Here is a 144179-nt window from a genome sequence, read left to right on the forward strand (position 1 = left end):
CTATCTATCTATCTATCTACCTATCTACCTACTTTGGTATACTCATTAGATATTCTATTTGGTAGCTCTTTACATTAAGTACACCTTCATAATGCTTTTAAATTGCATTCATAAAACGTTCAGTACACCTTCATAATGTATTCATTAAGTATTCATAAAACATTCATAAACCTTACATCCTCACATCCCTTAAAAGCTGTAATATACAGTACATTAATAACAAACATTATATGATAATAGCAATTATAATTGTATAATCATGTAATGCTTAACATTAATGTATACCAAAGCTGTTAAGGGATGTTAGGATGTTAAGGTGTACTTGAATGCTGCTTATGAATGCTCTATGAATGCATTATGAAGGTGCACTGAATGATCTATGAATGTACAGTATAATGAATGCATTATGAAGGTGCACGTAATGTAAAGCGTTACCTTATATTTGTATATTATGTTAACGAATGGGAAGGTGAAGCCTTTATGATGAGTTAATTACATCTATATTATATTAACACGATATGTCCTGTCCTGTCCCGATCGTTCGCTCCTTCTGTGTGTCATACCCCCCTCGTTAACCTCAAGTGGAATCCCTGTGATCAGCTGTTTCTCGTTGCTGTTATTAGTCCTATGTATTTATTACATCCTATGTATTAAGGTATGTTTTCCCCAGTCCGATCATTAATGTCCATCCTGCTTTTGATGTTGTGTCGTGTTCCTTGTTTTACCATTAAACTCCTTCGTTTGCCTGACTTCCTGGCCCTGACTGCTGCTGCTCCGCTCCGTGCCTGAGCGAAAGCGCGACACTTCATTTTATCTTTATATATATATGAACCAAAAAGATTGTGTTGGAGACATTTTGCATAAAGATTATGCCCTGTGGAGTCATTAAAATAATCATTTTCCCTATTTTCTTTTTTTAAGAGAACCAGTTGATGACAAATGGAAATTTCACACAGGTTATGATAATGCAAATTGAATGTTTTTTTTTGTTAATTCTTGGACAGCACAGCAGTGAGCTTAATTGAATCAATAATCTGTCCACTCCTGCTCATGTAATGCATTTTTAATACTGGGAATTTAACAAACTTACCCGGAGTAAGGCTACACAGCTCAGTGGCTTTTCTACATTCAAGGCTGTTTTGTATTTGCTCATTTTACTTGCAATCAACTGCGATACATGCTCACAGGACGCCACAGATATATACTGTATGGCTGTAAAAATATTTTTGAACTTTCATTGTACAATAAGGTTGTACATGCTTTACTGGTAAATCATTTTTATTGCATATACAGAAATAATGGATATCATGTAGGGTCATAATACATTTTAATACATATTATAGATATAGTGCACATAAAAAAATAGATGAATCTGAGTAATTACTGTAAGTCGTACATTTCTTTTTCAAGTGAGTATTGAAAGTCAACAGCAGCAACTTTGTATAAATATAAAACATTGCATGGTGTGTGATAGTGAGGCTACAGGTGGGGTTAACTGTTACTACCCATTAGAAATCTCTCACTGTGGTGTGCACTGATTCGGAGCGGGAAATTCAACTGCATTTTATTCCACCTGTTATTCCATCTGTAATTTCATCAACGTTAATGCATCTGGCTCTCAAAGCCAATTTAGAATGACTGAAAAGCAAAGTGGTAATGGTCTGAAGCTGACATCCCCCTGCACTGTTGCGATCGCAATCACGTTTTAATGTCTTGGTTATTTACATGAGCAGTATTTTGCAAGAATTGTGAAATTAAAATAATAACAAAAGTAATAATGGTGAAAGAACGTACTGCAGGAAGGAATCCTACAACAAAATGACTGTGAAAATTTCCATTCATCTTCTGAAACTATTATTGTCCTATTCAGGGTTGCGGGCCTGTGCCAAAGACTATGGACACAAAGCAGGGAACTACCCAGGATGGGGCACCAACCCATCGCAGGGCACATTCACACACCATTCACTCACACACCATTCACTCACACACCATTCACTCACATATGACAGGCAGGAAACAAGCCAGGATGGGGCCCCATCACAGAGCACACTCACACACCATTCACTCACACACGCAAGGCAGGGAACAAGCCAGGATGGGACACAACCCATCACAGGGCACACTCACACACCATTCACTCACACACCATTCACTCACACACCATTCACTCACAAATGCAAGGCAGGAAACAAGCCAGGATGGGACACAACCCATCACAGGGCACACTCACACACCATTCACTCACACACCATTCACTCACACACCATTCACTCACAAATGCAAGGCAGGAAACAAGCCAGGATGGGGCACCATCCCATCACAGAACAGACTCACACACCATTCACTCACACACCATTCACTCACACACCATTCACTCACACACGAAAGGCAGAGAACAACACAGGATGGGGCGCCATCCCATCGCAGGGCACACTCACACATGTACACCTATGGGCAATTTGGCAACTCCAATTAACCTCAACATATTTTGAACTATAGGGGGAACCCAGGAGGAAACCGTATGAGGGCACAGGGAGAACATGCAAACTCCACACACACAGAGCCATGGCGCAGACTCGAACCCAGCTCCCAAAGGGGTGAGGCAACAGAGCTAATCACTGCACCACCATGCCGCCCTCTGTGCATTTTTTTAACCAGTGGCATTTACAGTTAAGCATGGCCAAAGCAAGGCTTTGTTGTTCTGTCTCTTTTGTGTCAGAGTTTGACAAGTTAATTAACTATTCTACCAAAAGTGCTACAGAAACACAAAGGAAGGATGAACCTCTGTGCATCATTAGCAGCTCTGTTTAAGGCTAACTAAACTACATGTGCGCAGTGTTATACATGCACAAGTAAACAGAGCAGTTCTTTCAGATTAACAGCATTTACGGTGGGGTGTGTGTGCACATAGCCACACATACATCTGGTTTGGTTTAAGTGGGAATCAGTCCATATCCTCCAGGAGCACAGACTAACCATTCAAGGTTAGCAGAACAGCAAACACTTTGAATATAAGAGATAACACAAAATGGATACAAAATCTCAGAAAATCTTAAGTCTTAATTAACAGTAAGATTCAAAAAAACAATTTACCTTTACGATTTAATTGATTTAATTGACTATAGAGTTAGATGACTCAGAGCTCGTTTTATTAGCATCAAAAAATAAAGATGAGAAAATAATCTTTTATCTGAAACCAAGATCAGAATCAGAATCAGAAAAATGTAACATAAGACTGAACAGAAATGATGTTACATTTATTTCACTGGTTTTCCACTTTTGTCTTAGAAGTGGTGATGATTACATATATTAACCACAGAAAGTGGACATAAGGAGATCTGAAACATTATTTCCAGTGTAGTAACGTATATCATTTATGTGCAATATGTGCAAACTAGACAACTAGACTGGTCTGACATACAGTTCTAATCAAAACTTTGAATACACCTCCATAAATTCATAATTTTATACTAATAAGTCAAAAATTTAAATACTGCCGTGTATCCATTTGCATCTGTAATATGTGGAGAAGACGAGTGGATGAGCTCTGTACAGTATGTATGGTTCACACAATCAGGCATGGAGGAGGTGAGGTCACGTCTCTGGCTGCTTTGCTGTTGATAGCGCAGATGATCTTTACCAAATCCACGGTGGGCCCAAGCCGCATGGCTATCCTACCATACATCAAAGGCATGTCATCCCATCTGGATTAAAGCTGATTGAGCAGCAAAGCAAAATCACAACCCCAAAAATCTAGGGAGGCTATAAAGGGAAGGACAACTCAAAGTGATAACCAAGACTGCTCAGTCTACAGACTTCAATCCCATATAACATTTAAATGCTTCTGTAAATAAACAAAATTAAGCACGCATTAATCCAATAAAATCAATTGCCAACTCATAAATGTAATTTAAGTACCCGTATCGTTAAATCTACCAATCAATGTGTATATCATGTATATAGTATGTATATTTCTCATAAAGGCAGTACGAAAAAAAATTGCAGAAGGTAAAATAAGGGGGCATTGAACAAAACTCAGACACTCTATGTTAAATGATGATATATTAGTCATTCAGTCATACGCACGTTGTACATTTCAAATTAATTTGAAAATGAATTGTTTCTGACAGGCCATACACCATACACTACATGCATACCCCTACAGGTAAAGTTTATCACTTTATTTTTGTAACTTATATACCCCACATACTGTATAAATACATTGGCTACTCTCGAAGAATCATACATGGCAACATTTAATGTAGCCTGTCCTCCAGTCAGTGCTATCAAAATATGTGCAGCAGCAAATCCAGACGTTCCAGCACCAAGGAACCTTTAGATCTCTGTGACGATTTAGCTAAAATCCTCGCCCTAGTGTAATTTATCAAATTCATCATTCAGCATTTGCCCTTCTACGGATTTTATGGACTTTCGTTATTCAATACTCACCTCAATATTGAAGCTTCTCATCGTGATTTGTTACATTATTCATCATTTTTAATGAAATAAATTATTAAATCAATGGTCAAATCAATTCTTAAAAATAAACTTGAACTTAATCAATGCATATTTGTAGGGGGGTGAGAGCATGGCATGTACACTGAAATACGCTTGTATTCTGTAGTACATGGAACGGTATGCAATATATTTTGTTCTAAATTTAAAACACTATTAACGTCACTGTTATTGACAAGAGTTGAGTAACACATTAATTACTAAGATGGTGAAAGAGGAGGTGGGGGTCGGGCCACTATTGATTTGTAAAGGTTACTCATGTGACCGTCATCATTTGAGTCGATTTGTTCCGCTTGTCTTCATTTTAAGAGTCTTTAATTATTACTGTTTTCCTCCTGTTTGGACAGTAGCCTCGGGCCAAAGGAACTCACTTCATTTGGTCCTCCAATACCATGCTAGGACGTGTTTATATATTTAGTATTTTGTTTCTTGTTCTTCAACAGAACATGTTTATCACATTACCGGCCCATTTTCTCCCTACTGCCTTTCCTTGAACAAACCTTTATTCTGAACCCGCTTTTGCTGTCATGCAGTGTTGCATATTTGACTGGGAGGACTTCACAGACAAAATTACTAGTAGCTGAACTTAGCTACCATAGCCTGTGACTTTTCACATAAAACAAATTAAAAAATTAAAATAATCACAGCTTTCCTATGATAAGATTCATCCCATAACACCTACCACAGGATGTGCTGACACTTTTTTTTATTAAAAATACTTCACTGTTGGGGGTATTATGTATGTGATACGTACACAGGTGCAGGCACGCAACCGCCGGCATATAGCCAGATCTGTACACGATGCATTTTATCCCTCCATATTTCTCACGTTGTTGCTATTCTCGCCGTGTTTACACTGCTCATAAAGAGGGGCCTCCCTCACTGATATATGGCCCATTTGCTGGTCAGACAGCATTATGGAACATTCGCAGAATGGCTGGTGATTGTTAAGGATCAAAATCAGGACCCGCAGGATGCAAAGCATGTCACAATATATTTAGATATAACGGAGATCAACATTTAATATGGCCTCATTAGAATACTACTGGAAACATATTTCTATACCATTAAATTGTCCCTGAATAATGCATCATGAAATATGTTTTTTATAGTGTTGACACATCTTTGTTGAGCAGAGCTATATCTCTCTTTTAATGATGAACATGAGTAAGATAAAGTAAGAATAGTATCACTTGTGGATCAGCGGTGTGTCTTTTAAGTCTCTGTGTGTTGGTATTAAGCCAGCAGGCTCAGGCTAGTCAGAAATCAAGGTTTGTTCTCACAAATTGCATGTTTATTCTGGCAGATAGATGCACTGATGATTCAGTCAGCACCAGCGAATAAAAGATCAAATATTTTCTTCTCCTTAAGTTGTAAATAAACACAATTTCGTACAAACTATGCATATAAAAGATAAAAACTGCAGAAAAAAAGAAAAAAATAATAAACAAAAGCTTTAAATCCAGCAAAAGACTCGGTGGAAAAATGACTATTTCCTGTTATTCATTTCTCAGCAATCGTGGGTAGTAAAAACAAGCAGACCCTGAACAAAAATAAACGCGTAGATCAAAAAGTGTTATCGTAGTTTGAAAGTGTGGAAAACTTTAAGTAAAGCTGTAACTTTTCTTACTTTCAGTAGTGGCTTTGAAATGACTAAAGGACCCACTCTCTGAGTTTCCAGAATTCACGACCGCCAATCAAGTGCACTTTGGTCCTGTGACACCTGAAATTTCATTATTAGAAAGAAACACAACACAAACAACAGCAAGAACAATAAAATTAATAGTCCTTAGCATGATTTTTCTATGTTAATACCAATTCTTCTACATTCTCCCAAAAATGTGGTTCCAGATCCAGTCGAATATTGAGCACGAATTAAAAGCAAACAAGCACAGGGTAGGGGGCACCTTGGCTGGACAAGCCATCTTACACATGCATATATTAGTAAAGGTGAAACCTGGCGTACGTATCCCATGTGTTATTACTCATGTGGAACTTTCCCCCCCATCAGAGTATGGGCAGAGAGGCTCTCAAGCAGTTTTGCCTCTTTAAATGTGCATTTTTGGTTCTCACAGTTACAAAACTTTCTGTCTTCATTAACATGAAAAGACCACCATTTGCATAACTGTATTTTGCAAACCACATCCCCACACATTAATTAATCGATTGATTAATCGCTCAACGTTAAATATATTTATAAGTGGCAGGTACGTTTTTGCAGTTGATGTTCCACTAATAATAAAAATAAACACTTGCTGATTAAACTAATCCTCTTATATTGGTCATATTCATTCACCTACTTGCATCTTTTGAGGCCCACAATAAGGACGTTTCTATACACTGTGTATTATGGTATTTTGAAAAACATGCCCACACTGTAATTAAGACTGAGTCAGGCCACATTACCACTCACAACTGCCCTTTTTCCACTAGATATAAATGAACTTACTCTTTTGTTACGTTTCTGAATTGTAGGCAGCCAGATGTAACAGTTCTTTTTCTCCTGCTGTCACCATGTGACTGTTCAGGCTGATTATTAACATACAACCATTGTAGATGCCCTTGCATAATTGTTAATTACAAGTTTTGCAAGGTATGACCATTTTTACTATATATAAGTATGTGCGTGGATATACAAAAAAAAGAAAACAGAACAGTAAGGAAAACCCTGAAATTAAGGTAAATATTGTGAGCCAGCGGGAGGTTGAATAATAGCATAGGTAAAAATTCACAGGTAAAAAATTCAGCTGGCACTAGTTACATTGTCCCTGTTAGCCTGTTCTCCCTCTGGTGAGTTTTCTGAAATATGGTCTTTTATCTGCTTGACCCCTGACATCCTGACTCAACCTCCTAACCTACCACACGTATACCTAAAAAAAACACAAATACCAAGCCTTCAGAATTGTTCTCTTATTATCTTTATCTACTGTGATCATGTACTGGATAAGCGTTGAGAATTTGGAGGGATTATTATTAATCTTGGCTGTTACCATAATTTTCTGTATGTCACAGAACTACACATCCATCCATCCATTTTCCAAACCGCTTATCCTACTGGGTCGCCGGGGGTCCGGAGCCTATCCCGGAAGCAATGGGCACGAGGCAGGGAACAACCCAGGATGGGGGGCCAGCCCATCGCAGGGCACACTCACACACCAGTCACTCACACATGCACACCTACGGGCAATTTAGCAACTCCAATTAGCTTCAGCATGTTTTTGGACTGTGGGGGGAAACCGGAGTACCTGGAGGAAACCCCACGACGACATGGGGAGAACATGCAAACTCCACACACATGTGACCCAGGCGGAGACTTGAACCTGGGACCCAGAGGTGTGAGACAACAGTGCTAACCACTGCAGCACCATGCTGCCCCCAGAACTATACACATACCATTTGATACATTCCATACAATTTTATGGTTTATAATGGAATGAGTTCTCCATAAACCGGTCTTTCTCACTGACTCCCTTCTCTGTGCTCTTGTCATTCTCCAGTCTCTCGCACATCCAGTTCCACAGACCCTAGCCAGGTTTTCTCTCCCGCCATCCTAAACCGAAACCCAGCAGTGAGAATGATCATATGTTTTCACTTTCACACACCCAAGCATTTCTATTGACGCTTTTACTGTAGGGTTGTGCGTCGGTCACGCTTTTCAGCACCAAATGCATTTATGACATTTCTCACCTAGGACTGCTAGCTATTCCATTCCATTGAAACTCCCTTTTAATCACAGAGAACACTAGCATAAAACTTAACTATGCATGAAGTTGCATAAACGGCTTATATCCATGATGAAAACCTTTTTAAATGATTTATTTGTTTGTTTGTGTATTTGTTTGCATGTTTGTTTTCTTAAAAATTCATTGCTGAAAATATTTAACAACTGAATAATAATAATAAAATATACGATTATTTTAAAACTTCACCATTCCACCGTTTCACTCTGATGTACTCTGAATTCAGGGAGACACCTCCCATCTCTGCTTAAATAGGATGCCTTAACCTATGCTCAGAGGTAATAGACTCTGGGGGATGGTAATTTTGCAGGAATTACCACACAGCGGTTCAAAAACCTTGACCTCAGTTGTTGTAGTGAATCAAAATAAATTTCTGGAGAGGGTGCATTGTCCTGAGAGTTCATTCACATTCCCGCATACTAAACGATACTAATGGCCAACACGAGACTATTAACACCCGATGATAATCGGACAGTTTTCAAATTTATGGTGAGACAAGCTGACCACAAAGAAGAAGATACTGTATGTGCTGTGAAAAAAGATCCATCTGTCTACACATGCATACATTAATCACACTTAATAATGAACCACAATGATTTTGGAGCCTATTCCAAGAAATACCTTGTTTGTAATTGCAGAGCAGAAACACTCACAAAAACACAAAACAGCACATGTAAATTACAGATGCCAATTAACTCAACTGCGTGATTTTGGAATGGAGGAGGAAAACAGGACACCCAACAGAACATATGGGATCTTCATGCAAATGTGGGATAAATGTGCAACCATGAAACACACACACACACACACACACACACACACACTTGCTGTGTGACTACATATGGGCAAACGTTTTGGGACACCTGGCCAGTACACCTACAGGAACTTTTATGACATCCCATCTGAAATCCATAGGCATCAATATGGAGTTGGTCCCCCCCTTTGCAGGTATAACAGCTGCCACTCTTCTGGATAAGCTTTCCACAAGATTGCGGTGTGGTGTGGTGTGTGTGGGAATTTTGCCCATTCATCCAGAAGAGCATTTTTCATGTCAGGCACTGATGTTGGACGTGGAGGCCTTGCTCACAATCTCCGTTCTAGTTCCCAAAGGTGTTCGATGGGTTTGAGGTCAGGGCTCTGTGTGGGCCAGTCAAGTTCTTCTACACCAAACTCACCCAACCATGTCTTTATGGGACTTGCTTTGTGCACTGGGCACATTCATGCTGGGAGAGAAAACTGACTTCCCCAAACTGTTCCCACAAAGTTGGAAGCATAGAATTGTTCAAAATGTCTTGGTATGCTGAAGAAGTGTTTCCCAAACCAGCCATCAGGGAACACTGGACGGATCCACATTTTTGTTATATCCCAGTCCCCAGCACAACTGTAAGGTATTTAGAGCTCCTGATTGCTTGAGTCAGGTGTTCTGGGAACTGGGATTAAACAAAAATGTGGACCTGCCCAGTGAGCCTCGAGGACTGGTTTGGGAAACACTGTGCATTAAGAGCTCATTTCCCTAGAACTAAGGGGCCGAGCCCAACCTCTGAAAAACAACCCCATACCATTATCTCTCCTCCACCAAGTTTTACAGTTGGCAAAATGCAGTCAGGCAGGTGAAGTTCTCCTGGCATCTGCCAAACCCCGACTTATCCATCAGACTGCCAGACAGAGAAGCGTGATTCACCAGTCCACAGAACATGTTTCCACTGCTCCAGAGTCCAGTTGTGGCATGCTTTACACCGCTCCATCCAACACTTGGTATTGAAATGACTAAAGGACCCACTCTCTGTGTTTCCAGAATTCACGGTCGCCAATAAAGTGCACTTTGGTCCAGAGACGGCACCATGCTTGAATTCACTGAGCTCTTCAGAGTAACCTGTTCTTTCACATTTGTAAACCTGACTACATGGCTAGATGCTTTTATACACCTGTGGCAATGAGCTTGAAGGAAACACCTGAATTCAATGATAATGAGATGTGTCCCAATATATATGCCCATATGTGTATATAATGTATACATATGCATATCTGTTTCATTTTATTCACTGTTTTAACTCATTGCTTTATCTAGTCCCTAACCCTAACACACAACAGCCTTGCAAATTGCACGAACTCCCTTTCATTTCACACTAGCACCATCCAAGAAATAACAAAGGCACAAAACAGTGACTGAAAGGTTGGTATTTTCCCACAATACCTGCAGGCATTCAGGACAACCCCCTTAGACCCCTGGCGTCTGTTTCCAGATGCCCTACGTGCAGAAAGAGACAGCATGCCTTCATTTTCCCCTTCAGAGTATGTCCACCCTAAGATGCTAAGACTATAATTTAAAGAAAAAAAAAACAAATACGAGTTCTTGGTGTAATATACTGGTTCATAGCAGGCAAATAAATATAGTACAATGGCCGTTTAACAAGATGTCATAGGTGTCAAAAGCAAATGACTATCAAACGGTGGCGCTGTGTTTGGTAAAATGTATTTAAAGGTCAGGATCGTTACAGCGTGCAATTTGACATCTTTTCATGCAGAGTATTCGCCGAGACACGGGGCTTCGGTTTTCTCGGGAAACGCCACAGCTAACGATGGCTCCCACTAATGCGAGCATTTTTCACTCGGCTAACCTAAGGGCCCGACCTCGATTATGCGCGGTAACTAGCTGCTGAAATGCTGGGGCACGCACCGCAAACCTCAGCATGCTCTGCTGCTGTGAGAGCGCACGCACTCCAGGCGAGACGACATTAAGCCCGGCATCCTTTTTTGTTTTCCGGGAACGGATCGTCATGATGTCCTGGTTACATTCACAGCCCAGAGAAGCCAGAGAGTCAGAGCTGCGTTCCGCAATCACAGCTCTGCCAAAAAAACTGAAAAACTGAAAATGATAATAAAAAAATGATCAGCTTCGTGTCCCAAGAACGTCCTAGGCATCCCACAGAGTACATCAGAGGCCTTATTTTCTATTCACACCGACGACACTGTAAATGTTTATGATGTCCTGGCCTAGATCTATAGAAATGATCTTTGTCACAAAGGGTCCCCCGACAGGAATAAACTGAGGCTTTATATGCGGCTGGGGGCCGTGGACAACAAACAGTTGCCATGTTTTACTACGGCACAACACACACTGACACATTGCCCATTTACAAGATTTCGCCGGCGGTCGGGTCTAAGAGGGACAGTAAACTTTTAATGCATTCTTTGCTCGCCATGGTTTTAGTCGCCGTGCCCTTCTCACCTTTGCTTCCCCATTGTTTATATGAAGTCCTCCTGAAGTTTAATGAGTTTTCTCTCCGGTAAGCGTAACTGGTGGAGAAGCTCTCGCCTCTATGCAGCTTCATGGGCATCTTTAATCCACCATCGATCCCCTCAGTGATGTGTTACTCTCAGCTCTGAGAAATAATAAAAGGGAAGAGACAGGATCCTCGATTCCAATTAGCCCCATTTATAATCGGGGATTATTACGACCTCAAGAAGCCGTCGAGCCAAGAGGTGTCACTTCACTGTCACTGATAAGCCACTTGATTCTGTCATAGAAATATGCCAAATTCTTCGCCTCGAAACACTTTCCAGAAGACTTCCCACTGACGGTGAGCATGGTGCACGGTGTCAAAACGGTGCCCAGAGCCACTTCGACAATACCTCACCTTAGCGTCATTTAGCCAACAATCCCAGTAGATTAGCTAGCTATAAATACCAAGTATAAAATGCATTTCAAAACCTCATTACGATATTCATGTAATGACGCAGTCAAATTAACCAATGTGAAGGTGTTAAAAAGCATTTTAAGCTAACACATTTTCACATTGCTAAATATATCAGGTATATATTAGGTTTTAGCTCAGCACAAACATGACAGGAAGCAGTTACACTGTTTGTGATCCAAAATGTGCTGCATTCATCAAATCTGTCACACACGAAAAATGACAAATTTAGCAATCATTTTATTTTAGGGAGCTACTTAATAATTCAGAATTGTGCATAGCAAACATTACATGAATACGTCTAATTTTGCAAAATAAATAATTATCGACAAGTGTAAAATTTTTCCATGAGAATAGTATTCTTTCAGAACCCGAACAAGGAAATGTTCCTCAAAGATAAATACACTAACAATGCATAGCCTTGTCCCAGGACAACAAATTGGATACATTGTTAAATATATGTAAACAAGCATGATTATCCAAAGCCCTGTTCCTATCAAATGCAACATCTTTATTTGCAAAGCCTCAGGTACATGAATTGTACTAACAATCATTTATTTGACTGCATCCTGCATAAATAACTTGGTTCCCTATCTTTGTTTTGAGACCTCATCTATTTTCATACATTATACATTCTGTTAAACTCACAGAAAAAGGCCTGAAAGTACAGAACAACTGAGTCAAGCTCTGTTCAAACAACGCCAAATGCAACTGACCCCAATACTAAAGAAAAACTAACGTAACTAGTTAACATAATCAAAAATAAATATAACATCAGGCATGTCCACCATAATGTGCAATTTTTCATCTGCCCCAGTTGTTTTAGGACAATTGAAATTTGAAATTTACATCATGCCTGATTAATAGCTGCAGAAGATCCCAATGTGTACCAACAGGAAAAGAACCATCAGAACTCATTCTCCACTGGTACCAGTTCATGTGGCTAAGGAACAACTCCAGATCAACTTCAAAATTAAAGCATCCATGACCACCTAGATGCACTGTATAGAGACTCATAAAATATGCCTATACATTCACTCAAGGATAGCTTGCAATTTGTCCACTACAATTTCCCTCCAGTTTTAGATTGTTTAAGTATGGCTAGATAAAAATGACCAAAGGTACGTCTGTAGGTTCTCCAGCTTGAGAGGATTATTGGCTTAGCATTTGGGAAGGAGGTGCGTGGCACAGTGGATCAGGAAGGTGCCTGTGATCGGACGGCTGCTGGTTTAAATCCCAGCCGTTGGGCCCTTGAACCCCCGCACATCCCCAACTGGTCTAGGAGCACTGGAACAGTGGCAGACCCTGCACTGTGATCCCCCCAAGCTTCTTGTGCTTGTGTATCATAAAGGGTAAGCTAGAATAGGCAAAAAGAATATTCTACTAGCTCCGGAACTATCACACAGGACAAGCAAAAATACTTGGTGTGGAATTAGATCCTGTGTCTGTTACACCGGCCTCATCTTTCACTGCTATATACTGTACATCCAGCCATTGCTATGCCACTGTCGAATCATTTATTCTGGAATTCAAGTTGGATGTTGCCGATAGGCCTCTGTGGGCCTTGTATTATTAGCTAGCATGTAAATGCATTCGCAGAAGAATGCTGCTGGTCAAGATGGGAGTTGGAGATTTGGGGAATTTTTATTTCATAGAACAAGCGAACGTGCGAAACTTGTTTTCAAGCAAACAAATGCAATGAAAAGGATATGTCATCCGCAAATGCACATTCAGTAAGACCCACATCGGCACCCCTTCTAAACCTCCACTCATATGTCATCATTCTCTCTACTTCCTTCTCCAGCATTGTTCCATATCCATATGTACTGGATTTTCAGAGAAATAGCTTAATACGTACAGCTCAAACAAAGCAAGGAAATGGAATTGTTTCTACTGCTGTCAAACGTGTTCATGCTAAAGTGTGCCGGTCAGTTTCGTAATTAATGAGTTTTATTCTGCCTCTGTGCCAAAGGTGATGAAAAACACACACAAACCAAGGCCGATGCTCCACACCAAGGCCAGACAGACATAATTTATTCTGTCTTGCCCCCTTTTGTACCTCCGCTCCCCGGCAATTTGAAGAATTAGACACCACATCGTAAACCTGTCAAGGTGCCAAGGATCTTTATTTATCAGCAATTATATCAATTAAAACATTTCACCCTTGAACCCTATGAGATCTGGCTTTCAGATTTTTTTTTTTCATGTTTCCTGCGTACTTACAGTTGTCACGGTGGTTTAACATCCCTGTTGGCTCCGTTAACAGCTCTGTGGCTAAAGTCGCATGTCACAAATTCTGTTTAATATTTCTTATCTGCCTTTCAGCATTAATAAATCGAGCCGAAGTGAATAATCCTGGCACAGCATATTAGTCACACGGTCATTTTGTGAGACATACTGTGAGCTTTCCCTACAGACTCACAATCAGCACTTAGGGCTTTTATTTCCTACAGCCCAAGCGGATGAAGCAACCGGCTGATGCACCTCTGACAGGCTCCAGGTCCTAATGTCCTTAAATTTATGCCACAGATGTCCCACATTAAAAAAAAAAGCTCTCCACTATTAGCATGGGAGAAGGGGGACGATTCAGCAGGAACTCACAAGTTCAGCACCAGGGACAGCGGCATCTCTCATGCTCTCACACGTAGGTCTGGTACCCTACTTACCATCAGGCCAAGTGCCTTTTGAGCCATTCCAGAAAAACACAGTCTGTACGGGGCCTATTGATTGCCAATTTGCTTCCGTGCTCAGCTGCTCCTTACAGAGCATTCCGAAATGAATCAAGCCTACTTCACCTACCCACGTGCTCACGGTGCCTGTTTTCGGCCCGCGGGAATCCATTTTGTTTTCGCGGTGTTGATAAAAGGTCAGGTGGCTTCTGGCCTTCCTTTGACGTCTCGCGGCTGCCACTTGGGCAGCGTGTCATTGCGGCATGGAGAGCTCCAAAACATCGCTATAAAAAGCAGAGATATTCAAAGCACCTGACCCCCTTTTCCCATACATTCGACAGCTTCAATTCATCATGCATTTACCCTCTTTTCATTTTTTCCTTTGTCTTCTACAATAATAACAACAATAATAGAGTGTCACTCTGGTACTGTAACGTCCCACCTCCTCTCTGTGTAAGCATGTCATTCTCGCCTTGGGTGTCCAAAGACATGCAGTTAAGCTAATTGGGGTTTCAAAATTGCACATAGTGTCTGATGGCGTCTAAGTGCCCTGTGATTGACACATCTCACCCATGATGTACCCCAGCCTAGTACTCTATGCTACCTAGGATAGGCTGTAGGTCCCCCTTGATCCTGACCAGGATCAGTGGTTAGAAGATGTGATGGATGGATGGATGGATGGATGGATGGATGGATGAACTTCACCAGCGATTATATTCCTTTCTACTGTTTTACAGGAAGTGCTACTTTTCTTCCACTGCCTGTTAACCAAAAAACATGCCAAGGTGTTTTGCCTACTACTGTATTTTCCATTGTTAGCTTTTAGCTTGAGCTGTAGGATAAACACATGGATTTACCTGAAGGATTCCAACAACAGGGGCAGTGAATTAATATATGGTTATAGGCAGAAATAAATAGAAATAATTACTATGGGTATAATGAACATTTAACTTTGGTTATTATTCGGAAAACAGTGAATTCGTAGCAAAGCCTGAAATCCTGCCAAAGGTTCAGAAAATGTTCCACATATTCACTTGCTTCTGAACAGGTGAAAAATGCTTCAAGGAAGTGTTTTCATTAATCTTTAATACACAGGAACCATAGTACGGAATGATAGATACGACTCCTATCCTGCAGTTATGCCACTGATGGGTCTAAATGTTTAATTTAAAAAATATTGCTCCTCAGAATATGACACGCTTGTGTTTTAAGAAGCTTGTGATGAATTGTGGAAGTGATAAACAAATTCTATTGCGGCTCAATAGTGTTAGAGTTACTCTTTCCAGAAGCAATTTAAGAGACATTGCTGAAGAAAGGAAAAAAAACATAAATCATAGCAGATGAGCAGCAAGGATCATTTGACTATTCCGAGTGAGAACAGTTTACTGTTGCATTATTTTCCAGTGTAAAGGTGTTTTATTGGTAGGTTATTGCGGCATTAATTTTAAGCATATCTGGGCATAACTGTTATGTTTTAGAAAGGAAAAACACTCCATGGACAGCCCAGGAATAATATGCCCATTAAAATACTTTGCTACTCTTGAATAAATTAGATTTTCTGCCTTACTCTGGCCAACTTTTTCTTTTTTGAAAGCAAAAACAATATTAAACTGTGGAAACCGTGGCAGCAAAAACACTAACAGATATTTGTACATATAAACAGACTTTTAGAATAATTAGTGCCTTTTCACTGGATAACTGCTGCTTTGTCGTCAAAGACTGTAAGGATGCAGGGAAGCATCATTTGTGAGGGTAAGCGATGGAAGGTAGTTATGCAGAGGCAGGGACCCTTTATCCAATCCAAACTCTGAGTATAGTTACTCAAATGAGCAGAAATCTGAACAGTAGCTTCACGAGACAAGACATTCAAGGGACCTAATAACATACGCAATACAACATAGCATTCAAAATCTTTTACATACATATCCAAAAATTTTTATATTTTTATTAGTTTCAGGCAATTCGTATGTTTCTACAGGAAAAAAAATCCAAGAGGCAACAGGCTCTATATAAGTGATTGACATGTACTGCTCTCCTACCACTCATTATGTAACTGATGCAGGCACACTACAGTCAATATAGATATTTATAGCACTCTACCATATGCCACTCATTTTTGTTAAGGGTTTAGATTTGCTTTAAAAGCAAATGTCTTTGCTTTCAAAAAGACCACTGGCTTTGAGGGCAGCAGTTTTCTGTTATTCCAAGCACAAGGACCATTTAGGAACGAACCAAGGTCCTGCTGACAGTGGAGCTGTTCTCTTCATCTCTTTGCCACATGTGTATTTTACCTCTTCCTGACAAGACAGGAAGTGGGCATTAATGCTTTATTATTCTGTTTTGTATTGTATAAGCCTGTAGGAAAAGCTGTGTGACATGCATTCAGATCATTCAATCTATTCAACCGGTACAAGGCCTGATGATGGGACTCTTTTCTTTCCACTGCAGTAATGTTTTAATGTACCCGGGGTCTGTTTAACTGGTGAAATCTTTTTATGTGGTGGAGTACATCCTGTACCAGGAAAAAAAAAAGAAAGCGTATCGCTCATATGCAAAGTTTATGGTAGTCTCAGTTCTGAGACTCTCGCTAAGTTTACCCAAGATGCATCACTGTGTGACAGTGAAAGTAAACTCAGGATCAGAGCTTTTCAACCCTAATTCTGAACATAAACAGCCTTTCATGCCTGGGAAAAACTGCAATACCTTCTAAGTTCTGCCACCTTGTTAGATGTGGTTTTCTCCTGGTTATTGGTGGAAGACATGCTGGCAGAGCATTAACCCGGCTGACCTGCATCCACCTCAAAATAAACCACACAATAAAGAGCACTGCACTTGGACTGGCGTGCACTTCTTCACATTAACCCCTGCGACCCATAGTGTGGATCCAGCAAATGACGTCAAGCCAACTGCTATGAATGTTCCTGCCGCATCGGATCAAATGAGGACGCAGTTAACGGAAACTCCAGTGGTCCATCAAGTTCTGAAATGTAGCTGGGGCCCCGTGGACCCCGCAAAGGATATCCGTAATGTAGACTAACCCAGCCAACTCTCAAGGAGCTCTTAGACCCTTTGATGTCTTGATTAACTTTCCAAGTAAGCTGGCAGAGTAAATTACATAAATCACCCGTTGCATCAATTAAATACGGTTTTAATGCTTTTCTAAATAAAATCTAATTACAGCAAATTGGATTTAGTTGCAAAAATGATGCTTTTATTTATATTTTTCATCTGTTGTGCTTACATACCTCACATTTAGTCACTCCAATATATAGTGACAGCTTCCAAACAGTTCAATTGTGGGCCACAAAATAATTATGGCATGAATTATAAATCAGTATACGAGAAACATATATTTCTGAAAAGACAAAATATGATACTTACTATATAGAGACCAAATATGTTTATATTGATACGTCTATTAATAATGACATACCTCCATATGGCGAAGTTAGTCTATACATTACTAATAAGGTAAAGTGTATCTAATACTTAAATGGAAATGTTTCACTTATTAGGATGGAGTTTTGTTTCACTGTTTGTGTTTGCATTTTGTGTGTGTGTCTGTGTGTGTCTGTCTGTGTGTGTGTGTGTGTGTGTGTGTGGGGGGGGGGTGTTCAGGTACATTTAGGGCTCAACTGGCCTTCCCAATCAACAAATCAAGATGATCTAAATTCCCACACACTCTAGGCATGTCTTGCACATGCACAATATAGAAATAAGGGAATGTTACACACAGCAATGTCCATTGACATGTTTGCAAATTTGATATTAAAACAATTTTTGATGAAAATGGCTTCATGCTTGAACCAAAGAGTCAATGCATTTATTGCTTCCCTGTTATTACTGTGATTCTGCAACTGATTCATCAAAGTACGCTGTTATTTCAACTGTTCAACCGTGTCTTCTTTACCCATCAAAATTTATTATATTGCAGGAGAAAAATGAAAACCTTGTTAAAATCCTAACAAAGAGACAAATAAATACAAAATGGCTGCAGTTTCAATTTACTGGCAAAAATAAATTTCAGCAGATTAAAGTAAAAACGGGATGTTTTTTTCCTGACGTTATTACATGTTTGTGGACTTTTATAAAGATGGAAAAATTCTTTTGCAGATATACGTGTCCAAACTCTACATAGTCTTCGAACCTGATCAAATGTTGTACGTTAAAAATTAACAATGGTCTTGGAGTAGTTAGAGAAATATTAAATGAAGTACTTAAACACATATATGTTTAACGTTAAAGGGATTTGCTTATTCCCTGTTAGCTGTGCACTGTAATTAAGCCTCTATAATTAGCCATTAACAAAAGTGGACTCAAATGAATGTTTCAATATCTCCTGAGTCCCAGGAAAACACTCCTGCTCCAGAAAGCCATGTGCTAGTAATTCAACGTAAATGTATTATTCAAGTAGTTCACCGATTGATTTGATGATTAATCAAGTAATCGTTTAAAAATGTAGCCTATATAATAGAAATATACTGAACAAAAATATAAACGCAACACTCTTGTTTCTGCTCCCATTTTTCATGAGATGGACTTAAAGACCTACAATTCATTCCAGATACACAATATTACCATTTCTCTCAAACATTCCTCACAAATCAGTCTAAATGTGTGATAGTGAGCACTTCTGCTTTGCTGAGATAATCCATCCCACCTCACAGGTGTGCCACATCAAGATGCTGATCTGACATCATGGGTAGTGCACAGGTGTACCTTATACTGCCCACAATAAAAGGCCACCCTGGAATGTGCAGTTTTTTGCTTTATTGGGGGTCTGGGGACTCAGAACCGGTCAGTATCTGGTGTGACCACCATTTGCCTCATGCAATGCAACACATCTTCTTCGCATAGAGTTTATCAGATTGTCAATTGTGGCCTGTGGAATGTTGGTCCACTCCTCTTCAATGGCTGTGCGAAGTTGTTGGATATTAGTGGGAACTGGTACACGCTGTCGTATACGCCGGTCAAGCACATCCCAAACATGCTCAACGGGTGACATGTCCGGTGAGTATGCTGGCCATGCAAGAACTGGGACATTTTCAGCTTCCAAGAACTGTGTACAGATCCTTGCAACATGGGGCCGTGCATTATCTGTCTGAGTGGCTGGTCTCAGACGATCTTGGAGGTGAACCTGCTGGATGTGGAGGTCCTGGGCTGGTGTGGTTACACGTGGTCTGCGGTTGTGAGGCCGGTTGGATGTACTGCCATATTCTCTGAAACGCCTTTGGAGACGGCTTATGGTTGAGAAATGAACATTCAATGCACGAGCAACAGATCTGGTTGACATTCCTGCTGTCAGCATGCCAATTGCACGCTCCCTCAATGCTTGTGGCATCTGTGGCATTTTGCTGTGAGACAAAACTGCACATTCCAGGGTGGCCTTTTATTGTGGGCAGTATAAGGTACACCTGTGCACTACCCATGATGTCAGATCAGCATCTTGATGTGGCACACCTGTGAGGTGGGATGGATTATCTCAGCAAAGCAGAAGTGCTCACTATCACACATTTAGACTGATTTGTGAGAAATGTTTGAGAGAAATGGTAATATTGTGTATCTGGAATGAATTGTAGATCTTTAAGTCCATCTCATGAAAAGTGGGAGCAAAAACAAAAGTGTTGCGTTTATATTTTTGTTCAGTGTATATATTAAAAATTCATTACAAATATATTAAAAGTACAGCTCTGGAAAAATTTAAGAGGACACAGCAAAATTTTCACTCATTTCTCAAAATATAAAATTTTTGCAAACTCCAGTCTGCCTCTTCCCTGCTTCTCATTGATGATGGGTTTCTTCCTTGCTTTATGGGTCTTTAGTTCTGCTTCTAGGAGCCTATTATGAACTGTCCTAGCAGTACACTTCACACCACTTAATGTTTCTAATTCCTTTTGAAGGTCACTTGAGGTGATCCTCTGATTTATGAGGCACTGTCAGATAAGTTGACCGAGATCTCTGGCATTTGAAGTTGCTTCTGCCCTCCACCTGGCTGATTTCTGGGTGTTCCCAGTGTCTCCCACTTCACCTTATTCTTGTATACTGTTGTTTTAGAAACTTTAAGCCTGGAAGCAGCCTGCCTCTCAGTATAGCCTTCTGCCAAGAGAACCAGGATCAAGCCAGGATTTTTAAATGCAGATTTTCTTTTAAATAGAGTGGTCTCTTCATTTTTTCCAGAGCTGTACCAGAGCTAACCCAGCTAATCCAAGATAAGCTCTGGAACCGCCAGGATCCTGAACAGGACAAGTGGTTTCAGAAAATGGATGGATGGGATACTTGTTAAATGAATAAAAAGAGTCATTGTTTCAGGTGATGATTTCAGAGTTAAATGTTAATTAAAGTTTAAAGTAAATTTCTCTTTCACAATATAAGCATTAATGTGGTCATCCATACACCTTGTGTTTAATGTGCTATCCATCCATCCATCCATCTCCTACCGTTTTTCCGGGTCGGGTCGTGTGGGCAGCAGTCTAAACAGGGAAACCCATACTTCCCTCTCCTCTGCCACATCGTCCAGCTCCTGCAGGGGAATCCCATGGCGTTCCCAGGCCAACCGAGAGACATTAGCTCTCCAACATGTCTTGGGTCTTCCTCAGGGCCTCCTCCCAGTGGGACATGCCCGGAACACCTCACCAGGGAGGCGTCCAGGAGGCATCCTGACCAGATGCCCGAGCCACCTCATCTGGCTCCTCTCAATGCGGAGGAGCAGCGGCTCTACTCTCAGTCTCTCCCGAATGACCGAGCTTCTCACCCTATCTCTAAGGGAGAGCCCAGCCACCCTGCGGAGGAAACTCATTGCAGCTGCTTGCATTTGCAACCTCATACTTTCGGTGACTATCCACAGCTCATGACCATAGGTGAGAGTAGGAATGTAGACCGACTGGTAAATCGAGAGCTTTGCCTTTTGGCTCAGCTCCTTCTTCACCATGACAGACCAATGCAGTGCCCACATCACTGCTGACGCCGCACCGATCCGCCTGTCGATCTCCCGCTCCATCCTTCCCTCAATTATGAACAGGAGCCCAAGATACTAGGCCTGTCGCAATAAACGATAAATCAATTAATTGCACGATAATTAAAATGAGGTCCATAATTTTTCCGGCCACGATAATTTTCATTTGCATGCTTGTTTGTTTTCCTCGTGTCTCTCGCTACCAAATGGGAATATCGGCTCTTTTTAGCAAACCGGCTCATTTGGTTCAGCTCACCAGGAAGAGCCGGCTCTTTTGGCTCCTAAACGGCTCTTTTTTAAAAACCTGCCTCTCTCTTCGTTTAACCTGATGCTGATTAGCGTGACCTGATTTGGAGCTTGTTAAAAATAAGACGCCGTCTTGTGAGCAGGCTTTTTCGGAAGACAACGTATTCCGGCCACTGTCGTCCTTAATGTTTAGGCAGCTCAAAAACCTGGACAATTCTATAAACATTAATAAAACGGGACATCACTAGTAATGAGGCGTGAACTCTCGTGTCAGTGGACTCTTTGCACATCAGCTTCCGCGTTCATGGAAATACGGCTCGCTCATTTCCAGTCTGTGAAAAATGGCATTGGTTTATGCATGCCGTTTACAGGACTTGCCCAAACTTATGATCAACGACATACAACGCTTTTGTAAATCCTTCTCCAAAATACCTACGAATAAATTAGAGAAGGGCTTTAAGATGTTTGCCTTGTCTTACATCCACGGATACGAAGGGTCTTATTCGTTCAACTCTGTGGCTGCCGTTAGACTGAGACATGAAGAAGAAAAAAATCGGTTAGGATGACCTTCCGATTATAATTATCAATTTCGCCCAGGCAGACGTATTCACTATAAGCGGTAAAGTAAAAGGTGGCAATAAATTATATAAAATGTGAGTATAAATATGTTGGATTTGCCGAATTTCCCAGAGGTGTGCGTGGAAAGTTAAATCTCGATTGTATTTTGAGGACGTGGTACACTTAGGAAATTATTATTATTGTTCTTTTAGATTCTGAAACACAAGTTTATCCTATCTTGCGCTCATAGTTACTCAAACCGGAAGCAAGTGAGCCATATTTTGCACTGGCGGACATGACGTCACTGCTTTATATGCAAAGGGCCCGTTAGGCTACTGGCCAGCCGCATGGTCTCGTACCACAGAGTGTAGCAAGGCAGAGAAAACGCTAACGTTAGTTATTCATTAGTTTCAATAGTTTATTCAAGTATAATTTTTGTTAACAGAAACTGAGTCCATTTTATTTATTGTTTTCAGTTGTTTTGTTTATTTATTTTGTATAACATTTGTTGTGTCAAATGTTACAATTGTTATGTGGGTGCGCTGCTCCTCTATGCCTTTTAAATTGCCCCTTGGGGACAAATAAAGTTTTTTGAATTTGAATTTGAAAATGTCTTCCAGTCCCAGTGTTAAATGTTCTTTATAAATTAAAGTTTATTGATCGTTGAAAGGGTGTACTTGCATTAATATGCCATTATCATTACATCAGTCGAAAATGGTCTGACAATGACAATATTATTGTTTACCGCAATAATTCCTGGGACAATTTATCGTCCAGCAAAATTTGTTATCGTGACAGGCCTACAAGATACTTAAACTCCTCCACTTGGGGAAGGACTCCCTCCCCGACCAGGAGAGAGCACTCCACCCTATTTCGGCTGAGGATTTATTGTGCACAAAAGTTAATTATACGCTGTCATTCATTTGCAGAGGTATGAGACACACACGAGAATGGTATCACTCACAATCACAATACATCGCACAACTGCAAACAACTATATAAATATTATTAGCATGAAAATCTTTCATTAAATCCTTAAATAAATGGAAGAGGACCGTGGTAGGGGCACCTGGCTGCAATATAAGACACCTAAAACATACCAGAGTGGCTTCCTTGAAGGTGGAAAAGGACTTGAAAACACTTCCAGGTGATTTTTGCATAGAACATCTTAGCTAACAAAATGCACTATAATTTAAAAGCTACTTCTGATGCGAGCGATACAACGACAACCAGTGTGGCTGATTGTGTGGCCGTGAAGCATTACAGAGTAGAGTAGATATGTACTAATCCTCTTGTGACATATCACCTCATTTTCCACAGCCTCGGTTTCAACTACACAACCAGTGTACCTCATGTCCTTAAAGTGATACTTTGTAAATTATTACGGCGCAAGTTCAGAGCAAATGTCAATGCAGGTAAAACTGACAAAATTAAATTCAAACTGAGAAGGAGGGGAAAAAAAATAAAACCAAACAATTCTCTGCAAAGCAAGAACATTCATCTTTTTCCTGCAATCAGTGTATATCTGGAGGCTGGAAGAGTTTAAGAGGAACGATGAGCTCATTCCTGTGATTTATTTAACAATGATATGCGCACATGCATTATATAGTTACATTTATGAATTTCAGACAAGCGGAGGACAGCGCCAGCAGGCACAGGACAACACGTCTGCACCAGAGGCACTTGGCACTGTCCCAAGAAGATGGTCTGTTCCCACTCAGACTATGATTAAAAGCAATTTTAAAGCATTTTTATTAGGTACTGCTGATGACAGAGCTTCCCGCAAGTTTAAACACCAGGGGCATCTCCAGGCATGTTTTATTATAAATGTACACTAATTAGTTTAGTTTATTTTCATAAAAATCAGACCCCTCTAGTAAAAACTCAGCCGTCCTTTTCAGAAATCTCTAGCGAAGGCTCCCATTCAGTGCTACATTATTTGGACAGGTGATAGTGCCTTTGGCATAAGAGATTCATATGTTCTATAATTTCAATACCTTGTTTTCAAACTGCCATCAATCAACTCAATCAACAAATCGACATCTTTAGTTGATACATAGACACTAACACTGTCTCACTTTAGCATTCTCTCAAACCTACAGGGCAGACTGCATGAGTCAGAGAAGGGATGTAAAACTGTTTACTCACTGTTACGAAGAAACTTCTCAACAGCCCTTAGCTTAATCCAAGTGGGCACCTGAAAAAAAATTAAACAGAAGAAATGTTTCAACACTGACATCAAAAGTCTGGTGGCTTTCATTAACCATTTTACCCGAAGAAATACGAGACCCTTCATTAGAGCAAGAACAAGATTCTCAGGTCCACCAAGGGCCATTTAAAGCAATTGCCCTTTCAGCCTGAATCCTGCCTTAAATTGTCCTCGTTAACTCCATCTGACTGAGATTGAAGTAACAAGTCCACAGTACTGCTGGGATACACAGGGGCGTGACCTTGCCAACTGGCTGCCAGACATACATCGGATGTATTCAAGTTGAACCGACGTCTGAATTGCCAACAAATACCAGTGCGGATTCTCAGCTACAAGCTCTGCAGTTGAAAGTCTGCATCCTAAAACCTCAGAAAGGGTCAGACTTTTGCAAATTAAATTTAAGCACAAGTCTGTGCGAAATGTCCTCCCTTGTGAAATCTGGGAATACGCACAGCAGAGACAAATTGTGTTCCAACAACACGACGAGTTATTGCTAAGGGATACCGTCTCGGGCTAAGTTTTATGTAAAGGCCCTGAGTGCATTGAACTGCTTATCTGTGTTTTGTGTTACTGTTTTTCATTAACACATTGACATGTTTAGGGGTAGTTTTAAAGTCGCAGAGTATCCTCCCCTAAAACCAATCTTCACCAGGCATAAATGTGGATTGTCTGCTCCATAGCCGCTCTGTGAGTGATCTGGCCTGGAGAAACAGAAGTGTTCTTCAAAAAACATCTTAGCTACCAAGAATATCCTCCTCGATGACTCATCCATCCATCTCCCATAAAGCTTATCCAGTACAGCGTCACTGGGAGTCTGGAGCCTGTCCCAGAGAAGCATAGGGCACAAGGGAGGGGGGCTCCCTGGGTGGGATGCCAGTCCATCACAGGGCACACACACATACTCATACCACTGGAAATTTAGAGATGTCAATTTACCTAACTGCATGTAATTAGACTGCGAGAAAAACTGGAGTACTTGGAGAAAACCTGTACTAACAAGGGGAAAACATGTAAACACCACCTACATAGACACGGGAATCAAACGTCATCCCCAATGATGTGAGACAACAGTGTTAACCACGGTGCAGCCCAAATACAGTTTTAAGTCGAGTTACGCCTGATTGAGTCACGTCCGATCGAATTTACTTCCGAGCTCCATAGTAAATATTACACACTTGATCGAGAGAAGCCTGAAGGATGCTAGTGGGTGTATTTCTTAGCTTAAAAGGTGCAGGAGAATGGGCAGCGCTAGCAACAGTATCTGCCCATATCTAACCTGTAATACAGTATGCATACAGTAATGTAATGTAGTATTGAGATACACCCAGACTGACTTCAGACTGACTTGCATGCACTAGCCCAGGTCCCAAATGGTTGCGCAAGTCGATGCAATGCAGTACAATATATCATCAGGTCATATGAATCCCATAGCCAAAGACCTGAACACAGTTACATTGTGTGCAAATACCTATTTTGATAGATACCAGAATGAAACCACATTTAAACAAAAATCACTCGAGGTCAGGCATGAAACGGACGGTCGTCTTTTTCTGTGTTCTTTGTTGTGTCCAGTTTTCTATACTATATCAATACTACAGCAGTAATGAAACAGAATCTAACTGAAATATGGCCCAAGATAAATATTTTTACTTTTGAAAAAACACTGCCTGAAAAAAAACAACCAAAAAACAAATTTTAGCCAACGGTTTCGTGTAAAACGAGATAAATATTGAACAACAAACAGAAAATGGGGACTAGCACGGAACGCCTGCAGACTGACGGACTTAACACCTAAGCGGAGCGTGGGCCTGCTAACTCCAGCACTCTCCATCTGAGAGAAAACCTACAGGCTTTGAAACGTACTGGGAGAAAAGACACGGAACAGATGTGCAGGTTTCTACCGAGGCGAAGGTGTCAGACTCAAAGTCTGCCTGCTTTGCTTATACCCATTTCTGCTCGTAATCAACAGTATACGCAACTCTTTTTAAAAACATTTTATAATCGTTCATTAAGCATGGCATTTTAAAAATGTGCAATATCTCTGCAGAAGAGTGCGATTATGTAATTGGGTATAAAAACGCTATTCTGGAGTGGTTGTGAACTTCTATGCCATATCTTACAGGCGACCGATGAAGAAAAGTCATATAGAAGCACACGATTGAATAAGACTTCCTAGGCGACGCCGGTGCTGCTTACACAGTGCTGTCTTTGTGCATGTCTGTCACACTTCAGCATTCTCCAGCATGTTCCCTATTCTTCTCCCACGCGCTTCCGCGCTGCTCACTCCGAAGTGAACATGCACCGCGCGCAAGCCGCCGTGCCCCTAGCCGCTGCAGTTACGCCGCGCGCTGGCGGCACGTCATTGGCTACCCTGACCCAGGTCTTACTGCAAGACCATTTCATTGCCCCTGAAAGTGCCCTGAAAACACTTCTGTAAGGTTAGCAAGCCGTGGGGAGCTGTATCAGCACAGCACATAGTGGCAGTGACTGGAGCAGAATGAACACAATGACAGGCTCTTTGATGTATTTATCATGCCATATCGGCATTCTATCACTTTAACCTTAAAGACATCTGTGCAAAAAATACCGCTTATAAAAACTTGACAGACAGACAGACAGACAGACAGACAGACAGACAGACAGACAGACAGACAGACAGACAGACAGATAGATAGATAGATAGATAGATAGATAGATAGATAGATAGATAGATAGATAGATAGATAGATAGATAGATAGATAGATAGATAGAAAACAGTCGTACCCTTTGAGACATTATGGATGCCTCACAGTAAATTGCCAGGGAGTACAATACAACTCTGCTGGGACGATTAAGGGATTATTTTGAGCTAATTATCACAATACAATTGCAGGAACCAGTCATCTATTAAACAATTCAGAGGCTCGAAGAAAGCAGTAGTGTAAAGGTCCTAAATATCATGCTTTAATTATCTTAAGCTCTTAGGCTGCAGAGCAAGGAATTTACTCTGAGATTTATGATATTGGCTTTGGGCTTTCCAACTTCTCCGTCCGTCGTAATATAAGAGCCTGCTTTCTAACAGTACAAATGTGGTTATTTCTTTACGGTGAAATTTACCATTCTTTAAAGAAAAAAACAGCCAGTCTACCTCAAGGATTTGTATAGATTATCCTCGCAGCCACCTTAATAATAATGTTTCTACTGCTGACACCACACGTGAGTCGTTCTCTGTTCTGTCAGATGTGCCGAAAATCACTAGGAAGTTTGTCAACCTTTTCACAAACCCCCGCCTGCCTCCACCGGCCGTGGACGCCCATACATCAGCATCGATCGGCTGCCATGCCCTTCACAAAGCGGTAGAAGGTGACGCGAGACCAACGTCCTCTAATTTACGAGGGACGCGCCGCATCATGACACACACAGAGGCGCGCACACGCGAGACACTTTCCCCGCCTTGGTGGATGGGAGGGGTGCTCGTGGCCGTGACAGTAAAGCGGAGACGGAGTGATGCCCGGCAAATAAGCCCTCCGCCCGTCACTGCCGCACAGGACCCTTATCGGCGCGTATGCGGTTGCCATGGAAACAGAGTGCTGGAGATTGCGAGATTTTCATCAGATAAAGACTGGGTAAGGCGTGTGCATTTGCTCCCGCACATATCTTTCCGTGATTAGAAAGGGCCTGATTGGAACAAAGCATCCATGCTGTTATCAGGTATGCCTTTCCTTGCTACACTGTGTTTTATGCCAAGCTAGCCTCCCTAAATGGCAAGATTTCCATAAATCAGATAAAAGGCTTTGAAATATGTTTTATTTTAATATATCAGTAAATCATTTCAATATTCAATGAGCTTTTCTGTAAATAAATCTACAATGCGTTCTTTGAGTGATACATAGAATTAGAGATATACAAATTTAGCAGTATATCTTTACATATATCATTCAATTGACAAATAAACTAAGTAAGAAACAATTTATATGTAAAATTTTCCAGTTTTCTCTATTCACAACATAAAACAAAATTTTTAAAAATATTATTATTGTTGCTGTTGGTAGTAGTACTGGTAAGTAATACATTAAATTATTGTTTTGCCACATTTAATAATGAATTATAGTTTAAAACTTTTACTATCTCAGGAAGTACTCAACTTCCGAGATTTTGCTGAGTCAGACTGACACTGGGTGAGAGGCTCTTCTCGTCGGCACAATTCACCCCTAAAACTGAAAAATAATTTTGAGATTGAGCAGACACCTTCCCCCATTGGGTGAGCCTCAGGGTAGTTAGAAATTTCAAGAACTCGGCCACAGATGGGACCTTTAGCTGGGCTGAGGCCTGGAACCCAATGAGAAATGTTCTGCTTTCTGGGAACAATAGGGTGCAAGTGCAGCAGGGGCTGTATGACTGAGCAGTCAGACTGTCGAGGGCCCAAAGGAGGGAGAGCCACGTCATACGGGGACACTGGGGTGAGTGTAGGAAAGGAATCAGGAACCGCACACGGGAAGCGTATGAAACAGGTGGCCAGGCAGAGCCGGCCCAGTAAACAACAAAGCGGGAAGGCTGGGGACCGCCATGCTCTGAGCAGAGACCAGGCAAAGGATCAAAATCAGGAAAGATTAATGCTTTGATAACCCTGGAAGATGACCAACTGAGCCAACTTTCTAGCTTTAGCTATATTTATGAGGTCAGAGAATGTCCCTGCTATGAAAACATACTCTTGGCTATGGTGACAGATACATCACACATGGACACTTCAATGGAACAAGGGAAAATGACAAAACAAAAGAAAAATGACAAGCCCAGGCATTTCACCAAACTGAAGAAAGACAACAGATGCTGTTCAACAGAGGTGCTTGTTTAGACACATATATATGAAAATGGAGGAAAACATACATTCTCTGACATGCTAAGATTCTGAACCTCTGTTTCTGCCAATCAATACAGCAATCCCGGTGGAAAATCTAATCAAAATAATACCAGGGCCTAGAAGATTCCTATGACATGAATCCATGACATGTGATCATCCTATAAATTATGTATACCTATTATGAAAACTGCACTCGACTACCAGCCTGGAAGAGAAGCAAGTGTTTCAAGAAATTCGCATCACTTTTGATTGGTCCAACTTGCAAACAGAATGCTTATATAACCTGGAGTGTACAAATAAAAGCAGAAGAGACTGCTAACTGCTATTGTATAGGATGGAGGCGGAGGAAGGGCGGATTTTTTTCCCTGTATCCACTCAAGGTGGCATCCTTTCACATCAGCTTGTAGGTGATTCTCTTTGATACCCGTGACCCCCATACCTGCTCCGAGTAAGAGAGACAAACTGACTGAGACCGGAGACATCCAAGATAAATGGGTAAAATCCTGATTCTCGCGTACAAGATACATTTACAGTCCTAACCCTCATGTTACAGTGGGTAAAGGCCTCGTCCCTCCAGGCACTACATGCCAAGCATGGCTGTGAAGCACCGTGTCAGAATTCTGGCAGCATGTGTGATTCAAAATCTGGCTATGCGCGGAAAGATCAAAGCATATACTGGCAAACCATCCGGGGGACATCACTAGAAGAACCGGGGGGATATGGGCGGGGCCCGATATTTGAGGACTGCAGGGTCATAGCAGGACATGTGACGTGCCAACTTGGAGCTGAGCAGTAAAAGAAGGAGTGGACGACTCTGCGAAGGAGGAGGAAACGTTATCCAGGCCTTAGAGTTGGGTAATTCATATCCACAGAGTAAAAGTCCAGACCAGGTTTTTGTTTCAACCAACCAGTTGAGCATAAAGAGTCACAGTCACAGAGTAGTCAAGTGGTTGGTTAAAACAAAAACCTGGTCTGGAGTTTTACTCTCTGGACCTGAATTACTCAACTCTGCCAGGCCTCTCTGAAGAGCTTGGGAAAATATGGCACAGATATTTTTTTTTTTTGTGTGTAGTATAAGCTGTTTACCAAATTTGAAATGTGTGTGACAATATTGTGTCACTCTTCGAGCATGGTCTGGTGAGCCAAAGTAATGGTGTGTACTATAGTTTTAATATCTGTGTGTCAGAACTGACCCCGAATATAAAATATATGACAGCTTTAACCATTACACAGTAACAAAAATTACATACTTAGGCCGGCTACTGCGTTCCCAGGACCCATTGCTATATTGAAGTGTGTCTCAAAGCAGCAAGGCTTATGGGGAAGTGGCCTGTCATGAAGTGAGCCAGCATCGATGCAAGCTCACAAAACTCCACTACCACTTACATGTCCCACAATGCTTTGCACACAGGAAAAGGATAAAAAAAATATTGAGCACAATGTATTGCCATATAAATGTAAGAAAACAATTGCATATATTTCATATGAGCTTTGTTGATTTTATTAATTTATACAACTCATAATACTTCTTGAGGGACCCATTTCATCATGTCAATACATAATGCATTTCGTTTCCTGTATCAAAGACTGAACAAGGCAGGGAGAGGGGAAGACTGTCAAATCTTTCTTGTAAAATTTTCCTTCAGTTTCATTGCATAGGGCCTGTTGTGAGGGTGACTCAGCTTGAGTGTAATTCATAATGAAGGCGAAATGTCAAGGGTGTAGTTTGGGACTGGGCCTTAGCCTGATCACTAACCTAGTACGGAATATATCTGACGTCAATGAGGCCACTGACACACGTATGTGCTTATGTACACTATACATGAACCGAACTCAGGAGGAATGGATCGGGCAGGCAGTGCAGATACTGTAGCATCATTCCCCCACCCCCGCAAAACTATCTATCTATCGCAAAACTTTAAAACGTATGTCTTCCATGTTCAAACATCACCATTACTCTCTACTGTAAAAAGCGAAAAATTGCGAACAGGTGATATAAGCGCCGTTGGAGATAGCAGACTGTTCTGCTTTCTTCCGCTGATCTGCTCAACAAACATATAAAAACTTTCTGCGTAAGGCATTAAGTTTTTTATTCAACTGTTTAGAATAGTGTAGCATAATGAGATGCAGGAGTAGATGCTAATTTAATGGTGTTAATGTGGCTTGTTTGCTATATAATAAGGTCTTGCTATACGATCCCTCACATCAACCACTGACTTGAACCTAGAGGTGGAGACCCAGATCAAGATTTTGTTTCAACCAACCAGTGAGCATAAAGAGTCACAGAGTATTCAAGCGGTTGGTTGAAACAAAATCTTGGTCTGGATTTGTACTCTCTGGACCTGAAATCTCCACCTCTGCCTGAAACTAGGGAGATCATATTTAACTAGCTGACATTTTAGTATTCTATATAGCATGATGCGTGCAATTCTGACATAGGGTATAATAGAGTTTCGGCAGTGGCTCAGACATTTAATCCCTGACTCTGATTCGGTGGTTAGCAATGTCTGTAACAGTGTAATTAGTAATATGTAAAATGTAATACCGGACAGCTTTCAAAAATGTGGTGGCATGGTACTTTTTCAGCATTGGTATTCCGTGCAACAGTAGTCTGCACAAATGCTGAAATATTTGGTAAAATGTGGGGCTTCTTATTGGTGCAGCACGAATAAATAATCGCTGCGCTGCGCTGCCTACATGATAAACTTGTATTGTGCCATCGTGCCCAGAATGACTCCAAATAAACCACAAAATAAGGAAAATAATCAGGAATTCCATTCTTTCCCTGCTACCTGTATGTTGTCTTCAACACAAAAAGTCGCGCAGTGATGATGAAAGTCTGCTTGGATTGAGATTATTAAGCGCCATGTGAACACAGACCAGTAGGGGAGGGGGGCAATTGTGCTCGGGCACAGTACAAGGCAACTGGGCAAAGTGTGGGTACACCCCATGGATAAGGGAGCCACCGATCCCTTATAATACAGGATCTTCCCACATTGAAAAATAAATTGCTGCATCCCATATTATAACCCATACAAAATGACCTGTGCGTGGGATTCAAAGTCCCAGCCCAGGAGATGAGAAGCTACAGTACTACCCAATGAGCTCCAATGCGGCATGCAAGATACCCTCATTAATCAACACAATTCAAAGGTCAAATAGTTAATATCGGTTTGAAATTTATTTCTGGACTCTCCGCATCCCTGATCAGAATAAGCGGCATGGAAAACTCCCGCTATCTTATAACAGAAAATGCTGCACTGAGTACATAATTAAACTAGTGCACTCTTAATGTTTATACCTGGTATGACATGATACTGTTCAAAAAAAGAAAATTTTGTTATATATAGTAAAGAAGAAGATTAGAAAGACGTTCTGTTACTCTCAAAAACTGGGGAGACTGTACCCAATACTAAAATGATTAATTGGAATGATACATTTTAAAGCCCATAGCAGTTAATTAAAGAAACAATTGTGTGTCTCTAGACACTCTTAAAATAGACGGCTGAGGTGAAAAGTAGGTTTTTTTCCCTCTAGTTGGGAGAATATTTTGTCTTCTTTACTTACCTTCAGTCAGGAGTCTTATAAAGTAGCTTTACAAGAAAGCCTGTCGTGGTCTGTCATAGATGACACATCACTGGCAAATGAGGGACAGATCGTGTCTGCCTAGAAGAGATCCTGAGACTTGACATTTTGATTCAAGCAAACCAATAGAAAAAGACACTGGGTGTACTCTTGGGTCACATGACACCTTCCAAAGTTGAAGCCTGGTTCTTAACTCTTTCTCGCAGAAGCGACCAAGAGAGACGGCACCTAATCAAAAAGGATTTCTGCCTTTATGCAGGGATGGCATTATGCTGCCAGACAGCTTAACCACTAAAGAAAGGAACAGACGAAGAAACTGTATGCAAAACACATACATTTAGCTCCAAAACAGTCAGCTATGTTGCAACTCTGAAAAACTACACTGTAGTCAACATGCAGCTGTCAGAAAAATAATCTTATTTTTTTCTAATCCTTGACTTTCCTGTGCAAAGTGACTGTTAAACTCTTTTATCAAACTCTGCCATTACATTTTGATTACCAGTTTCATGTTCGTGACAAATTTGAATTTCCAGTTCTAGACAAATAACCTAAATCAATAATGCGGTTTCCCCACTAAAAATTTCCAGATAACAACTTTGTAAACGGCTGTCTGTGTAACAAGAATATGGAGAGCTGTAACACAAAGCACTCTTTTGAAATAGGTAAGCGCAGGATTCCCCTGTTAGGAAACACACTAGACTCTTGTTTTTTTTTAAATTGCTTCTTCCTATGTAGGATAATTGTTTACTGCTCTTCACAATACCAGTTACATTATACATTAAAGACGTAAGAAAAGGTGTGTAGTTGTTAAGTGTTAAGCCTAAATAATCCCATCGTTATAAACACATTTTGTTTCAAGTTGCCTATGTACTCCAGTGCTCTACTGAAATCAAGTACAGTGGAAACTGCTTTTAGTGATCGTGGTTATAGTGATAGCTTATATGGATCAAAAAGCTTAGGACAGAATCATTCCTATACAAATACTGTTTAAACAATTCACTTATAGTAATCAAAGTAGTCCACTTACAGTGCTCATTTTGGGGTTTTTATACCTGACATCATATGGAAGATTAAAGTTTACTTTGATAAGCCTACCTTGCCTTGTGGTAACCCATCTGATTCTGGCTAGCTACTGAAGACTAATGCTACGTGAACAGAAAACATGACAGGAAAAAGAGTCATTTTCTCTCAATGACATATACTGCATAGACTCATCAAAGCTTATGAAAAATGAACCAAGGGGATGATGTAGCGAAACTACAATAAGCTATATTAATATAATTTGTACAAGACTGTAATTTGAAAAGCATTTGAAACAGCTGTACTGTATTTTGAAAGAGTAAATAAAATTCTGTAAATAGTGAAGCCGTCCGTTTTATTATCTTATACTCATGTAATAACTATGCAAATGTAAATTAGATCAAACTCTGCCTGACATATAAAGAAAGAAAAAAATTGGCTATAATGATCATCTGCTTATAGGCCCAGCGATCAATTTCACCCAGACAGGTGTGATCACTACAGTACATGTGGTTTCCATTGTACTTTGAAATTTAAATTTATCTCGCTATGTATATATTCCTTAGATAATGGAAAACGTAAGTGAACTAAAAGTTATCTACTGACTGAAATAACGTCTCAAAGTAAGTAAAACTGATTACATTTTCAATGGAAGCACAGCATTCATTCGTTGCAGCTTTAAGGATTGGGATGTTAATGTGTAAATGTTAACGTGGATTTAAGCCATTCAGTTATCGGCAGATTATGCATAATATGAAGCCGTATCTTTTGTTTCTAAATCAGTAAAGACTCTGGTGACAAAGGTGGTGACTCGAAGCACAGCGTCTGATTTGAGAATTATTTCTCAAACTATCCTGGAGGGGCGAAAGAAAGAAGCAGCTATTCTCCGTCAAAATATAAGCTGGCAGTAATACTTTGGGAATTAGAAACATAGACAGGCCTCGGGTGCCAAGGAGGCTGTGTCAGAATATGTGTGTGCATGTACCATACAGTATGTGTGTACATGTACCATATGTGTGTGCATGTACCATACAGTATGTGTGTGCATGTACCATATGTGTGTGCATGTACCATACAGTATGTGTGTGCATGTACTATACGTGTTTGTATGTACCATACAGTATGTGTGTACATGTACCATATGTGTCTGCATGTACCATACAGTATGTGTGTGCATGTACCATATGTGTGTGCATGTACCATACAGTATGTGTGTGCATGTACCATACAGTATGTATCTGCATGTACCATATGTGTGTACATGTACCATAAGACATCTCCTCATTGGCATACATCTATGTTTTCACAAATCCATGGATTGTTTTAGAAAATGTAATTTAATCAAACGTGTTCTACTCATATATATATAACTATTTTCACATTAATTATCCCCCTTTCAGAATATTAAACTAGAAAAGATGCTGAGAAGCACTGTCACCCCCTACCCCCATTAAATCCTCGCTCCTCCCACACACCGCAACCTCTACAATTCCTACAATTACTGGATGGATCAGCTGGAAATGTGAAAGCCAATAAATATGTTTTACATAAATGCTCTGCGTGCTAATGGTGACAAGTAACTATGAAACTACACCTGTATGTTATTTGCACATTCCGCTTACAATCCAATTTGCATCTTTTCCCAGCAATTTGGTGGTTAGCTGTATTTCCTTGTATATGTAGTAGCCTAAATGTTTGTGGAAAATTATGGAAAGTGAAAACGTGTAAAAAAATGTTAGAATGAGCTGGTAACTGACACAGTTTACATTATCAACTTTATGCTAGGATTGCAGATGAGGATTTTATTGATTCAGGATATCACGACTCATGCCAAGGCTATGAAAGTTGGATGTTCAATGGACGTGTCTTGAACTAATCTGCGAAACAGAAAATTATGAGAGCACCAAAGCATAATGTTCCATACTCGTTCAAAGACGTGAGGTGAGTCAGCCTTCCTTGATGAAATTAACGGCTCTGGAAGGTAAAAGAGGCTTGCAACAGTTCCAGCAAAAAGATACGCTGCTGAAATAATTCATAAATGAATAGACAGAGAGACAGACAGACAGACAGACAGAGATAGATAGATAGATAGATAGATAGATAGATAGATAGATAGATAGATAGATAGATAGATAGATAGATAGATAGATAGATAGATAGATAGATGTTTAGTTATTGATATTGTATATTTGGATCAACTGAATTCTGATTGCAATTCTGTTTGACTTGTAATTAATTGTTCTTATGAATTCTGCACTACTATAATTACAATCCTTGGTTTCCATTTTTCTCAAGGTGTGTACGCTAGAATCATTATTTCAATAGTGCACATGCGTATGCCATACAAATAAAGTTATGAAACCAGTTTCCATTTTATCTGCCTCTCAGATCCACAATTTCCAGTGTACTGTATCTGTCATATTATTCAATGCTTCCAGCTTCTTTACAAAAAAACAATACTATAACGTAAGTAGTTTAATTGTGTAAAGTTGCTGTTTCTCTCTAATGAGGCTCTCACACACATCCATTTATGGATTTCAGTGGTGCAGCTCCCTGTGTTAGAATCTAGCCCTGAAAACTATCTTACTCATTTTCACCGTAATTATATATATATATATACTCTTGTAATATGTAATTAAATATGTATTTATTTCATGCTAAACTTAAGGGCTGGAGGCTGTTTTCCTAATTGGAAAATACAAAAATAAAATAACCCAATACTGCCCATAAATAGAAACATTTTGTAAAATAAGAAAGGACACATCCTGAATTTTAAGCCCCATGAGAAGGTATAGACTAAATTAATTTTCAGATGGTTTGCGGAACAAGCAATGCAACATATTAAGTGCTTATGTAATAATGCTTCTATTATTCAAAACTTATCACCCTGGGGGAAAAACATAGAAAAGACAGCTGAAACACAAACTACTCAATGGCTGCCAATTATTGTGCAATAACGTTCATTTCAGCAGAATTTTAGAAAATTATAAATGACGGCAATTGTACAAGAACATATTCACCTAACATCTTGGTCGAGATTCCGTTGTACTGCATAGGCCTATTCCGCAAATCTTCACGGTACTGCTGCAAAAGTCAAAATGTTCTTTTTAAACAAACCCTTTCAAACTGAAATTTTTATAAGAGAAGGCCGCTGAACACTGAATACGATCCTGGAGAATTTTAAAGGGCTATTAGAGTTCAGTCCCTCATCTCACTTTACGGCTTGATGTCTTCATCCGAGGGGTAATGCAGCCAGATGGTCTAAGAAACAGTGCAGTGGTTCCCAGTGCTGTGGAAGGTCCTCCTTTTGTGACTCCCACTTGATCGTGGCAGGGATCCATCACTGACCATATCATATTCATAATTAAATTCAATTAGAATCCCCATGACAACACAGGGCAAAAATTACAGCATAACAGTCTGGGACGCTAAGCTGGCAGATAAAAACAGATTTTCCAATAACAGGAGTCACTCATTTGACCGGAGAGGGAAGAATATGGTTCAACTGTGTTAAGGCCCAAACAATAAAGAACTCCTTATGGAACATTATTGTCAGGCTAAACAAATTACAATGGTCAAGAAAGATTACAATGAAGGTAGTTATGTGAATGAACTGTGAATAACCTTTTACCTTTTGGTCTGCTGCTAGGAAGAAGGTAGAGTTCCGAATCAACAACTACAATGGATAGTGCCTCTTATTTTGGCAACGTCAGAAGGAATAAACAATTTCAATTAAAATGAATATATTTTCAGAGGCTTTAATCATCCTTTGTTCTGGAGGTTTGAAGTAAATTCTATTATTGTTTTACAAAATCAGACAACCCCATGACTGCAGGAAAATTGTGACTCTGAATGATGCAGATATTCTGCTTTGCAGAAGGCAATACAGAGGTGTAAATTCAATCGATAGAACATATTTGGCATAAATTAGATTAAGAGCCTCCTTCCCATCCCCAGTTAAGGGCTCACTATTGCTTTAAAGGAGGAGTGGAGCACAGTGGCAGGTTTCTATAAGATATTTTGACAAAATCCTTCTATATATGTTGAACCAGTTTTCAAGGCTAAAGGAAGGAGCGATTCTAGGATTTTTTTTAAGAAGGGGGCATAAAAGGGCCAATGAGATATTTCGAATTGGTGAGTATCGGGGGATGGAGCGCTCCGGGGCCAATCAACTTTCAGCTGGGGCCAGTGCCCCCGTGGCCCCACCCCTGTAGATGCCCTTGACCAAAGGTGAGTCAACAGCCTGTTTATTAATTATATGAGAATGGAGACACATTCATAGACACAGTGACGCATTACAGGATACAACTCCTAAAAAATTCCAGAATACATATTGCATTCTACTTTCATTCTGAAGCTATGTTTCCAGTTGAATATTCTAGCGCATAGCCTGAATTTTAACAATGCTCATTTATGCTCAGGAATAGTTGATCATTCACACTGTATTCCATATTCATTATCTATCAGGCTGTAAGCTCTCAGATTACAGTATATTATTAAAATCTTACATTCTCACAAAAAATGGACTGGGGACATCCCCAAAAGTCACCAGCAGCTGCTATTTACCAGCTTGCTGCTATTTTAAACACATTTACAAACTATGTTGCCTGCAATAGTACCAATAACTGCAACTAATATAAATGTTATGTTAATGAAGCCATATTTGACATGTAGCAATATCACTGGCTCCATTTAAAATGCATGATCATCATAAGATAGAATTGTAATGTTAAACTGTCGCCAGTCAGGATGGAGAGCAAAACCATTTGACTTGAATCCAGTTAGGGACCTTTTTTTGTGGGGGGGGGGGGGCTGTTCAGAATAGGCTAAGAGAGATGATCAGTCAGATTGCAATTTAGGTGAGTCCAAGCAACTAGAGAAGGAGTGACCAGCCAATCAGATGTCTTGGCCCAGCCTCCTCTAGTTGCTTGGATGCACCTCCTCTACAATCTGATTGGTCATTTCTCTGAACCAATCATTTCTCATTTAGTCATCCGAACATTTTTGTGTCAGTAAAGCTCCCACAAGCTAAGAACAGGGATAATAAATATTCTAAGGAAAAAGAAAAAACACACTTATTCAGCAGAGAATAAGAAGAAAAGTAGCAGAGATGGTAAGGACAAGAGATGTTTAGGCGTAGGGGATGTGGAACGGACCTGTAGGGGATGTGGAACGGACCTGTAGGGGATGTGGAACGGGCATGTAGGGGATGTGGAACGGGCATGTAGGGGATGTGGAACGGGCATGTAGGGGTTTGAGGGTTCAGGTTGGATACTTGGGGTTACATAAGAATACATCAGGGGCACTGTAAGGGGGAGGGGGAGTTAGGACGATTCCAAGGACCCTTGAGTTACTTGGAAAGTAACTGGATTGGTCTGGACTGGGGGACCAATATGATATGCCTTCATGGGCCCACAATCCCTAGCAACGCCCCTGCACATGAGGAACAGTCTGCCCACCTGATTGTCCCTCCCAAGGTGATCGGATGACCCCCCCCCCCCCCCAAAAAAAATAAAAAAAAACACTTATTTGAAGAAACCATAAAACCATAGTAAGCAGTGCAGTGGGGGGGGGGCGTACAGATCTCCTAATAGTAATAATACAGGGCCACAGGCACAGCATGAAGACATCTATAAGAGAGCAGCTGATGCCACAGTTCACATTATTATCGATGATGCAGAACGGCAGTACAACATACAGTAAGAGCAGCAGGAAATGTATTTCTGTACATAGTCAAATTACCAAACTCTAAGCCACAATCCCGACACCAGTCTTTGTCACCAGCATAAATATGCAAAGCATCTATATCTTTTGCCAAGACTGTTACAACGAGCCCAAAACCCAATTTTTGTCTCAAGTCGCCATTGGAGATGTGTGACACAGTTCACGCTAAATCCGAACTGCGTTCTCTTATCCTCATTGTACCTCAACTTGGCACAAAACAGAAAAAGAGTGCAGACTGAACTTGGTCCTCTTCCAGAAGGCTACACTTCACGCAACGAGAGGCGAACAGGCTGCCGGTGGCCTTCGGAATGGAAATCAAAACAAACAGCTCAACACCATGTTTACTTGACAACTAATGTAAGAGTAGCGGTTTTACAGTGGCTTGACCTGCACATGGTAGCAGCTGGCAACTGTACTGTTGCATGCTCACCCTATGAATCTCCTTAACGGTATGCAAACAGCAGTAACAGGTAAAACAAAGATTCCTCTCAGAATGTACTGCTAAACCCGTGTTTACGTGAGCTCAGGTAGACTAACGCTAGCTTTTAGTGCTACGTAATTGGTCACAGTAATGTTTATGAATAATCCCCTGGAAAAAAATAATGAATCTATTTTCATATTTGAAGTCTCTTTCACGGTGATCCCCTGAATCTCAACTCTGCGTGACCACATTGAGCTCCCTCTGGTAAGGAAATTTAAATGACAGCATCTAACAGAAAGTACATTTGTTCGGTGATCTGTTTTGAACGTCTCTTTCAGCCATTTGAATTGCTCAAAGCAAAAGTACAAAAAAATAGAGCACTCAAAAATTAAACAAAGACTCAAAGAAAATGTAATAATGACAAAGAAGTAGTGAACCTAATATGTAGAAAGGGAGACCTTTTAACATTGATTTTATTCTTGTGAGATCACTGAACATTGATTTTTTTTTTATTCTCATGTTCATAATTTTTTTTTTACAACAAATTCAATAAAGATGGCACAGACATTTTTAGGCTTGGAAGCAAACTCATGAAAGTCTCAAAAAGGAAGGAAAAAGAAAAACCAGCCATTACGTAGTCAATCAATGTCACATACACTATAGTTTTACATAACATCCATAACAATGACTTCTGAGTTTACTCAGCTTAATGCGGCTGTAATCCCTGTCTGCACTGTCATGAATACAATGCGAGCCTGTGTGTGTTTATATACGTATGAAAACTCACACAGAACTTCCGCCGCAGAAACTTAAAAGATCTGGGCCTTAACCGGAGCACCCATCCTAGAACGTAAAGTCATTTGCAAGGATAAAAAGCAACGAGAGGGGGCACGGGTGCGCTCGTGTCGTGCGTTTCGATTAATCGGTACGAAAACAAGAGCATTCCTATGAGATCTCGCAAAATACCGGGAGGGGAGTATGCAAATGTATGCACAGCACATTCATCAAGGTGACCTCCAAGTGCACCTCGCAGGAGCCGGCAGTGTGTAATCCAAATAACCCAACAGCAGAAGAGGCTAAATATTTGTACTTCCTATTTTGTCAGAGTCCTGTCATTTATACAATTACTCCAGTCACTCAGTAGCACTGTGTCAGTTTCCTGTGCAGTTAAACATGCATCTGCATTCTGATTTTACTGAACTTTCGATAGTGTGTATATATATCTATCTATCCTCTAACTGCTTTTCCAGGACCGGGTCATGGGGACGTACATGAATGCTGAACTTAAAACAAACTGTGAATTCAGCAAAACTACATTATATATTGCTTGTGTTATATATAAATACATATTAATAAAGTATTGCTTTATAGTCTGTAGTTTCACGGAACTTTCTTTCCCACAGATAACTTACTCTAAATATAAAAAGTGCAAATGTGCATATATTTCCTGTTTTATATGTAGAGAGGGGTAAGGAGCACACACTGATTACACTGCGTTGCCACACCTGCCACATGACAAACCACCTCATGGATGAGAACCGGAGTGCAGCCGGTGATACCTCAGAACCAAACCAGTCTGAATGGACCAGTGTGAGTTTTTTTCCGGTGACTGGAGTGTCAATCCTGCCACCAACCCCCAAATTTCCCCGTAAGTTGGAGGACCTCCTTATAGGGCCGTATGTAGATTAATGTCATACCCAGGAGGAAGCAATTGTAAGTTAAGGGTCTTGCTCAAGGGCCCGATGGAATAGGATCACTTGTGGTATTCACGGGATTTGAACCAGCAACCTTCCAATCCACCATATATACATATATATTGCAAAAAATAGCCATGTTTTATACAGGCAAAAAAAAAGAGCCATGCAACTTCCTCCTAAGGGTGAAATGTTAATGTGTTTTCTGTTCATTTTGTAGGCAATTTTCATCAGACTTTGTTAAACTGTTAAATGATTGAACTGTTCTGAGGAGAAAAAGCATATTTTTCAATATCCACAGATCGATTAATCAGAGGGATAATATGGGGATTAATAATAATGGGGGATAATGGGGGATAATGGAAGAGAAAGATTAGCCATCCATTTACCATAATTATTTCTTATAGTTGATGGAATGAAGGGATGTCCAGGGGTGTGTATGTGTCTATATCTTATTTGATCAATTCTTCCCTGTTTAGTTTCCTCAACAGCTGCCAAGGTAACCAGTATACATATCACCCTGCATTATTTGCTCATACACACATAAAATTATTTTTGCCACCAATTTGTCTGATAATTTCGTGCCTGTCACATAGGAGCTTGTCTGATTGTTCAATAACGGAACGAGCAAACAAACTGTTGATCACAAAAAAAAAGGAAGAAAAAAAAACTTTGACGACCGCGGCGAGATGAACACAGCAGACCCCTGCTACTGCGGTAAACTAAATCAAAGATAATGATATTATACCAGATTGGATGGGAAGTCATCATGGCATGTTTAGTGTAAAATCCCTAACTGCTGGTCTACATCAGTGCCTTAGCATCTGGCATCTACTCCATCACTGTGCCAAGACGCAGAGAAACCCGGGGCTCATTTGTATAGCACTGTGATGGCTGAATAAACATTCACATAGACAGAGGGAATATTAAACCCAGGCCAGGATCCAAGATTCTGCTCTATATTGTGCGTTTCCTGTTTAATTAGGGCATTGTTTGCGCCACTGCTGAAGGTGTAATGCTGCCAGTTGTCACCAGATGTACGTGTCTTTCCCTCTGAAAACAGTTTAGCTGAGCGCACTTAACGCTTACGGACAGCCCTGTCCATTTATTTTGGCCTGTCCAGCAGTGGGCTCCAGTGTAGCCTACCCCTGACAACACCCTGATCCCAGTTATAACGAGGCTTCCCAAGCAATTCCCAGCTGTGCCAGAATCAGCCAGGGGACATGCTCCCTTTGGCTCGACTTTCGGCGAGTCAACAGGTCTGGACGCGGCGAGCTGTGTCTGGGACGACTCCAGAGACAGGGCCCAGGGGACGTGCTTTACCGAGCCCTGGACAGGATCTCAATGGGCTGCCCTCAGCCTTTAGAAGCAGATGCTGCTTTCTGGAAAGCCTGGTCCATCTCAGCAAACAGTGACACGTGTTGGACTCAGGAGGGCAAACTTTCCTGACCGGGCAAAATAACTTCAAAATATAGCATTCCAGACAAAAAGCTAATGTCGTTCATTGGACTTCCAAATGTATATATAACTATCACAGCATATATATACAAAGACAAACATTTTTATATACATATATTTACACACACACACACACACACACAAATAAAAACAATGAAATATAAAAAATACTATATGTCCAATTCAATATTACTGAATGTGTCAAGACTGTATTTAAGCCTTTTGTTAATACTTAATCTAACAGGTAGTGCAGATGACCTTTTCTTAATGAGCGATATATCAGGCAGTTCTTAAATGGGGTTCAGGCCATTGTAGGGCTTTGAGTGAGAATGTTATATTATGGTGAACATTTACAGTAATTATCCAAATAGGTTGTTCTGTATGGTTGGGGCCCCCATTAAATCACATCACCTGTGCCTTACTACTGATTATATAAAGTCGCCAATGCAAATGTAATCGTTGCAGAAGTTTAACCGATCTGCCCAGCTCCAGATCTATCCCAAAATAAACACCTGTTCCTTTTGCCCATTCGTATCCATCCATTTAAATGTTAAATAAACCTCACCAGTCCTTCTCTCCGACAATAATCACGTGATCAGCATTTGACACTTCACAGTGAAGCCACAAACTTCACTGGTACTCTCTACACTGGCCTCGCCGCTCCGGGAATCTGCTGGGGAGCGCAAAAGCATGTTTGTGATGCAGGAAGAGTTGCATACAGGGTGTTACGAGCCTTGCTTTGTTTCGCTGCCTCTCTCTCGGCACCACCGGGGTCGGTGACCGCTTGGCCGCGACCGGCTGGCGACGTTCACCGTACGTGTCTCTCCTCTGCCAGCCCTGTCACCGATCCGCGCCCCCGCCCCAGTTAGAGCTTTCACCATACAGTGCAGACTGAGACGACAGATGAAAAGATATGGGGAAGGAATACTGATCGGATTAAATGTGAGAGCTACAGGATTATGGAAGAAGGCAGACAAAGATACTGCTGCTGGGAAGGATGTAACACTGTTCATACACGCAGTCGGCAGCCTAATTACAACGTGGGCAGTGCTAAACATGCCTTCGCGCACGAGGGTGCTAATACTTCACTTTATGTGCACTATAATGTGATAATTGGGTTTAATGGAGATGCCACAAAAGGCACACGGTCCTGTTTTTGAAGCCTAGTGGTGAAAAACAATGAAAAGTACTGAACGCTGGAAAATAACCATGAATCGCTCATCTCACTTAAAACGTCTTGCTTCGTAGACCCTATGTCTGTTGTTTATTTTGGCGACGTCTGCCTGCATATCAGAGGCTTGGTATTGTTGAAAACATATAAAAATAATGGGAGTGCAAATAACAACAAACAGGTGGTTGTGCCGGCTGAGAACATGGACAGATTCCTAGTGCTAGGTTATAGACAACAAAAAGCAAATAGCTGATGCTGTCAGGCTCTCAGAGGCGCCCTGATTGGCGGACGGCGGGGCAGGAAGCAGCTGGGAGGCGTGTCCTTACAACAAAACCTGGCACCTTCAATAGAGACCTCTGTCTCCAGTTCCACAAGACCTCCAAGGCAAGTTAATCTGTTTATCGAGTCTTAATCTACATGGGGAACTCAACAGGTTGAAAGCGCAGCAACATTGAAGATAGCGGCTTTGGCTGCCACTGAGGACCATACATCTGATATCTCAAGTGCTAGACTGAATCGCGGCATCCCAAGCTGATACGAAGAGGATCAAGGAGACCTCGTGCACAGATCTAAAGAATCCAGAATGGGAATAAATGCTGTTTTCAGTGGCTCTCTATGCATGTTTTTCGATTGAATCTGATAACATGATCACTTCATCACTTCTGATGACAAATGCAGTTGCAATTTAAAAAGTCCACTCTGAAACACTTTGAAACACTTCCAACTCCTGTTGTTTAAAAGTGCTCTATAAATAATTAAATATAAAGTTGCTCACTCTCTCTTCTGTCCTTGTAGTACAGGGGATCAACCTTATCCTGGCACCACAAAAGAGGGTAAGTTAAAGAACACATTTTAGTGAAAGTATCTCTTGTGGCATGATAATAGGATTTTATCCAGTGCTGTAACATTCCTCACCCCTGCCCAACATAGCATCTTACTTAAAAACTCTTCATAAAACCCTCTCCTGGGCTGAAAAGAATAATGGACACTAGCAGAATGAAATATTCACCACCCTGTAACATTCTTTCCTTCTACACCAAACCTAGTCATTCGCATAATGTGTCTCCAGATTATGTGTATGGTGAGTCCTCGACCCATCGATGCCCTGATGGGGAATAGTACAAAAACAAGCAGATATACGGAGCTCCACAGTCTTTTGACAGTCTGCTCTCCACATGTTCTGTTCCAAAACAAAAATGATCTATGTAAGCTTAGGGAGTCATGGGAGAGAGGTTGCTCAAACACAGTTCAGTGGGTATACTGATCCGAACACACAGTACAGTACTGTACATATTGACAGTGAAGTCTGTTCCTTTTTAAAGGCATGGTGTTTTTTGTATGTATGAATCCTCCATTTCAGTACGGTAAAATAAATTTGGGTTTATTCTGTTTGAGCTGCAAAGGCTTCGAATTTGTCATCTGTGTTAACATGCTTTTGTGTTGATACGTTTGCTCTACTTAATGCTAGCTACCTCACTTCTACCCAACTTTCTCAATCAAAGGATATGGTTTCCTCCAAATAAATACCAACCAGAGATTCTTTCATAATAAAATTCTTATATATAAGATCTTATAAACAAACAAACAAACAAATAATGATGGTTCAGGTTTTGCCTTTTAACAATGTGGCTGGACTCTTCATTTTTCGTCCCATGAATCAGTGCACTGTCAGAGTTTGCCTGTGCTTTAATGGATGGCTCCCTCATTAGGGATAACATGCATGCATTTCACTGGCCACTCCACTGCGTTATTCTTATTACGTTTGTTTCTGGTTTGAATTAGTTTGTCAGGTAAACGACTTTCGTCAGTAGCCAGGATTTTTAATATATTGACGTGACAGCCCTTCCTATGTATACTGTACCTCGTAATGGTTCGCGGCTATTGGAGTTGCAGGAAATATACTGAAGACTTGTCCTCAGCATCCTCAATTGTAGGTACAGGCATTATCTCAACAGAGGTGGAAAGTTCAGGTCTAGAAAGTACAAAGGTTTTGTTTCAACCAACCACCTGAGCACTCTGTGAGTGTCACTCTTTATACTCAGCCGGTCGGTTGAAACAAAGCTTTGGTCTGGATTTGTACTTTCTGGACCTGAATCTTCCACCTCTGGATCTCAATGTTTGAACACTTTTCGAACACTTTCTGGTTTCCCTGGGGTCCCAAGTAGGGTTTACCCGAACCGGGTGCCAGGTGTTGCTTCCGACTTGCTCCAGGCCCTCTGTGACACTGAACAATATTTCACTGCATATTTTACAATGAAACAAAGTCAATGAGAAAAAAAAATCTGCAATGATTTAATTTATTATTAATACATTTTAATTTATTAAAGTTTTACTTTATTATTTACCTGTTCATTTTAAATTTTTGAGTCTCTGATGAACTGTAACTTTTGGGGTAGTTTTTATTGCCATGAAGTGTAAGTTTAATATACCAAATTTTGATTATAGTCTGCAAAACTGACACAGGGGACAGCATAGAAACTCAACTGTTTGTTTTTAATTTACTTACCTCATTTGCTCATTTAAAAACTCATCAATTTATTCCATTATTTGTCTGAGTCTTAAATTCCCATTTAGGAAATCGCCCACTGTGGCCAATTTTATAATACAGTAAACGGTTGTCTGGCAACCCATGTAGACACAGATTTCTGGACGCCCACGTACAAGCAGTGGTTTTGTAGGCAGACCAGCCATCAAAGGCAAACAGCAAACAGGCTTCACTTTACGGGAGGGAAATGCAGCCTGTCACAGACGCAATATTTCCAAAGAAACTCCGTAATGAGCAAAATTCACGAGGGACATTTTAAGCATATTTATGTCAGAAATTACAGCTGTTTTAGTAGGAAAATTAATTTAATAGGATGGGAAAAGCACATAGCTAATTCTGGTATAAACCCAGCCTTCAAGCTGTGACCTTTTTGAAAATGCAGCTCCAGGGTTTATAAAGCAAGGTTTTGAATCAATTAACTCCATCAAAGGGCACCTTACAGTATCAGTCTGAGATTGCCACAGTTCATACTTTATGCGGTCTGTACAATTTCCTCCAAGGTACTACAAAAGCATAAATTCAGAAAAGCTTCTCATTCCACTGCAGACGTTGCAGATGCATCACGTCCCCTGTCGGTTTTATTGTCTCGTACCTTCAGTCCTATGACTACATCCTATCAACTGATGAGCAAAAAAAACCTCTAAGCTGAAAAAAAAGGTGGGGGGGGGGGTGAATGTAAGTTACGCCCACGAGGAAAATCATGAAAACAAACATTACATAAACAGTGTGTTCTTTTTTTTTTTTTTTAACCGGGTCACACTGGCAGTTTATACAGATATTTTCCTTTTTAATATAAACACTGTCTTTTCCAATTCCAAATCCACACAAATATTTGCCTGATCCGCATGTATTTTCATAGTGCCTCACGGTGCCTGGCAGTGCAAGGCATTCGGAGAGACACGCTGCCACATTTACTATTCACACAGTGTGGGGGGGGGGGGGGGGGGGCAGGTAGGCTTATAGGTCTGAGGTCTCTTAATAAAACGATCACCTTCCCCTTCTCTTTAAACAGGCCCCCGCAGTGCCGTCGCTTTAATCTAGATTCACTTTGTAATGCTCTCTTCTTGAGCAAAAACTAATTTTCTGGTTTGTCAGATGGGGAGGCGAGGTCGCTCCAGCTGTGCCGAGGATTCAGTGGAACTAGGCAGGGCTTGTTTTGTCTCAACAGATTAGGGGAAGGACCCTGGGCACGAGCAGCACACCAGCGACCTGCGCACATGCCTCAGCTCCAGCTCATTAAAGTGTTTTTAGCCACATGGACTTGAATATCTTTTTTTTTTTCTATCGCTTTTTCCCTCTGTTTGTCGACTTGACCCTGCGCATGATTAGCCCGTACATAATAATCATTTGAAGACTTAATGAGGACAATTTCAAACCAGGGGATAGTTAAGGCCACACAACATATAAGGGCCCCTTGGTGAAACTCACTTTGTTTACTTCCACAAAAGGACAAAGAGCATGCTGAACTGAACTGTACCTAACCATGATTATAGATTTTCCAACTACCTGTCACCAAATCCACTGGACAGTGCTCAGGTAACTGTCAGGATGTGCGACTGCTTACTGTGTCTGGGGCTCTGATGTCATGAATGCAGACCACAGAGATAGAAACTGAAATACAAAAAAAAAATAACTAGAGGGGCAAGGAAGAGGAACCAAGGAATAGGGAACAGGCCACAGGGGAGAGGGATAGAAATTGAAATACGAAATAACTAGATGAGCTTTGAGCAGGAACCAGGACATGTGGACCACACCATGCGGTTCAGAGATGCAAACTGAATCACACATAAATAAAAAGATACTACAGTAACTAGAAACATGAATGAGGACATGAGGATCAGGCCACAGGGGAAAGGGGAAGAAATACAAAAAGAAATCCAGACAAGCTTGGCACACCAACCAGGACATGGGGACCAGGCTACCGGGTCCAGGGATAGAAAATGAAATGCAAAAAAATCCAGAGAAGCTAGGCACACCAACCAGGTCATGGGGACTGGGCCACTGGGCTCAGGGGTAGAAAATGAAATGCAAAGCAATCCAGAGAAGCTAGGCACACCAATCAGGACACAGGGACCGGGCCACCAGGCCCAGGGGTAGAAAATGAAATGCAAAAGAAAAATCTAGAGTAACTAGGAACATGAACCAGGATATGAGGACCAGGCCATGGAGTTCAGGGAAATGAAACTGAAATAGAAAAGGAAAACCTGGCAGATCTACAGTAGGAACACAGAAACAAAAATTAGAAGGGCTAGGAACAGGAACCAGGACAAGGCAGGGGGGCTGGGATGAGATAGAACCTGAAATAAAAAAAATAATAATAAAAATGCAAACCCAGAAATAAGTAGCCAGTAATAGATCTGCAAACACAGCAAAGGAGAGTCAGAAACACAGAGACAAACGTGTAGCAGATAAAAAAAGAGCGACATACCTGGTCCTCAAGCAAAACTCACTGGTCCGTCTAGAGAGAAATGGAAGGCTGAAATTCCAGTTCATAGCAAGGTCACATGAACCTTATTCTGTATTCCGTGACCAACAAAACAACTAAACAATAATTAGTATATCTTTCAGTAAATGCTTCACTAAGGACATCAAATGCGAATGACACTTATGTTACTTAGTTGAACCTTCATAGGGGCCTGCTTGTTATACGCTGTATGATGTAACATGTGGCTAATCTCAAATGCCTGAATACAGTGCTAAAGCATCAGTGTTATATTACAGAGCGCTAGAGCAGGAGACGACTGAGGTACGCAGTCATTTGGCATCAAGGGACTCGGTGAGACAAGCGATCGGCGTAACACAATATTGTCATTGTCCATGTAATATATTTACTTATGCTGACATCTCAGATTGTTTTTTTTTTTTTTTTGCTGAAGTGTTCGAATCGGGGCAATTGCGGTGTGGCAAGTATCACCAGTGGGCCAATTTCGGTGGAGGTTTCCAGGTGCTTATGCCCATGAGACAGCTGGCTTTCAGTTGAGGTTTCAAGCAAGGGGATGGAAGATGTGTCATCGGGGAGGGGGGGCGGGGGGGGGGGGGTGTTGTGAAGTGAAAAATCCAGTACTAAACCAAAGCACTAAGAAGTTAAGTACAAGTGAGGCATGCCAGTAGCAAATCAGACTTCTCTTGAAAACAAAAATTAGGCTAAACATCAGAACAATCGCTAATGCATCATCTGAAGTTTTACCACCAAATTTCCCTCGGAAAAGAAGTACATTTGCACCTCTGAGTGGCAGGCTGGCTAGACGAAACTGAAACATAATCTGTTTGTGGTATGCCGCAGTTGAGCTGACTTGAAATGAGGATTATTCTCCTGTCTACTGCATTGAAACTCTCCCACTGCTGACACTAAATCGGACTATTAAAACACAGAGATGTGAATTACTGCATCTGAGCATGACCCTCATTTCCATATGGAAAATAACTGCTTCAATGCAACATTTATCCACTGGGAAAAAAATATTTAAGTCTCCTTAAATAGATGGATTTTTTTGAAAGCAGAACTGTAATGAAAGAACAGCATGTTATAATTATGCTTTTATAAATTTCTATTTCCTTTTCCTGCTGTTGTTGATTTTTATTTTTCCACAAACAACACATCTCCACAGCTTGCCCTTATTGTTGTTTTATTTTTTTATTTACTGCTTCATTCATTAATGTATTTATTTATTTACTTGTTTTACCTGTGGCTAACATTCAGGAGACGGCCTCACTGGCAGTGGACGGGAGCTACAATAGCTGAACGCCAAAATCGTAGAGAGGAGGTAATATAACCGAAATGTCAGGCCGGTCTATGAACACAATGAAGAGCTTAAAATACTATTTCAGGTGACATTTATGAGGAGTGTAAAAACTCTACACTGGATTGACTGCTGAGAAGAAACCAGTTTTTCTAAAACCACCAATCCTAAACTGCACCCTTAGCTTCAAATCTGCACTTATAGTAATGCTTAGAAGAGTGGAACTGTTAGCTAGGATTTTTTTTTCCGTCATTTACTGTAGAGTCATTATGACCTTAAGCATCAGGAAAGTCTATTCATTCAGAAATTGTCATACATGAAAGATCCTCCTTCAGCCTCCATAATGGCATCCTGTTAACGTTACACAATATTATTTTCAGTCCACATCGTGAGTATGGAAATAAAAAAAAAAGTGTTATAGAAAACAATAATTAACTAATTAATAAATTAATAAACAAACAAATAAACAAGAGTGTGGTGGAAAAACATTTATCATATTTAAAAATTGTTTTATCCAAAGTATGGTTTGATCTTTTTAATTCAGGTATTTTATTACAGAAGAAGCCTGAGCTGTTCACCCACATACTAATGCATTTACACATTTCCAGTACCTGCTTATCCAACCAAGGTCATGGCAAAACCCACTCATCATTAACGTTATGTTTTAAAACATGCTTAGGAATACCATACTTCATTAAGCACACCGCACACCACATTGGTGGCATTTCAAAATATATATAAACAGGATTCACGAAAAACAGCCTAATTTATATTCTTCAGGAAAAAAAGGGAATTGAACTCGACAACTGTTTTTATTATTTTTAAACTTTTTCTTTTTCCTGTTACAATTATTATAATAAGTATTCACCCCTGTGGACTTTTTTTTTTCCACAATATGGATTCAGAAAGGAATTCTTCTCTCAGGAAAAAAAAAACAGAAATTCTCTGTGTACCTGTTCGCTACTCCGTACATGTGTTCACATCGTATTGATAGACGGGAAGAGGATCAAATCCAAAAGAGTTTCCATACCAGCCTCGCCCCACATTCTCTTCTGTTTATAGCCCTGACATAAACCACCCATCGTTTATTTGTTTACACTTCAGCACTTCCCTTTGTTACTGAGGAGTCTCCACGATGTGAAAACAGCACCTTATTTTTAAAACCAACGGTCCCTCGTTACTTCCATTCCATTGAGTACAGTTTGAGGTTCCGGAGGTATGAGTTTCCAGGGTTTCCACGTGAACAAAAATATACCTTTTTTCTCTCGAAAGGTTTGAGATTTGCCAGACTGAACGCAGAGTAGCACATCGAGCGCCCGAATGAATGCCATTTTTGGTGAAAGGGGATCCTCTTGAGTTCCAGGATACGTTTGAGAAGCCGGCCTGTTAAAGGTCCCGATATCCTTGGGATACGCGCAACGGTGATGCGCCGTGGATTAAATTAGTGGAACCTACATCAAAGTGAAAAATGTGGCATCGACCCCAGGTCTCTCTCAGGCACGTTAATAGGGCTGCATACTTCCAAAGTGGATGTAAAGTCAATTTAGGAAGTGTCTGAAGATCTTTAAATTACATTCACACACATTATAACTAATTATGTACTTCTGCTCCATTATCCGTTTCTCTGTCGCTTTCCCTTTTTTCTCCCCCTCTCTTGAATGTTAGAAAGAGTGCAGCTGTATGCTTCCACTGATAAAACAGTTAGCAATACATCATTCCCACTTTGCATTAATGTAGGGCAAAATCTACATTAAAACACATTAGGGTCCAGGGTTTGTTCTTTTCTGAAAGCTTTTCAATCTTTTACCTGGTATTAAATGAGCTGAAATGGGGAAAAAACAAGCATTTTGTCCCATTTATTCATGTATTACTACATTTATAAATCATTTTTCACAGACCATTACAGCGCAGAGAACAGTCACGTTCTGTATTTAATTCCTGGCAAAAGTATATTTGCCTGAAGTCTGACGTTGAAACAAAGTGCATTCATATGTCTAAATGTATAACACAGAATAAGAGAAAAGACCAAAATGTAATATTACTGTAATCCATTATCTAAAGGTTAGATACACTATTTGCAGAGGGTCATGGGTGCAAATTACATATAATGGCTCTCTGGTTTGCTTTATAATCTGATGACTGATTTTTAATTCTAAATAAGCGATTTTCAAAATTTCCAGGAAAAAAAACTGTATGCTAAGCTGAAAACATATGAAAATAACTGAAGGTCAGATGTTACGTAAAGTACAGTATGCAGAAACATCAACACACAGGCTTTCGCAGCTTTGCGAAGGCTTAGACGTCTAGAACAAGGTCTCAGTGGCACTTTGAAGGCTGCTAAATTAGTGCAGGTCCATAAGACTTTGGTGATGGATACTTTTCCTGCAGCACCACCATTCCTGATTAAAGTCTGGACACCACATCTTATATGTATTGAATGTTGGCCGTTGAGAGGGAGGCCTGCTCCCTGGGGTTGAGGTGTAGGGTACACGTGCTTTGACGGATTCGATTTTGCTGCGTTTCTTTCCAGTTGAAAGGCAGCTTTGAGTCGGCCACTGTATGGGTCTTGTGCAGTTTCACACTCCATTTTGTCAATAGGATGGTCATCAAATACTGTGGAACCTTAATACAACAACGGCGCAACATAAAACATACATTAGCAGTCAAAAATTTGTACACATCTACACATAGAAAGCTTAATTTGTACTATTCTCTCTATTTTAGAATAATTATAAAGACATCCAAACTGTAATTAGTAACATATATGAAATTATGCACCGACCAAAAAAGTATTAAACAAATAAAAAAATTTGCGGGGAGGGCAGTGCTGCAGGTTGGGACTCAGACGGTTGTCGGATCAAATCCCTGGGATGGCAGAGTAATCCACCGTTGGCTTTTTGAACCAGGCCCTTAACCCCAATCACTCTAAGGACTGGCTGACCCCACTTCCTCCTCTATGCCAGTTACATGAGGTGGCCTCCTGGGACGCTTTTCCAGCCGTCCTGAAAGAGGTCCCCCATAAATGCTGCTTTTCCTTCACTCTCTGGTCAAATGTCTCCAAAACCATTTGTATTGTGTTTAGGTCAGGTAGCCAGGTCATGTGATGTGACAATCTATTGCTCTCCTTTGAAGGTGGCTTGGCACATCCAAACTTTTGATTGATGCTGCATCATCTACCGATTTAGTGCTTTTAAGCTACGATGGAATTGCATGAAAAGTGAAATGGTGGACTAATTAAGTTCTACCCACTGCTGCAAAATGCAATTCATGGAATACAGTTCTCAAGGTGAGGAAGGATACAGTAACCACAAAAAGTGCATAATACTTCAAAAAAAGTTGACAAAGGTGGAAAATGCTATTTTGAGGAAGTACTGTACAACACAACTCTAAACACAAAAAATGGCTTTTGTGTGTTTCTTGTTTATATGCATTTTCTGCTCGTACAAACTCAACTGGCGCTGTATATATATGTCTATGAAGTAAACAAGACTTGAAGACAGGAAATTGTGTGTGTGTGAAATGTGTTTCTATTGCTTAATTCATCACTTCGGAATACGAAGCTCACTGCAGTTAGCATAGATCAGGCAAGGCGGTGAGGCCTAATTCTGGTAAGCCAAAGAAAGAAGCTATTCAGTGGAAATAATGAGATGGAGTATGGAAGGGTTTACTAGTCTGAGTTGGATTTTGGCTCATGCATTTGCAGATCAATTACCATAGTGCTGCCAAGTCAATCAGGGTGGCAGGACTATGTTTGCTAGAAAGGGAAACAAACATAACTGGTATTGGGGCAATACAGGGCTTTGTAATGTATTAACACATTGTCAATATTTATGTGTTTTCACAGGGACCTTCTGCTCTACTTTTGAATAGTTCTATGCCCCCACAGTCCAAAAACATGTATACATTGTTGGGATTAGGGATTTTCCCATAGAAATGAATCGACAGTCCCCACAAAGATATGAATATAAATGTGTATTCCTGTGTGTGTGGATTATGTTTATGTTACATTGTGGGGACCAAATTTAGAAATAGGATTTAGTGATTAATTATTAATGTTGACACACAACAGCACACAGTCCACAACAACGAAATGTGTCCACTGCATTTAACCCATATGTGATACTGTGACATAGCAGGGGGCAGCTAATTCAGCGTCCGGGGAGCAGTGCTTCGGGGAGGTACCAAGCTCAGGGTACCTCAGTGGTGCCTTGCTGGTCGGGGATTTGAACCTGCAATCTTTCAATTACAAGTGTGCTTCCCTAACCATTAAGCCACCACTGCCCACCTCCAAAAGACTATTTAGAGTTGTTGTAGTGTTGTACAGTATAAATGTTCCCCACAATGCAATAAAAACCTATTATTTTGATGTTGTGGGGACCATTTTTCAGGTTCCGACAAAAACCTGTGAATGCAATTAAAAAATAAAAATTTAGGGCTGCTTAGGGTTAGGGCTGCTTAGGGGTTGGAATTAGAGAGAGAGAGAGAGAATCCTGTGATGGACTGGCAATCCAGATCAGGCTGTTCCTGTCTTGAGCACTGTGACCCAATACTGGATTAGCAGCATTAAGGATGGATGGGTGATTCTTTCTCAGTATGGCTTAACATGATACAAAAATCATTTACACTAGTTGGGTTTAAACAGGAGAATAAATAATATCTCAATGAGGCAGACAAATCCATGGGAATCAGGTATGAAGTAACTGCAACCCCACAACAGTGGGGGGGGGGCAGACTGGTGAAATAAATCAACATGACTAACTCAAAGCACACTTGAGGTAGCAAGATGCCAAGCTCCCTACCACACCCCCACCGCCTCTTCTCTCATAGCTTGAGACACGCTTACCTGTTTTTGTTCAACTAATAGACGTTTTTCATGGCCAACGCATTTCAGTTCACATGAACTACACACCTTTGGAGTGTAATGGAGACAGAAAGGGAGAGAAACACAAACTACCGGCCGGATTCAAACCTGGAGGCGTTAAGTGTGCTTGCTCAGCTTGGCCGTAACCTCACTGAAGCTACCGTTTTCGATGAACTTCCAAGAGGGCAGAAATACAGCATGATAAAAGAAGCCCCTTTGTGTCCTTCGGGGAACAAAAGTTGAAATCTACAGTATAAGGCAGCTTTATTTCAACCACATCACCCGTTTTCACTGTTAATTGCTTTCGGCTTATTTACTTCCCAATAAAAGGGCCTTTTGTGATTTTCAACTTCTCTTATAAACAAGAAGCAATAATTAAATTCAATTTTATAAGAACCGCTTTGTACGCCTGTCAGTAGCTCTACAGTTTCTTAACCTTTTTTGTTACTCCTACAAAAGGAGGCTTTTGAATTATTATCTTTGAACCATCACACTTTGTCAATAAGAGATTAAAGGTGAAGAGGAGGAAAAAAAAGACATATGGCTTCATTAAATGTGATTTAGGATGGCTTTACAAATGCCTTTCAACGAACGATAGACTTATCCTAGCTTGTTAGAGGGGTCTATTGAGTTTGGCCTCCTACTGGCAAGTTTATCAAAATGATGTACTGCAAGGATTCCACAACATGAATACAGCAGCGAGAATCATTTCACTTAGCAGCAGAACACAGTTCTGAGCCTACACATTTTACAGGGGACATGGGGCAGGCTTCGGGCGGCTGCTTGGAGAAAATCCTTCATCGACACTTTGTGACAAGGTGCTGAAAAGGACCCATCAAATTCGCCTTACAGTGAAGCCTGATTTAGTACTTTTAGTACCTTTAGTACCAGGCAATTTTTTTTTTGTGCACAACAACAATAAATAATAATAATGATAATAATAATGATTATAATAATGTTCTGCATTATTAACACGTCTTTCAAAAGTGCTGAATGTGTAGGTCACTTAACCAGTTATTAATATCTTACAACACATACAAGCCACCTAGATCGTATATGAAGATCTGTACACTGAGATAAAGGCTGTTTTAGATCTATCTGAAAGATTATTTCTTTTTTTAATGACAGAGACTTGATTACATAAGTTATTTTAACCCTATCCAGCAAACCCTTTGTTCTTTTGTTCGTCTGTTTGCTTTGCTATAGAGACGCGCCTAGGAGATGCGCCCATCCTTATAGATTTTCAAATCATCCGAAGCATAAACCGCCATGAAGTTTCATTTCCTTGGCAGGCCTGATCCATTTAAAATATAGTGACATATATGTACACAGAGATCACAGTGGCACACACACCACAAAGTAAATGTCAACACATAGTTCATGAAATGGAAGAAAAAAAATGGCAGCTCCGCTAAGCTGACCTTCGCGAAATAGCTTCTGACTATGTATGCCGGGCCTGTTTCCCTCAGACCTACCATAAGGGACGGTCCTCTACATCTCAGGTTGTAACTGGCCTGAAGGTTGAAGAGCCATGATATTCATCCCTGAGTTAATCGGAACGCGTCAGCCGACAATGAGAAGTGAGCTTTACACGGCCGCTGTGAATAGCTTTATTTACTCTGCAATAAAAGATGCTCTGGAGCTGGTTGGCTTCTTGTATAATTAAGTCCAGATTTTATGAGAACTGCATCTTACTGGTGTAAGCAGCTATAATTTTAACCACTTGTTGCTGCCAGGAGAAGATGAGCTATTATCGGACCCATAAAACTTTCTTCACAAAATAGTTTAAAACGATGGAAAAAAGTTTAGATGTGATAAAAAAACATTATATACATATATGTATATATGCTCTGTAAAAACCTTCAAACTAGTAAGTGAAAATTAAAAAATAAGTATCCAGAGTCCCTCAAAAACTTATTTGCACCTGAAGCGAACTCATTTGCATCTGAAGTTTTCTAAGTAAAATCTTACCTGGTACATTATGAATACATATGAACTGTACTTAAAACTCTTTATTAGCTATGACTCAGAATATAACTAACTACATCTGACATGAACATATACTGTAAATAAAAAGTTCAATGAGAAAATAACAAAATAACAAAATCAATAAAGTACAAAATAAATTCATGATACTAAAACATTAACATAAATAAAATATATAAAATAACCAAATTGCAAATTATAGATATTTATAATACTCACAGTTCAGCAGCTATAAAATTATTTATTAAATAATGTGAATTCTGATCCACAAAGCTAAAAAACAGTAGATATTTAATAATGAGTTTATTGAGCATCTAATGATAAAGACATAAACATTCAACAAATATACAGATTTTTTTTTAACAAATTATCATAACATTCAAATATTTAAGGAAAGTTAATTATTCTTTGACAATGGAAAAAAATTACAAAGTAACAATATAACAGTAAAATTCTGTCACAATTCGCCTTATTCAAAGGAATGAAAAAGACCACATCATTACCTTGAAAAAGAAGCTTAAAAGGCCCTAGTCTTTTCCCTTTTCATTTCTACAAGTACTTAATTGACCAATTATTATTACCGCTTTGCCTTAGGGCCCATTTGTCAAGACTGATATGATGGGCAATTAGAATTATTCAACCTTGAAGGATAATGTTATATTCTGATGTGAACAAATTGCAACCGTACCATTTCAAAGTCCAGGAACTTCAGCCATTTGAAGTTGAATTTTGAAATTCAAAATGTAATAAATAAACTAAAGTTGTTCTCTCTCTCAAACGCCTTCAGTCAGTTACTTGTCAGGTATGCTTTGTCAAGGTTACCGCAACGATTATTTATTGTAGCATCAGAAGAGGAACTGATTTTGGGAGTGGAAGAATGTGAAGAAGCAAACCTGGAGGCCGAATGGGCCCATTGAGAGAAAAATGGCAACAAGCCCTGTTTTGTGCACCGCAGTATTTATACCTGTAAACATATCAGCGGTAATGAGGTGATATCTGCTTCCACGATATGCCACGGCTTGACTTTCTGGATTTTTAATGCCTGCAACACTCCTCTGAAGTTTCCACCTGCTTTATTCTCTTTTGGTATCTCTAACTCTCATTCTGAGGCAGTGCGATCTGAAGACTAATTCTTAAGGAGGCCATTATTTCCAGAATTATTTCCTTTTAGCAGAGAGACACATGCCGGATGCCTACACCGTTCTTGCTGGCATTAGCTGTAACTCGACTATTAAAGCCACAAGTCCTTCAGGACTAAGTCTCCATCAACTTTCTACATTGTAGCTGGGCTCCTTTTTTATTATTATTCTTGGCAGATTTACTTAAGCTCTCCAGGGTTTCGTGGGAATTCTCATGAACAGCAGCTCAATATTGCATAAATGCAGTGAAACAGCTAGTCTAATTCAATCTTTACTCAAATTTACATTGTTTCATAAATGAATTTTCACACTTCCTAAAAACAAATCTGCCATTGTTGAATGCTTATAATAATTTTTAGTAACATAATGTGTCTTAGATTGTTATGGGATGCATACTATAGGTATTGGATAAATTGTAAAATTGCAGGTAAAACAGAGTGTATGTGATATGTTCAATCCTGCAAAATTTCCAGCTTCCAACAATCCGTACTTCAAAGCTGAGGAATATTGGTCACCAGGGTCACAGTTTCACTATATTAAATGATATCCCAGAACATCCCAGCCAGTCCCAATATACCAGGTTAAACCCCTCTTCCAAAGAGTAACATCATTACAACACGGTACCAGAAAAATATGCCATCTCTTGAAGGATTTCGTTTTTCATTAAATTGGACTGATAATGCAAAAATAGGTCAAAAATGTAAAAAATTAAGTAAGTAGCCATCCTGAGTGTTAACAACACAAAAGCACAAATACTAGAAAAATCAATCAGTGCAGCTATTTGTGCCTGTGGGATGTTTATTTAGGATGGAACTAATTTCCCAATGAATACCACATATTAGGTTAGGTTATGTTACTTAAAACAATAAAATAAAAATAATAAATAAAATTATAGAACAAGAGTATCATTAAGTGTGTTCGGTGCGTATCCTCTGCGGTCAGCCTTATTCATAAGCCCTGGTCTGCCATTAATGACAGCTGGGAAAGCCTCTATTTCACATCCTGGTTTTAACACATATCTTGCCACTCAAGTCACCTGGTTTGTGGGGTCTTATGCATTAAAATGTGTTTTTCATTGCTTTTTGAAAATAAAATAATATTTGTCCTTTCACTTTGACAATGAAAGGAATGTCATGCAGATTATTGAACTCCTACTATTTAGTTTTCAGATGGTGGAATGCATAAAATTGCGAAACATCTGAGAGGGGACTGCATACAACCAACTAAACAAACAAATAATTGTGTGTGTGTGTGTGTGTGTGTGTGTGTGTGTGTGTGCACAGCCTCACAGCACCTTAGATATGCATTGCACATTAAATGAAACAAGCTTGGATGATCAGTATTATTATTGGCTATATGTATTATTGGCTACATAACATGACTTACAAAGACAAGCCTAGGAAGCTTGAATGACATCCTGTTCAAATGCAAACGTATAATCATTTTCTCTACTACCCAGGCATGGATTCATTTACATTGAGTGTAAAATGCATATTTAACTTAAATAAGTGTGCAAGTGATGTATTGTTATATCTTCAAAAATCAATCAACTGATTGTTCTGCACAGATATAATTAGATATAATTATAAGATATATAGTTTGATTAGCGAATGAACGCTCTATGTGAGAAAGCTACATGAAACAAAAAAAGCCCATCTTAGCTCCTATGGCAACCACATAGTCAAGGAACCATAAGCTTTCAGAGTTATTTGTACCTTTTGCAAATATATGATCTGATAAACTCTAGATTTAAATTTTGTACCTGATATAGTATCTAAAAGATGAATGGAAAACAGGAGCATTATCCTATTTGATGCAAGTTTATTCCAAACCAGTACACCGTGTCCCTAAGTTATTCATATACCATAATTGAGAAGTGCATAAAATGAAAAGAAAAAAGGATGAAATACACAAAATAATTAAGTGGGATGGCCTGGGGGGAGCTGGCCTTGTCCGTGCCCTTACTGAATATTGAAAAAAAGGCAGTTAATGTTAAAGTATTTGCTATGGAAACACATGCATAGTGTTCATAGCAGAAGTCCAAGCATACTTCATAAAAAAACAATGTGACGATTCAGGGTTGCACCTCTTCATGGGTGTTACTTTAGAGCACGCTATTTTGGTTCAAACAGCAGAGGGCGCTACAGCTTCTGCAGCCTTCCATCTGCGAACAATTAAACCTGTGAAAGCAAGACAATGGGACTGTCTGACTCCCTCCTAATTGAACAGGTACAGTACACAACCGGAATGGATTAATTAAAACGCTCCATAGACTGAAACGAGCTGAGGCAAAAGCAGGCGGCGCTAATAGCAGGTAGGAAACATACAGGGAGGGAAAAAAACAACCATTGATCATGCTGCCAATTTAGACGCCTCACAAATAAGGATCCTTCAAGCAACCTATGAATTCTGGGTAACCAAGGAACAGAGGAAGAAAAGGATAGAGATAGACATAACAAAAGTACTTTAAAGTGTGTAGAATACCGAAAGATTGCCAGCGATAAAAACTACACATGGGTTTCGCTTTTAAAGGAATTATACACAATTTAAGGATACAATTTAAAAGGTATAGCGACACTTTTGCAGAAGTAACCGACTCATATTCGACAGGATAGTTTCTTAGATTTCTGTTATTCTTCACATAAGTGCTCCAGTGCTGTACATACAGATACTAACATGCTAGTATAATACATACATAATGGGTAGACATGTATAAAGGGAATTCATGATAGATAGATCAACAGATAGATGGGTAGATGGACAGAGAGAGAGAGAGAGAGAAGAAGGAGAGAGGATGAATGTGGACGTTCACATGTACTTTGTACAAAACATGGAGCACAACCGCCCCCCTTAAACACACACTTCAGCTGCCTGTTAGTAGAGTCACCATTGACAACTACAGCCCATAATTTTCTTAAGAATGAAGTTAAGGTGAAACTTACATAAGAATCAATATTTCTTCGTTTCATTTGTGGCTAAAAATGCATCACCTCCCTAACATTTGTCAGCTATTCAGCTGAGTAATAAACAGAATTATATAAAATCTTTAAAATGATGGTTTATTCTCTCGCACATTCATTATGGAGATTATAATTGTGGAGGAGGGTTTGGGAGTTGTAGACATACAGACAGACAGACAGACAGACAGACAGACAGACAGACAGATACTTATAATGAAATGTATTTTAATTATAACCGTGTAATTATTGTGTAATGTGTAATTACTGCATGGATGAAGAGGCACCTTGAATACTGACCTAAGTCCCTCATTAAATTACTGTTAGTCTGTATGGTGAAAACACGCAGCTCCAATACAGGAACTAAACAGGCAGTGAGGGCCAAAACTAGAAGTAAAATAACAAGGTTTGAAATTATACTGTGTTTAATTAGCTAAGTTTTTAGGTGCTCATTAAATGTAGCTATATATTAGTGGAGGTTTCTTAGCAAAATCAAAAAGTTGCCCGGAAGGAAACAAACAAACAAAGAGCACAATAATAAATTGTGAATAATAAAAAAAAAAAAAAACTGCTGTTTTAGGAGACTGACAGATGACAAACAAAAAATAGCATGAAAAAGCCCCTTCCCTGTCACAATGGACAGTACTGTCTCTGAGCCAAGCGGCCATATTCATGCTTCATCATTGACAGGGGACACCTTTACGGTGCTCTTTTATTCAGCCTGACACCCACCCACTTATCTGTTTCTCAAATGATCTCTTCATTGACTTAAACAGCAACAAAAACAGCAAAATGAAAAGAGGAAAAGAATTATCTAAAAAAATAACCTTTAAGCCTTCCTGTTGTGTGTGCACTGATGTATTTTCTGCACTGAATAATTGGCTATTGATTAAGATCTACGTAACTCCAAAATGTCAGTAGTTTTATTTTGCACTTATCAGCTTTATATTATTACATAATTACTAATTGTGTTGAAGTGACATTTAATAATTCTATATCATTGTAAAGTTTACATCAATAAGTTGCCATAAAGGCTTCATTGGGTACTTGAAGTGTTTGTAAAGGTAGAATTATATCCACAGTTATTGATAGGGAAATATAAGTAATGACATTAGCAAAGCGAGTCCATCCATCCAATTTCTGATGTCCTATTCAGGGGCATGGGGGTAGGGGGGGTACAGAGCATATCCTGGAGTCTGTGGGTGCAAGGCAGGGAGCAACTGAGGATGGGGCACCGACTCATCGCAGGGTAAACTCACACACCATTAACCCATGCAGGGGAAATGAAAACAGAAATTTAAATTCACCTATTTTTGTCATCATCAAATTAATGCGTGTTATTGACATCGATCAGTTGAAATGGGTCAAAAAAAATCACGTAATATGAATGAAGTTATGTAATGAGCCAAGCTGACCAGACCAAAAACGTGGAGTCCCTTCCTCTACTCTTGCAGTACTGCACTGTTTTACATTTGTGTGTCAATGTGGCCTGATATTTGCACTTCAGGGGCAGATTTGCTATTTGTCATTTTTCCTCTGCTTAAATAAGGCAACACAGTCAGTGAAAATCAAAATAAATAAGTCACCATCCTTAGCATGTAAATACTCTGTAAAGTATATTAAATCTGCCTTTATATTTCATTTTTACCCATTTCCTTAGTTTATTGCTAAAGTATAACCGATCGGTCCACAGCAGAAAAGCAAGCATTCCTAACTGGGGCATAAAGAAACAAAAATGAATAATAAAAGTTAAGAAACATCACCTGGAACTGAAAAATAATGAATGATAAATAATAAATGATAATTACATTTCCCAACAAGGTCTTTGTGAAAGTTTCAGATGTCAGAATCACGAGATCAAGTAACGTGCAAAGTAGTTTCAAACTAATCGGCCTCCTGCTAAACATCCATCCATCCATCCATCCATTTTCCAAACCGCTTATCCTATATTGGGTTCTGCTAAACATTATTCATTAAATTTCTAAAAGGTTTCAGCTTTTAAGGCGCGGGGAAACCCGTGTCTGACAAAAAGGGCTAATATAAAATGGGCTCACCTCTACCCTATTCACCTTTCTGTTATGCTTTTCACCTCCATATGTATAATTTAGCTTAACTTGGGTGCTTGATATCAAGCTTTCTCTCTGTGCACTGACTTAAATTTAACTAGCTGTGTCTAGTGGGGTGCTATTAAACTTCACTTTCCAAAGACAGGGAGTTGGATAAAAATCTGTGAGAGTAATTTCTTCAAATAAAGACCCACAACCTCCTCCAGCATTTGTCAAATTAATTTGAAAATACTGTTTAAACTGGTGACAAAAGAGAGAAGAAGAAGAAGAAGATCAAACCTCGGATGAGGCCTCAGCACCTAAAATATGAAGCCTGTATTTTTCCAGAAAGTAGGCGACTTGTCTGCAGCCATTTGTTGTAGACTAGTATCTTAGCGGCTGAGGACAGATCGTCTTTTCCCCGAGGACCGCCGAGGTCTTTTTGAAGGGGGGGTTAGGGCGCTTGGTCTACAGACAGAAGCTGTGAGGTCTGAGAAACAATTCCTTTGGAGGTGCGTTTGAAGACTGACAAAGGACATCAGGACATCTGCGAATGTGTTTACAGACATGGGAAGCATTTTTATCCCGCTCAATTTTGACAGCTGAATGTAAACATAACGCAGCCTTCTAGAAAGGAATATGTGCAAAATCAAATGACATGCACTTTTAGCTATAATAAAGAATATTAACGGTTTAGATGTTCCTGATTGTACAGATTGCAGTGCTGAAAATGTCTGGAAATACCTGAATATGAGTAATGTACATAATATTATTATTTTAAAAAATTCTTGAAAAACCTAATGGAGCATCCATAAAATGTAAGTAAAAAAAAAAAAATTCAACGTTTATTGAAATTGTTTTCTGACTGACCTGATTGAAATACAGAAATCTTATTCAGAATAATTTTCTCTAAAAGGATTTATGCTCATTCTTTCAAAGCCACCTAATATTTTATGTTTGTACGCTGAAATAGCAAAGGAATTAAAGTCAATATTAAAGGATGAAGCATGCATCAAAAGCTTCCCAGAAAAGATACATTTCCAGTGCAGACAGCCATTACATGTCATAAAGGACGGTTTTTAGACTGTGTTAATTAAATAAGGCAGCTATTTAATTATTCATCACATTTTAACCGTGAATATAACACTGTCTATGAGCTAGTAATTTGGCAAAAACAAACAAACTCACAGCCAAAGTTGCTATTACAGTCTCTAATTCACTCAAATTTTAATCATGATACAATATTCATCCATCCATCCATCCATCCACCCATCCAACCAATGTTCCATGGTGTACTTTAGTGCTCTTACTGTATTGACACTCGAAACAATGTATTCTGTGCTTCTTCCGTATAACTGTGAACGGATGGGTGTGTGCGTAACTTTGTGTATTTTCGCACAAGTCATGTCTGATATGTGTAAAGTCGAGATGATTAGCTGTATGATGAGATGTTCAACCACAACCTGCAGATTACAGAATGTCATGAAATTTACATCTATATCTGAGGAATCACAGAACATTTGTAAATGTGCCATTTCCATGGGCCGCCTTTTCTGGACGGCCCATTCACTGGGGTCAGAGAATCAGCCGCAGATTTCTGTCAATAACACTACGTGTAATATTCAGAAATGACACGATCAAGCCCTGTAATCCATAAGCACACTAGGCTAGTCATTCAATTACATAAATTAATTTGTAACAAAAAAAACAGCAAATGCATCGACAGCAAGTTATTATTTCACATTGATGTTACGAACAAAAGCCACATTTTCGAAAATTACTTTACGATATAATAAAATTTTATCGACCTTAATATGCTTAGGTAGCATATTCATTTGACGACTACATCCTCTACACCTCCAGGATAATAACACCCAAAATGATGGCTTTTGATTTTCTTAGCTATCGTGGTTTGTGTTGACTTTCCCTCATATTTATTCAGTATCTGCCAAGAACATAAACGTAGAAATAGTATTGCCAAACAATTAGGACAAAGTGAAAGCAATGAGGGCCAATTCAATTGAGCTCAAAAAAAAAAAAAAAACTACCAGCACAGTTAATGACAACTGTCACGCGTCCTATAGCAAAATGGAGAACTTGGTCACGAAGCTGCAATTCCTTATACTTATCACAACAAAGAATGCAAATTGCATCCAGGTCTATTAATCTATTCACTGACTGACAATCTGTATGTTATAGGCTGTTAAAAAAACAAACGAAAAAGTGTCGTCTGCAATTAAATCCGTGAAAATGTAAGGCTTCCTTTTTTTGGGAAAGGAACAGTTTTTCAGAGAGAGAATTACAATAAATACGGTATTTGATTTTATAATAGTCCAACAAATAAGTTCTCATAATATCTAAAAAATAACATACTGTTTCATCATACGAATGCTGAGAAATATGATCGGCCTTTTCTGCACTTAATTTTACGCCTGCGTAAGAAAGCGGTACCTTGTCTAATCCCCTGAAAGGCTGTCAGTCACAGAATTGCCCCAGCTGATTCCTGGTAAGGCTGATCGATTTTTCAGGTGCTTAACTCATCTTCGTGTAGACAAAGACTACAGAGACTGTCAATCATTTCTCATGGTAATTTTACCGGGAGACACACACTATGATCATACAAAACATACACATTGGTATATGTATCTTATTGTGACAACTGTTGCTTGAGTAAATACAGTATATACACTCTTAATGTCAACTATATTTATGCACGGGATTGTACATATCCTCCCACTTTCCATACCCTCCTTATTCAGCACAGCCTCATAGCCTAGATCCCAGCACATGAATTCAAGTCCGCTGCAAAACACATTCATATACAATCGCAGACTAAAAGCACCATTTTCCCCATCAACAGATACATCTAGTGATATTTTATTATGACCTGTCACTCGCGACACACCCTCCTCTAATGGGAATGAATCAGGTGATGCACCTCGTGCTGCTCTCAAACCATCTATCTACTCCAGTGGTTCCCAATCTGGTCCTCTGGGAGCCACAGACAGTCCATGTTTTTGTCCAGAGGGAGCAGATGTGAGTCCCGAGGACCGGATTGGGAACCACTGATCTTTTCCATAATGTGAATTTGGGGAACCCCCGGTGGAACCTGGGAGCTTAAGATGAACTCTGACATGAAGTGTGTGGTAGGGACCTGACCGCACCTGGTGAGGAACTACGATAAATGTGTTTTGATTTCATAGATTTAATTTATTCCTTAATATTAATGTTGTTATAGTTGGTAGAACAACATTAATCTTTTTTTTCCCCAAAAGTCAAAGATTTAAGATTTGTTCATTGGTTTTACATGTTTGGACCCGTAATCCTTGTATCATGAATATAATTCTTCTTTTGGTTGATCTTTTAAAAACTATGACTAGGGTTTTCCAAAGAGACGAATATATGTGAAAGCGGATATCATCACAACTGTACTCAGGTCAAGTGATCATGCCAAAAGACTTAAACGAAATAGGAAATATACTTGCTCAATAGAAATATTTCAATCAGCGATACTGACGTGGGTATGAATTAATCATAAGAATGAGAACATAATACTTACGTCATCCAGCTATCCCAGTAACTGCTTATCCAATAAACTAGCTAGACTTCTAATATCCAATGTGCTGCTTCATACACGCTATACTCTCCCTCATTCAGTACCTTATGTAAATACATTCAAAGGTGCCATTTTTATTGTCTTATTTTAAATACTTTCTTTTTATCGTTACTGTTATTTTGCTATCTTTATCATGTAATTATTTTTTATCTTGTTATAAAACAATACATTATTTCTCTTTGTATTACGTGTTTCCAATTTGTGAACAATCCAGGAAGCAGGTAGAAAAAACATTTTGCTACGCAGGTGTGCGCTGTGCATTTGTTTACAGTATGTGACGGATAGACCTTGAAATTAAACTAATGAAGATGACAGCTTTGATATTACAATTGTAATACAATTTTTAAAAAGCAGATATTGTAGATCCACATAGCTTTCTGTACATATATCTGTATCTGTGTGTTTGATAATAATAAGCATTTATGACGTTTATCATTTCATAATGGATTGTTACTATCCACCCAATTGTAAGTATAACATATTTTATAATTCCCGCCATATTAGTGACTGTCAATGTTGCCACCATTTCCAGTGCCTGGCAACACTAGCCACGTTATCGTTTTATTGATTTATTTCATGCCGATATCCTGCAGGTGTCTGTCCTAGGCCTTTCACACCATCGCAGCTCTGGCTCCGTGTCTGGGGGGGGGGGGGGGGGGGACATGGTGGCACTCAGAGTGTGCGACAAATCTCCTGCCAGTTACCTAGTTTTGTTTGTGCTCTGTCTCGTGCAAAGTGGATGTTATTTCCCATATGGTTTGCCAGCCATTAATTAGGGGAGAAACATTACATGGAGCAACAGAATCAAACCGGCCAAACGTCAGGATTGGATCGTTTGCTGTTTTTTTGATGATTACTGAATAGAGGAAGAGTTTGCGGGGTAGAAATCTTCCAACATTACTCATTTTCAATTAGTACAATGGCCTGTTTTAAAAATATGGAATCAGTTGAGTATTTTCTTTCATTTGATTTATGTGACTTGTACCAACAAAGCAAAACCGATTACTACATGATAGTGATTAAAAATTATTAATTATTTATCTACAGAGGTCACATGGTGGCACCGTGGTTAACACTGTCGCATCACACCACTGGGACTTGGGTTCTAGTCTCCGCCATGGCTCCATGTGTGTGGAGTTTGCAGGTTCTCCCCGTGTTGCTGTGCGGTTTTATCCAGGTATTCTGGTGTCCCCCACAGTCCAAAACTATGTTGAGGTTAATGGGAGTTATCAGATGACCTATAAGTGTGCATGTGTGAGTGAATGGTGTGTGAGTGAATGGTGTGTGAGTGTGCCCTGCGATGGGATGGTGACCCATCCTGGGTTGTTCCATGCCTTGCGCCCAGGATAGACTCTGGACCAATCGCGACCCTAAATAGGATAAGCAGTTGCAGAAAATTGGATGGATGGATGGATGGAAATGACTACACAATAGCTTTTAAAGGAGTTTGGTCTAACTGAACTACTAAGGTGATCTGGCCCCAGGAATGACCTGGCTGCTATAGACTTAGATATTATTAGTCTCACTGATGTCACATGCTATAGACATACCACTGTTTTAGAAAGGAGCCTGCAGACAGGTTTTCGCTTGTAAACAAGTGGTACATTTATTCTACCAAGTGAAGTTCATCCACAAGAATAATGGCGAGGCATCAGAGTACAAACACAGTGTAGGCAGTGACGATAGTGTAGCGTAGCATAGCGTAACGTAGAGGTCAAACACCTAGCCATAACATTCCCATTGACTGCCTAGGTACCTGTAAGACCCAATTAATGACATGCACCACCTAGTGTACACAGGGAGAATTACAAACAAACCTCCCAGCAACATTTGGGAGGTACTTCAACAATAGCTTTGGGATTGATGGTGCCAGTCTGCTTCGACTGATCAGATAAATTTTATTTATTGTGATCTGTAAGACGACGTGCGGTGAGTGAAATGCACGCCCTACAGAAATGCACGTGTGCAGGGCATCGGGCAGCATGTAAGGTGAGAAATTACAAAGCGACGTACGCTGTCATACAGTGGAAAAGCCAAGGTTACAGAGCAGGCCCCACAAAACAGCCTCGCTTAGAGGTGGATTTATTAGCAAAGGTCTGGTGGAGAAAACACATGGCTAATTTAGCACACCATCAACGGTGACATTTTGATGAATGGAACAACCTATACTTGCATACACATGCAATATGCTGGTCGATTTACCAAAGCCCACTCCTAGGTACAGAAACTGGGGATTAAGAAGAGGTGCAGTGAGAGGCGATGTTATAATTTCCTTTTCCGCTCAAACGCAAAGTGGGATAAACCAAATCTCATGGACTGGGTCACCTAAAGGTTTCTGGGACCTGGGCAATCCACTGATTGGGCCCAAATTGAACCCTAGAAATCAATGCAGAGTGAGACTTTGGGGAGGTGACACATCAGGCCGTCCTGCAGAAGGGAGCTTTTATCTCAAGACCTTAAAAAAACCCACTGAAATCAATGTTGTCAGAAATATTGAAGCTGCGAAATAGAAAGGCTAAATCAAAGGCAAGTTGTCCAAATGTAAGCTAGGGTTAGATGACAGTGTGATAACACCGTGACATTATTTAAATCTGTAAATCATCCAAGTCTGTCTCCTGGACCCCCAGGCACTCCGCACATCCTGCTCTACTCTACACCTACCAAGCCATCTTTAGCTTTTTGAAGACACGTCATTATGCTCGAAACAGGTGGGCTGGCAGTGGAATACAAGACATGTGTAACGTAGCCAGAGGGTTGGGCTTCAGACCAGCATTGTTACTACCCAGTCAGCAACCGAAGCTGTTATGGCACGGTATTACCACTGCTAATACCTGATTGTGATTATCCTACTTTAAAATTAGTTACCTGAAACTGAAAACATCAGCAACATACCATCAGATCTGCCCCCCTCACACTAAAAAGTGTAATTGTGTGTGTGTGTGTGTGTGTGTCTGTGTGTGTGTATTTAATATATATTCCATCCATTTTCTTATCCTATTCAGGGTTGCAGGGAGGAGCCTATTCGGGAGACCATGAGTGCGAGGCAGGGAATAAGACCTAAAGTACATATGACAAGCGGGTACAGAAAATCAATGGATGGTTGTAAACTAAATAAAAAAAAAATAAAAAGCCAAGTAACTAGCCAAAGACACAGCCACATAAATAGCCCAGACAAAGAAATGCATAGATGGGCTAATCCATTTCAAATTAAACAGCTTGGTCTGACCACTGCGGTTTGTGCCTTTTCCTTACATAATCACCCCTCATTTACTGAAAAGTGGAAGTATAAATAATTATCTGATTTAAAATCTGAATTCCAAGCCTGCAAAGCTAACTGGGAAATACAGCGTAGCTTCCTAATTGGCTTCAAAGAGTGGAACAGATCCCTTACGGGAATACATGTCAACCTATATCTGTCTCTCAGCTACGCAAACCTGATGGGAGCTGGTACCCACAGACTGGTGTCAGAGTCTTGTCAATCACAGCAGGGGAAGAATCCAGCTGCCATCGGGGCTGCTGCATTTGCAATTTCAGCAGGTCCTCACACAAGACTGTTGGACGTTTTAATGTTCAATTTCACCAATAAGTATTGAGTTGTTTGTACATGCAAGGAAAATCATTTGCCTTGTTTTGAGATAAGGTTATTTTGGGAGTGAATGTCAGAGAGGTTGAAGGGATGACATGTATTTAAAGTAAACGCGACCAATAATATTTTAAAACAAATCATTGTTACCCAAATGAAATTTTGATACATGCGATGATGCAAGCTTGGATTTATATAAATTCTCAGAGTGCATTCTTTGCAATTATTTTCTGCACTTGCTGTAAAAGTTCCAAACATCAACAGCTGCTATTTTTGACCGTTCCTCCTGGCAAAATTGCTCAGGCTTGCTCAAGTTGCTTAGGGATGCCTTGTGCACAGCTGGTTTCAAGTCTTTGCACAGACCCTCAATAGGATTCACGGCAGAATTGACTGGGACTCTCACTCGCTTGCTCATTCCTAGCACACTCCCGGGTAGCCTTGACTTTTGACTGTAACTCTGAAGGACACACACTCCCTTACTCCTAACACACGCTGGGGATAGCCTTTAGCCTTGCTCCGCATCTTTCTTTCCCTGTTGAAATGTTCATGTTAAACCAGTTCTTCAGCACACTAAAAATGGATTTTGTTCTACAATTTACCTGGAGCAAGGAAAGAAAAGAATGATGATGTCATGGCTGTAAGGATGTGCCACATTGGTTAATGTGATGATGATGTCATGGCTGTAAGGACGTGGCTCATTGGATAATGTGATGATGATGTCATGGCTGTAAGGTTGTGGTTCATTGGGTAATGTGACACACTAGTCTAGCACCAACTAAGTGTTCTAGTGTGGACTAAGCTAACCACATGCTTGACATTCTCATTTTTTAATAGGACCACTCAGCGCTCAGTTGCATGCCTTAAGAAGGCTCATTCTTAGCTATGCCTCTCTTCGTTAGACCCTACTATACAGATTAATTAAGTAAAGTGTTCTGAGTAATGCCAGCTTAGCCCCTGTCCCCTCATCTCAGCCTTTGAAGCTGTCAGCCCAGAATAAGCATCCGTGAGCCCCGTCGTCAGTGCAGAGCACTGTCAATTTCCTAAACATTGGGTATTGTTTAACATTCAGAAGTATTAGTATTACCTCATTAACCTATATGCCAGACACAAAATATGTCTTTTTAGCCTTAAAATTAACCTTTAACCACATTTTGAATTTCCATAGGTGCACTTTGCCTATGTATTCAATAGTCAGCATGTTTTTGCGCGTAATATGTTTTTTTTTTTTTTTTTTTTTTTTGCAGACCAGCTCATTTTCTTCACATAGGTTTTCACGTTTAATCTTAACATGTACTGGAATGTCACTTTCAGCGTATAATGCAAATTGTTAATTTTGTCCAATATACCGTACGATGTTTATGTACCATATGTTGTTTATGTAACTTTATATATAGTGTGGATTTTTTACCAGAAAAAAAAAAACAAAAAATATTAAAATTCACACACACTTAGATTGATGTGAATGTTAAAACTATATTCCTTTCATTTGTGTATAATTCCCCACACAGCTACATGCATTTCTGTGTAGATGAGTGCTGTTAAGTGAAAGTCACACATTCTGCATGACATGACTTACCCAGTTGTTGGTACTAGCGGTAAGAATTATTCAGCAACATAGTACTGACATTCATAACCATTCCGAGATGGCCATCAGACTAGCATCTTCCCGTGTAAACAAAATCTGCTCTATGCCTACTAAATCTAGCATAAGACTGTGACGTTTAATTAGTATCAAAACTCGCGCCTGTAAAAGGCAGGCGCGCGTATGTTCTCTGTGCAGTAGCGAATTCTGGAGTGACTTTTATATACATTAAGACGAAGCGAGAAATTCCCGCAATTGGGCGCTGAATTTTAAGCGCCGTTTTAATTATGTACACAAACATGTCTGATTCCGATTATCATCTCGAATGTGGAAAGATGTTAAATAAGTGCAATACTTCCTCACCCCGACATCGTGCCAATGGTATTCTCATAGACTGGTCAGTGATCATCATCATCATCTTCCAAAGCAAACAGCCAGTCGTAGGATTCAAAGTGACAAACTAAGTAAGTTGAAAATCAGCCACTGTTCGCGCCCCCATGGTCTCAGAATTCAACCTGCCAAGCGAGCGCGTAGTGAGGATGCGTTTCCTGTGGTTTTTATGTGCGCGTGTTTTGAAACTAATTAAACGCAATATAAGACATATATCCACAAGTAAAACTAAATATTTATGTAGGCCAACATGCATGACAAGTTTAATTAATAAATTACGTACATAAGATATCACCCCCAAATACAGTAATAACATTGTACGTTATAATACTGTACTGTACATTACTGTACTTTTACTCTTTCAAATTAAGAGGATTTTAACGTTTTAGCCCAATTCTCAAGAGGTGGCATAGCAATGAAAAATATAAAGTTATGATGGTGTAATGAAAATAATGGTTTTTATAACCAGATTCTGGAAATTTTAAACTTTTTTCCCCAGATAACCGAAACAACAGCTACTGAAACCTTGGATACTGGGGGTCCCACTATACTTACAAATAATGCAGGCGAGTCTATCAGGACAGTGTTTACTTTTGTTCCCCCTAAAAGAAACACCCACGATACTGACATTTCTCATTTGATATCCTCAGCTGCTTCCGACACAAAACTGAACGTCGGGGCACAGTGTATCCCTTCCAGACGTTCTCCAAGTACCTATGAAAGACCTTCAGACCCGCATTTACTCTTTGTTTACCGCTCTGGCACTGTCAAAGGATTCTTCCATTCTCCATAAATGACACATTTCATGTCTATGCCATTGTATTTAAGACAAAATCTGAATAAGACAGGGTTATATACATAGAAATGTTTATTTTAAAATGCATTGTCGATCGACTACTTCAGTTTGCAAGTGTGAATATTTGAATACATGTTAAAACATATTTTTAACTAAAAAAAAAGTTAAGTATAAACCGCTGAAAGCTCGGGCTCTGAGCCGTCTCTCCTCCTCACTCCTCTCTCGCTTGTCCGCAGAAGACCCCCACGGCACGTCCCTGTCTGCAGTCTTAACCGCCGCGCGTGAAGGTGCATCAGTATCCGCTCTCTGGACGCTCGTCCATCCCACCCCGTTCCTCAATCAGGTCTAACTCACGCCTCAGTGCCTTCAACGGTTGACGTGGGCAAGATCGGCGCACGATCCACGGGGAACGTGATTAAAACAACGCCATCGTGTCCATCCTCGTGTCACCTTTAGTAAATTGCACGGCGGGAAGCTTTTCTTGTTAAGCCGTGAAAATTCAACAAGGAGCATTAAAAAGAAACCCGAGGTAATGAGCCAAAGACACATGCTTAACACCAGCATGACAAGAAATATATTCACCACGCTTACCTCTCCCTATTCCCCTGCGTACATCTTTAACACGTAAAGGGAATTCATCATTAACATCACTGGTCAAACCAACTCAAGCCTAAGTCTAATAGTGATATAGGTCTCCAAAGCAGCACTGAAATTATTTCAGATGAGAAATTCAAGCTAAATATGCAGGCGACTGGGACGTGAACAAATAACCTTCAGGACTGTTCAGCACTGGGAGCTGACTGATCACTAGTGAATGCTCTATGAAAATACAAAGTAACACAGATACCCACAAACGACTTTAAACTGCGAAGCACAGCTACCTGAACATTTAGCAAAAAGGCTTTAGGTTTCATCCTGTGCAGGGTCTCTCATATTCATCCTTCTCAGGTCATGTCACCCTGCTGAAGCTTAACAGGCTCTGGTACGTTAAGTAGAGCGGCAATGATTTAAATGACACATTATGCCAAGATGCCATTGTAACACAAATACTCTGTCCTCAGCGTGGGATATTGTAAAGTCCCAGAGGATAAGCCCAGCCACGTTCATCTTACATTAAATGAAAGCAGAAAACAGAGGACTTAGATAGTCTTACTGTCAGGTATCTATAATACCTGTTCCTATCTAGTATAGATAACATAGATCTGTTACACCAAAACCTATAACGTTCAACTAAACTGTACAAGTTCAGGTTCAACTTAATTATATTGCTGACTGTTTCAGCGTCTGACATGATGATTCATTGGGTGGTGTTATCTCGTCCCACTGCAGTCAGTCCTCCAGTGAGCAACACAGGAAGTATCCGCAGGCAGATTACTTCGGAGGAATACTCATAGTACACAGTATTATGAGGTCATATTATAACATCCTTCCATCCATTTTCCAAACCGCTTATCCGCGGGGGGTCCGGAGCCTATCCCGGAAGCAATGGGCACGAGGCAGGGAACAACCCAGGATGGGGGGCCAGCCCATCACAGGGCACACTCACACACCATTCACTCACACATGCACACCTACGCAATTTAGCAAGTCCAATTAGTCCAATGTCTACTCCTCCAGAGTACCCGGAGAAAACCCCACAATGACATGGGGAGAACATGCAAACTCGAACTCGAGACTCGAACCCGGGTCCCAGAGGTGTGAGGCAACAGTGCAAACCACTGCACCACCATGCCACCCCCGCAGCAGTGCTGCATGTGCCTTGATTATTTATTCTACTCAGTATCATACCTAGATAAACAATACCAGCATCCTCTAAGTTTAAAACCTCAGGATTGTCTCTCACCAAGCAAGTCAGTATCCAAGTGTATGAGGGGTGACACCCTTAACTGCACGAGGTCGGGGATGTCAGACTGGTCAGGAGCCGTTTGTGCCCCCGGCTGCATATTTATGAGAATGTACAAAACTGGGGGTCCGGCACCTTGAGAATCATTCATTTGATACTTCAGTCATTTTTTGTCATAAAAAGTAAAACAATGAAAATAAATTTAAAAAAAAACTGCATTGAGCCTTTACCCTTTCATAAGGCGCAAAGTAACAGCTGGGAACAATTTTCCCATCTTTTAGGTCCCGATGAATGATGTTCATATTATCGTTCACATTAACCAGCAGTTTAATATTACGTGTCTGAGACCTAACCTCTCCACCCCAATCAAAAACGAAACCCCATTTAACTCTGCCCAGTAGCAAACTGTCCAAAAACGGTGTCAGCGTGATTTAAAACGATTCCAAGTCCAGCTCCTTAATTACTTTTATGAAAGGTCAACGTGCAAACATTAACAAGTTCAGATCCATTATCCATTTACATAATAAAACCTGACTAGATACAGTAGACAGCCATACTACATGTTCATTGTACAACATCACTTTATTGTGCAAGGGTTAAACATTTTTTTAGTGTTTTAAAGTTATTTATATCTTTTCAGTTGGGGCTATATGATGAAAACAAAACCACATCTCACCCGATCTTCCCAGTATACTAACACCTTTCAATAAGTAGAACAGCTGACAAAACAATGATATAATTTATTTAAAAATTATGCAACTTATACTGCAACGTAGTACCACGTGTTAGGAACACGTGTTGATTTTTTTCCTCATATTTCATACCATAGCCTAATTGTCACAGGACATGGAAATGTTATTTGTGCATGTTTACAGCAATCAATTATTATTGGAACATTTATAGAAATTTACTAAAAATAAGGATGTTTGATAGATGCAAACATGGAACCCCATTTAACATCCATTAAAAGGCAGAGGAAGACATGTTTGGGACTGGTGAATCTCTTGTGAATACCCTTTATTATCGATATATGTTGTCTAAGATCATTAAAGAGCCGAACATCTCTTTAACCAGAACCGTTTATCAAACATCATCTTTATTTAGGATACAAGCGAATCTGCGTGCAATTATTATTAATAATTGATAATAATGCATCGATATTGAAAGGAATATGATTTAGCTTTTTCAGGAGTCATCAAGCTCTTAATTTCGGTTGTAGTAATTCTTATGTTCAGGACAAAACCTGCTCTGTGCCAGTCACTTTTTAGTCATTATTAAGTAAATATAACGAATACAAAAATATTCTTTTTAACTGTCTAGACAACATTCTTTAATCAACTGCTATTTAATAGTACTGAGACTATTAATAAAACTAATACCACCATAGCTGCATACAAAGTATAAACACTTCTATCTCTTTTAAAATAAATATGTTAAGAAATGTCAGTATGGTGTTAGCGCCTTCACGACAGGGAGAACTAGGACGGCCGTAATCGATGGCTATGATCGTTTTATTGAAGCTATTTTGGTGGTTAATAGCATCGCTGTTTACTACCACAAATGGAAAATATTTTTTATTAACAATAAATAAACCAACAGGACATTTAGCAGTTTCACCAGTGGCTGGACTTTCTGTAGAATAAACGTGGAAATATATATTTTAAATGCATCAGAAGTTTAATAAACTACATTTATAAACAGAAAGAAGAAAATTTTGATTATGCATTCATAGCCTTTTCTAATTTATTCCAATCCGACCAGATGCACTCTGCAAATTAATCTTTGGCACTGCAAGATCTCCAGGCATTTTAAACCCTTATACTGTACACCTCCAACAATCTCAGAATCTATAAATATAGACTCGGCAAGGAATATGTTGGCTGTAACACCTTACAATGTTCTTCTTTATTATTATTTTTAACTAACAGTATGGTTTGCACAAAGCATAAGTTTAAAAAACTAACTACACGAACAAGTCGGTCTTAACAAACTAAAGTTCCCAGTAGTTCGGTTAAACTTTCACCACAGTAGCTACTATTCCTGCTTCCACGCTGAAGATTAAAAGCAACAGCAAGCATTTTTTTCCCGTAGAAAAGCCGAGGATGGGGAAGCAAATAGAAACACATGCAGACACCGCGCATCAGCATTCTGCAGGCGATCTGCAATTAAGGTGCCTCAATCCCCACTTTGGTTCCCACGGAAGGCAAGAGCCAGAGGGGGAGGGAAAGAAAAGAAAAGAGAAAGATTGCCAGGCACTGCGTAGATCAGCGCCGTCAGAGAGCTGAACAATAACCGGACTGACGCCGAAAGGGCTCCCCTACCTTAAGTGCCAAAGCGCCGGCAAAGAATGCACCGCCGCCTCGTCTCCGCACACAGGCAGGGACTGGTGGGGAAAGAGTAACCAGTATGAGCCGATCGGGGAAAGAAGCGGACTACTAATGAGGCTTTCCTGGGAGATTTTATTTTTAGATGTCTCTCTCTCACCCCCCCCCCCCCCCCCCCCCCCGACTCACAATGACACGCAGGTTCAAGGGAGAAGAGCACGCTGTTTGTCCTGCTTGTGCGGTTGCATTGCATACAGACATACATGCATGCGTGCATTTGCTCCCTGCAGCACGGCGGTCATGCTGCAAGGTTCATGCAAAAAAAGCAACCGGCGTTAGGAGAACAGGTAGCTGATCCTTACCGGCGTTTGCGGGCAGGGACGGCAAACGCTGAAAAGCGGGCTTATTTGTTTCAACTTTTACTGTCACTTGTAGGCTGTTCAGGAGGATACAGCGAAATTCATGTGCCTCAGTTCCATAGGGGGAAAAGGACAAGCAGCATAACTCTGAAATATAACTTGTATCAAAAAGTAGTGATTAAACGCAAGGCATGGACCCAGCTTTCCATACTATTCTACTGCAGACACTTGCGAGGATTTACGAGGCAGCGGTCGTACTTTGTAGTTGCCACAGGCCTAATTAGGCTGCAAAAGCGGAGTCCTCTAACGTAACAATCACGCAATTGCTTGTAAATTAGTGCTGCCTGGAAAATATATTGGAGGGATTAAATTTCAGTTGAACTGTAATTTGATGGAAAAGGCGGACATTGTTACAACAACAACAATCTTGTATAAGTATAAAACTTTTATATGCCGAGTCACATCGCAGCCCGTTCAAGCAATGACTGACTGAACAATGTTTTTAATCATGCAAGGAAATATTCCAGATATAGGTTAAAAAATAGCTACATATTGTGGAAGAGAATTTCAAAAGTATTTAAAAACTATAAGTAGTCGTTTTGTCCCAAAGGGCATGTGGGATGGTGGACCCTTGTAAATGTAAATTGTAAAGTCTATTGTGCCATCACTGTGTTTCATTGTAGTGTCACGTACAGTGTTTAATGTTATATATTGTATATATGGGGCGGCACAGTGATGCAGTGGTTAGCACTGCTGCCTCACGCCTCTGGGACCTGGCTTTGACTCTTTGCCATGGCTCCATATGTGTGGAGTTTGCATGTTCTCCTCATGTCGTTGTGAGATTTCCTCCAAGTTCTCCAGTTTTCCCCCAAAATCCAAAAACATGCTGAGGTGAATTGGATGTTCCAAATTGCCTGTAGGTGTGCATGTGTGAGTGAATGGTGTGTGAGTGTGCCCTGGGTTGGGCTGGTTCCCCATCCTGGGTTGTTCCCTGCCCACTAATTAGCTTAAGTGCATGTGCTTTGACTGCAGGAGGAAACCCACACGACACAATGCATGTTGAGAATACTGACAATACAACGTAGCTTTTTCCTGAGAACTGATCAAATGACATGCAATCTTGAGACTGTTTTATACTGTTTGAAAAAGTAAAGCGTAGTGCAAAAATAAAATGCACTATTCAATAAAATCTAACTTTTCCATATATTTCTTGGTTACGGTCTGAATTTACATATTAACACTATGATTTTTTTCTTTATATTATTATTATTATTATTATTATTACTGCTACAACAGAATTGTTTTGTCTTATCTGAACTTCAACCCAAACTAGACAGCAGAAAAAACTGAACCTGACTCAATATACCATTTAAAAGTTAGATGGACGTCATTGTTTCTATATCCAGTAACTGACCACAGCAGCATCAGCCGCAATAAATGCAATGAAATGCTTCCTGTGTTTACCGATTAACACCTCAGAGTTTTGTTGGTGGACCACTCCTGCAGCACAGGTCTACTTTAATCCTGCGACATTTCTAGGTTTACTAAGATGTCTGTCTCCTTGTAGCATCTCATCAGCGTTTGCACCCTGCCTATTTAATGTTCCTGTTCTTCAGCCGAGCTGTTCTACACCCACTGGCGTGTTTCCCGTTACGACCTGTGGATATACTTGTCCACTGTGACTTGCTGCGAGTGCAGAGAAAGAAACAAGCATGAATACAAATTATATACCAGGGTTAGTCAATTATTATTATTAATACTGAGGTGCAAATTCCATCTGCGACACACACCCACTGTTCAGGGAGCGAGAAGGGGTCCTGAGTAAATTTTGCCGATCATCGAGAGATCCCCCCTGGGTAATTTTTGATGGTGGGAGGGGGGGTCTGACTGGGAGGAGGTCTCTCGAACATGTGGTCTGGATTTAATTGCGTTTTGCAGTCAGCCATTCCAGTACCCCTGCTATCGGATGTACAGAAGCATGGCAGCATTTTTCTGGCCATAAATATTTACAATAAAGGACAGTGTTACGTTTCAGCAAGTCCAGCGGCTCCCCTCTCAAAAGCCAGAAGTTAGGTCCAGTACTGCCCAACTCCTCTATTGTTTAATTCTAATTATTAATTATAAGTTACTATGCATACGAAATTTATAATAAATAACACATTCATTTAATAGTGTTAACTGAAATACATAAATAAATCAAGAGACCATATGTGTGTGTGTGTGTGTGTGTGTATAAAAATCACACTCCCACCTCTGGTGAGCTTTTTGGTGTCTTCTGCCTTCCTACCCCATTTAAAATCAGGCGCCATTCAGGGAACAAACAGGCATCACTGACATCAGAGTAACAGACACTTTTGAACATTCCTATTTTACCATCCTAACTGGGTCATCGTTCTGCATTATTCCAAATCAACTCCCTCTTAAAACCTTTTACATCATCAAAGGATGAGCATTCCTCTGAAGGCTGAGCATAGGTGCTTACATCCTCTGCTTCTCTCCCTTATTTGTTTAAGCTGGCGCCATGTGAAGACAAAGCTCCTCGAAGTGGGTTTTACTTTGCACAGGATGGTCGCGGAATCAGCATGTGACAGCTGGTGCAGCTTCGTACTATAGAATGCAGAGTTTGCTTTTCGCAAGAATTAACAGCATAGGTTAGGGCCAGTGAGTAGGAGTTTTTCAATATAGGATGGTTTTTTTTCCCCACATGGCTCTGTGGAAATGAGAATGGTTATAGCTATTTGGGTAGTTTTTTCGTCATGCTTGAGCTGAGCATTTTTTATTTTTTAGGGAGTAGTGCTTTTTATCTTCTTACTTTAACATGTCTTCCATTTCCCTAGTGTACTTGCGATGATGGAGATTTAAACAGTGACCTCGGGTGGGATGAGAGCCTTGCCGCTGTCCAGATGTTTCTGCTGCCCTCTTAGTCGTTTCCTGTCAGTTTTACACTTGTCTCTTGCAGAGATTTTGGAAAGAATTTTTTTTTACCCTTGTAATATTGGGCATGTGTAGCATTCTTCATTTAGATAGCATAGATATTCTGTAACTTAGTGGAGTGGCAGAGCCTTGTAGAGCAGCAAATATACCTCTATCCAGACTCCTGCAAATGTCTCCAGGAATTCAATTCAATGTGATTCTAGAAATCGTATTTCCAGACCTTCAATCCAATGGTAAAGGCAAGATTTTTTTAAATTTACATTTATTGAAATGATACCAAAAGACTCAAAGAATCTTACCATAATTATTCCTGTTTTTGTGCAGATATATTTTAAGTTTGATTATGAGAACTAGATATGGACATCAGGTACAATTTTCTATAGCACTCACCCCATATAATCTAAATGATTTATATGAATGAAGTACTAATGATAGATAACTTATGACAAAAGGTATTTTTCAATGTAAGAATTTGGTCTCATCTATGCCAAATGCATTATAACTGGTAAAAATACGGTAAAATTGGAGCAAACCATAACCTATTGAACTCTGAAACAGCCATAAATTTAGAATGCATCTACAGCCTAATTTTGGAAATGTCTTCCCCCAAATTACACTATATCGTACAGAAAGACGACACAGGTGGTAAAACAAGGTTCTCTTTGCAAAGTTTCTGATCTTGTTGCTGAGCAGATTGGCGTATTGAAGATCACAGAGAAATGGCGCTCAACCTTTGTTGACTTTCACAGGGCTTTTAAAGGAGCCAGGCCCGGCCGAAACCCACAAAAGAAAGTATACAAACCCGTAACACGTCAAGAAGAGCTCAGCTGCACACCGGCACATGCCTTTGAAGTGCAAATAGAGGTTCAACAGGGGTTCCTCCAGTCTTATTTCCTTTTCCAGCAAGTAATACATTGGACATTGAAGAAATAATATCTAAAACCACTGTTAAACCACTGCTTATTTGTTTCTGCAAATGAGACGTTGACAATGATTCGGTTCACACTTACAAATCAAGGTGCTTTGGATGTATATAAAGTAGCTCACTCTGCCCAGGACCATCTCCTGGGACGTGAGGTGACCTGGGATGTGAGGAAGTGTGGCAGGAGTGACAGGGGGAAAATCGAGAAAGCTGAGGCTTTATTTCATGTGCCATCTGGGAACTATTGATGGAGGGCGGTCCCCGAAGATGAGGACTGTTCCCAGGGGTGCGGATTGGCCGCACCCTGACGACTGCCATGATTGATGAGAAGGCTGGAAAAGAGTCAGGTGGGTATGGAACCTCCTATCCCCTAAAGAGACAGACAGAAGGAGACGGTAGAATCTCAACTCCGCTGCCTGGCGCTCTGACCCCCTCTGATTTAAAGGAATTAGACCTGATGCCTCTGCAGCTTCGTCTTCAGTCCTGTTCAGAAGCAGAAACCACAGTAAACGCGATCCCAGTGTGGGAGTGCGGGGGAAACCAGTCGTCACCACTGCAGATGCCGGCGCTGCCGCCAGAAGAGGGCCAGCTGCTGTCGGTATTGCCGGCTTGGCGAAGGGCCCGCTGTTATGGCTGTGCCCCCCCCCCCCCGAGAAGGCTGACATGAGATCTTTGAAAGCTCCATTAGTGATAAATTAACAGCATATCGCCTGTCTCCCCAGGTGCTGAAAGGTATCCTGTGATTGAGTGATCTCCAGAGAGATAGGCAAAACCACAGCTTTGGAAGGGATGGGATAACCAACCACACTCACAACACGATGCAAGAGCGTCTGAAGCCCGACCAGTGGAATGGCCACTGAATCTAGATGAGCGTGAAGCCGATTCCTGCCCTGAGGTAACGCTGACCCTGATTCTGTAGGTGTCCCCCGGATGCCGAGTCTTGCATTGACACCCGTGTGCAGGGGGGGGGTGGGGTGGGCTATCTCTATAGCTCTCTCATTTAAAATATGTGATCTCAGTGTGATTGTGAAGTATAACTCATTATCATATTATAAGAAGAAATTAAAGTTGACTAATTTGCATAATTTTGGAATAGAGAAACTCTTACGAAAATGAAATATTGAGACTGATCTTGCATGTTTCCCTATTAGTTATCTTGATAAATTTCATGCAACTCTCCCCAAATTTATTAATTTCCTTATCCCTCTACTCTGAATTATCGTATCATTTAAATCTCCAAAAAAAATACCTCCATATCAATTCTTTTTTTCTCCAAAAACAAAACACCATAAATTGATATGCAAAGCATAATTCATAGTGTAATGACAATATTCTCTAAGCCAAAATATGAATTCCAAATTCTTCTTTTCCGTATATTGTATTACAAAAGGCCTTTTTGGCAAATCACGCGCACACATATTAATTACATTTCTTTTTGTAACAGAAAACATTAAACATAATAATATTGTGCAATGGGGATGTTTTACTTCACATCCAACAGTCTGGAAAGGGCCAGTCGCATGGCACTCTAGTTCCTTGATGTGTGTGACACAATGTCTGGCACAATTAACATTCTGCACAGCAATGGCAGCGCTGCCAACAGGTTATTTATGTCTGATAAAGGAAGTAATTACATTTATTAAATTGACTTCTGGAAATGTCACCTTCAGTGTGATTCAGAAGTCATGGAAGCTGAAGACACCTTCCTATGAGATATACTGTAAAAATCAGACGGTGGCTTTTCATGACTGAAATTTGACTGTTTTCACGACTGTGGGTGATGCGGATTTCTGACATTATACAGTATATATATATATATATATATATATATATATATAAATATACATATGTGTGTGTGTTTGTGTACATATACGTACATATTACACACACACACACACACACACACGCATAGAGGCAGAAAGAGCCATGTCAGGTAAATGCAAAACACACAGAGATGGGTGTTGTTAAGATAAAGATGACAGGTGACAAATACATACGGAAGCGCTGTTGGTTTATATATGTCTTCCATATAAATAACTCTGCTGCCTCAGGATATTAGATCAGATTATCACCGTTTGTTACTATAATTTTTATTTGGCTCAACCCAGAGATTCACAAGATTAAAGCTGTATATTTCTTGGTCTCCCAGCGGTGGATAGCTGGAGGTGAGCAGCCCCTGCTTTTGGGGGGGTGTGGCCCTATTCCATCAGCACGAGAACATGATTGCGGCGAAATTAAGGTAATTAATGACTCACTCCTGGTTGTGTTGCAGCTTTGGGGGAAGGGGCAGTGAGTCTCAAGTCAGTAGACCACTTCAAGAAGCATGCTGTAATTATAGGGACGTATCTGCAAACTGTGATATTAGATGTTAGCAAAATATTATGGTTATGGTTACCTGTATTTTCTGGGTTTAACCTTAAAACAGATGGATGGATGGGTTGACAGATTGATAGACAGATGGATTTTTCTAGTAAAACATCCTTTTAGCATTTTAGGATTTTACTTGTACTGCTGACATGACAAAGGCCTTCAAACTCCCCGTAGCCTTGTGAAATTAACAGTGAACCATACTACTTAATCAAGAGTGATAAATACGCAAATGTCTTACATACATTTAAGTATTTTAAAAAGAGAATAATTGTTTTTTTTATATATTTCACTCAAACCCCAGCTAACATAATTACAAGGATTCAGGAATGATATCTGAGTATCGATATTTAGGCTTGTTTAATTCTGTTCCTAAAATGTACTGATAATATGAATGATATATCAGTATTTTTAGCCACACATTTTCAAATAGATTAAAAATAGATTTCATAGCATTCTATTAATTACAGATTTCAAATTTGTTACATTTTCAGTTTTTGCAACAATTACACAAGTTTATTGCGTGCAAAAGGATGTACAAACTTGCTCAGGTGGGGATCTCGAATGAATTGTTTTCCTCCCAATCTGGGAGATGCTTGTTCTTCTTAATTAAAGGAGAGCTACCAATTTAGTACCTGTAAACATTTATAATACGTGAAAAATTAGTCATTGTAATTAAACAGGATAGTGTCAACAGTATCTGTCCAAAGGTGTAAATTACTGACCCCAAGTGTCCCTCCTGAGTCCGTTATTATATTATCTTGTTTGCCACAAGATATTTCACAGCACATTTCCCCTTATTAGAGGTTATGCATATTTATTTTGTTTTTACATACTGCTATCTAATAATGTTAATGTTGCTTTAAATTACTGTACTAATGGAAAGTAAAACATTTAAATTCTATCTATTGCATTAATTTTTTTGCAACAACAATTTAATAACTGCTTTCATTTTTTATTAAGTTAAAATGAATGTGGACAGAAATTCTATATGTAGCCTTCAAAACATATCTAAGATGTTTATTCCAGTCCTGTTTCATAATTGCATTACTCTTTGACATTGTAGACTGCAAAACCATTCATCCAATTTTGAAATTTTTCTTGGCAGATATTAATTTCTTATGTATTTAAATCAGCCAGGTACAAATCTCAGTTTGTAGCCTTTCCTCAGAGTTTAAGTGTGACTGTATTTCATAATATGCTACAACATAAGCCCAGTATATTGTTTCATTTAATATTAAAATTGAGCTAATTAGTTAGTTAGCACATATGTCTCATTAGCATGACATTGGTGTCAGTTACCTCACAAAAAAACATGTCAATGTAAATTGCAAAAATGCACAACTGAAAAACCAAAAAAAAATAAAAAATTAAAATTAAATTAGAGCTCAGTTCTTCCTCCAAGTGCTGGTACCTCACCTCCCCTTCTTGCTCTCATCTAATCAGGCACCTCTTTTGCAATCTTACTCTTTTTCAGTCCAATAAAACAGTCAATATTTCATAGTTGTTTTCCAACTACCGCTGCCATGAACACGAGAGTACTGTCGGCAGGGGGTATCTTTGACCAAGTGGCTTTTTTTCCCGGCAAATAGCAAATGGCAGTAGTGGGGTTTTGTCTTCTCGGCCCCCCGTCAGCGTGATATTTGGCCTGGGCTATACAACATGCGGCTCAAGACACGCTGTCAGCAAAGAAAAGCACAGCCAGACAGATGAAGGACAAAGAGACGTCGTTCAAAAGAAGACGAAAATGTGTTTGCTTGCTTTCAAACAAATCAATGTGCTAGGTTTTGATATTTTACCTGCTTCTGGACATTGCAAAATCAATGGTGCTTCTTTAAACATTTCCTGCTTCTTTTATGCTGTCTGCTTTTGCTAACGCCTTAGGGGTCTGCCGTCAATCCTGTTACGGGGACATCAGCACCGATAGAGCTGCGGGGATCCTGGTTAGCGATGCTGATAAGACTGATAGCGACTAGTGTTCCTTCTTCTCTCAGGCCAGTGTGTCCTTCAAATCAGTTTGATATGGAGGCTCCTTGTCAGGGAATCTTTTCCATTGTCCCTCTCAGGCCACCATAGCTCAGAACAGCCCTGCCGCCTAGGTCCAGATCTTTCCAATGCAGCCCTCTGTCCCTGCATTTAAAGACACTAACTATCGTCATATAACACACTATACACCACAAGTATTGATTTGGGAACAATTAGTCATTGTAATTAAACTGGATCTATAGTGTCTGCAGTATCTGTGCGAAGGTCTACATTACTGACCCCAAGTGTCCCTTCTGAGTCTATTATTATATTGTCTTGTTTGCCACAAGATATTGCGCTGTATGTTCCCCCTTATTAGGCTATGAATATTAAATTTATCTTCACATACTGCTACCTTATCGTTTTAATGTTGCTTTGAATTACTGTACCAGTGAAGATGAAAAAAAAAAGACATTTAAATTGCATTCATTACATAATTCTTTTTTGGAGTTTTCCCTTTGTGAGCTCAGTATGTATTTTTCTTTTATTTCTATATATATTTTACAAACTGGAAGGACTGATTTAAGAGGAACGCACACTAAGCAATGTACCGGTGCTGGAAGTGGATTCACGGTGTGGCAGAAGACGACTGAATCCAGGACTTGCCTGCATGTTGCTGAATTCACTATTCTTATGTAGACTGTGCAAGTGCTCCAGCACCTTTATATACCATGTGCTATTCGGAAATGGAAACTCCACTCCCAGTCCAGGTTTCCGAAAGTATGGTACAGATTGGTGAATTAAATTCAAAGGAAAAGTAAATAACTCAGTTGATGCATTAATTATCATTTAATTAAAGCATCGCTAAAGGTAAAGAAACACAATAAAAGGCATTTATTCCCTCAAGCAAAATAACTTGGACGTTCTTATTTTTGAATACTGACTGTTCTTCACCGTTTCGTTGCTGCCTTCATCCGAATGCTAATGTGGCATCAAACAAAGCCTCCACTGCAAATTAAAAATTGCAGACAAGAAAATAAGAATAATTTCACTTTGTGGAGGAAATGAGAGAAGAGTGTGAGAATTTCTTACATTCGATTCTAGTCGAAAATCCAGCTTTTGAACCTTTCTCTTTCATTCTTTCTGCATGCCTAAAAAAAAAATCGATTTGCAAAACAAGGTTGCTGTCACAACTTGGATTCAGAGAGCTCGGTTAAAACATGTTTATTGGCTTTCAAAAGTCAGAGCAGTCCAAACCAGGCTGTCCATCCGTAATGCCAGATTTTCTGCCTGATGGTCCCAGAGACCATTGGACAGCACAATGGAGGAGATTTAACCCTTGGGACTTGATGTTGCTGCCTGGATGGGCAGATTCGAAAGAGGTGCTCAAAAAACAACTCAAATGCAGAACACTGCAAAAACCAGCAACAGGAAGCAGGAAATGGGACAGCAGTACAAAAACAAGACAACCACTACAAACCTAATACATGACAGCGACTCCGGATAACAAAGTTGAAGTAACCAAGGAAGAAGACCCCAGATATACAGGATCAGGAAAATCGAGACAAGATCCTGGGCAACCCAGAACCGCAAACCCAAGAACAAGCTGCCGACATTCAGAACCACAAAACCGGTTATAGAGCCGCAAGTGAATGACACCCAGCCTCGCAAACCCAGCTGCTAGACTCCAAATTAAACACAACACTAAACCATACTCTCCAAAAGCAATGAGAACTGAACCCAAAACAATGCTCGCTGCACGGTGAGAATAAACCTTCGACCTAGCTAATGCTAGCCCTGAGAAGGATCTCACAGACCTTTCTCAATAACCTGATCACAATGCAGCAATGGTATAACAGCTGCTCAATATGTAACTAATAAAAATAATTAAGCAAACAAATAAATTTTCACAAATAAATGTTTAATTACTATTATAATGCTAAGGCCAGGTGTTAGGGGTGATTGATTTGAAGTTGGTCAGCACCGCATTGGACTGGGCTTTGACCAGCTGATTTCTCATGTTCCTGCCTTGGTTGTTTGAAATTAATAAACTGGAGCTTGGGAGAAGGCGATTCTGGGGCTCTGCGTCATCAATCATTCAATTTTCCGGTCTGGTCTCTAAAGCATTCTCACAAGTACTATATAAACCCCTCTATACTTCAGTAATCTGCTTCGCAATGCCTGCTGCATCTGTGCTTAGAAATCACACGCTCATCAACGCCACTGGTTCCCCAACACTTTGCATTGATTTAAGAAGTTATTTAGCGGATATGCTTAAGCATTTGTCCTGCCCTCCTGGTTACTGCTTCAATAAACTTCATATTGATGTATATTATGGGCAAGAGATATTAATAATGAGCATCGAAGGCATATTCCAACTAATGTTAATAATAATTAAGTAAACATTAACTAATGTTGATTTTTATGCACTAAGGGAATTGTGTCACGGAAGATTATGATGTGAGTAAATTGCCCTAAATAATATTTAGACATCAGCTGTCTAACACCAATCGCAGAGATTTAAGTGCTGTTTGAGAAAGTTAAGGTTATGGTCTTTGTGATTGGTTAGTAAGCCGTTCTTCATCCACGCCCCTACTGTCCTGTCATTGGCTCTTGCCAACATTAACATTATTAACTATCCAAATGTAAAATAATTAAAGTTCAATTAAATTGCTGTCAATGAATTTTCCAGATCAAGACCATCAATAAGGGTTTGCTCACATCATTACTGCTTCCCAGCACACATTCTTTTATCGCTGAGTGCTATTAAGCTTTGATACAGGTCTCTCATGATATATTGGGTTCAGATAATAACTTAAAGTTGGATGCTTACCTGAATCTGTGAATGAAAACAGTACGATTTAATGTCCACTTTCCAGCGGGAGATGGTGGTACCTTCAATCAATGTTCTGGTCCCTTTTCCAGTCCTCTCATTTCCCACAGACCCTTTGTCATAAATACTTCAAGCGCATTTTAAATTGAATAAACAGGCCCAGACACATTATGAAGGCCGTTTTCCTTTCTGAGCTTTCTGGATCCATTGGCATATCACCATCATAAAGTGATGCCATTACTTCCCCGAATTTATTTTTCCTGCTTCATGCCGAATCAGGCAGGGAAATGCAGAAAGCAGCAAAACCGCAACGCAATTAGCTGCAAAACTACGTGGATTTAGGGGCATTACCTTGCAGCTAAGATGATCAAATAAAGAAGTATCTTAGTTCAGTCAACTTATTAACTGGGCCTTACACGAAATCTGAATTGCAATACTGATTAAGTGGGCCACAGGACCATATAAATTATGTAATGTCTAAAAGGCGAAAACAACTGTATCTTTACAAATTTCAATGCAAACAATTAATAATCCAAGAATGCTTTATTTATACCCGAAAGAACACACATTGCTCTTAAATATGACACCAAGGTTATATGGTAATTTGCAAACACAAATTGTTCTTCAGTATGAGACCAAGGTTATATGATATTTGCAATTTAAAATTTCCCATTTGCATTTTTCAACAATCGTAGATGATAATAACAAGTTAAACAGAGTAAAGGTTATTCCGTTATCTGAAGCATATTTAACTGAAATTATTTATCGCATAATCGTGAGAAAAACTTAAAAAATAATAACTAAAAAAGGCACCTGTATTTTCACTGCCATTCATTCGCGTGATGCATCTTAATAACCAGTTCAATCAATTCTTCTGACACAATATTGCTGATACTGTGTAATGTCATGTATGAAACTGCAACTTGCTTATGAGTCAGAATGCTTAATACATATTTGACAGAGCCTGGCAGCTCGGGCAGCACCATCATGTGACACTGGATTTTGGCAAGGGACTGCAATTTATTATTCTTTTTCTGTCCTGGGAACACATGGGGTGGAAAAGCAGGAGTGTGTGCTCAGAACAGATTTTATGGTTGAAATTGCAAGTAGAGAGAGACAGAGAACAGAAAAAAAACTGTGTTTAAACATGGAAGAAAACACCGAAACTACAGCTGTTTCTTCAAAGAAGAAAAATGAAACGATTTGGTCTGGCTCTTACAGTCAGAGGAGCCTCACGCAATGAATCATGGGACAGGTGGTATGGATCAAGACAAATAGGGGTGATCACCTGACTCAGCCTGCCGTGACGGACGGAGGCCCCGCCCCTCTGCTCACTGCACCTGTACCTTCATTATATTTAAATGTGCTCAACTGTGTGGCAAGCATGGTTTGCAGTCACTATATTTTATATTGTGTAATTATGTTTATCTTTACAACATTTTCGTTCTGTCAGAAGTACAAAATATTGCATTAAAAAGAACTTTATAATGAAAACATTTTGAAAAAGGAAATATATTTAACCTGCTTCGGTTAAAGGTCACGTTTACCAAACAACCATGTTTAGAATTTATATGTGACAAGATTCCATACAGATTATAGTAAAAGTATGAATTTGCTTACAGCATATAAAGTGAAAGACATAGCCTGAAAATTGCTGTACAGTATAGTACAGTGATTACTGGACTGAGATTCTGTGGACGTATAAATGGTGACTAAGGATTCTTATGAGTGATTGGAATAGATTTTCTTTTATCTACTTTTCATGCTTAAAACTTGTCTCAAATGAAAAGATTGAGTTTATGTGTGTATATGTACGTGTCTGTATAATACAAAAATACAGTGCTGCCTGAAAAGTGAAAACCGATTTTTGCTTATGTTGTCAGATCATATTATAAGGCAGAGCTAAAAAACACCATGACATTATATGTACTCCATCCATTAGTCCATCCATGTGCCCTAACTGCTTATCTAGCGCAGGGTACAACCCTGGCGACACAGTGGACAGGATACCATGCTGTTATGAACAGTGTAGAGATGCCAGTCTGCCTCAGTGCAGCCTCTGGACTGAGAGGAGAGACAGGCAGTCAAACTTCAGACTGGTCGCAGTGCTGTCCATATCGAGCCACCAACGCTTTATATTTGAACTAATCAAAAAATTATATTTAAATTTGTATAGATATGCATGCTACTTATCTATCGCATAAGTATCATTATATAGACTGTCCCCAACTTACGACTGTCTTCTGTTTTTACAGACATGGTGTACGTCGAAATGGATGTACAGTAAAACCACGGATTGCGAGCATAATTCATTCCAGAAACATGTTCGTAATCCAAAGCACTCATATATCAAAGCGAATTTTCCCATTAGAAATAATGGAAACTCGGACGATTCCTTCCACAACCCAAAAATATTCATATAAATATAATTTATACAAAATATGAAGTAAAAATACATAAAACAAATTAACCTGCACTTTACCTTTGAAACGAATCGTGGATGGTGTGAGGGAGACGAGAGAGGAGAAGAGGAGGGTTATTTTGTAAGACGACTTTCACTATACAGTAACTAACAGAATCACTACTATCTGTTGGCTCATTGGAATCTTTTTCTTTTTGTGCGACTTTAACAAGGAACCTATCTAATGACAGCCTCCGTTTCGATTTCGCAGAAATGTGGACATTGCATTGTCATTAAACAGATTCATCGCACTGCTACGCCCTTATTCGGGTGGTGCTTCTCTACTAAATTTTAACTATACGAGTGAGGCACACCGACTGAGACCCCCACGAATGTCTGGCTGCAGAAGGGGCCTGAGAGCGCACGTCCTCTGCCAGGCCCCATCTACTCTCAAGGCCCTACGTCATTTCCGTTCGAACGGCAGAATCCGTCTTGTTGTGATAAATTATGACTTGCCGACTGCCGCTATAGAATCCATCTTGTCGCGCATATAATTTTTAAAACACGGTATGTATGGCTTAACAGTTTCAAAATTAATCATCACATCGAAATACGTGTGTGTCAAACTCCTCTCCTTACAACAGGCAACTGGTGTTTACTTTAAAAAAGTCCTAAGACTGGTGCTCGGTCACATAATAAAGTCAGCCAAAGTCAAAGTAAATTTTATAGTCATCTCAGCTACTGTATATAGAGAGATGAGACAACGTGGCTCCAGCTTCACACAGTACAAGAAAAGGCACATGTAAAATATATATATATAAATAATACATAAAAAAAACATAAATTTTTGCATGAAGATAAAGAATAACAAGAGTAAAAAAATATATTAATTTAAGATTGTGCAAATTAGTTACATGTGTTTGGATATTACGGCAATCAGGTGGAGAGTTTATAATTAGTTTCAGAATTTCAGCAGTAGAGTTCAATATGATAATGTTATTAAAATGATATTACTTCGCACATATCTTGGATAAAACAAATACATTTTGTTAACCAATAACGCACATGTCAGGTTGCGGGTGGACGGGCAAGCAGGAAGCGGGGAAGGATGAGGCAGGTAGGCAGGATTACAGGAAAACGAGGGTTTATTTAGGAAACGGGAGGACAGAGCTGACGGCGACAAACTAACATTAACTAACGTCAACTAACATCAATGACAAGTCTGGGGAAGATGGACTCAGACGCGGACTAAATACACAATTCAAGCCGAAAATAACAGGAAACAGCTCGGCATGATCGGGGAATCACACGTGGATGATCAGGGGGCGTGGCACACACGAGGATCGGACGAGCTGGGCGTGACAGCACAATTTATTCAAAATATTTTATTAGATTAAAGTACAATATTTCATGGCATAAATATGGCATAAGAAAATAATTATTAACAGTACATATTAGCTATAGTCTGATTGGTATTGTTCAGGTTTGAGACGGATTCTATTATTTAAAAAGAAATTACATATTGGGGTTTGGGAAGACGGATTCTGTCGTTTTAATGGAAATGACGTAGGGGCTTGTGAGTGGATGGGGCCTGACAGAGGACGTGCGCTCTCAGGCCCCTTCTGCAGCCAGACCCTTCTCCTGAGACCCAGCATGGGAGACGCCGACTGAGACCGATCATGGGAGACGGTTACCCACAATCCCGCAGCTAGAGAGAGAGAGAGAAAGAGAGAGAAAGGAACCATCGGCTCCGCTGTGATCACGTGACGCTCGGCAGACAAAGCGTATACGTAATATTCATATTGGAAGACCTCGCTCGTTTATCAAGTAAAAATTTATTAAAAAATTTTGCTCGGCTTGCAAAACACTCGCAAACCAAGTTACTCACAATCCGAGGTTTTACTGTATGTAGGAATAGGATAGTTGCGCTGGTTTTTAGGTGTGTGAGTGAGACATGTGCATGAGCAGATGCATGTGAGACTGGAATGGTCCTGGTCTGGTACAGTACAGCACTTTCCCACAGCAGTGCGCAGTGTGCAGTAGGTGGCGCAGTGCTGCCGGGTGCACAGGTGCCCAAAATTTATTTTTGCATATATACACTGTAAAAAATAAAATTAAAAAATTGGTCATCATAAGTCTAAGTTGTAAGTAACCCGACTCATGCAGAGTAACCCGACTCAGAATGCTGAGCTTAAAGGCAATACCTGCTGGTAATATGACAGACTCACCATAGAAAAGTATTACTGTATATATAAGCATCTTTAAACAAATATATAAACAAATATATCACACTTACTTAAGTTATATATGGTGATAATTTAAGGTAAAGCAGAAAAGTTTGTCAATATTTACTTTTTGCTGATTTATTAGTATATTGTTGGTATAAAGATTTTTTTTTAACCACAAACTCAATTCAACGTTACATATGAGAGGCAACAAAGGACAGATGAGGGGCAACAAAGGACAGATGATGACACTGCCTGAACATTACTGCATATTATTTTTTAACCATCAGTCTGGCTTTACTTTAGATGTCCTTCCATGCTCAAAGAACTGAAACCTGCTTCAGTAATTTACTGGCTAGAATAAAAGATTTATTCAGCTTTACTGGCCCAGTTTCAAAGTATTTTTCAGCAACACATTACCAGTAGTTATGGTCTAGTATCATCTTCCGTTACTTAGAATTCACCAAAAATGTATGTTGAATGTCGTCTGTTGCTGCTCCTAGATTTGTGCCTGAGGGAAGCTTCGACTAGGACATTAGAAGACATTGGATGATGATAATAATTTCATGCCTGTTGTCTTGGGGTCATTGAGTTCCTTGTTTTGGTATCACCAAGAGGAGGAATATAGCCTGGACATGCCTCAGGCCAACTTGGGCAGGGCTGGCTGACCCCTAAAGGCAAGGTGGCCACATAGGGCACCAGCATCTAACAGGCACTGACTTAGCCAGCCAATTTCACTTTGTCTCACATGGGGGGAGTCGATGGTAAGCTTGCTCCAGGCGCCACATGGGCCTTGACCTGTTCTGTCCCTAAGTACAGTGGGGTCCAGGCGTAGTGTTCCCCAGAGGTACTAACGTGGTCCTAGAGCAAGATTCTGGTTCTGGTCTCCATAGCTTTTGATGACTGTCGGGTAAATCTATGCCAAACAACTAAACCTTCGGTGATCATAATGCATCACATTTCTTTTGAAATAAAATATGGACTGGAAAAACAAACCTCTAAGGCAGCCAGACACTCCATGATAAGCACAGACTTTTCTACTAGGTCTGCCAAGATCCTTCGAGTACAGCACAGGCCCTCTGAGGATATTGATGTCTAGATGCATTACTGAGAGGGGGGGGGACCTCCATCAACATCTCTGATCATTACAGATGGTACATCCTGTTGCCAGTATTGATTTAATGCATTATTCAATTAAAATAATACCTTCCATCTGCGTCAAAAGAAATGTGGTGTCAGGAACAGCCTCTCGCGGTGACAAAAACCCTCTAATTACTTGTGTTAAAAACTCTATGAGTGTAAAGATGGAGTAGTATGCTGCATCAGCCTGGAGGAGTCCAGCGAGAGATCTAATCTTCTAAATAAAACAAGCCATAAAACACCTGAAATAGAAATTACTGCCAGAAATGAGGGGTTTCAGCTTTTTTCTGTGTCTTTCAGCAGTCCTGTGGACTTTCTGATCGTACTTTCTGTACACTTTTCAAAAACCTGACAATGGCAAATAACAGTCGAGGTAGAGATATGGTTATGTAAACATATGTTAAAACTGATAAGGGTGCTTGTTAAACAGAGATCTTCCCACCCAAATGACAGTGTGGTTGCCGGTTTCCCTTATCATGAAGTCCATTTGATCTGCTCTAGTCTGTGCACCTTCTGTAACAAGGACAGTTCTGATTTGCAGAGTCAAACATTTTCAAAGATGTGGCAATAAATAGCTGCCCAGGAATCAGCCTGTATGAAAACATAAGCAGACATTATTATGGGAATATTATAAGCTGTATAATACACACAGACACACACAGGTTTGTAATTATATCTTTGTGGAGAATCTCCATTCATTTCTATGGGGAAAACTCTAGTTCCAACATGATGACTGTAACCCTAACCCCTACCCAGCCTTAACCTTAACTGTAAGAAACCAAGCTAAATATGAGACTTTTGGAACTTTTAGGTTTTTAATGTATTCACAGGTCTTTTTGGGGACCTGAAAAATTGTCCCCACAATGTCAAAATAACAGGTTGTTATTACATTGTGGGGGACATTTGGTCCCCATAATGTAATATAAACCTAATCCACACACACACACACACACACACACACACACACACACACACACACACACACACACACACACACACACACACACACACACAGACACACACACAAAGATTACCTGAGGGCTGACATTCAGATAACTTACCACTTACGATCAATCATAAGGTATATAGTCTTACCAAATCATGACACATTTAGTTATGAACTCTGTGCAAAGTCCTGCAAATTTTCATCCTTAATACACAGAATCTGATTTCTTCTCTTGGTTACTCCTGCATTTGTGAAACATTAATTCATTTCATAATATAATTAATGAATGCAAGGCTATGGATCTGCAATGACTAGAACATTATGCATTAAATACTAATAAATATTAATAAACATGACTAATAAATAAATCTACAAAATAAAACAAAATATCCTGGGTTATTCCCTGCCTTGTTCCCATAGCTTTACAGATTAGCTCTGGACCCCCACAGTCCTTTGCAGTTTCATGTTTATGTGAAAGATTATAGCCATTCAGAGGCCAAAATACTTGAAATCTGATCCATTTTAGGAAAGCGCACTTGTGATCAAAAGGTTGCTGGTTCGGATCCCAGACCAGCAAGGTACCACCCCCATGCACAAATAATAGCTGCCAACTGTTGTGTCACAATTTCTGATATGGGTTATAGGCAGAGGACACATTTCATTGTTGTGCACTGTGTGCTGTGGTGTCAACAATGACAATTAATGACTTTCACTTCACTTCATTTTCTAGTAAAATGGTTTGTTTATCTGTCAGAAAATCTTGTTATTGTTTTACAGAATGGAACAAAGATTTGGACCTCAGAAATATTTTCATCCAGCTTGATTGAGTTCCTGAACTTGAGCTTTTCCTTAATATGTTCCTTAAAAACATGGCCAATAGAGTAAATATTAATTCCCTCTGATCACCTGTGACAGATTTCACAGTGATGACCGTAGGGATGCTGTAAATATAGCCCTAGCTATTATTGAAAGTAATACAGACAACATCTGGGCTGCCGCACCCAGGAGGACCATGGACCATTATAGACCGCAAAGTTTTGCAGCTTTGCACCTAAAATGCTACCTGTCAAGATACTCTCTCATCCGCTAGAACTCTTTTTACAATCATTTCAGACTAAAAATACAGACCTCCCCACTCAGAAAAGCACGTCTGCAATCCTATGAATTTTCGACATAAAGAATCCTTGTACAACAAAGAAATTAGCATATTTGGCTTTGTAAATGTCATGGACGCCCCTTCCTTTACTGATAAAACACTGTTGATCAGGAGTTGTATGTTGCACACACAAATGAGAATCTAGGGATAAGGCCGATTAGTGCAATGAACTGAAGACTGTATTATAACGATAATGATACAATAATTATATAATTAGATTCAGCATTACCAAAAGATTCTAACAACTGATGCAATCCCACTGGTACATGACTTCATTATTACAATTGTATTTAAGTAAAAGTCAGGGGGAAAAGTGTCGGAAATGAAAGAAAATAATATTATATGAATGCACTAGAAGCATGAATAAAATATTAAGTGTTATATTAACTTTGCTGAACTCAACTGAAAACAAATGAAATCATTTTGATATAGATGAGGAAGAATGATTGCAAGACAGATATGACAACGAAATTGATTATATAAATGATACATTAAACTGAATTGAGAATGTAGTCCATTTTATAACAGATATAACATTTTATAACAGCAAAGATACATAGTTAGAAAAATTATTTAACAGGGATAAAGCCAAGAACAGCCGATAACCTGGGAGACATTCTCACAGGATAATGTAACAATAGTAGGAAAGTATATGGTTGAGTAGGTAGTACAAGTTGCCGATAAGTTGCAAAATGCTTTGAGGATTAAATCTCGAAAGTGAGTAAAGCAAAGGTGACAGCTGTGGGCAGAGATACGGTCGATACTGACGACACACATGGAATAGTTGATGGAAGTTTCGACTGGATATGAAAGATGAAGCCAGAGGTGGAGGTTGAAGAACTTGCACTGAAGGAAAGTTTCTTAGCACAAGAACCTCCTTAACTTACAATCACACGACTTCTAGCTGTACACTCGGCATGATCCTAATTCATTACAGTGCTAGCTCACCACAAGATAACTCAACAAGGGATTTCTGAGCAAAACACTCAGGCTCCAGGTAGAAGTTAAAAAGTTATAGACTGTGACAATACAAAGCAACAATGAACAATGAAAACCTGAGAATAACTAATCGTCATTTTCGTCGTCGAATAATAAATGATTTGTTTTCTAACACGTGATTTATTGAAACTGTTTTTGCGTACAAGAAATCCCATATCTGTACTTAATCCACTTTTGTCTGACTACAATATAATTATCACTGTTTGTCAGTTTTTGACAGGTGACATATAATTAGCCATTCCCCTGCTCCATTATGTTAATTGACCATTTGTCTTGCTGCATTCATGTTCTCTGAGCTGCAAAATTGATACGGAGTTTTGTACAGCTGAGGTACAATGCATAGATCAAGAACAGAATAGCGTCCTTCACCTATGACAACTGGTTAATCAATGGAGTGGCCCTAAATTAAGTTATAAAACCACAATACAATTGAAATTATCAGTGTGGTATGTGACAGAACAATTCTCATGGCATTTTTATTATCAGGATATAGTATTAGGAATATCTTCAACCTTACGCCTATGTGCCAGCACAAGGAGAAGAAATGCCAGATAAAGAATGAAATGTCGGATAACGATACAGTAAACTTTACAAATAGCCCAAAGTGACTTTTTGAGTGGGGGACTGAAAAACAATAAACCCCACCCTCTTTATTTATACGTTGAGAAAAGATTTTTTTATCAGGTCTGAACAGGATCTTGGAAACCAACTGTAGATTATAAATCTGCTGAGAGTTTTTTAGTACATCGAATGACATTCTGTACGATCAAAACCACATGCACCTTTTACACGTTCAGTGGTCACAGACATAATCCCATAACACCAAGTCTCATAATATTACAAAGTGCGGATACAGGCAGACTGAAAACCGCTCGTGTCCAAACTCCATTCTATCTCCTGTCAAAATGTGACCTTTTTCTGGCTGACCAATTTAAATATGCATTTGTGAAAGATAAAAGTAACTCAAATTCAGATTTGTGGTCATGCTAATTCACAGAGCATAAAAGTGAGTGAAATTCACATGCTTAGTGCCCCAAACAATGTTTTATCAGAGTACACAGTACTCAGTAATGCTCATTTCTGGTGCAATGTGTCAAATAAATGTAAAGAAATTATAAATATGAGCAAGAAGTTGAAATGTGTAATAGTGTGCACAAGTCTAAAATGAATGGATACAAGATTTGATAAAAGGTATATTTTACTCATCCTTGGGGAAATATTATATTGCATATTGCAGAACGGGACATTCTAGGCTTGACTTCTGCTCAACAGTCATATGGTTTGGTGAAGGAAACTCTGACAGAGTCTGTTTGTTCAGGAGCTGATTCTCTGATAACACATACCAATGGGAGTATTCATTCAACATCTAAATGGATATAGCATCATAGCTGCATGAGAAATGCAGAGAATAAGCAGCCAGACTAAAATGATAGCAGAAACAGGTTTTACTCAGCGGTGGTCTTAGTGGCACCAATGTAGAATCGATAACCAGAGAGGTGCAAAGGAACCAGATTTAATTACTGTGCGATGATAAGACTTTGGACATCTAGGTGCACACTCGACATCAATTCCACCTGTGAAGTAAACCATGAGGTGAACAATTTAATGGGCTCTTCAATCATCTGCAATCGCAAAAGTCAGAGATAGAATGACGGACATTGTGGCAGACTAAAACAAATCCGGAAAATTGGCTAAAATAGACATTTGTGATTACTATCAACCAAGGATCTGCCTGGCATTTTAGTATCAGTAAACAATGAGTTAATTGTGCGTATGACATCCACATCCAGATTTTTCCATGTTTTGGGTATTTTACTTCGAGATTTCCTCAGAAATAATGCAGGTCATAGTCCTGCCATTTTCCTGCAAGGGTTCTGGGCAATTAATCTCTGCTGACGCTACACAGCTATGGAGCTGATATTCCTTAATGCTTTGGAATGATGTTCTTTCACACCGAATTTTCATTAATGTTTCATTTTCTGTGTAATCCACCTTCACATCATGCACATTTATATAATGACTTAAAAGATTTCAAAATGGCTTATTTTTTGGTGATTTTAACACAAATCGGATGGGGATTTTACTAGCTGATACTGATGAATTCTAACTTTTGGCAGACTGAGAATAATGGCCCCAGGGGTTCAATAGACGAAGCAAAACATAACATTATATAATTTTCACTAAATACTCAATTTGATTGCAAAACAGACAGCATATTTATATTCTTTAGTATAAACTGGAGAGGATGTAGTAGATGTAGTGAGTCAGGTGACAGCACAGAAAAATGTTATCTTCAAGATAAGCTAGCTACTCCATATACTGTAACAGCAACAGTAAAACAACTATACAATGTAACTCAAGAATAGTACTAAATGCACAACTTGGACAACAGTGAAGTTTGGCACTCGGAACATTTTGATTATATCCCTGATATTGTTTACAACAGAAACTGGAAAATGTCAGAAAATTGAAAATGCCTGGTTTTATAGAATTCATTTAATGATTAGCCACACTTATTTTATTATTAAGTACAAACATGCCAAGTGCCAGTGATATAAGCACCTACATTATATTTTAAATTAAGACTGACATAGAAAATGGCAAAAAAATACTGTTAACCAGTAATATTCTGCTCCATCTCATCACTGTTTGACAGTCTAACCCAGTGGTTCTCAAAGTCGGTCCTCGGGACCCACTGCCCTGCTTGTTTTCCTGCTATCCCTGCCCCACACACAAGTCCCAGCTGTCTTTCAGCTTCTGATTGACTGAACACACCTGATCCAGGTAATCAGCAGTGTGTAGGGCAGGGATAGCTGTGTCGTTTATTATTTATTTTGTTATTTGTGTTATTGTTGCTGTTATTTTTGATTAAGTGAAAATATATAGTCATCATTCTAACTTAACTGCTTTACACAAGTGTAATACTAGGATTAAAGGAGAGGATTTTAAATAATTTATAATAATGTTAAAAGCTATTTATCTGAGTTGTAAGTCTATATTTGCCCAGCAAAACAAACAAAAGAAAAAAACACACAAAATTTAGCATTAGACCGTATGAAAATGAACAGTATCAAATCAGAAATGAGTAAGATTCTCAGTTCTAACATCATTTTGGCCGGCTAGATGAACACCGCTTCAGGTCCCAAACCTCTCCTCAGGGGCACCTCAGCCATTCCACGTGTTCATTAAATTTCACCACCAGCTCACTTAATTAATTAATTAATTAATTAATTAATTAAATAAATTAGTTAAATAACTTAATGATGTTTGGATTAGCCAAACAAAGTGGGGTAGTGGTCAATTCAAAAAATACATGGGTGTATTGGATGATTGATGCAAATTCTGGTGTGACTAGCAGAGGTTTTGACTAAGCTGATACATTTTGACAGATATCATAGTTTTGCACCAGTATGAACATCATTTAAACATCACTTTCTTTGCCTAAGACTTTTGCACAGTACTGTAGATTATACAGTTCTTTAGTAATCTATGAAGGGTTGGCATCCCAACAAAAGTTGGGATAGTCTCACCTTCACCTTGAACCACATAAGCAGTTATATAAAATGGATGAATAGATGGATCCACAGTTCTTATATGTAAAGCTTATCATCCATATCCTTCAGAGCAATTTTCATTCATACATCCATCTTCTATCCCCTTATTGTTGTCAGGGTGGTGGGGGAGGGGGGGCACTGGAGCCTATCCCAGGCAGCACAGAACACAAGACTGCGGCACACCCTGACCAGGATGCCAGTCCACCAGCAGGCGCAGCCCTGCATACACACAGGCAGACACACACAGGCAGACACACACAGGCAGACACACACAGACAGACACACACAGACAGACACACACAGGCAGACACACACAGGCAGACACAAGGCAGACACACACAGGCAGACACACACACACAGACAGACACAAGGCAAACACACACAGGCAGACACACACAGGCAGACACAAGGCAGACACACACAGGCAGACACAAGGCAGACACACACAGGCAGACACACACAGGCAGACACACACAGGCAGACAGACACAAGGCAGACACACACAGGCAGACACACACAGGCAGACACAAGGCAGACACACACAGGCAGACACACACAGGCAGACACACACAGGCAGACACAAGGCAGACACACACAGACAGACACAAGGCAGACACACACAGGCAGACACACACAGGCAGACACAAGGCAGACACACACAGACAGACACACACAGGCAGACACAAGGCAGACACACACAGGCAGACACAAGGCAGACACACATAGGCAGACACAAGGCAGACACACACAGGCAGACACAAGGCAGACACACACAGGCAGACACAAGGCAGACACACACAGGCAGACACAAGGCAGACACACACAGACAGACACACACAGGCAGACACAAGGCAGACACACACAGGCAGACACAAGGCAGACACACACAGACAGACACACGCAGGCACACACAGACAGACACAAGGCAGACACAAGGCAGACACACACAGGCAGACACACACAACAGGCACGCACATGTGTATCCGCACTCAGCAGGCCATTTGGAGACAGCAGTTCACCTAACTGCATGTCTTTTGACTGCAGGCGGAAACCAAAGAGCCCAGAGGAAACCCACAGACAAGAGAGAGAACAAGCAAGACCACTGACACACAGAGAGCGGGGGTGGGTGTGACCCGACACCGCTACTCTCTGCACCCTCTGACATCACACGGTGCCTCTCCTCCTATTGTTTGTTTTTTACGCTCCCTCTAAAAGGCATTACCAGTATTTTACCTCGAGACAGCTCCAGCAATGAGAGCAACAAAGCTTTTGAAGGTTGCGTAGGATTACTCTGCCCTGTCAGTCATCAAGTGGTTTAACCCACGTTCCATTAGTTACTTTGTTGGTTCCCAACGGGTTGAATCAGTTGGTGATTGACAGGTGCATGGATAATCCCGCCCCCTGTGGGGTTTGAAAACCTTATTGCACCAATACTTAGATCCATTATGTTAATTATTATGAAACGGCGTGCTGGTACAAATTTATATATTTTTTGTCCCATAATTATACACTTTAATTGATCAGCAGAAAACCAAATAGGGTACTGTTGGCTGGCAGGTAATTTCTCCTTACAATTCTAAGGTCAGACACGTTTCAGATGCAGCATCAATGTCATTGAGCTGATGGTTATAAAAAAAAAGCAAAAGTGAATATCACTGGCTCTAGGGTGGAGCTCCGCCCCATAGGGGATCTCGGCCTGCCCATTTTATAAACAAAAACCTGTAATAGATGCAGAAAAAGATACATGACATAATGACACTCCTTTTGGCACATAATGGGTGAGGACTTAATTGGAATCAAATATCTTTGCCTCAGCAGTTCTATCTGGCTCAGTCAGGGAATCAGTCTTGAGTCTTTCACGTCATTAAGGCATATCAATAAGTAACGATTTTTATTGAAACCTCTGAGTGTCCTACCAAACGCACAACGGGACACAATGTTTGCAGTTCAGATGATGTCTTATTCTTGCCCATTATTTTATTTTGAAATTAAAGTTAAAATAACTAGTGCGCCTCTATATTTGCCATTAATATATTATTATTGTTATTATTAAATTATCCTCTTTTCAGAAGGTCCCTTTCACATAGATCCATTACTGGTTGGCATGGATCCATTTTTCTTTTTACTTAAGCATCTTGCATCAATGACTAAATTCGTACAAATACGCAGTGCTTGAGTGGTGATAGGATCCAAGGGGATGTCAAAATGACAAAAACCCTCCCTTTATAATACACCACTCGCCCCCAAAATGTTCTGTGTTGTTTCATGTACTTAAGGGTAAATCTACCAACTCTATCAGGGGTACTCCTGACTGAAATGCAATTTAACCTGGACCCTGTGGCAACTTTTATCGCCAGGGACTCCCCCTACCCCAGTGCCCGTCATATTTTAACATACTCCCCCGACCTTCCCGCGTAACCCACTTGAAATATTTTTACGGCTTGACCAGCGCATGAAACCCTACATAAAATGCATGTCAATAGGAAAGTTATATATTTTTCCTCTACTAGCATATTGTTTCTTTACATTTCCTGAATGTTCTTATGTTGCACGTCTGGTCTTTGTGTAGCACCTTACTTGAGGGGTCACAAATAACTTAGAAACTCAGCTCAACTACACTTACACCTAGTTGACTCCTTTACAGCATGTAGGTTTGTAATGTGCTTTTGGACTCACTTTTATGTCACTTTGGACAAAAGCATGTGTTTAATATGTAAAATGGGAAACACTTTACTTGATGGGGCAGAAATACTTAGTAATAACTCAGTTACTGGAAATCATAAAAAATCATAAAGAAATATAGTTGCTATTAGAGAAGATACATCACAATTCATTAATGATGAACGATCATGAGATCAGTATTTCACTTATGTTGTTCATAACTTGTTCCTTCAATAGTTCCTTCAGTAGTTAATTAAGGTTTACATAATTTACAGATATAATAACAAATATAGTAACTGCTTGAGATAAAACATGCATCACGATTCATTAATGGTTAATTAACATTAGATTATTATGTAAATAAGACTTAGTTTGCAGTTAATTAATACATAAACAATAGCATAATGTTATATTACTTGTGCCCCATAAAGTAAAGTGTTAACGTAAAATGTCAGTGTAAGTGAAGCTCCTCATCAGTAAGCAATGAATGTAATGACAGATCTACAGTAACATCTTCTCAGTGGCCAAATTATTACAAGTATACCTGCTCATTACCAAAAACCAGCCTATTCCTCCAAACAGCAAGGCATGCAGATAGAATCAAGGGCTAGATAGATAGACTCAAGGGGATCAGTAGCTGTTTGACTGAGCAGTATAATGGTTAAGATGCCTGATCTGAGTGATTTTGAATGCAGTGTGATTGTTTGTGCCCCAGCATCTGAGAAACAGACACTTATGATGGGATTTTCACAAACCGCAGAGCCTTGAGTTTACAAAGAATGGTGTGATGAGCAAAAAAAAAAACATCCAGTCAATGGATGTTCTGCTGCTGAAAACACTGTGTTAATGAGAGAGGTCAGAGGAGAATGACCAGACTTGTTAAAGCTAACAGCAAGGCCACACGTGCAACAATAACAGCTCAGTACAGCAGCGTTGTTCAGAAAGGCAAGTCTGAAAGCGCAACTGGCTTGCCCTTGAAGTGGTTCTGGAGACATAAGGAGGCCCTATCTGCTAGTACACAGGGATACCTAATGACGTGGCCCCTGGGTGAACGCAGAGCAGATGTGTTTTATGTGGTGAGATAGGATCCACACTGATGCATCATGGGAAGGTGATGTTTCAAATGTGTTACTTGAGTTATTTGTTTATTTGCTTGATTCAAATATGTGCTGATCCTTCTTTGTCTATCATTGCTTTTAGACTATAGAAATAACTGGAAGTTTGCTAAATCAGAAAGATGGTCTTACTTTATCACTTGCAATGTTTAGTGCTTTATTGCATTACATAGCCTACAAAAAGTTAAACAAAATGGGCTTAAATTTTGCCAGTGGGATTATGCATCTGAAATGCTGCTGTCAGAGAAAGCATTATATATATTATATATTCTACATATAGACACACACACACATGCACACTCATAGGCTTGTAATTATATCTTTGTGGGGAGTCTCCATTCATGTCTATGTGGGAAACTCTAATCCTAACATGACAACCTTAACCATAAGTAACCAGACAAAATTTGAGACTTTTGGCATTTTTAGTTTTTCGATTGCATTTACAGATCTTTGTGGGGACCTGAAAAAATGGTCCCTACTATGTCAAAATAACAGGTTTTTATCACATTGTGGGGGACATTTACATATACATATGTATATGTGGGGGACGTATACACTTTATGTGTGTGTGTGTGACTGTGTGTGTGACTGTGTGTGTATGTGACTGTGTGTATGTGACTGTGTGTGTGTGTGACTGTGTATGCATAAACATAGCCATCCAACTCCTGTCTTTAATGCCATGTTTCGTTTTTTACTGACTGAATATTATATTCCCCATACTGTACTTATACTAACTGCAAAGTGTGTTAATTTGCTTGTTTGTTCATGTATTATTCTTTCCGGTGCTTTCTCTATGTTTTTAGTAACAATATCTGTGGTTTGCCTCTAACTGTTTTCCTACAGAAATGATTGGAAATAGTTTAATAAAAGCAGTGAGGTTATGCATTATCTATATTTTATTGTGTTTTAATGGCATATTTTGCTACTGCTACAGCATCTCTGTAAGTGTGGGCTGCGCTGTGAGTAACTGAGCACTTACCTTTGAAATTTCACAGTCTGCACAGACCCAAGACCCCGTGATGCTTGGGGGGGGGTTGGTATTGGTAATGGTTGTTGCCTGTTCTGTTGGTACCTCAGCACCAGTTTATAATTTCATGTGATCAGCTAATGTAATAAACTGCTGTAAGCTCTGCCTGCACGCCTGCACCACAATCCGACAGGAGTGATGTCCAGGGTCACATTTTCTGTCCCGAATTCGGCACATGCTGCTCCCATGGCACCCGGTGGAACCCAGAGCCGGGCGCATTGCTTGCTTGTTAAGGGCACAGGGAATCCTCCTGGGAGCCGGAGACTTGCGGATAATAATCAGTTTACTTGAGATGGGGTGCACGGTGCAGCCAGGTGTAAGTCATGGGCAGTGCGTTGCCTGGTAGGCTGTGTGGAGTGCTCAGAAAATGTGTGACAAGAAACAAGTTCAACATCTTAATGTAAAAACTCATAATCATTTAGAAAGACCCAAAAATGTATATATACACGTACATATATTGTATATAACATAGCATATAGGCAATATTTTGTACAGTTATTTAAATTATATTTATATGTGTAAATGCATCATACATACATATACAAGAATCTGTCGTTGGCAGCTGATTCTTGCTAGACTTTCAGGACCATTGGTCAGTTGATGCAATTGCTGCAAGCATGACAATGTGGAGGAGCAGATAATAAGGTACAGAGATCTGCTGGGGATGTGGAATCCTCTCTCGGAGTACTGTCACTAAGCAGATGTTCGGGTATCGCTGGAGGTCTACGATGGCGGGACCAGCTGTCCTGAGCTGCTGGCAGGAGCGGAAGAGCAAAGGAACTCGGAGTCGGTTTATGTTTGGTAATTAATGTATGCCGCATGTACAGTATGTACATAATGCATGTCTTCTGTCCCATCCCTGTCTGCTGTGATACTCGTCACAGACTTTTTGTAGGAAAAAAAAATGAGTTACAAATACAGCCAGATTTTACAAGACAACAAAGAGAGATACACTTGCATTTGCTTTTCCCTTTACTTTCTAGCCAATTAATTGTTCTCATTCCGACACGCAGAAAATGCGGCGTATGCCGAACATGGTTCAATTGTGTGTTGGATGTGATCCCTCAAGACATTCCGGACTGACACAATCAAAGCTCACTTGTCAAAGCTTGAGTTAATCAAGAGTGTGAACAGTTAATCGGGTTAGCGCTTTCCGCTAACACCTGCCATCCATTCTGCTTAGGGTTTCCTCTCTGCTCAATAAAAGCGTTTTATTTCAATTAGCTTGTTATCAGAGTTTAGCACATTCAGAGAAGTTTCTTTGAACTTTTCTGAAGATAAAGCGAGATTTCGCAACCATGTGGAATTTTAATCAGGCAAGCAGGAATAATGATATTTGAAAAATATCCATTGTATTTTGGCTTTTAAAATCAAAGTCAAGGATTTCTAAATTTAAATTTATTTTTATTTATATTTTTAGATGAATCACTAAATGGCCCTTTAGCAATCACTAAATGACCCTTTTTATGTGCCTGAAATACAAAGTTACTGACATTATAAATAAATTGAATAGCCACTTAACATCACATCTTACACATTACTTCTGTTGCTTAAAGCTACCAAATAAATTCAAGGCTAAAACAGTCTTAATGGACATGTGCAATTGTTCAAATGTCACACTACACTTAAAAATACTGTGTGATTTGCTGCAATGCTCAAAAACATATCAATTCATAGCAGAACCAAACCCAAAAGTGCAATTTCTCATTCTCTGTTTTCGTACAGTACATGGTATCAAGTAAAAACTGGCAGAATAGACTACTGGATTGATGTGCTGTTGAATTTAGTATTGTAGAGCGGTTCCTGCTGACAGATTTTTGCAGTATTAATCTGGCTGGTTTAGGAGGATAAAAACCGTGACTTCATTTAGCTTGCCTGTCTTGTTTGGTATTCATCAAATTGAAAAAAAAATACTGCAATACTTGCCTCGGTATGTGTCTTTGTAAAAGTTAAAACAGTCGACTCATCAGAAATGTATTTACACAGAAAAAAATGCAAAACCTTTTGGACAGTGCGGTCAGCGTGCCGAACAAATCTTTAACGGAGGCAGGATTTCGAAACTCTTTGGATAACAACTGCCCTGCTGTGAAGACATGAGTAGGAGTCAACGGATGTTCTCTGATTGACTGCCCCCTAGGCAAAAATTTATGTAGGATTTTAGATGAAAAAAAAGAGTTAAGCCAAAGAAACCAGTGGGGTACAGATTACCGACAAAGCGCCGCTGAGCAGCTCCTGCAGTGCGAAGACAGGAGGATGGGGAATAAGGAGGCGCTAAAGGGAAAGAGCTAGAAATCTGAATCCCAGGTTTATTGGATTTCCTGACCTGCTTGGCTAAGGGCACCTGGGATGGATTGTACCCAAAGGACCCAAGGAGACTAAGGTAATCTGGGTGAATAATGAAGATTTTCTATAGACATATGGATTGCACTTGGTTTCTGGATGTTCTCTAGTTAAGGATTTCTAGAATCAACAAGGATGCATCTGAGACGGATTGCCAACAAAAGGTAGCATTGAGTTCTGCATTGCAAGTTCCATGCACCTTTTTTGGTATAATTGTAGTATAAAAGTTGCAAGGTGTTGTTATAAGCCAGAAATGGCAATGCAAACAGTAACCAGCAGCTGACGAATTGGGGATGTATAGGTAAAGTGTTATATGTACAAGAGCAGGTACTAGCATATCCCATGATCCTCTTCTTCAAGACATGCAGGTAAATAGAGGTAAGAACGAAGCTCGTCATCAGAGCGCAGGGTCAGCTATTCATCTGCCACCCCTGGAGTATTTTTTCAGGGATAAGGGCCTTTGTCATGGCTCCACTAGTAATACTATTACTGACCATGGGATTTGAACTGGCAACCTTCCGATATGGAATGCTTCGCAAATCTTCATGTCATCCCTGCTCAAGAGCAGTGCTTATCTCTGCATTGTTCCAATTTTACTATATGTGCAACCACATATGTACATATATGTGCATATCTCTTTATATGCATGTTGCTATTTGTTAAGTCTCATCTTACTTGTTGACATATGTTGACATTCTACATGGCTTTCAAAGCCATGAGGACATATAAATATATGACAATCGCATCACAGTTTATGGGCAGGAATAATGACAGCAACACATCATGAAACATGGCACTGTGGGCGAAATTCATCTTGAAATGCATTTCATTATGTCATGTGCCATACTAGCTTATAAACACTTTCAATCGATAATCATTCAATAATGAATAATATTCTATGATATCGATATCTGTTATGCTTTTTGTCTCAGGCCGATTGCCTTTGTTCAAAATTTGTATTCATCAGAATATACCCATATAAGTTTTTGACTGGTTTGTTTTTGGTTAGAGATCCGGACGACTCTTTTGCATGCTTTCTCAGCTTGTCTAACACCTCGTATCCAATAAAACACCACATTTCATCCTCTATTTTTCATCCTCAAGTTTGTTCCCCGTCCCAAAGAACAAGTTTCTCTACAAATACTGTGCGCATGTTTTTATATTCTGGAAATCTATAGTTGTACTTCCACATGATATAAAAATAAATCTTATATAGTACAATCTTACAGCCAGTCCTGTAAATGTATTTCTTGCCAGAAACGCTCGTTCAGATCATGGTTGAGCTGATTCTTGAGCTAATTCCAGAATGCAAAGCGACCGAGACAAAGTACACCCTAGACAGGACAACAGAATACATTACCAACAGGTCCAAAAAGCTCATAAAAATGTTTTATAGGGTAGATATATCTGTATTACACACATGTTTTAAAACTCCATGAAATAAGTTTAAGCAAAATGGTCCAGTATTACATCATAACTAATGACATTCCATTATTCAGATTAATTTTACATTCTTAAACGATTTAAATATATATTCTGTTAAGATTACCATTAAACAAAATTAACACTTTCATTCAGCATAAAGCTAATGTGTTAGATCAGGGGTGTCAAACCCCAGTCCTGGGGGGGCGGAGCCCTGTGTAGCTTAGTTCTTCCCCTGTTCCACCACAAATGATTCAGCTCAAGAGCAACGTGTTAATTAGCACATGGAATTGAATCAGGTGTGTTAAATGAGGGGAATCCCAAAAATGTGCAGGCTCCCCAGGACTGGAGTTTGACACCCGTGTGTTAGAATGTCCTCTACATAATGTAAAAAGCTTACTCTGTATTTTCCTGAATGAATATCAATATCGGCATCAATCCCGTACAGTATCACGTGATGAATTTATTCACTTACAGCCCTAATTGAATATTAAAGCAATTTATTATGAGACATTAACATTTGCATAGACTGACTGTACATCTCTAATAAAGATGCAGCAGGCACCCATTAGAGAGCAATGAAAGGAGAGAGTCTCCAGACAGTAGATTACTAGACTTGAACTGACTCCTGAGAGAAATAAGACATTTCCTCACTCTTTCCCACATTTGTTTCAACAGCCCAGCCTATCCCCAAGGGAAGACAATCTCCAATGTGAGATAATCTGCAAATCAATGAAGGTGGTTGTAAAACTCCAGATAATCCATGTAACCCCAGCTGGGGGTAAATTCACCGACCTGCAAAGTAAAAGTCCTAATTGCCTAGAAAAATGTGTCACTAATTTATTTGTTTGATTTATATATGCATATTAGCAATATATGCATAAATATATACACATGTATACAGACATAAACCCACACATACACACACAAGAAATTTAAAAACTAATTCTGAACAAGAAGTGACTGCTAGCTTGAGATATGTGCTGTTGTCCCATGAGGAAGGTAGGCGAGGTAGTCAAGCACAGTGAAAATGATGTGTTAAATGCATCATTTAAACGAAAATGCCCGAGTAGCCATTCTTTGGCAATGAGGTTTGTTAGGTGCAATGCAAAGCTGAGACAGTGTACCTTTCCAGTTGCCACATTATTTAAAAAATATTTCTGTTGTTTTCCAAGAACATTAGAGCCCATGAATATAAATAAAATACTGCACAAGTACAGTGGTCCTGGAAAGTTTGTAAACCATTTAGAATTTTCCGTTTCTGGATAAATGTGACTTAAAGTGTGGTTAGATAATACTCCGTGATAAAAATAAATACAACAGAATAAAACATACAAAATGTTTCTGTTCATACTTTTCATTCATTTACTAATCAAAGTGTTCCAATGATTAAATATTGTCACTGGAAAAATTATGTGAATCTCTAGGATCATCAGGTCGTTTAAAGGGGATAATTAGAGTTAGGAATATCAATCAGTGGGATGATAATTACATGTGTGTGTGGTTGGTCTTGTCATATTAAAAAAAACAGTGAAAGGCTGCTCTTCATCACACAAGTTCATGAACACCTGCCTCTACCACAAGAGATGCCCGAGAATCTCAGAAAAAAAAAAAGTTGTCAATGCTCATCAGGCTAGAAAAGGGTACAGAACAATTTCTACAGACTTCAGGCTTTGCTAGTCTACTGTCAGGTAAATTGTGTACAAATGGAGAAAATTCAGCGTCTTTCTTAATCTCCCTTGAAGTGGTTGTCCAGAAAAAGTAGGCACTCCAAGAGCAAGACGCATACTATTCCTGGAGATTACGAAGATCCACAGGGTAGCATCTCTTACACAGACTACCTAGTGTCACGCCCAGCTCGTACGATCCTCGTGTGTGCCACGCCCCCCTGATTATCCACGTGTGCTTCCCTGATCGTACCCAGCTGTGTCTAGTTATTTTGCTCCATCTTGTGTATTTCAGTCCGCGTCTTGCCCTGGTTCCTTGTCTGTCATTGATGCTAGTCTGCGTGAGATGTTTCCTGCTCCCCATGTTCCCAATAAATCCCCGTTTGCCCGACTTTGCCTGCCTCCTGCCTGCTTACCTGCTCGTTTGCCTCACCCGTGGTCAACGGATCGTGACACCTAGCATCAGGCAAACTCCGAATAAGAATATAATGTCAGGGAGGACAGCACGGTGGGAGCCAATCCTCACCAGGAAAACCATCACTGACCATTTAAATTTGTTGAACCACCAAGCCGAGCCTAAAGGCTACTGGAAGAATGGTCTGGGGAGAGATGAGTCAAAAATACCGCTTTTGATATAAATTTAGCAATGAATATTTTTGGTGAATACATTTATTGGACAGTACAGGACTGAAGCTCAGCGGGAGGTGGGGTCTTGAAGCGCGATAACTACCATAAACAGATAAGGCTATCAAACAATGATTTATGTGCAAGAAATTTTGTAAACCAAAGTCCAAGACTATAATCTGACAGAAATCTTGTGGCAGTACGTAAGTGAAGACGTGAGCTCATGCAAGTAAGCCCACAAAAATCACAGAGTTCTGTAAGGAGGAATAAGCCAAAAAAATTGGATGTAATAGACATACAAAATTGAACATATGGGCCGTGCTGTGTTTGGTTATAATTGTACTAAAATTACTACAAGGTTTACGGCAGTCTTTTTTGATGGACAGCTGTTGTACCCTATAATATTGTTGATAAGAAAATGGTCCATCCATCCATTTTCCAAACCGCTTATCCTACTGGGTCGCGGGGGGTCCGGAGCCTATCCCGGAAGCAATGGGCACGAGACAGGGAACAACCCAGGATGGGGGGCCAGCCCATCGCAGGGCACACTCACACACCATTCACTCACACACCATGCACACCTACGGGCAATTTAGCAACTCCGATTAGTTTTGGACTGTGGGTGGAAACCGGAGTACCTGGAGGAAACCCCACGGCAACATGGGGAGAACATGCAAACTCCACACACATGTAACCCAGGCGGATACTTGAACCCAGATCCCAGAGGTGTGAGGCAACAGTGCTAACCACTGCACCACCATGCCACCCCTGAAAATGGTCATATTGTGAAAATAAAGCTTACATGTAAATTTCAGGCATGTTTTGTCCTATGATTGTAATTGCGTATTAGCATTTTGCATTATTTAGATTCACTAGGACACCGTTGTTCCGGGTAAACTGACCAAGTAATTAGCAAAGGGAAGGTGTTAAATACCTTATTAAAATAAATACATACTTTAAATGTTTCAGCCTTAACGGCTGTGTATCTACTGCATAAGCTACTTGTAAGGATAAACACTGTGTTTAGTGTTAAAACACATACACAGGTACCATAAGTTTAGACATTTAAGCCTGAAATGCTTTCAGCTAACAGACTCTGCCTCTTCACAGTGTTAAAGGAGAGACCTTGGGTTGTTTATGCAGATGGTGGCCTTTCCGTAATCCAAGCATTTCCCCTGTTTGTCCCAAAGCACCGATTGCCTTTAAGAAGACAAATAAAGCATATCCCTAAACTCCCCTTGGATCAAGCCTGTCCAATAATTATTCTACCTCTGGACAAAGAACAAGTGATGTTGGGCGGACCTGCCCATCTCAGTACAGACAGTCGATAAATCAGGCAATTTACAGCATTTCATTTCTCACGTCTTGAAAAGCAGGATTTTCAGTCTTTGTATCAGAACAGAATTAATTCCACACACCTGATTTTAATTAGCAACATATAAATGTGAATACTTCCTGGAGATGTACTGGAGACAAGAGATCTCTGGAAATCTATCTGTGTACACAAAAAATAGTAGCTAATGACACAAGTTATATATAATAAACAACACGCATGCATATTTTTAAATTAAATATTCAGGCAAAAAAATGTTTGTCACTAGATAAATGAATCGGAATCTATCCTCATCATTATTTACACAATTTAAATAAATGTAAAGAGGTCAGCAACTGGAGGTTGAAAAAGGACTCGGGAGATTGTGTGGAAAAGGAAAATCCCACAGAGTGGAACTCGAGTCATTAATAAAGCTCCACATCTCGTAATATATCTCTGTAGGGCTTTGCAGTTTGGAGGAAGGTGAGGTGATGAAAAGAAGCATCTGATCCAAGCATGACAGCTCTCTCTGACTCTTCATTAATGAGTCTTATGCTACGACGACTTCTACTGAGGCTTATACTTTTTTTTCGCATTTGTTGCTACAGTTCACCCTCAAAAGATTACCGAGCTTTTGAAAAGTCTATAAAAGTAAAATTTTTGCTTTTCCTAGGTCACTACCCCCTCCCACCACCCTCTGAGATTTAAACATTTTCTTTATAGCACACAATGATTTCCTTATTTGTGCAAAACTTGCGACTTAACAATCAACTGTCATATTCGTTTTATTTAAGAAAGACTTAAACTGTGCATCGGAACGTTGATTGAATAGGTCAGTGAAAATTTCATAGTCCTACCTGGGAGAGTGTTATGCCGACATCTGAATTATATTCCAGCAGGATATTCACAAAGATTGGCTGCATAAGCCTGCTCTATTGAATAGCCTCAAGTTGCAGACCTCTTTTGGACAGCATTAAATCAATGATATTCATCCATATTATGTTTCAAGTTGTGTGTGCATTAAAACCATTGGGGTGATGTGGTAGACTTTGCATTTGCACCTCCAAGCTTTTGAGATTGATTCCAACCCACCTAGTTCTGTTGTTTGGGTTTTTTTTGCGGAGTTTGCATGTTCTTCTTGTGGGTTCCCCTGCCTACTCTGGTTTCCATCGGCAGTCCACAAACATGCAGTTAGGTGAATTGGTGTCTCTAAATTGCCCTCAGCGCACCAATGATTGTGTGACCTGTGAATGACCAGCATTTTGTCCAGGATGTCCACTGCCCTAATCTTTCTGGGACTGCCTAGAGGCTCTCCGTGACCTCACCAAGTAAAATTTGTTTTTGAAAGGAAAAAAAAAATCACTTCGATCTAGTGCTTATCTAGTACAGGATCTCGCCTACACACACATATACTTCTCCGAAGCAGAGAATATTAATCTATTGTGTTCATTGCATGTCATATGCATATGAAATTAGGAGATTTTATCTCTTTAATGGATCAGCAGGGGCTAAAGGAACATAAAATAGCCACCAGTAGCAAACTGACGTATTTCCACGCACTCTGCCCAAGCGGAGTCTGGCTCATAGTTGGGGCGGTCCCATTCTATTTGTGTAACTTCTCATTGACACAGTCTGAGGTTACCTGCTAGTCCTCGTTCTGCCTCAGTAAGACCTGGCGTGACGCTGCCCGAGCCCCCCGCTACCAGGCATGACTAATTCACCGCACATAAGGAACAGGCATAAATGTGGAACAAGCACTTAATACCACCGCAACCCCACAAATTGTCATAGCAACCTCAGTGGCTAAAAGGCAGGCTGCATTTGCATCAGCACTTCAAGGGAATGATGAAATCCAGCTTTCGGAGCGGCACTGCCGGTACTGCGGTGCGCTGGAACGATTAATAGTGCACATTTACGCAAAAGCCGGGAGGATAACATAGGATGTGGTCACTCCACATTACACCGACAGAAAAGGAAGGTGAGGGAAGGACCAACGCGATAAACTAAATTCAGACAAAGTTTATCTTTCTAATATTCCTATGGCTAACAGACTGTTAAAATTGCACCCTAAAACCTTACAGAAAAGGACTGAATAAAAATATGCCTTTACTACTATTAAGAAAAAAGTTAGAAAGAGCAGTTTTTGTCTTTACTTATGGAATCGCTGTTTTTATTATGATTTTTCCTGAACAATTACTGAATTCCTTAATCCAAAATTCAGACTTGGATTCTTCATAATTGTTGAAAATTCAAAACAAATACTCGTCTACTAAAAAGTGATGTTTATTAAGGTACATGAACTGAGGTAGATAAAACATAAATGTGAGAACCGTTCAAATTGATGGAATAACCTAATCCACATCTGGCTTTTGTCTGGCAAAAGGAACGTTCCTCTCAGTTTCAATTAAATGAGAATCTAAAATAAATTCCATCACCTCACAGACATGCTGGAAGTTTGACTCACATACAGCGACATATCGATTTGAAAGGTGTCCTTTAAAAGGTTAAATGTAAAGTACACCGATATCGATCACAAGATCTGTCTTCCATAATGTTTGGACTGTCAATGGCGTGGTCAAAACTCTGTGAGAAATATCTACTCATGCAACTAGGCAAGCATGTGTGCACATACCTTTTAAGCATTTATGCATGCTTGGAATATATGTCCCTATCACTGGAAAATGAATGTACTATTAATCTATTACTTGACCAAAGCTATGGAGAACAGCAGAGATGAAAGTGAATTAAAATATTAAAATATTAAAATTAAAATTATTCTGGGAGCCTGTACTGGGTATAACAGTATTTCCCATTTCCAGAAAGTTTGAAAAAAAAAAAAAAAAAAAAAAACATATATATATAAATATTGGCTACACTTCTGGTCCAATGTTTTCCACTGACTCCAGAAAAAAATAAATAAATAAGGTGCTTTCATCCGTAATCTAAAATTGCCAGAAGTCGGAATCAAGTACGTTTTAAAGCGCTAATAAATCTTTTAAAATGGAATGATAGTCGTATGTCCAAAGCCCCTCAGGCTGGGACACAACACACTGAGAAAGTATAATCTGCTGTGCCTTGGAAAGCTCTGTCATCATTCTTTAAAAATGATCTTTTTCTTGTTTTATTTTAACCCCCCCCCAGTACTTTTCCATTCCATTTTGATTGGTACGGCATTTGATTAATACCTGCCTTTATAGAAAGTTGATTCATACTTTATAATTTGATACTTTACTCATTTATTTATTAATGTTTTACCCAGTGATTTATGCTAAAGCAATTTAACCCCCAACTCAAGAAACTACTGGGTCATACCTCAGCCACACCCTGCCAATCCATTTATAACTGTTATTGTAATAACTCTAGCAAGGAACAGTCTCCCGGGTGCCCATGCTGAAGGCAGCAAGCCTTAACTGTATTACCAATAGAGCAGCATCCCTGGGATCACTCGAGTGTCCCCTCCAGGACTACACGCAGTTACGGGTCTTGGGGACTGCAGTAGCCCTAGCCACCTACAAGGACCCACACCACTGTCATTCTGTTCCACCTGTAGGGTACATACACATCGATACTCATTTCATCCTGCAGGGGCGTCTCTGTGAACAGCCTGCAGTGAAACTGAAACCATGGACAAGTGAGCATCATGACTGCCAGGAAAACCCCTAGGAATCCTAAATTATTAGTGTACACACCTACACACACACACATACACACGCACACACACACACACACCTACACACACACACACACACATACACACACACACACACACACACACACACACACACACGTGCTTACAGGGGCACAGTAGGGGGACCCTGGCTGATTCAGGAGGCCCAGCACTCGCAGAGGCTCTTGAATAAATAAAGTTGCTGCACTGGAAAAAATTAAGAGACCACAGCAAAATTTCCGGTTTCACTGATTTCACAATTTTTCAGTATGCGCCTGGGCAAATTGCTGATTTTTTTGTAAACTCCAGCTTGCTTCTCGATGATGACGGGCTTATGATTATGGGTCTTCAGTCCTGCTTGTAGGAGCCTGATATGAACTGTCCTAGCAGTGCATTTCACACTTGCACTTAATGTTTCCCATTCCTTCTGAAGGTCACTTGAGGTCATCCTCCAATTTATGAGGCACTGTCAGATACATTGATGGTCATCTCTGGCATTAGAAAGTTACTTCTGCCCCCTACCTGGCTGGTTTGTGGTCACTGCCAGTGTCTCCTGCTTCACCTTGTTCTTGTGTGCTGCTCTCTTAGAAACTGAGCCTATAAGCAGCCTGCTATGCAGCATAACCTTCTGCCAGCAGAACCCGGATTAATCTTGCCCAATTCTGACTGTGGAGTTTTTATTCTTCCATTTAAGATGGTTTCCCCAGGTGTCCCTATAGGACTGATACCATGATTGTGCATGTGTGAGTGCTGTGTGATGTCTTGCCATCCTTTCCAAGGTGTACTCTGGCCATGTGACCGAGATCTGTCTTCAACACCATGCTGGAAATTTCAGGCAGCGGCATGGCTGGAAATTCTAGGCCCCATAACCAAATGTCACCTTGTTCCCCCCCCCCCCCACCACTCAATTTCGCATAAAAAGCTCTGGAAACAAACAAGAGACCACTATATATATTTTTTTATCTGCATTTCTAAATCCTGGTTTACAATTCTTACCCATGGGGGGCCACATCGCTAGCCTCTGAGCCATTACACATACAGTATCATTTATTTAGATCAGTGTTTCCCAGTCAGGGAACCCACAGATAGTCCACATTTTTCCTCCCGGTAGGTAGGGGGCTGGGAGGGAGCAAAAGTATGGATTGTCTGGGAGGGAATACAAGTATCTGGGGATTCCCAAGGACCAGAATAGGAAACACTGACTTGGACCCTTCTTTAAATAAATAAAAAAATAACTGAAACTAAATACTTTGCCTTGCTTGAGGCAAAACTATACCCAGGCAATAAAAACTGTTAGTAAAATAAATGCTTAGCAAACCCAGTTTTTTTAAATGTACAGTATTTTCACAGGCTGCCTCACAGTTACACATGCAATCTAAAGCATCTGTGCAATTCTTTGTTTGACTGAACAGGACATCAGACAAACGATCACAGAAGGAGAGGAAACTAAACGTTTGTGCTCTTCATAGCATGTTTTCATCACACAAAACATATTTTCCATCAAATTATAGCACCCATCCACCCAGCTGTGGAGCGAACAACAATAAAGACCTATTAAGCTATTATAATATGGTCATCGCATACATTTAACCATAATCAATACTTCTTTGAGACATGTGATTATATCTCTAAGATACACAAGATACAAAAATCATGACCAGCTGGGGTGTAAGCTCACACACAGAAAATAAACTCACTTAAACTACATTAGGTTGAGCTAGAACATTCAAAGAATATTAGTTAATATTATAATACGGGTGAGAGGATACCAGGTTTTTTAATTTCTGGGGAAAAAAAAAATCACATTTGCACTTTCCATAACAAGTAGCTATTGCATCCTCTGGCAGTTCAGACAGATCAAGAGAATAAATTTGTTTTGTTTTGTTTTAGAGACAATGCAGAGTCCCAGCTGCTCCCCCTTGTGGCCTTATGCGACTTTCCGAACCATTTACTCTCATGACTGGTGTTTCTAATAAAAGTTTACAAGTGTTAAATACCACCTGTCACTCATTCTCCAGTCTTCTATTGTACCACTTGACAATGGGTGTATCATGATTATGTGGAGATTTTGCTAAATCATAAGGGATTGCGTCATAATATCTCATGTCATAAATGAAGATGACTTGCTTTGCCAAATTATAGGAGTTCCCTACATTATTGTTTGCTATTATAAAGCCCTTTTTCTGAGAAAGCTTCCTCTTATATAAATCAACTGGAAAAATTTGGTAGAGACATACATGTTCAGCTTAAAGGAGCTTAAAGGGGCCCTATCATGTTCATTCTCACTGTTCATGATTTTATTTTTGGGGTGTACTAATATTTTATAATACTTTATATTTATATGCTTCAGTGTTCCAAGAACACATTATTAATCTATTCTGTACACCTGTATTCACTCTGCGGCTGCAATGCTCTGCTAAAGCTTTAAGCCCCAGTGTGCTCTGACTGGTCAGCATGCCCAATTGGTCAGCTTGCCCTGCACGTTCCACTCCTGTCTTGCAGTCTGCAGACATTACAAGGTGTTCCGAGGTGATCTCACCATGTCACAGAAGTCCCTTACTGGATTTCCAACGAGGGGTTTCAGGCTGATTAGAGAAGAATGGTTTTGGCAGTGAGAGTTAGTCCCTTTTGGGTGAGGTGGTGGCTCTGAGGCTATAGGCATCTGTGCTGGCAATTGAAAGGTTGCTGGTCTGAATCCCATGAATGCCAGGAGTGATCCAACTCTGTTGGGACCTTGTGCAGGGCCCTAAACCTACCACTGCTTCGTCCTGTGTATGATATTAAAGTACGTACTGCCCTGCAAGCAGGTCCTCTAATTTACAGGGGAAATTTGGGGGTTGGTGGCAGGATTGGCACTCCAGCCACCGGAAAACACTTCACATTGTTCTATTCCATTCAAAGTAGTGCTGAGGGACCACATTGCTGCACTTGGGTTTCATCCCTGAGGTGCTTCATTGTGTGGTGGGTGTGGCAACGTGCTGAACAATGTGAACATGTTACATTTCCCTTTTACTCCCTTTGGCGTGTACTTTGGGCCTTAAGACTTTGCAGACCGTTTACATGCACACAAAGCTATATAACACACTAAAGGAAAGGGGAAAACAAAAAAAGTTATTTTTTTCCCTTTAAAAAGGGAAAAATTAGGAATTTCCATCCATCTTATGACCACTTTTAAAGTGTGAGGTCACTGAGATCCTGATTCACACAGCAGGAGGAATCAAGTTAGGACAGGATGTCCACCCATCACAGGGCACATGCAATGAGCAATTTAGAGTTGTCAGATAGCATACTGGCAGGAGAAATTTTATAGAACACAAAGAGAAACTACATCCCTACAGGATGGGGTGGAATTCAACCATCACCCCAAAGTAGGAAGTCAAACGCCTTCCTTGCTGTGCCAACATGCGGATCTATGTGATGAACCTGAAGAGTGTAATCAGAGATGGCCAACTAATTTAGGGACATCGGTGGCTACCTAGGGTGCCATCTTAACAAACCACCGTTGGCACTTCTCCATCAACACAGAGTGAAAATGTAGCAGGGTCATGGAGATTGCACTGGGTGATGAAAAACAGTACTGGGTGGAATGTGAGCAAAGTTAGCACATAGCCATTCATACTTTTATAAGACTAACATTTTTCCTGACATTTCTTCAACCTGTTTAAGGCAAAGGATTACGTACAACCCCATCCATCCATCCATCCATCCATCCATCCATCCATCCATCCATCCATCCATCCATCCATCCATCCATCTAACCGCTTCTTTTGCTCAGGGTCACATATATAGTATATAGTTTTTTAGTGTATGCTGTTGTTTATCTTTCAGGTGCCTTGTAGGCATCTGAAGGATTGGCAGTTTAGGAGACATAAGAATGACATTGCTCCACAATATGACAATGGCAGAAAAACATACATCCTGTCGAAGTCAAGTGCTCCTGTCAGTCAAAATTATTATGATGTTGCAGTGGAAAGTATGGAAGGAAAATAATATCTCAGAATACAGATTCTTGATTTGACTCTCATTAAGTCATTAAGTGATACAAGGACGTACTATTTCTACTAATAAAAATATAATAATAGTGTTGACTATTTATCATGCAACCATTGGGAATTTATATTAACATCCTCATATTGTTTCAGAATGATGTATATTTTTTTGAGACATTACATCGATTTCTGTACTTAATACTAATGTGGTTAAATCAGCTTAAAGGGCATCCATAGTGCACGTGGGAAACATTGCGCATGAAGGTGACGCTCTCCGCTTCGCCCACGGCGGCCAGCACACGGCCCTTCAGCCAAATCGTCTGCTCAAGCACTTTCTCAACCAAATATCACCTCCCTCTGACACGGCTCTTTTCTAAAGCCACTGTCTCGCAAAAGCAATCAATATGCCAATGCACAAAGCAAATATAGTACCTTGCCTTTGCAAGGGTATACTTGAATATATCTGCAGATCCATTTAGATTAAGCTAGGATTACGCAGGCTTTGGGTTTAGCATGAACCGGGCAGAGGAGTACAATAACAATGAAATCTCAAAAAACTGTACTAAACGCAAAGCCTATAAAAATAAATTACTTCAATAGGTGACGCTAGGCTAAATATCTAATTTTATGCCATTCTATATAGCATCTGTTTAATATGGTTGTCTATGTATTGCAAATCCAAACATGTTTAATTGTGTGGGCATTAGCACAAAAGCTAAAGGTCTTGGTGAGACTAATACTTTACCACAAATGCCTTTTAACAGAAATAATATGCAAAAGAGCTGACTTCAGAAACAGCTTCATTTTTTTTACATTTAGAAGGACTGATGGGAACTTTTAACACTGGTTGCTTGTAGCAAATCGGTATTCCCTGTTGACTTCCATTGATATAAATGAGTTCTTTAGGTAACAAAATATTCTCCATGATACAACTTCAACATAGCAACAAGAGATTTATTCTTACGCCTTCCTGAGCACAGTAGCTTAGATACCTTTATATCTACCACTACCTCAATAAACCTCCTTCAGACCTGCCCATCATCACCAATTACAGCCTACGCCAGATAGCCTGGCCTTTAGCTACTGTACCTTATTTGAGGCTTTTTAAACAGCAAACAATTTCATTGTGTCTTGGCACTTCATTATGCATCTGTATACCTGCATTTGAAACACAACGGGCATCTGCACAATGCTTCAAGTGTCATTCCCTGGAGGACTACAGTCTTGGTAATTGGCAAAGCAGCGGAAACTAAAGTAAGGATTGGCTAGAATTAATGTGAAATACCAGGCAGCAGGCATTTTTTTTTCTTGGTATTTTCTCATTCGGCAATATTATTGGTGAAATTGCACAGCTTTTGGAGAAGGTCAATGTCGAGTGTTTTTGTTTTTTCCTTTGATCAGGGTTTCTTGAATTTTTTTCTGACTTTTTTGTTGATTGCATCCATTCTTTAGCTGCTTGTTGGATTTCATGTGTTTAGCACACAAATAATACTAATGAATTATGATCTCCTCTATCAAGGGCCAACTGCAAAGAAATCCATGTTAAGAAGACTATACACAGAATATAATGCGATTCATCAGTGCATACTGGAAATAAGCACTTATTCACTTTGGGTACATTTGAGTACTCAAATACACCCGCACACACACACACTTACACACTAATGGTACTGCACTTTCACCAACTTGCCTGGTTTATACTATGCAAAAAGTCTTAGACTACTAAGGAAAGCTACGTTTAAAGCTATTTATTGCTAAAATTAACAAGAATTCCTCAAAAAGATTTACTTATCTTACTGAATAGTTAGAATGTAGCTTTGGTCCTCAACCCCCAGGGGACGCCACAGCCATTTTTGTATTTGTTAAATTTCACCAGTCAGTTCAGTTATTAGCTTAGTTTACTATTGTCATGCATTTTGATTAGCTAGACATCGCGTACAGGGGTGGAGTGAGGTATTGGGGGCACCAGATGGGTGTTGTTGCGATGGCTACGTTTGGAGAGTTTTACAACAATATAAACAATTCATACTTACATTTTTGGCCTTTAGTCCTCCAGTCCGTCTTTTGCAGCCTCTCATTCTATCATGGGGGATCAGCAGCCTATCCCAGAGGCTATGGGGACAATAACATTTCTACACAACCGCACATCTACAGTATGGAGCCATCATGAGACCCGAATCCGGGTTCCAGAGTGTGAGGCAACAGTGTTAACCACTGCTCCACCCTAGTGTTTAACCACTACTCTATATATTTCAGACTTTCTGAGGCAATTCACTATTATTTTTTTAATATAACTCCAAACAGCTCCAATAAGTGGGTTTAAATTAACGGCCTAAGCAAACTAAAACTTCAATTTCTATAGCTGGACCTTCAGAAAATAAAAAAAAATGTAGAAAGATTGCTAATTTAACCAGCACCGTTTCATATCCTAGGGGAATGTGTATTATAGAACATATCCGAGCTTGGGCTGTGCAAGCATTAGACCAATTTCCCATGCAAATCTCTCAAGGATAAAGTTAAAAGTAAAAGTTCTTACAGTTAAGAGGCTAAACAGTTTGTGGCGTTTCTTTAGGAATCCACATACTTAACATTCTGGGTAGTAACTGGGAATAAGACACAATGTTCTTTTCTATTTATCAGTTGGATCATTCAAGCTGATTACTGTGTAATCACTTTTTGGGCGTTGTGACAATAGGATATTAGTGTGGATTATAAGCGTGGTTTGTGTTGAGTGACAAACTGTGTATATGTCTGTGAAGCAGTTGTTTTTTCCACATGTACAATAGATTTCTTTGTATGGAAAATAACCTTGGTTGGAGGGGTGGCATTAACCTTATTTAATCTGATTCTGATTAATCAACACAATATTCATAAATGCTTGTGCTGACTGGGGGGGGGGGGGCATGAGTTACACAAATGATATGGCATGAGTTACACAAATGAAAAACAATTTGTTGACAGACTGTTACACAAAACAATGAAGATCTATTCAGTATATTATGTAGTGTGCAAGGTGTTCATGTTCCATCCACACATGTACCAACTGTATCAGGAATATAATGGTAGTACAATATATTGAGGATTCTGGTTCAAAATGTAGTGGCACAGAAGAGGGAAACACGTAGAAGAGAAAAACAAAATACCAAGAGCGAAGAAATAAAAAGAGCAGGATATTTTTTTCTTTATGCGCTCTGTCACAGGGTGGATTTCTCGGATAACCTTTAGGTCAGCTGTTCACACCCAGGTGTGAGGACTCTTCAGCCAATCAGTCCTCTAATTAGTAATCTAATTAGGGAGTTGCGGCGAAAACCTGCACACACAGCGGCCGTTTCTGGGTAAGATTGCCCACCCCTGATGTAAACCCTACAACATAAAAATTAGGAGTGGTTGAAGTTCACTCTAATTACAGAAATGCCACCAGTGGCAGTGGTCAGTGATGCCACCAGTGAATCTGCCAGATAAATATAACATAAATTTCTCACAAACCCATCTAGGAGTGATTTAAACAACAAGGATGAAAACAATTATGATTGTCTTGAAGAACGCATGCAGCGTTCATGCAAAAGCAGCAGAGGTAAACTTTAAACAGATTCTTAAACATAAACTAGATAATCCTGAAAACGAATAATCAGTGGAACTGCAAAACTTGCTAGGTTTTCTTTCCTATGACAGAATAAAAATGTTTTAATAAAATGTTTTAATTCCCTCCAATCTTCCATACAGAAAGTTTTCATCCAAATTACTGCTAACTTTTCATTAGCTTTCCCTCACAAGCCTCATCATGGTGAACCATGTTTTAGGGGGTGGCCTCTGTGTTTGGGTGGATCATCTTCCAGGGTTTGATTTTGGATGTAGCAGTGCTCACCAGGACACATCTTTGGTATTCATCTTCTCAGCCTTCATATTTAATTCCTAGCCAATGATTTGTAAGTAGACTGTCTATCAAATCTCTCAGACGGATCAGTGGAGCACAGACAAATATATCCTTGTCAGTGGATTATTTTCCTATCTGTGTAGACTTGACTCTAGCATAGAATAGACCCGAAGAATATATATGGAATTAACCCACTTGTACTTGTACTTTTCCCTTTGCTTTATTGTAATGTGTTATATTTGACTGATTTAAAGTATCATTGTTATGTTCCAGAATGTAGAGAAGGGGAAGTTGTGTTTGGTTTTGCGGTGTTGTCCTGTTTTTCCCTCTAGTTGTGTATTCCAGGTTGCAAGGAGGAAACCGGAACTTGGACCGATCGGCGGGATTGTTTTTGACGAGGTGGACGGGCCGTACACTAGAGGACGAACGCCTTGCTCCCATGCTGTCAACCACGCATCCTCTACTTTCTTTTGTAACTGCATGTTTCACCTAGTAAACTCTCGCTGTTATTGCCTAAGTACCATGCTGTGCTCTGTTTTATGAATGCCTTATTAATCCCTAAGGTTATGGAGGAAAGATGAGATGTGTGTGTACATATGACCTGTAGGATGTATCTCTGTGAAACACGACAGATCAGAAGGCAAGTGCTGATCCATGTATGTTTCGGAGGGTTGGCTTTGCCTTTGGGTGTGTGTGGGGAATTCGAGCTAGTTTTGTTTTGTTTGTTCCTTTGGTGCAGTCTAGTCTCCCTTCTTTAGTGATCAGTATCATGGTCCTCACTGGGATGACTGGTCTGTCTTGTATTGTAAATAAACACTCTGCAGGTGATCTACTTGAGTCTATGTGTATTTTGTGGGTTGCGGCCTATATAGGAGATTAGGGAACCATCTTGCTTACCTCACTTATACAGTGTGTTCACCCTTGAGCTAAACCAGAGGATGATAATAGTAAGTACAAGCTTAGGCACAATGAAACATGTGAATTATGCAAGAGTCCAAATACATTATATACTGTATCAATCTAGTGCAAGTCATCCATGTTTAGTAAATGGTGTCAGCTTTCACGGCCAATAGATTATTGTCAAGAAACCATTGCAATGGGTGTCGTACCACAAGCGGTAAGTTGATTACTGAGTGTTTCCAGATACTGTAGCAGTGGCACAACTGCAATGCTAGCAGCTTGGTGACTTTTCATTTTTTTTCCTGGTGGACTTGTGACATATGAAGTATATAACACATTGATGGTTGTGTACCACTCAGCATGAAATCACATTATATCATACTAATTCCATGTCACGCTCATATTTATGTTGGCATTGTACAGGCTAGACTATTACCTAGCATTTTGTAACCACTTCATTGGAAGCTCTGTTTGGTAATACATACTGTCAGAGGCACGTTACTCTCGTCTAAATCCCCTCCATAAGATTAAAAGCTTAACTCTTATTTTGTTGACTGGCAAAAGACTACAAGCAGTGAATAAAGCAAAATAATTATGAATGAACTTCCAGGGGATAATTACATTAGGCAGAAAAAAGCATAGATTGGACATACACATTTAACAAGGGGAACCTCATTCATCTGGTGCAAAACTTCTCCACACATTTCATACTGTATCATTCCTATCTCTGAAATCACTCACGACATTATATATCTATGTGACCCACATTGGTTTCAGTAAGTGGCCTTCATGCATGCATGCATAATGAATGTGACACATTTGAATCCCCTTATCCCGTCACGCAGCTGATCCCAGTTAGGACATAAAGCACTCTGAAGCATTTTGCCACGGCAAAGTTACCAAGTGAAATTACACACGAGCTGTAATGAAGGAGGCTCATACGTTCTGTCCCATCGGTTTTTTTGAGGCCTCATTTGAATTTAGTTGAAAACCTTTTGGGCGGAAATGAGGGATAAAGGGGTTGTTGTAGATCTTACATGGTACTTTCTAATGATACATCATTCATCTCAGGCCAGGCACTTCCATATTTTTTGTGGGGGTTGGGGGTGTTTACCCAAGAAAGTGCTAAAAGAAATAATGCATGGCAACACCAACAAGCTTCATCTCTGGTTATGTTTTTTTTTTTGGGGGGGGGGGGGGGGGTCAAGGCATTATTACTTCTGTCTCTTGGAAGGAGGCAAGAGCAAAGGAACATCACTTCCTTGGTGTCCACGACTTTGACCAATGAGATCAGCTTTATGTCAGGCCCTGGTGCTGGAACACAGGATTATTTTGGTAACACTGTAGTTTATTATTATTATTTTTAAGTTTCATTTACAGTTGTATATGTGCTGCGTATGTTATATACCTCCTACCTGGCTTACACTGATAAGAATGTTTTAAAGTATTCTATTCAGCATTTTTTTTCCTAATCGAGGATACGAAGCAGCTTAGAGGAAGATAAATGGCTAAAGGAGTGGATGTACGACAAGTGGGAAGGTTATAAATAAAAGCCATAAGCCATTATCAGTTAGTTTTGACAGAACATTTAGGCTGCGCACCTTTCCAGGCTCCTCAAACACTCTTTTTTTATTGCTCTTGAAGCTTGCTGGCAGACTCGACAAACAGATAAAATGAAGTTCACATGTAGGCAGCCTCTACCTCGCGTTTAAAATGACAACAAGCACGTAATTGCATAATTAATTTGTGTTAATGGGAATTTAATGAGCTGATATATAAATAGGCTAAATATATAAATATATATATGTGTGTGTGTGTGTGTGCGCGCGCGTGTATTTATGTGTGTGTGTGTGTATATATATATATATATATATATATATATATATATATATATATATATATATATACACTGTATATCTTTAATTTAGTTTACATAAAATTATATGGCTAAAAGCATAGAACTATGTATGTTGTTCATCATGAAGAAAATGATTATGTGATCAGGAGCGAGAGTCTCAAATACAGAGAGTCTCAAATACAGAGTCTCAGATACAGAGAGTCTCAAATACAGCTCCTCATCTCTGATGCAGGGCTGTAGGGTCCTCTCAGCATTTACATTGCAAAGGCCAGAGCATTAGGACAGATTTAGACAGATAAAACCTGTTTACAGGTCTCCCTCCAAACATTGTATTCACTGCCATGTACTAAGGAGAAATGATTGCTTTAATCCCCATCTCCCACCCATGCAAAATGAGGCCAATATTGTGCCGTGTCACGTCCCTGGATTAAAAAAAGATTACAGAGGAGTCCCACTGAATGCTATAACAGATTAAGGAGACCAATATGTTATTCTATTTGAAAATTCAGCTTTTAAGTAAAGATTAAATAAATCACGGCTCCGTAAGCAAGAGTATGGCCGATTTTGACAGTTTTCTCCGGTGATATTAAGGATATTCTCCTCTTTCTTCACCCTGAATCTAACTGCTAGTGACAGACACAAAATTATGATTGTATGTTACCCCTGAGTAACTGCATTGCTTTACCTTGTAAAGATATCTTCTTTTAAGCTGAACAACTTCACAAGTTGAATAAAACAATTTAAAGACTCCTGTTTGTCTAAAAGGCAGTGTGGTGACTCATTGGGTGGCACTGATCGCCTGTAGGTTTGGGGGTTTCATTCCTGCCTCCACTCTGTGTGTGGAGTGTGCATGATCTCCACAGGTTGGCATTAGGTTCCTCCTTGCAGTCTAAACACATGCAACTGTCCTACCTAGCATCTCTAAATTGCCAATAAAGTATTCTTGTCTGTGTGTGTGTACGTGTCTGTGTTCTGTTATGGACTGGCATCCCATCCAGGATGTACCCCAGCCTTGCACCCTATGCTGCCTGGGATAGGCTCCACCCCCTCCCCCCCCCCCCCCCCAATGGATTTAACCAGGATAAGCAGTTAAAAGATGGATGGATGTTTATTTAACATGCAGACAGCAATTAAATCTTGTTAGATAAGACTACCTGGTATGAACTGAGAGGTTAATAAGTGAGAGATTATCTTATTGCTTTCCAGAGTCTCTAAGGACTGGGGTGGAGGGGCTGCAATGTAATATGGATGTTTTAATAACATTGTGCCTCGCCATTGTATAATCTTGAGGTACACAGGGTTTAATTAGTGTAGACTATTGTGAGAAGACTTTATTATGACACTGCGGCAGACTCAAAGATTTGTTGTCCATGCCTTACCGTAGGAGGACATCAAGCAGGTGCATTACTGTGGTCTGATCTCTGTCAGCTGTACGTAACTTGACCAACGGTGGTGCAGATAGAGTTGAGCAGAAATGCTGTAGACGGTAGAGGGCCATTACTGTCATCAGAAAGGATGTTGTGCGAGCATGACTTTCCAATGAGGCAGAAGGCATTAGAGAAAGAGGTATTTTTCTGGTGTTCACTGGGCTGGCTAAAGAACGTAATTGAAAGAGGGGTGAATCTGGTGATTTATGGGTTCTGTTAAGTGCTCTAATCTTCAGTCACTTCAGCAGGTACTGCAGGTGCACAAGAAAGAACGGAAACAAACAGAAGTTCTTATTTGACCCTGCAGTGAACTCACACGGCAAAGATGCAAATAAACAAATAGGCAAAGATCTTAGAAAATGACCTGAAACTTTACCTTGATATGGAACACAAAAAAAGGATTTAATGACAGGACAGTCATGCATCGACGTTTAAAGTAATGTGAACTGTGGATTGAGAGGGAGAAGGATAGAAACAGAGAAATAAAAAGCTCAGGAATTTTTCAATAACTGTACGTATTGTCTATTACTTACCTGGTACATTGGTCTGCAGGAATCATAAAGTAAGAATTCCATTGTGCTACATGCACATGGTTATATAACCTTGAAAACTTCGACAGAAGTTTAAGCACGTCCTCAGTCTGTTAGGACTGTATGTCCCTCATTCAAGACTGTTACAATTCACGTCAGGCGCTCTGTGTACGTCTGCATTGGAAGGGTAACATCTGCTGGGAACCTCTGGTGCAAACCCTTCACTTTCAGGCACTTTACTACTCAAAGCGACGCCTCAGGTAAGAGGCCAGGTGCAGCTGCTATCACATGGTAAACAGCTGATACTTGTTCTTAGTGGGGAGTTATTTCAGTGAAGGCATTATCTAGAAACAACCGACACCTTGAGAATCACTGCAGTAAGTTGTGGTCCTGGACACTCACGAGTACTAAAATATGGAAAAGATATCATGGAAGATGGACGGATTACAAATCTCACAAATAACCTAAAAATGTGTTGCATTAATAAAAGGATTAGCTATTCATACTTTCCTGTGTTGTCAAAGCAAGCCAGGAACCTATGAATATATGAGGTTCTTCTCAGAAATCCCCTTGCAGATTTCAGAAAGTGGACAGTAAAACATAAATAGTAACTTTCATATTACTTACATTTCCTGTCTTGGTTGTGAGAACCAGTGCTGATACATCATTGTCTGGAAGAAAACTGCTTTGGACAAAGTAGAAAGATAAATCATATATGATATATATATGAATACATACCTGTATATTTCAGTATGTGCATATCTTGTATATGTGTATAATCAAACTAGGCATGTATGTATGCCTGTATGTATGAATGTCCAGTGGTGTGTGTGTGTGTGTGTCCATAGCTTTTGGGACAGGCTCCAGACCCTCCGCAACCCTGAAAAGGTATGTATGTATGTATGTATGCATGCATGTATTTTTGTATGCATGCACACAAGTATGAATGTGTGTATATAGGTAGGTATATACACACACAGATGTTCAATTATCAGCTCTGTTGCAGTATTTCACAGGGAGGACTCAGCCACTGAAGCGTGTTCTTGTATCTGTGGCTCTGCCGCTATCGCTAATATTGGGAGGCTGAATTTGTTATTTATGTCACAGCCCGTGGCCCCTGGTGCCTCTTAATTGGTGATAAGTGTGGAGGTGCTGGCTTGTGACCATCTGTGAACGTGCACCAGGAGGGTTCTTTAAAGATAATCGCCAAGGCAGCTGTGCTCTGTGCACGGGATGCAAAAACCGCCGCTAATTTGCTCATTAAGTTCTCCAGACGATTTAGCAGTGACGCTCTTGCCTTTGGTGTAGGAGAACAGAGCTTGGTCCTCATTAATGCTCAGATATTCCTCACCTATTGGACTTTAGTAGGCTGAGCAATCCAAATAAAAGCATAAATGGAACAGAAAAATTATTATCCATTAATATCGCAAATATTTACATTCATTCTTAAATTCATAGAGTGCTTAAAACATGAACAACTTACAATCTATTTAAACACATCACATTCATGTAGAAGATACTTTCTCCAAAGCAACATATATTTTTAAAAAGAGGGGCCAAGCAGGCTGTGGAGTAATTGGGGGTTAGGACCCAATGGTGGCAGCACTCTGCCAACCCTGGGATTTGAACCAGCAACCATCTGATCACAGGTGCAGAGTCCAAACCTGCTGAGCCACACACTGATGTGTTTCTCAGGGGTGGGGTGGGTGTGGCTGTGATAGGAAAGACATGTTGGGGGCCCCAAGTAAGTATGAACTGCTTGGTTTCATGTGTTTTGTTCCTAGTAACCCTGCCTGGGGTCTGTTTCTTCATTTTCTTTCATGTTTATCTGCTGCAAGGTCATGGAAAGAAAAAACCACAAGGTAGTGCAACCCTGCACAGATTACTAGTCCATCACATGATTCATGCATATATAAAGAATAATCATAATGCTAGGCCATCACACAAGCATCAGCAATTAAGAGACATAACTGACTCATGGTGGTGCAGTAGTTAGCATTATCGCTTCACACTGCTGGGGCCAAGGTTTGAGTCTCGACCATCACTCTGTGTGGAGTTTGCATGTTCTCCCTGTGTCATTGGGGGGTTTCCTCCAGGTACTCTGGTTTCCACTCACAGTGCAAAAGCATACTTAGGTGAACTGGAGCTGGCAAATTCCTTGTGAATGTGCCTTGTGATGCGTTGATGCCCTGTTCTGCAGTATTCTTTACCTTGTGCCCATAGCTTACAGAGTAGGCTCTGGACTCCTGTGACCCTGAATAGGACAATGTATAGAAAATGAATAGAAATTTGCTTCACATTTCTGCACAATACTGCAAAAGCCACTACTTATGGTCCCTGATTTTTTGGCATGGATTTGCGCTGTTTCTCATCCTCCAGGTATCAGGATCAGTGCCCGTCTCACTGTGTTCCATGTGTCATGTCCCCATTTGGCCTGCAGGGGTTTCTGACCATCCTGTTTCCCCCCCTCTGTTTAGTAGCCCTCAGTACTAGTGTGTTTCCCTACTACCTGAGCTACCATGCAGCTTAATGAGCCAAGCAGTTGGCCATCATCCTGACTTTTGTTCTGGGTTTGAGGCTGGCCAGAAGCTAGCTAGGTTTTTTTGTTTTACATTTGTTATTTTATGTTCTCTTGGTTTATTAAGTGCATGTATTTCATTCATAGTCTCTTGTGTATGCTCCCTGCTTATACTATGTTTGGTTTCCCTTGTTATAGCTTCCCTTGGTGACTGAACCAGATGTATCTTTTACCTTACCTCACCTACTCCTTGTTTGCCTAATTCCTCATATCCCATATCTGCCCCTTGTTAGTCCTTGTTATGAGTATATTTAAGTGCCTGCCTTTGTTCTTTTCTTCAGTTAGTCATTTTTGTTGTTCCTGTGTGTTTGTACTGATGGTTGGTTCCTGGTCCTGCTCCCTGATTTGCTATTCCTTAGTTGTGTTACTTTGTGGTTCTTTTAGCTAATTCTCTTTTTTCATGCTTTGTTCTTGACTCCATGCGGCCCTTTTATGTTCTGCTTTGGTTAATAAATTCTGTTTTGTTGTGTGCTGCTCCGTGAAATGCCCTCCTCTGCCATGACCCACCGTAACACTGGAATGGATTGTTTTTGCGTTTGTTTACTGTTCCTGCCCCTCCCTATGATTACTGAAAAGAAGAGGCCTTTAATAAGACCATTTAGTCATAGAATTAGCTTGATTTACATGACCACAGCATTATTAACTGTAATAAGTATAAATATTTAATAAGTGTATTGCATATTATTATATACATGATGTACAGTACTGTGCAAAAGCTTTGGGCAGTCAAAGGAGATGTTTAGAGCTACACTATATGGACAAAAGTATTGGGACACTTGGCCATTACACCTACAGAAACGTTTATGACATCCCATTCTAAATCCATAGGCATCAGTTTGGAGTTGGTCCCCCCCTTTGCAGCTATAACAGCTACCACTCTTCTAGAAAGACTTTTCACAAGATTTTGGAGTCTGTCTGTGGGATTTTTTTCCCCATTCATCTAGAAGAGCATTTGTGTCAATCACTGATATTTGATGTGAAGGCCTCGCTCGCAATCTCCATTATAGTTCATCCTAAAGGTGTTTGATGGGGTTGAGGTCAGGGCTCTGTGTGGGCCAGTCAAGTTCTTCACTGGGACTAAAAGGCCTAGGCCAAACCCTGAAAAACAATCCTATACCATTATCCCTCCTCCACCAAACTTTACAGCTGGCACAATACAGTCAGGCAGGTGAAGTTCTCCTGGCATCTGCCAAACCCTGACTCATCCATCAGACTGCCAGACAGAGAATCGTGATTCGTCGCTCCACTCAACATATTTTCACTGCTCCAGAATCCAGTGGCGGAATGCTTTACACCACTCCATCTGATGCTTGGCATTATGCTTGGTGATGTGAGGTTTGCATACAGCTTCTCGGCCATGGAAGCTCATTCCATGAAGGTCCTGGCATTTTTGTGCTGAGGTTAATGCCAGAGGAAGTTTGTAGCTCTTCAGTTATTGAGTTGGCAACTTACAGTATATGCACTATGTGGCTTCGTTTTTGGCGACCCTGCTCTGTTACTTTACGTGGTCTGCTACTTCGTGGCTGTTTATTTCGTTCCTAAACACTTCTACTTTGGAATAATACCACTTACAGGTGACCATGGATTATCTAGCAGGGAAGAAATTTCACAAATTGACTTACTGCACAGATAGCATCCTGTGACGGCACCACAATTGAATTCATTGAGCTCTTCAGAATGACCCATTCTTTCACAAATGTCTGTAACCCTGATTGCATGCCTAGGTGCTTGATTTTACACACCTGCTGCAATGGGTCTGAAAGAAACACCTGAATTCAATGGTTGAGACATTTGTCTAAATGGTGTATTTATCTTGGTAGTAAGTGGATATTTCTCAGAACAAAAAAATACAATTTAACATTAAGAACATGTGCAAATTGAGAGTAACACGTTAAAAACTAAATGGATTTTCCTATGTTCTCCAAAAAGTTACAGATATCATGTTGGACAGTTAGATGACCACACTTTGGCTTCCAAACCTCTCCTCAGGGGCACCCCAGCCATTGTACATATACTGCCATGTGTGGTCAAGTCAAAAAATACATGGGTGGATTGGATGGTTGCAGCAAATACTGTACTGGGGTGACTCTGGGAGAAATGTTAAAATAGTTAAGCTAACAGACATAATATATAGTTTAATAATAATAGTTTTACAGCAATATGAAGTTAATTTAAATATTTTCTTTGACTGCACAGTACTGTATGTGTATTCTGGATTTAAATGCTATAGAGAGGGAGGTAAATTCCTACTGTCCTGACTCCGGTTCCATGCAGGACATTCCTGCTACTCTAATTCTCTCTCCCGGCAAAGAAATCAGAGGTAGGTCAGCATTTAGAATTCCTCTGAGCACGACAGATTTCTTACACGAGATTAGACTGAGACATGCTGTAGAAAACAAGATGGCCTTGGGGTTACCTGGCTGCCCCCTGTCGTCAGCAGATCCTTAGGAGCACTCATCATATGACAGGACTCATTAGCAGGCCGTCTGTTGTGATAGCATAATGCAACCCTTGTATATTCATCGGGCAAAACTCAATCCCAGATGCTTGGACAGGAAGAGCACCCCAGTGGACGTGCTCTTCCTTCAGGCACACATGGGCCACGACTTCTGATTGGCTGGAAATGTTTGTAAGTCATCTTATACGGAAATGACTGGAAGGTAACATTGAAAAGTTCTTCTAATTAGTAATTAGTCTTTGACAGCCTAAACATAAAAGGACACGTTAGTCTTATGAAACTATTAGCCAATTAGTCATGACAGTAATGCTTTATACATTTTCCCCCCAAACCAACACATTACTTTAAAGAGTTATTAAATCTGGCATGATGTTTGCATTAAATATTTCATGTTTATGCTACAACTGTAGTTCAGAAAACAGAGATTAATAAAGATACTATCACAATCTAAGATGCAAGAGCAAACCATATAAGCAACATTTAAAATACTTAGCTAGTGAATTCTTGTTTTTTGTATGAAAACTTTAAATCGAAAGAGCGATAACATGAATCCTTTTAATTGTCAGCATTTAAAACTCTTTTATTAGTCTATTAAGGATAATGGCTCATATGCGTCAACTATGGAGTGTAAATCATAATGATTTACTTCCCATACCAAGCTAAACAAAATAAATCCCTATGAATTTCGATAAACGAGAAATAAAAATATGTAAGTACACACTATAATTTAGGATCCTTTAAATACATAGTTCTTAGAGAATAGTGGCTATTAACTTTGCTTAGATCCAGACTTCATGCTTATAAATGAATAAGTGCTGTTATTTTGATCTTACATTTAGAACAATCTAAAAACACGATTGCGCAGAACATTGCAGTTGTACAAACTTCATAATCTTAAAATGTGTAAAAATACCCCTGTACTTTGACTTATTTCCTATTACATAGCACTATAATATCAGAAATGGATTTAATAAAGACATTGCCCTCTAAATTAGGGGAAATATAAATTATTTGTTATGTTTTAAAATTAAAAATGTCGGATATATTTGTCTAAATTGATACTATAAATGATTTAAAGAAACACAGCATGTTAGATATAATCATAAATGTGTCAGTAGAGTATTTCAGGAAGACGTTTTTGTGAGATTTAGGGCCCCTGTATTTGGAAATTAAAGCCCAAATATTTAAGCTGCAATAGATTTTTTCAAATGGAATGGTAATTTTCGTAATGCCAGACCAGCACCTTTACAATCGCAAATACGAAGGTCAAAAGGGGACCCTAATTGCTCTTAATTTCAAACAAGCTGGGATTTCATACCAGTATAAGCTAAATATAGCGTGAGTATATTTGGATTGTGGTATAACTATATTTTCAAGTGATTTTCTGATGTACTGCAAGACACCCCAGAAGCACTGTATCAAGGAACGAAACATAATTTTTTTACATGGCAGTTAATTAGAAATGTAGTATTCAGAGTGTAACTTCCCAAATAAGTTCAAGCATGTCTGTTTTATGCTGTACATGATTTGTGGGGTGCTGGAGTTTCGCCAACTCGCTTGACTCTTTGATGAAAACAAATGATTAAGCAAAGGCAGTGAACATCAAAGCAATCAAGCAATCATTGTATTTAATTAAGAGCGTCTGTGACTATCCTATATCTTAGATTCTACCTAAAAAAAAAATTTATATTCACACTTTCAAATTATATTCGTGTGTGTGTTTAGTTAATTGTTTGTGCATGATTCACACTGCCAATTACACAAAATGCTTGTCAGATTAGACACGAGCATATGGTATGAATTTAAGGAAATCTCGCTAAGTCCATGAGAAAACATTTCAATGTGATATTACTCCCTGTGCATTAAGGGACGTCTTCCCATTGGTGGGAGATCTGGGTGCACTTTAGGGTACATTCCAGGATGCTGCATGGGATGTAATTGTCTGAAGCTGCAGGTTCTGTCCATAATTGGGCTAAGAACTTACAAAGCCTCAGGTTTCATAATATTAATAAGAAATGATGGCTGATATATGAAACTGATGCATATTATACTGAAATGAAGTGTGCAAATGAGCCGACTGTTTGTAGCGGTATACCTACTTTCAGATAACTAGAGTAACAACTTCTCTTGTTATTGGGTTTTTGGAAAGCAATCAATATAATTAGGATTTAAGAAAATGCATGTCTCACGGGAGTAATTACAGGAGTCCCTGATACGCCAAGCCAGAGTCAGGCCAGATTTGAACTTCTTAATCATTCCATGCAACAGACATTTAAACCGTTTGAACTTCCTGCTTCTTCTGGACTCTGCTCGCTTTTGAAAGTTCAAGTAGTCCCAGCGCTGAGAAGGAAATATCAAACGATATTTTACGAAATCCCCGGATCTGACCTTGTCTTTCTGTGCTCCAAGGAACAAGAACAAAGACAAGGAGAAGCAGTGTCTGGCATTTCTTGGTAATTGCACGTCAAGTCAAAATAACAAAAAGACAGCCATGAAAATAAATGTAATATATTTTTTTAAAAATTTGCACATGAGCTGTAAATCATACTATACAATACAAGAGATACAGGTATATGAAAAAACTAACCGACAAGCAAACTGGTATGCTTTCTGTTTGTATATGTCATTACACGATTCTTTGTCATGCAGTATGATATTTTCATAAATAACTACAATAATTTGCAATCCTGAAGGATTTTAACCGTAACTAATCAGGTAGTCAGGTAGCGCTGTCTTGAAATGACCTCAGCCTAGTAATTTTGTGACACTAACTCGGTATATTGTACCAAAATCATAAGATGTAGACGTTAATATTCAATGGGTGACTGAACTTGTACGTAAAAGGTTACAACATTTATTAGAATTTTAAATATTTATTCAGTAGTTAGTAAGAATGGGAAGGCTTGTTGAATGAGATATGTAATAGGATCATATAATATTTCTCTTGATTTCTTTCATTTGGTGTATGATTGGTGCACTTTCATTAGGAGTTTTAAGAATGAGGATATGACTGATTTTTTTTTTGTATTGATAACAATGCTTCAGTTTTGTATTATTTTAATTAATATATGTAACTGCAAAAGGGATTTCTAACATATATTTATTATTTAAATGTGTATTTTTATATTTTTATATTTTGACACTACTTCCACTTAGTAAATATATCCCTTTCCTTAGGCATCAAGCACTTGTTTTCATACACTGTTATTTATTTGAATGTACGACATAAACTGGTTTAAGGTTAAATAGATGCAGCAATGCCACTTATGGAATTGCTCTAAACAGATACGGTGTCTGTGGGGCAGGATGTTTGCCAGGACCCTTGTCCATAAGGGAAATCCAATAAGACTGAATGCTGGCTCTTTTTCATTGTCAACCTCCTGGAGAGTCTGTACACCTACTGCTGAACTTTCACTTTGGCGAGGGGCTTTAAAGACCTCACCTCTATGGGCAGTTATCCTGCTTGATATGCAGCCATGCTTTTGATTAGACGTACTAAAGGCTTAGACTTTATTCAAGGACCCAGTAGAAAGGCAAGGAGCGATTTCTATGTTCTCCAGAGCAGACATTGCTGCCAGACTTGGGATTCTGCAAAATGTGGAGGATCACAATTATTTTTAATAAACTGAAATTTTTTGGGACTATTATGAAAGCTACAATTCTGAATAATTAACACCAAAGCATGAGTGATTCATCTGAACGAGAAAAAAAAAATCATTTAGCACAAACGTAGCAAAAACATTTTCAACTGCCAAGTAGTGATGAAATCTTTTCTCGTCAACAAACCTTGCTTTTCATCAGGCCATTAAAATCCTCTGGGAATCATGCAGTCACCTTATAAACTTCAATGTGTGTTGCAACGCGTGGTGTGGCACAAGCGGGGAAAATATTATGATCCAACAGTCAGCTCACGACACAGCAGGGGTTTAATAACGAAACGAAACAACAAAGGGGAAAACATAAAATAAAAGGAACACGAGAGGTAAAGAGCAAACAGGAACTAACTATAAGTAACACAACTGGGAAGAAGGGCAATACCAGGGACTAGGAGAACTGGCTGAGTAATACAGCAATCACACACAGAGTAACATCTCACAGTGACTCTTTAAGGAACAGAACACAGGCAGACGCTTAAATGCAAACAGACAGCCAGGCTATTGAGGGGGCAGGTGTAGAGAAGAAGCAACAGGTAGAACAACTAATAAGTACTGGCACAGGGAAACAGGCAACAGGTGGAACTAATAAAAGACCATCACTGAACTAAGAAGCTTAACAGACAAACTTGGAACTGGAACCTGGCGCTAGGAAACTAAAGCAAAGTAGAATAATTACAAAATCAGGAAGGCACAAAACAAAACCCAAAATAAAACACAAGGAGGGCAAACCACAGGAAGGATCCAAGCCTTGGGAACAAAAGTCTAATACTATAAACACTAATACTATAAATAATACTAATACTATAAATGTCATGCCCTGCTCGTCGGCTCCTCCTGTGTGCCACGCCCCCTGCTTACCCACGTGTTTCCCGGATTGTACCCAGCTGTGTCTGCTTATTTTCAATCAGTCCTGTGTATTTCAGTCCGTGTCTTACCCAAGTCCTTTGTCCGTCATTGATGTCAGTCAGTGTGAGATGTTTCCTGTTCCCGGTTCGTCTAATAAATCCCCGTTTGCCTTGCTTACGCCTGCTCGCCTGCTTACTGCCCGCTCGCCTGCCAGCGCGTTCGCCCACTTCCCGGAGCGTCCCGTGACAATAAACACATACTATAAACAATACTAATACTATAAACAATACTAATACTATAAACAATACTAATACTATAAACACTAGTTTTAAGCCGGCGTCAGACCCACAACTAGCAGGGTCACACACATGCAGTTCACTGAGCAATGCAGCAGTCCAGGGAGTAAAGAAAAGAAAAGGGCTGAAGGAAGCGACAGGGAGATGGACAGAACGTCCAGAAACACCTGCTGGCCAAACGAGGAGGAGACATGAAGGGCAGGGTCAGTCGGGTGCTGAGCCTGGTGGCGTGTATTACAAGTAAAATGCTATTCATCTACTGCTGACTATTTTGGCGCGCTACATAATTCAGCCATTGGTGTATTTAAAACAACTATAAAATAAAAATAAATATGACCTTTGCGTGTTGTGTCGTTACCGTGCCTCAAACAGCTACCACCATTAATGTAATTGTTATGCCCCTAAATACAGGGACAAGGAAATGACACGTTGACGTGCGCATTGTTTCCTAATCGAAAACCATTAATCGAATTAAATAAAACCATTTTCCTTTTACGTTCTCTCTCGTTTGAACTGGTTACAAATAATTGCAATAAAGCATGAACAGTCTCATACTTGCATTACACTGCAGTTTGTATCACATGCGCATACTTCCCATAGTAATTCAACAGAAAATAAACCATATTATCTTAATGAGCAAAAGACATCCACTGGTTTCAATTCCCAGTTTAAATCCACGTTTAACAATTATCCCACTTTAGTGAAATACCAATAACAAAAATGGCATACACATCACAATTAAACATACTTTTCTATGTAGCCATCCTGCAATGTTTCTATAAGTACGATAAACAATCAGATTTCCCCCTATCGTATCGGCTAGACCAAAGCAATCAACAAGATGCTACTGTGATCAGGCTTTAAAAGACATAACTGAAACAGAGAATATTTCAATGTACTAGAATTTTAAAAGAAATTCTTTAACATTTTAGTATCCTTCTTTCTACATTTATATTTAAACCCACAGTTTTGCAGTTAGTGGCAGTCCCGCAAGCTTATACCATAATTACTTAAAACATTTTAACATACTACATACTCCCCTGCAAAATAAATTGAATAACATTTTCCCACATGGCCTCTTTTCACATTTAAGCATATTCCATGTCCCAAGGAAATGTCCTCCCTACACTGGTGAAAGACTGGTCAGCGGTAAACAGTTCCAAAAATACCTGTAGCAATAGCCCATATGAACCATCAATAAATCACATCATGTGCCCAATTAAGTCTCTCACATCTGGGCCAATAGTAAGTTGGCTGAGTAAGGGGCAGTGTCGATAAGTGTCGACCGGCGGTTCCCAGCTGGTCATATGTGGTCCATCTGGGTGGACGTCTGTTCCTCTGTGCTAGCTGGTAAGCTGGAGCTGCAGGTTCAACAACAACACTTTCGAGCGATTCAGACTGCTTACCAGACGCAACTCCAGGGGGCAAAGTTGTTTCTCTTGCAGAGTCATCATCAGATGAAGGAAACTGTCTGGAACCTCATCCTCCCAAACAGGACAACCAATTATAGGTTCCCTTTCTGTCTGAGTGTGGTTCTGCCTGAAAAAGCTCACCTTTGGGTGTACTTGAGGAAACACATAACTAAAGTCATCATCTCCCTCACTGCCCTCATCTACTTCTTGCAGACTGTAATCTCCTTTCCCGTCTTTTCTTGGCATTCGAGGCCAACCTTGGTGGAGTTTCAAAAGGTAGGTGATCACAGGGCATAAGCAGGTTTCTGTGTAAGACCCTGGGATGTCCTAGCCCCCCCCTCAGACCTCACTTCGTAAACAGTTAGGTCTGATCCCAGTTGTCACACTACTTTGTAAATACTGTCCTCCCAATGATTTCGAGTTGAGTTTACCAGGGCCTCCCATTGGTGTTAGATACTTGACCAATACATGATCTCTCACTCCTAACTTTTTGCTGCTGAAAGCACTTTTAGTGTTTTGGCTTGCAATGGAAGACGCCTCCTTTATACCCTGTTTCCACTTCTCTGCATAGTCCCGTTGATCAGTGGGGTTCAGTGGTGGGTGAAATCCAAACAGCATGTCAAAGGAAGCCTTGCTGATCTCCCATAAAGGAGACAAAAGGGTGCATAGTCTGTTACTCCACTCCTAGTGCAATTGTAAGCATATAATATAAGATGTTCAGATGCTCCTTCCAATTCGACTTCTTTGTGCTGTCAAGGGTATTCAACATCTGTAATAATGTCCTATTCATTCGCTCCACCTGACCGTTTCTCATCGGATGGTAGGGTGTCGTTTGGGAACCAGCAACACCACTGATGGAGCAGCTGGTTCTGAAACTCACCCCCTTGGTCATGATGGATAGGAGCTGGAAACCCAAATTTCAGGGCAAGGTCGTTAAAGATGAGGTTAGCAGCCATTCTACCAGACTTGGAAGTAGTAGCATATGCTTGGGCGAAATGAGTGAAATGGTCAACTATAACCAGTATGTATTCATATCCACCCTTGAACTGATCAAGATGTAGAAAATCAATAGACACCAGTTCGAAAGGCTGTGCTGTTTCAATACTGGCAAGGGGGGCTCGGATGTCACGGTAAGGCTTCTTTGGTTTAAGGCATATACAAGCTTTAGTTACGTAGTGCTCTATATCAAACTGCATATAAAGCCAGAAGAAACGATCACGAACAAGGAACATTGTGCGGTCAAAGCCTTGGTGCCCCATGTTATTGTGCAGTTCCTGCAACACAGTTAGCTTGTATTCTTCAGGCAGGACTAGCTGTTTGCGGGTTGCGGTGGCCCTGTACTGTATATCACACCATCATCAGTTATCATCAGTTTATCCCACTCCCTAAACAAGCATTTGGTCTTGCTACTGTGTGTTTTCAAGACTCGAGCTAATGGCTTGGAACCTGACAGCTTGTGATCCAACATAGGGCGAATGGTTGGATCAGTCTGTTGGGCTCTCCTTAGCTGTGCTGTTGGGATTGGCATGACTGACTGAACTGCTGACTCATTTTCCACTGGTGGGAAAATTGCCAAAGCTACTGGCCAGTCAATTTCAAGTCCATCCTGTACACTGGTACTTTGTACGGTTATCATTATTTCAGAAGACAGTTCCTCAGAACACTCTCCCATAAATGTTTGCACATCAAGGGACATTCGTGATGAAGCGTCGGCATCACTGTTCTCCCTTTCTGGTTTGTACTTGATTGTGAAGTGAAAGTCTGTACACTGTATTGTCGCCAAACACCATGAAGGTACGGGCATAGCACAGATAGTCCTTGAACTTTTCTGAGATTTTAGAAATTTTAGCACAAGAAATTCCATCTTACTCACAAGGAGGTGATAATTCTTCTCAGCAGTTAGCGTTTGAGTGACTCGTCAATGAGTAGAATGAACAGTAGGGAGAAGTTGGGGAAACCAAAGACTGGGGAGTTGAGTAAGCAGTCAATCAGTTATTCCAGTATCTCCTGGTGATTGGCTGTCCAAGAGATTGGCTGACTTGATGGCACCTCATGGCTGTTTCGCTTCCATTATGACTTTGCTTTTCCACTATTACAGACAATGCAGCCCTCTTTGGGTTTTCATTTGAGCAAATCATACAGGAGGCAAGCCATCCTGGAAAAATCCTTAATGTATTGTCGGTAGTAAGCCAGTAAGCCAAGGACTTTTCTGAGTTGTCCAACATTCTGTGGTCTGGTGTCTTTCAGTGCTTTGATAGCTTCAAAATCAGCAGGATCAACTTTGCTGCCTTCTGCTGAAACAATTCTCCTTCGGTAATGGACCTTCCTATTAAACCGATCACATTTACTGGGCTTGAGCTTGATGCCATAAGCCGTACTTGCTGCACAACTTTCCAGACATCACTCACATGATCTTCAAAGGTCCTGCTGAAGACCAATGTGTCATCTATATAAGGAATACATATTTCGTCCCACAGTCCGTCCAAGCATTCCTTTGGAATGCTGCTGGGACATTCAGAAGGCCAAAGGGGATCCTTTTCCACTCATAGAGGTCCCACAGGGTCACAAACTCTGTGAGTGGTTTACTCTCCTCATAAAGCAGGGGTGATATGCTTTCCCTTGGTCAGGGAGAGAGAACCAAGAGTTACCTCGTAAGCTGTCCAGGATATCTTGAACCCTGGGTATGGACTGGCGGTCAGGGTGTGTCTTTAAGTTAAGGTCCCGATAATCTACACAAAGGCATAGAGTACCACCTTTCTTTTGGACACAACCCACAGGAGAGGAGTAGGAAGAGTTTGATCTTCTGATCCAGCC

At 39.9% G+C, this 144179-nt stretch overlaps 1 long non-coding RNA gene and 1 other non-coding gene across 2 annotated transcripts; both read right to left on the reverse strand.

The window, feature by feature from the left end:
• Window positions 1–11593: 11593 nt before the first annotated feature.
• On the reverse strand, window positions 11594–77992 carry LOC125750039 (uncharacterized). Its single transcript, XR_007400276.1, has 3 exons — window positions 77903–77992; window positions 24524–24572; window positions 11594–11638 (listed from the first exon to the last, which is right to left on the reverse strand). It is a non-coding gene; the product is annotated as an uncharacterized LOC125750039 (long non-coding RNA).
• Window positions 77993–109366: 31374 nt separating this feature from the next.
• LOC125751258 (U6 spliceosomal RNA) lies at window positions 109367–109469 on the reverse strand. The gene has a single exon (XR_007400577.1). It is a non-coding gene; the product is annotated as a U6 spliceosomal RNA (small nuclear RNA).
• Window positions 109470–144179: the final 34710 nt, after the last annotated feature.

The sequence above is a fragment of the Brienomyrus brachyistius genome, chromosome 10 (assembly GCF_023856365.1).
Source record: "Brienomyrus brachyistius isolate T26 chromosome 10, BBRACH_0.4, whole genome shotgun sequence".
Taxonomy (NCBI): domain Eukaryota; kingdom Metazoa; phylum Chordata; class Actinopteri; order Osteoglossiformes; family Mormyridae; genus Brienomyrus; species Brienomyrus brachyistius.